Source organism: Lissotriton vulgaris, chromosome 2_2 (genome assembly GCF_964263255.1).
Source record: "Lissotriton vulgaris chromosome 2_2, aLisVul1.2, whole genome shotgun sequence".
In the NCBI taxonomy this organism is placed as follows: Eukaryota; Metazoa; Chordata; class Amphibia; order Caudata; family Salamandridae; genus Lissotriton; species Lissotriton vulgaris.
This window is the reverse complement of record NC_141688.1, coordinates 86,083,584-86,227,762: the sequence shown is the minus strand read 5'-3', so window position 1 is coordinate 86,227,762 and position 144,179 is coordinate 86,083,584. Positions and strand designations below refer to the sequence as shown.

Below are 144,179 nucleotides of genomic sequence, written 5' to 3'. Positions count from 1 at the left end.
GCACCCGTGTAAACATAAACCTTAAAGGGGCAGATTTACAATCGCCTTGAGCCATTTGTGCGTCATTTTTAACATGGGAAAAGTGACGTAAGGTTGGCGCAAGGGGCTTGTAAATTAGCCCCAAAGTGTTTAATACGCTGTCAGGTGGCGTTAGCCCAGAAAAGACCACTCCTAAGCGAGGCTGATGGTGCAAACTGAGATCCGGGCTGCGCGTGCCGTGCTGGCGTCAGACGGGCCGCGGATGAATCCTTTTCTGCGAAGGGTGGGCAGTAGCCGAAATGGACACAAAGTAGCTACGGCCATTAAAATAAATGTGCTCCCCTCCCCCCATTAGTGCAATAAATAGCTGGAAAAATGTCCACGTTTTTAAAATGTGGGTATTTTTGAACTTGTTAAGACACGCTGTGTATATGCTTTTTCAAGGTATGGAAGAAGAGTGCATGAATTTGAGCTTGCTGCAGGGAATGTTTGTTTTCATATCAGGTAAATTAACAGTAAAAACCGGGCCAGCAGACCGTAAAACTGGCCAAAAAACAGCCCAAAGAACTGGCCACATACTGATATGTCAGAGTAGCCCTTGGGACACTGCTCCATTGACCAATAGGCCATTCGAACCCTGAGGGTGAGGGAAGCAGGATGGGGCTCTGAATGCGTCAGTGTTTTCTAGAGATCCGCAGAGCCTGGCGAGGTGTGGTGACCATTGACTCCATGTCACAACAACACAACTTTTCTATTCCTGGACTTTGCCTTTACATATCAAAAGTATGTTAGTTCAGTGGTCTCAAGTTAAATGAACCAAGACTACAGCTCCCAGAATGCACTGCTAGATTAAAACTCAGACCTGGGAGGGGCTGTCCCTGTGGCATGGGGTCATCTGGTCACCCAAAGCTTAGGTGTTGCCTGCGTTCATAGTCTGGTGGGTGGGGGAGGGGCCTAGTTGCTGTAGAGGTGATACTTTTTTGAGACTTGAGTTCTCTGTTGCAGGACCTACGCTTTGGAGAGGTTTCGGCACTAGTGTTTAAAGTGGGATGAAAAAGTTGGGAAAGGGGAAGAGTCTCTAAAAGGGGTGTAGCCAAAGAAGCATAAGTAGGAAATCTTTCTATGGAGAAGTGTGGCTCACTGGTTAGAGGAGGCAGACCTGGAAGCAGAGGTCAGCCTGGGACCAGGGTTCAATTCCCTGCTCGGCGGGGTCTTGAGTCCTAAAAATGTCCATGGACTCGACAATTCTCGCTCCGGTGCCTACTTGATTCACGGGTTCACACTCTGCGACTCTGGGCAATAGCTTGCTTAATCTCCACAACGGCCCCTTGCGGCGGGATGCCTGGCTTTCACCTTGCGGATACCCTGCCGGGGTTATCTCACAGGGGAATACCAGGACGGGTTCCCTAAGCAAGTGCTTAGAAACCGCTCGGTGATTTGCGCTATATAAATTCCTGTACATTTATATTTACATTCTATGAGCCCTGATCTATGTAACAAAAGATGTGGCTTGAAACATGCGACCTGGCTAGTATTTGAGTTCACCTTTGTGAGTTTTCTGTTACTGTACCCATACATATTACACAACAAACATACACCCAAAACAAGCCCGACCCATTGGCTTTGACAAGGCTTTCTAGCAGCATCAGTTAAATGAGTACCATCAATACTTTTATTGTGAATAAAAATGGAATATGGAACTGCGATCTCGATGTCGCAATGGCATAGGGGCTATTTAGGCCCAGCCCGACTAGGCATCTCCCTTTACGAGAGACCATCTCGAAGAAGGGGCCGGTACTAGTTCGGTCATTTGGAAGCAAACGTGCAACTTTCCTGCTGTATGCCAGCTTCTCCCTGCACAACAACTAGGCTATACCAAGTATCAGCCGCATATGGAGGCTCCTACCTGCTGTCTGTCAGCTCCTATCTGGTGGCAGAAGATACTGCCCCCAGATTTTATTTTATTTTTAAACCTTTATTTTACAGTTTTAACATACAAAATAGTCAGGGAATCAATATCAGAGCGGTACATTGTTAGGCGTTTCATTATACAACCATAAAAATACTGTGACATGCACAACACAAGATTTGGCAACAGCAGATACAGTACTGTCCGCCGGGGACTGCAAAGTTATAACAAATAGTCAGACCCCGTAATATCCAAGCAGCAAAGCAGTGATCTACAGCGATTCCGTGTATGAAGACAGATATAGAATCTGCCAGTAGTGGCGACCCCCGAGACAAGTCTGGTGTAGTCGAGTGAACATGTAGAACACTAATGAACAGGAATCACACATCTATGTAGGGTCAATTCAGCCCACACCCTCTGGCTCAATGCCACGGTTCACGCGTGTGCCAGAGTTCCTGTGAGGAACTTGGCATTAGGGACGCATGGACTTCACAATTTACATTACAGTAGGCTAGGTTTCGCAGCCAGGCCTGCAATGTTGGCGACGTTCTCTTGCCCCACATAAGTGCTATTTCTCGCTTAGCCAGCAAAGATCCAAGTGCCACGAACCTCCTTACTTTCTTGGGGAAGTTGATCATATAGCCCAATAGGGCGATTTCTGGAGTGGGGGTAAGGGACAGGGAGACCATGTCACCCAGAGTGGCATGCACCTGCTCCCAATAAGGCTGTAACTTTGGACAGCTCCAAGTCAAGTGAGCAAAGTCAGCTTGAGGGGCCGAACATTTCCAGCAATGGTGCGGTCTGGTTGGGTCTATCTTAAGCGACTAGGCAGGGGTGTGGTACATTCTGCGAAGGAATTTAAAGTGAAGGAGTTTGTGCATGCTGTTAAGGGATATTTCCTTTGTAACCCTGCAGGCCTGTTCCCATTGGTCATCTATTATGGGCCGACCTAAATCATGTTCCCATGCCATGCGAATTTTAACATCAGCGAAAGGGCGCACTGTGTTAGATGCCCTATACATTTTGAAATTAAATGATTGCCCGTTTCACTTTCAATGATCGATGTTAATGGGGCAGTTGATTCTGGTACAACCGGATATGTAGGGAAGGTGGCTCTCAGGATGGAATGCAAATGCCGTAACAAAAAAGCATTCATGAAGGAGCAGCCTTGAAATCGAATATCCTCCGATACCGAGAAGACATGGCCATTTGGAAATAGATCGCCTATCTTTTGAACATCAAACTTAGTCAGTGAGCATTGCACAAGTGTCTCTCCCGTGATGGAGAGCTATGTGGGGTTCGGGAGCGGCAACGCCGGAGAATATATTAGGTCCAGCCCCAGTATACTGCCCCCAGATTAAAAAATGGAATGAGGCAAATTGACAACTGGATGACAACTAATTGCCTTAAGTTAAACTCTGGGAAAACTGAGGTTCTTCTCTAGGGCAACAATGTTACCCCACTCCAGTGACAAAGGTTAGGGATCTTGGAATCCTATTTGACAAAAAATTGTCATTTGGAGTATCCTCCTCAGTCTTCTTCATTCTGAAGATTGTTAGGAACGTTTAATTCCAATAGATCACCGGAAAATGACAGTGACTGCTCTCGCCTTATCCAAGTTGGATTACTGAAACACTTTTTTTTTTAACCTACACCATAGATTCCTCCACAAACTACGGATCCTGCAGAACGCTGCAGCACGTCTCTTACTGGGGATCAATCGGCCTCTCGGGTGCTGGTTAAGCTGCACTGGCTGCCCTTAAAAAGGCGGATAGAATTTAAGGCGCTCTGCATCACCTTTAAGACTCTGCATGATTCTGTCCCTGAATATCTCGGGAACAACTGTATCTGGTATGCTCCTTCTAGGACGCTTCGTTCTTCTTCAGCCAGGTACATCATTGTTCCTAAATTCAAAAGATCCTCTTGGGGCGGTAGAAGTTTTATAGTTGTCATGCAAAACTATGGAACTGCCTTCCTCTTGAGCTGAAACTAAGCCCCAATCTTCCATCTTTCAGGAAATTGGTAAAAACCTGGCTTTTTGCTAAATAATTAATGTCTACTTGCCTCAGGGGATTCGAGCGCTTTAAAAGTTCACTTTTCATTTTAATGTATTTCCTCCCCCCTTGCACAGCACAATCAGGGGCCCACATCGAACAGCACCACTCATTCTACTACCCAAAGCATGACTGAGTTATTTTTGGGCAATGATCGGTGGCCTCCCAGTCCCTATTACTTCAACTTACACTATTCATTCAGTAGAGCGCTGCACCAGCGTGGCCCCCACCATGCCAGGGTGCTGCTCTTCCCATTCTTTTGACCACCAACACTAACTAACATGGTCTTACACCCCCACCCCTCACCAGTGGTTTACCCTGCCCCTCCCTTCTAGGGTGGCTGTTTTCCGGACTGCTATAGTGGGTTTCTATTCATCTTCCTTGTACTATCTGCATAGGTCAGCTGCCCGAGGCCAGGAGGAAGGATCAGTGCTTTTGGTGAGGAGAGTGGAGGACCAGGGTGGAGTTAACAGTGTCATTGTTGTCTGGCCTGTTTCATCCCACTCTTCTTGTGAATGCCATTTGTTTTGGTACCAATCTATCTTTTTTGTGTTACTAGTTTTAGGGCTTTGGTGTTTTTGTTGCTCATACTTTGTATAACTATTATTTGAGAGTAGGATGGTGGGAGTCAAGCGTTGTGTAGGTAAGAGAAGGGTTGGAACCCCTAGCTGGTCCAATTGCTCAAATTAGTCTTGGCCAAATTGGGAGATGATAGTGGTTCTACAGGATCCTCCTCTTATTCCGAGCCTGACACGCGCTGCGTTTCCACCTGTAAAGAGGACAAGGAAACAGAGTTCCCAAGGTTGCTTAATGGAGGGGCAAGGTTATGCTGAGCAGGGGTCTTCTTGCCCGGTGGTTCAATCCACTCAGCAAACCACTTCAGTTATGGTCAACCTCTCAGAGATGGTACCTGTGACTGAAAGAGCCATTACCACACACCAAGTATCTCTTGACGACCCACCAGCCCAGGCTGTGGACACTGTGGTAGCTCCTGGCGCCAGTGAGTCTAATGAAGCACCTTGTGTCTTGAGTGGCATCTGTCAGTCTTTAAAGCACCACTCACCGGGCATGAAGGACAAACCTTTGGATCAGACTATTGCAGGCAGAGCCTCAAACCCCAATACAAATGTGCTGGTACCCCCCCAAGTGCGACAAACAGGTGCCAGCAGGAGTCTTGCTGGCTCCGCAGGCTTCCTCCTCCACCGGGTGCAGTAAGGACACTGAATACACTACATCTGGCGTGTTGTCATCTGTTGACCAGCTATCTTCCCAGCTAGCCAGTAGTGCTGGCATACCCACTACTAGGTCTCGCCTGACCTCACTATGGGTCCTAACTCAGTACTGTCTGCTATTGCTTACTTGAAGCAGCAGAAGTAGATGACATTGCCGCCAGTAAGGTAAGTGGGGAGAGAATAGGCAGAAAAGTATAAGAATTGAGGATGGAGCAGCCTCTGTTAACAGGGACCTACCTGCTACGTAAGATGCTGGTAAAAAAGCTGAGGGCTTAAACCATCTTAGTGATTCTACTCTGTAATAGGCATTGGTGGTCAAGAGACCATCCTCTGCATACCAGGGAAGCTGGCATCACATGTGCCGGCTGATGTCAGAGAGTAAATCTGGAGGGGTGACTTCATTTAAATGTTTTCACCGACATGGGCAGAGAGGAGGGAATTGGAAGCAAAGGAGATAGAGGGAAAAGAGGCCACAAAAGACAGAAAGCCAAAGGTGGAGGAGATCAAGACTGAGTGGTTATTTGATTTGAATGTCTGCCAATCAATCAATCAATCAAGGTGCTGGGTGGGGGGCAGCTCAAGATGAGTCGAAGAGCCAGGTCTTGAGGCCCTTCTTGAACGTGTGCAGGGTTGGGGAGCGTCTGATGTTCACCGGGAGCTCGTTTTGGCTGCGATGTGGGAGAAAGCTCTCCCAACGGTTCTGTTCCTGCCGATGCGGGGGACCTCTACCAGGGCGAGGTCGGCGGAGCGGAGGTTCCTCTTGGGTATGTGGAAGGATACTCTCTCATTGAGGTACTTGTTGTGGAGGGATTTGTAGGCGTGGGTGAGGAGTTTGAAGGTGACCTTCTTCTCGACGGGGAGCCAGTGGAGGCCTCATAGGTGTTGGGTCATGTGCTCATGGCGTGGTGTCCCGAGGACGAGTCTGGCTGCAGGATTCTGGATGGTCTGGAGTCTGTGTAGAAAAGTTTTGTTGATTCCGGCGTAGAGGGCGTTGCCGTAGTCCAGTCTGCTGGTAACGAGTGTGTGGGTGACGGTCCTTCTACAGTCAGGGGGATCCACTTGAAGGTTTTATGGAGGATGCAAATGCAGTTGAAACTGGTGGAGGCAACGGCGTTGATCTGGAGGTTCATGGAGAGGGAGAAGTCAAGGATGATGCTGAAGTTCTGAGAGGGTCTGTAGGGGTGGGTGTGCTCCTGAAGGCTGAGTGCCACCAGGTGTTGTCCCAGGCTGAGGTGCAGGGGCCAAGGATGAGGACCTCGGTCTTCTCTGAGTTTAGCTACAGGCAGCTGTCCTTCATCCAGGCTGCCACGTTCTTCATACCTTTCTGGAAACAGAGTCTGGTATCTTTGGGATTCTTCGTGAGCGGGAGGATGAGCTGGGTGTCGTCGGCGTAGGATATGATGCTGAGCCCATGCTGTCTGACGATAGCGGCGAGGGGGCCATGTAAATGTTGAAGAGTGTGGGGCTGAGTGATGATCCCTGGGGTACTTCGCAGTTGATTTCAGTGGGTTTGGAGAGGAAAGGAGGGAGTCGGATCCTCTGGGTTCTGCTGTAGAGGAAGGATTGGATCCGGTCGAGGGCAGCTCCTTGTATTTGTGCGTCGTGCAGTCTAGCTGCAAGAGTACGATGTGAGACGGTGTTGAAGCCTGTGGAGAGGTCTAGAAGAATAAGGGCCGCAGTGTGTCTCTGGTCAAGTAGCATGCGGATGTCGCCGGTGGCGGCGAGGAGGGCTGTCTCGGTGCTGTGGTTGCTGTGGAATCAAGACTGGGCGGCATCTAGGTTGGAGTTATCTTCAATGAAGACGGTCAGTGGTGCGTTTATGAGTCTCTCAGTGACTTTGGCCGCAAACGGGAGGAGAGAGATGGGTCAGTAGTTTTTCAGGTACGTTGGGTCGGCCAATGGTTTCTTGAGGCGGGGTTTCACCTCCGCCCGTTTCCAGTTGTCTGGGCAGATACCTGATCAGAGGGAGGCGTTGATGGTGCGTCCTAGTTCGGGTGCGATGACGGTGTAGGCCCTATGTTGCTGCAATGTTGCAAAAGAAGTCTTAGTTGGCCACTACTATAATATTTTATGCAAACAAGATCCTTAAGGCGCACCATGGCTATGTGGTAGTGCAGGGCTAGATTAAGACTGCGATTTCAGGTGGGCCAAGGTCGAAGACCCGGACTTTGGGGGGGATCAAACAGAGATGAATGTGTGGTTGGAAACAGTCAATAATAAGTTTCCATTAAAACAACCTTTTGGTCAACAACACTTCCCAAGGACAAAAAAGGAGCTTGCTGGGCCTTCAATAGGAAGATGTGCACATGCCCAACTGCTCCATATACATTCAAACATGTGTGCTCTTTTTGTGGCCTCCCATCTCACCCTGAATTCAAATGCATTTGAAAGTCCAAGGAAAAGGACAGAGGACCTGTCAAATCTACATACTAGTCTGGCTTAACCCACACCAGTACAGGTCGATAAGCTACTACCTTGGCTTAACATCTACCCAAACAAACAGATACTGCATACACTGTACTTTGGTTTCACTCATGGTTTCAGGATCCCAGCCCAGAGGTAGTGCCTATAACACAGTGGATTAACCGAATTGTAGTCCCTACTCATGCAAGAGTGGTAGCAAACATTCTTCAGAAGGATTCACCTTTGGTTAGAATAGAAGGGCAGGTTCTAGCTCCAATTTTTGAAGCATTTGTTTTTCACCAGGAATCGTACCTAAGAAAGAGCCTGGAGAGTTCAGACTGGTCTACAACCTCTCAGCTGCAAAGGGAAGATCAGTCAATGATGTGGAGGAGCCACTGGCTTGCTTAGTAAGATACTCATCTGTTGGTCAGGCTTTTGTAAAGCTAAGGTAGTCAAGGCAGGGATCCCTCCTTGTAAAAATGGACTAGAATCTGCCTTCAGACTCCATCCTGTACACCCAGATGACTACCACGTGATCGGTTTGCAATTCAAACCTCTCATGAAGAAGGCTAATTAACCCCCGATGGACCTGTCCAATCTCTGCCCGATCACTCTTCTCCCGGCCTTGGGAAAAATAACAGAACTGTTGGTCCATAAAGAACTTAAAACCTATCTGGACGCTCATAACATACTCCACCCGCAACAATCGGGTTTTCGTCCCAAACACTCGACCGAAACAGCTCTGATCGAACTATCAGATATAATTAAGCTGCTGCAGGATGAGAGGAAGAAGGCTATTCTCATCCTTCTTGACCTCACAGCAGCTTTCGACACCATATCCCATTTCATTCTGATCAACAGATTGAAGGACATAGGGATCTCTGACACTGCTCTAGCATGGATTAAATCATTCCTCACTGACAGATGCCAAACCGTTGCTCTTGGCCCCTTTCAATCCAAAGAGAAAAAGGTCTCCTCTGGAGTACCCCAGGGATCCATCCTTAGTCCCCTTCTTTTTAATGTCTATCTCATCCCTCTTTTATCCCTGATAGAATCATTCGGCATACCGGTCACCTCGTATGCCGATGATACACAGCTAATTGTACCCCTACAGGACAACTCAACCTCAGCTGAGCTCAATCTTAAAAACTGTTTAACAGCGGTCTTCCACTGGATGGACTCTAATCATCTTAGATGTAACTCTGACAAAACAGAGATCATTCCCATCGGAAAGAACACCTCCTTCTGTCCAGCTCTGTGGTGGCCGGATAATTCCGTTGCCCCCCCCCAGACCGTAACAACAGCCAGAAACCTTGGTGTACTTTTCGACTCGGATCTCTCTTTTGATCAGCACGCCAGGAACGTCGCAGGCAAATGTTTTGGGATTATTAAATCCCTAAAAAAGTTTTTTGACTTTTTACCACTGGCCGCCAGGAAAACTGTCACAGTGGCCCTCATACTCTCACGCCTGGATTACTGTAACGGCCTCCTGGCAGGAACAAAAAAGTCCACTCTGGCCAAACTTCAGAGAGTTCTTCATACCGCTGCCCGACTGGTTTTAAAACTACCCCGTAAATCTTCTGCCTCTGCAGCTCTCAGATCCCTGCATTGGCTCCCTCTGCATAAAAGAGTACTTTTTAAAATACTTTTTATCGCCTTCTGGTCGTTTAACACCTCTGGCCCCAAATATCTAATCAGACGTTTCCGCCACTACGTCCCGACTCGTCTCCTTCGTTCTGCACATGACAACCTAATGTCCCCTGTAAGGTACAACCTGAAGATGAAAGGAGGAAAGACGTTAAGCTTCCTGGCCATCAGAGCCTGGAATAACCTGCCCAATCACCTGAGACATCAAACCCTGGAAAAAACCTTCAGACATCTTTTAAAAACATGGATCTTTTCCCTACCCGATGACTGGGCTAAAGCTGCCATCTAGCCTCCGACAACCTCTTACACTGGGCTTTAGGAATCTCAGCGCCATGATGCTCCCTCCGGAGCGAACGTTGCGCTCTAGAAATACCACTTCAAAAATATCAAAATATCAAAGAGACATGTCATGTTATTACAGGTGCATGCATGTTGGCTGTGTTGTCTCTCGCTGCTACTTTTATAGCAGTTTAGCTCTGCTCTTCAGTGGATATTTGTGGAGAAAACCAGTTACAGTGACATCACACACACTACCTTGATGACTTCGGCTTTATGGGGGCCATCCATTTCCAATGAGAGTAGAGTGACTTTTCATCTCACTACTCCAGGAGTTGACCTTTCCTCTGGCCTCTGACAAAACAGTTGGCCCATAAACTGCATTGACTTTCATGGGCGTAGAGATTGATTCAGCGGCGGGAGGGTGTTGCCTTCCCCTGAGAAAGTGCTAGCATTCAGACAGGCAATTGGTACACTGTTATCACTTAAGAAAGTAACACTGCATCAGCAGCAGGTTTTGGTGGGCCAATTGAATTTTGGCTTGAGAATTTTTCACATGGTCCATCTATGCTCAAGGCCTATTGCCGGGTCAATGGTAGGTCTTACACAGAAGCCTCTTCTTACCGGATTGCTTGGAGAGAATGAAGAGGGTCTAAAAATTTGGCACAAAAGTTTTGGGAACACTTCAATGGTTCAGAAGTTTGGCCTCCTCCACCCATATCCAATCAAACATTAGGTCTATCTTATCTGGCAGTGTTGGCTTCGGGGTGATCTTGGACACTCAATGATGCAGGGGAGAATTAGCCACCATTGTTGCATGATAGAAGCATAACCAAAAACATTGCACTCCCTGAGTTATTCTCTATTATTTTGGCGGTGACTATCTGGTCAGAACTTCATTTAGGGCGCTTCCTACAAGTTACTGTTGTTACTGAAACATTTGCTCCTGCTGTGTTTGAAACATAATGTGGTGTAGATAGCCAGACATGTGCCTGGTAATTGCAATATTCTAGCTGACGCTTTACCTCTCTCTAAGTTGCAGGACTTCTGGACTTTTTACCTGCTTTCAGCCTAGAAGATGACTAAATTTCCGGAAGATCTGTGGAAGATTGGTACCCCAGCATATCTGATCTAGTGGTGGTTTCCCTGGCTAAACAGCCCACACAATTTGCATATGTGCTATGTTATTTGAATTTATAAAGCACAAACAATTACCCAAATTTGTCAAGGCGCTAGCACTCTAGAAGGAGAACCAAGAGCCCTGAGAGGTGTTTACTTAGGGTATAGCCAGGTTTCTAAGGCTTTCTGAAATTGAGAAGGATATGGATGGATCTGATGTGGGGTGGTAGATTATTCCGTTCCTTCTCTGTGGGGTTAACAAAGCTTCTGCCACCCCAGTTCGTACACTTGAACCTCTGGCCCACCAACTGCCCGCCGCCGCTAAACCCGAGGCTCCTCCCAAGGTACCACTTGATGGATTTTTGCAAAAACTCTGGACCAGTACCGTAGAGAGCCATTTGGGCCATGCAGAGGGCTTTGAACATAATCCTCTTTCTGATACAAAGACAATGACACTGTTTAATGGCGGGGACGGGCTGATCTATGTTTATGTCTCCTAGTTAATGCTCTAGCTGCCGCATTTTGTAGTACCTGGAGTTTAATAAGATGTTGTTCCTTCATGTTAAGGTATAAAGCATTACAGTAGTCTATTTGTGCCAGAACTAGAGCCATGATAGCAGTTCTCTGGGCATCGGCCAGATTGAAAGAAAAGATCTTTTTAAGCATACACAGAATAAAGAATGCAGAGGAAGTGACTGCCTTGACCTGCGGTCCGAGAGTCAGTTTGATGTCTAAAACCACATCCAGATATCTGACTTAATTTACTGGTGTGGGAAGGGTACCCATGTCTTGAGGCCACCAGGATGGAGCCCATTGGTTAGGGTTGTTCCCCAATAAGATGACTTCAGTTTTCCCTGAATTAAGTTTTAGACAATTTTGGCTCTTCCTGTGTTAATTGCTACCATGCATTATTGAAATTTAGGCCTGTAAGATTGTTGGTTGAGGACATGGCAACCACAATGTGGGTATCATCTAGATAAGAAGTCGGGTTATGACCAACAGATCTAATGAAGGTCACCAGAAGTTTAACATATATGTTAAACAGCGTGGGACTGAGGAAGGATCCCTATGGGACTTCACATGGCAGAAAAAAGGGTTCTGATACAAAGGGGTCAAGTTCCCCCATCTGATTCCTTTCAGTAAGAAAAGATCCTAAGAGTTTGAGAGCAGATCACTTGATACCAACAGCCTGGAGACGGTTGATCAAATCTTATAATCGACCGTATCGAAGACTGCAGATAAATAAAGGAGTACCAAGGGAGCACTACACCTGCCATTCTCTATAGCTCTGATTTCATCGGTGGTTTTTATCAGGCTGTTTCAGTACTATGCCGCTTCTGAAACCAAATTGTGTAGTATCTAGCTGCTGGTGGTGGTTTAAGATTTGAGCCAGTTGTTGGTTCTAAGCTTTTGCATTTATTTTGTGAGGTAGGGATAGGCGGGAGATAGATCTATAGTTGTTAGGAGCTCCAGGGTTAAATTGACTATTTTTTAGCAGGGGAAGGATGGAGGCCTCATTCCAGACTTAAGGAAAAAGTCCAGAGGACAACATAGAGTTAAAGGTTATAGTCAGGGGGGGCATGCCTTAGCTCTCGAAGAGGATGGCGGTGCCGGCGTGAGCGCTCTGTTTCTGCCAGTGGATTCAGGCGGTTCGCGTTCGTCTTCGAACCTCTGCACGGCGGATTCCAAAGTCGGAACTTCGAGGGGATGCTGTGAGTTGCTCTTCAACCCTCTGCAGCTTGTTTAGCCACCTTTTCGCCCTTTGACTCTCCGGTCGCAGATCCACGAGGGTCGCGGGTGCCATTTTTTGCTTTTCTGCCATTTTTTAATGAGCGGAATCTTCCTGTATTGGGCACCTTTTTTCAACATTCAGTGCTCCTGCCTATGCACATAATGGGACAGTATTCACCATGAGCTAATTTTCGTAACCAGATACTTATTTTTCCCCCTTTTTCTTCTGTGAATGTCATCTCTGTTTTCCTCAGCTTTACAGTTATGGCGGCCATTTTGAGGATTCACCCTTTTATCTCCTGAACTCATCGCTTGTGGCAATTATCGCTAACAGCTGTCCTCGCTTTATGAGAGACTCTTTTTGTTCTTTCTAGCCTCCTACTGCAGCCTATGTATTTTGAAGAATGTAGAGCTGCTTCAAGCGTGGTGTTTGGTGCTTTTCTTAGTGGTGCTGCACTTCCATGGGCAAGCTTACGCTGGACTCTGTTCCTAAAGCTTCGAAGCACGTTTTTATTAAAAATTCTAAGGTGTTCTCAGCATTAGCTCAGTTAGAAGCTTCTCAAACACCTTCTATCTCTACATCACATCATACAATGGAGAACCCCGCGCAGACTTCGGGGAAAGGCACCACTAAAAGACTGAAAAAGGACCCTCCTTCACCGACTACCACTGCCGCCACCATATCCATGGAACTGTTGTTGGAGGAGATAAGAGCACTTCGCCCTTTTATGGAGGAAACCAATGCTAAGCTACAGGTTCTGACTGATAATTGGTCACAAATGGACACGAGAGTCACATCAGTAGAACGCAGTGTTTCTTCTCTTCAGGAGTCGGCTACTAAGGTCTCCCACATGCACTCGCAGATTTCCTCTCTTCAGAAACAGGTAGAGGTCCTTGAAAATCGTAATAGGCGCAATAATCTGCGCATCTACGGCCTGGTGAAGGGCTGCGAGGGGACTGACCCCATTGCTTTTTTTTTTTAAGTCTTTTCTACCTAAACTTTTGCGCATGCCTGAGGACTCTGTACTCAACGTCCAGCGGGCCCACAGACTTGGCCGGGTTTCGTCTCCTACTTCTACTTCATCAAGACCGAGAGGCGTCATCATGTATTTTCTAGAATACACCGACCTTCTAAAAGTCCTTTCAGCGGCCAGAGCATCCCCTCGCCTTACCTGGTCAGCTTCCTCTGTATGTTTTGCGCAAGACTACGCCAGAACCACGGCTAATCGTCGCAAGGCTTTCCTGGATATGAGGCCTGATCTTCGCTCCATCGGTGCTAGATGTGGACTCTTCCGCCCGTGCCTCTTCAGAGTTACCTACAATAATAAAACAACAACCTACGAGGATCCTGTTCGACTCCAGAGCTTCCTGAACTCCTGCCAAGCTGCTGAAATGGACCTTTCTGGTCCCTCCTCTTCTTTTTCTTCATGATTTTTCTAGCTTGTGGATGTTTTTCCTTGTTTAGCTTCTTCTATCCGTTCCTCACGTTTACAAGTTGTACTTTATGTTTCTATATGCTCTTGCGTCTGTTTTTACTTCTTTTTATTTATCGTTTTCCTGTTTAGTAGCTTTGATTATTCGCTCTACTTGATGGCGTTCATCTATATTGATTCCCTGTCCTAATGTCATCCTCGTGTTCCGTATTGTTCCCCCGGCTGGGCAGCTCGCTGACCCTGGACGCCTTGCCTCCTCCAATTGGCTCTACCCCACCCTCCTTTCACGTTTGATCCATTTCCTGGTTATGCTCCCTCAACTACCCTCCCTGTAGGTACATTTTCCCTTCTTGTTTAGTATGTCAGATATACCCCTCGTTTCCTCTCCACCTACCTTTTTCCTTTTTTTTCCCATTTGAAGGTGTCTCTTCCTCTATATTGGCTTCTGTTTTTCTATTTTGTCTTTTTTCATTATTTGTTGCTGGATCTTTTGGACTCTCTACCCCTTTTTTCTAAATGTATGCGTTTTCTTCTGATACTTCTTATCTTCCCTATTTATTATCCTGCTTATTCCTTTCTTCTCTATTCTTCTCTTCTTTTTTCTGCTTTCCCTCTCACTGCTCTGTTTTTTCATCTTCTCTTCACTCACCGATTCATGGACATTACTATACTTTGCTTTAATCTTGCTCGTATCTTTCTTTCTAAGTCTATATTCTCCAAATCAGTTCCTAGCATTTACTTACCTCACCTCACCTCTTTTTTCCTTTTCATCTACTATTTCTTCTTACTCTTTTCTCTTGAATTTATCTCTTCTTACTTATTTTCTCTTTCCTTCGTTTCTGTCATTTTTGCTCACTTTCGTCTCCTATATTTATTTCTCTTTATGGGTTTACTCTCTAATTTCGTTCCCTATGTTTACCTTATCTTGTTTTTTATCTTATGTCATTGAAAATAGTTACATGGAATGTTAAGGGCATTAATTCTCCAATCAAGCATCAAAGAATTTTATCTCACCTAGCCAGGCTAAATGTTGATGTTGCATTTCTACAAGAAACCCATTTATCTGATTCAGAATCTGCAAAACTTAAGAGGGGTTGGGTGGGTGAGGTTTATTATTCCCAAGGAGATGGTAAATGCAACAGAGATGCTATTTTGTGTCGTAAATCCCTCTCTCACTCCTTGATCACTCAGGAATCGGATGCTGATGGGCGCTGGATACATGTTAAACTGTCTCTTAGAGGTTTTCCAATTTCCCTTCTCAATGTTTACCCCCCACGGGTGGTAACCCTACTTTTTGGCATGTGTTATCTCAACATATCACTCGATTTGTTGATGATAACTTCATCTGGGCAGGTGATTGTAATCAACCCCTTGATCCCTTCCTTGACAGGAACTCTAAAACTTCATTTGTCCCGCATAAATCTCACAAACTTTTTTCTCAAGCCGTATCCCAGCATAAACTCATTGATGCGTGGCGTCTTTGTAATCCAGTGACGAGGGAATTCACTTTTTACTCCCCTTGTCATCACTCCCAATCTCGGATTGATTATATTTTTGCTACCCACAATATTGCCCAAACTCTTACTCATGCCGAAATTGAACCAATTTTACTTTCAGACCATCCCCCTGTTCATCTTGACATACTCCCCAAACCCGTTGGACCCAAGAGGTGGCGCTTTAATAATGCCCTTCTCTTAGATCCAAAATGTACTGCCTCCTTCACCAAATTTTTCGATGATTTTTTTCTGTTTAATGATACCCCCTCCATTTCTAAGCATACCGTTTGGGATACTTTCACATGCTGCGGCGCGAGATTTTATAATTGGCTATGTGGCAAAAAAAATTTTAATTGCTCGCAAACTCACTGCGGTCCTACTCCAAGACATCAAGAAATTGGAACACACCTATTTTACTTCACACTCACAAGACAGTTTAACAGCCCTTGTTGCTGCCAAACTGAAGTTCAACAAAAAATCTACAGAGGATGCCTCCCTGTATCTCTTAAAATCAAGTGCAAAGTTTTATGGGGGCAAAAACGAAGCAGGGAAGATCTTAGCCAATTATTTGAAAGTCAAGCATTATAAATTGAATATTGAGTCCGTCTATGACGCACATTACGTCCTCAAACACAAAGATGTTGATATCCTCACTGAATTCTCCCTTTTCCACAAAACCCTTTACTCTTCTGAAACTCAGCCTTCCTCTCAATCTTTAGACCGTTTCTTCTGTACTATACACAAACCTGACCATTTCCTTCTTCATCTCTCTCATTTAGAATTAGATATCTCTCAGCGAGAGTTACTCACAGCTCTCCAACTCCTCAAAAAAGACAAAGCCCCCGGACCAGATGGTCTTACTGTTGAATTCTTCCTTCATTTTTCAAAGTTACTCATCCCAAAATTATACTCTCTCCTAGACACATTTGTTGCCTTGGGTGCCTCCTCAGGTTCCTACTCTGATGCCCACATCTGTCTTATACCCAAGGAGGGAAAAGATACCAAGCATTGCAAAAATTACAGACCAATCTCTCTGGTCAATTTCGACTATAAAATATTCGCTAAATCACTTGCAGCACGTCTAGACCTTTTACTCCCGGAGCTATTGGGTGAGGAACAATCTGGCTTTGTCAAGGGTCGATTTATCACTGATAACACTAGACTTTTGTTTAATGTCCTTTCAAAATCCCAGCGCTTGCCCCACTCTCTGGCAGCGATCGCCCTAGATGCTGAGAAAGCATTTGATAGGGTTGAATGGTCCTATTTTTTCCAAACCCTTAAATGGTTTGGTTTTGGCCCTAAATTCATATCTTTGATTTCTTTATTGTATTCCAACCCGCATTCGGCAGTATGCGTTAATGGCCTGGTCTCCTCCTTTTTTGACTTAGGCAGAGGTGTTCATCAGGGATGCCCCCTGTCCCCTTTCCTTTTTAACTTGGCTTTAGAGCCTTTTTTATCCAGACTCCGTCAAAACCCTAATGTTCACGGCTTCCAGACTCTGAATTCCCACGTCAAGCTTGCCGCATACCCCGACGATATTCTACTTTTTATATCTAACCCGACTGAATCCATTCCTGCTTTCCTTGATGAAGTCAGTAATTATTCCTGAATATCTGGTTATAAGCTTAACAATGATAAATGTGAGATCTTACCCTTGATGAAGTCTACTTTCAAGCCTGATTTCAGCTCTTTGAACTTTACATGGAGCTCTTCCCACATCAAATACCCCGGCTTACATGTTACCCCTTCCATTTCAGACACAGTTTCCTTTGTTGAAGCAAGTGTATCCAAAAAGTTTCGGAGCTGGCGACTAGATGGCATGCCCTTTACTTATCTTGGTGGTGCCGCCTTGACACCATCAAGATGATGCTATCTCCAATAATCCTCTACACCATTTCTAACATCCCGGTGCCCACTCCCTTGAAATTTTTCAAGAAGATCAACTCAGTCCTGATTTCCTTTCTCTGGAACAACAAAAAACCCAGAATGTTCCTGGCTAGGCTTATACGCCCCAAGTCAGAGGGCGGAGTCAATTTCCCGAATTTCCAAATCTGTCATAAGGCATTTTGTTACGACAGGCTTCTTTTTGGTTACAGGACCCGGCCTCTCCTTGTCCTTTGTGGGCCAAAGTTGAACGCCTCTTTCTCTCTCCCTTCTCTTTTGCTGAGTATCTTTCCTTTTCACGAAAACCTCCCTCTATTTCGACTCCTATTCACAAATTTACCACTAAACTACTCTTATCTTTTTTACCTTCTCCTCCTATGACAATTGCTGATTTCCTTTCTTCCAATATTTGGCACAACATATCCCTATTGATTCGTAACAAACCCTTTTATTGGAAGTCATGGAGACAAAAGGGGTTAATCTGGGTATCCCAATTATTTTCACATTCTACTTTCATACCTTTCCTAACTCTTTGTTACTCCTATGGTCTTCCTGCTTCTTTTGCACATAAATATCTCCTACTTAAAGAGACAGTAATGGCAACTTATATTCAACTTTTACAAACACATACTTCTCCTACATCCCTTACCCCCACTTCACAACTCCACTCCTTTTTGCATATCGTTCCCAAAGCCTCCTCCATCTACAAACACCTCCATACTAAGGATTCCATTAGACCCAAGTCTAAAGTGGAGGAACACTGGGAACATGACTTTGCCATGTCTTGGTCCATTCCTTTATGGGACAAAATATGGACTAAGATCCGTAAATCCTCTAGAGAGGCGACCTTGACACAATCTTTGTTCTTCATTTACAATCGACTCCTTTTTACACCATTTGACCTCAATAAGCGTTTTCCAGAAACTCCACACATCTGTTGGTCCTGTTCCTCACCACAAGCAACTTTATTTCACATGTTGTTTCTTTGTACACCTGTTCATAATTTTTGGTTGCAGGTCTGAGCTCAAATCAATGTTATTTTCCATACTCGCATTCCTTTTTCCTATGTTAACATTTTCTTAGGAAGTCTTTCTCCTTGTAGGGAAACTGTTGACATCAATATCCAGGTCATTGATTTATTGTTAGCTGTTGCATTTCAGCAGATCACAATTAATTGGAAAAAAGTTTCTAACATCTCCTTTAAAGCATGGTGGTATAATGTTTGTCACAACCACAGACTGGATACTGCTTTTGTTTTTCCTGCTCACATGGCGACAAAACGTATGGACTTTTGGCTTCCTGTCACACTTTACTTCAATACATGTGCTAACCGTTCATTTCATCCACCACCTTCCCAGCAAGAGGTTTCCAAAACCCCTTAATTGCCCTTCGCATTTCTTCTTTCCTTCATTATCACTTTTATGTATTTATTCTTGTATAGTTATATTTTTGCAATTATTACATCTCCTCCATTTTTGTTCTGAGGCCCATGATTATTTCTCTTCATTGTTTGTAATCATGTTGCTCCCACTGAGTATTACTGTTTTTTATATTATTATCTCCTATTTTTATGCTTTGTATTGACACCTTGTTTTTTTCTCTTCTCTACTTAATAAAATTCTTTTTTTAACTTAAAAAAGGTTATAGTCAGATATTCTGCCACTGTTTCGGCGGTCATGTGAAGGATGGAAGGAGGTCAGAGCTCCAAGGGGGAGCCTGGTTTATTTTGTGTGATATAAGACTGTTTTTGTTTATTGTTTGATTTAAATAAACATGACCCGTTCCTTACCCCAAGCAAAATCCTAGAGTATTGATTTGTCATTGATTCAGTTGAGTTTGTTGTCACTACTGGGGGTCTCTGCGTCATATACGTGCTTGTGTCACCGCCCCTTCACCATGTCCCTTGCCTCTGACAAACACGCATACCTCCAAACGCTCTCCTCACCTGTGCACAAAGTATTTTTCTTTTGTTTGGTGCTGCCAAAATGTCAACAGCTGGGTATATCTCCTTCACAAAGTGGTAAGTACAATTGGCACATATGTGACCATCGCTGCGTGTTCTGTGAGGAGCCAAGGGCTGGATGAGCATGTAGTTTATGACCCACTGACAGGCGCTGTCGGAATCTCCTATTGCCCTCAGCCTCAGCTGTAAAGCTCCTGTATGTGTGCTGTCAAGTATACCCACCCACAACCAGAATTCACCCTGACAGTTAGAGGCTTTCAGCTGACAACATGCACTATACAAGAGTTCTGCGTCTCAGGAAAAACACACTACAGGGACCAGTGGCGGCTGCCTCAGAACTCGGGGGTAGTAAAAAAAAAAAAAACGTACATGAGCGGCCGCCCTACTCCTCTCCTCCGTCCTCATCTCTCTGCAATGGCAGTACCAGAAGCACCCAGGCTCTCAGACTCTACCAGCCAATCACGATGTTGCTCATGCAGTGTTGTGATTGGTCTGAGCAGGCTAATTGGCTGCTCAGGCAGTGCCTGGTAGCCTGGGCATATTCTCCACCGGGCTGTGCAACACAGCCAGGAGGAGAACATGCTAAGTGCACATGACTGTTTGGCCGGCCCTCTTGGGCAGCCAGTCCTGTGCACTTAAGGAGTGTAAACCACTCCTCACTCTGACGTTGGAGAGCCAATCCGGGCCCGACATGGCGCCAGTCCCACAGAGAAAAATAATATAATAACGTCTTATTATCATTTTTTTTTTTTTTGCACTGCTCAAACAGCATTGGGATGATGCTCCTCCGCCTCAGCGGAGGAGCCGCCACTGATAGACGCATTTATCTTAAAAAAGCAAATACTCTTAGGGAATAGAAGATGTATTAAAACATGAAATGTTAATAGGTGCTGCATCCCTGAGATAGAGTACCTCCAGTGTGTGTTACATTCATTGATTCCTGTTTTTGCCGGTACAGTTAAGTATATGAATGTGGGGCAAGGCGGGCACCCATTTCAAAGTCTTTATACAGGTTACTGCTGGGTATGACTGACACCTGGCAGGACCCGCGCCACTCAAATCCCTGACCTGGACTCTGCAGCGGGACCACAGCACTGAAGGCGGTGCAGCACTGGGTGCCACCGCACTGGGTGCTGACTTCCGGGTTATTATGCCTGTTGCAAAGAACGTGTACCATGCAGATTACAAAGTGCATATAATGTAAATAGATCTGTGAGTTAATGCTTTTAAACGAGACATCCTTCTGTTACTTGAAATGTATATGGTAAAATCCTAATATAGAACAGCGAGCTATTAACTCTCATCAAAGAACTGCATGCAGACTGCAAAGTATAGATTAGAGCATAGACTAAAGTTGCAAAAAAGATTAATTTGGGTAGAAATCGATTCTTATTATTAAATAGAACCCCCCCCCTCCAACTATGGTGTTCCTGATTAAATTCTGAGTTTTTGCTTCTCCAGACCAAGCACTCTTCAACTATACTGCTTGCCAGTATGGCTGACATGTCACTGCTACCCCTTGTAGTCCTCTGGCTTATGAAATGTTTTCTACACACTGATTTATAATGGTATGATTCATTAGCTCGGTGTAATGTGTGTGTGATTTAAAGTTCTGTGACACCCTGCACTGGTATGAGTGGAGCTATATACCTCATTCAATGCTCTGAGAGGGTATACACCTGTTACAACGCAACTTTTAAAACTACCTACGATTACAACGCAACTTTTACAACGCATACCATTACAACGCATTGCGCTGGGGGGCGCTCTAGGATAGGGAATAAGTATAATTTACTATCCAACACCTTCCCTAGTGTCCACGGGGACTGGAGTTAGAATAGTAAATTATACTTACCACTATCTAGCACCTCAAAGCGCTATGCGTTGTAATGGTATGCGTTGTAATGGTCGCGTTGTAATAGTAGGTAGTTGTAATGGTATGCGTTGTAACATGGTACATCCCTCTGAGAGTGAGTGGTTATTGAGACTTTTGGGGCCCTGTTAAAGGGTGCTGGCACTGACAGCACTATTGAGAGACTGCGGCTCTGCCGAGAGGACTCTCTGCACGGGGGCTCCGTTTAGTGATGCAGGCTCTGCTGAGGAGATGGGGCTCTGCTGAAGGGCTCTGCTGAGAGACTGCGGCTCTGCTGAGGAGATGGGGGTCTGCTGGTGGGCTCTTTTGAGAGAGCCTGGCTCTTCCCTGAGCTTTGCCCAGAGGCTTTATTGGGGGTCTCTGCCCTTGCCGAAGGCCCTGGGCTCTGCTGAGAAGGTCTGTGTTCTGCTGAGAAGGCCTGTGTTCTGCTGATGGGGCTTGTCATCTGCTGAGACAGAATAAGCCTCGGGCGCTGCTGAAAGGGCGCAGTCTGACGTTTGCTGCCTTCTCTGCTGGGTTAACTTATCAAGGTTCTCATGTCTCACGTTAATTTACGCAACCCATTCTCTCAATCATTCGACTGATGTGTCGCAATGTCAAAAGAGATTTCCCTGCCCGGAAGTGTCTCCGAGAGAGTTCAGGCTGTCGCTGAGCGTCATTGGAAATAGTATTTCCGTCCCATCAGGTCTGTCCATTCGGTCCCTCTAGTGATTGCATTTCCGTCGTCTCGGCCTTGGCCATGGGGGCCTTCCCGCTGTTCCTCCCCTGAAGCTGGTGTGTGATGCTCCTGCATGTGTGTGGGTGTGAAAAACGTGATCACACCACTCCTACTTTGAGCTGCCTGCCCTCTATTCCTATGCACTTTAAGGCCTTCATTACTAGTGGCACACAGTGCTTGGAATGGAAAAATAGAAGTGCAGGTGCCCTTTACCACAGTACCCGCTTGTTTCTGAGAAGTGCTGGTACTCTCCAATGAAAAGTATTACTTCACTCTTGAGAAGTGCTGGTACTCTCCAATGAAAAGTATTACTTCACTCTTGAGAAGTGCTGGTACTCTCCAATGAAAAGTATTACTTCACTCTTGAGAAGTGCTGGTACTCTCCAATGAAAAGTATTACTTCACTCTTGAGAAGTGCAGGTACTCTCCTTCTCAAAATAAAAAAAGTGCCAGTACTCAGTACCGGACAGTACCGGCCCATTTAAAGCACTGGAGAGGTATGATAATTGGTGTGATATGTGTCACCCACAATGAAATTCACTTCCGAGTCAGAATTTATCGGCTGCGATAAATACACAACTGCCACAAGTGTTTAGGAAAACGCATGCAGAATTTGCTTACCGAACCGAATGTTCTGGCAAATACTCTGCATTTTTCCCAATAAAGGTTTGGCAATATTTATCACAAACTCATAATTGCAATATATGCAGTAAGAGAAGTTAACACACATATTGCACATAACGGAACAACTCATAATGAAGGCCCTAGTCTTCATTCAAATCGGGCTCAATTATTTACCTGGGGGCCAGCCACCGGCCAGAAAGGAGAGGAAAGGGTTAAGGTTCTTGGGTAATGAGGAGTAAATCACCGCTGTTACTGGAAATTCCCATCATCTCAGATATTTTGATTAGGGCTTTTTCTACGGCCGTTTGGATTTTATAGTACAGCCTTGGTTATTTATAAAAATTATAATTTAAACTTAGTGTAAAAAATTAATGACCATGGCAGTGGCCTTTGGTGACATAAAAAAGTGGTGGGAAATTGCATACATTAAAACATACATACATACATTAAAAAATGACATTAAAACATACACTAAAGTAAATATCTAAGAAAGAAAAAAAAGTTTCACTTACTTCATCCTTCAACACGTCCTAATGCTCTACAAAGCATGAGTGAAGCGTCTGGATTGGCTGGAGCAGGCTGCCTCTGCACTCCGAAAGGCACTGGAGGCCATGCCTTCTCTCCAACCTAGGCATTTAAGACAGCCGGGTTGCAGAGATTTGGATTGCGCATGTCGGGCTGGCCGTAGCAAGATAGCCGGCGAAGCCTACATGCGCACTTCAAACTGAAGTGGCCGCTCCTCATTGCTGCCAATCAGCAGCAATGACGCACTGGCCCACCCCCACACTCTGTTCGGCAGAGTGTGAAAAATAAAATGGTGATAAAATCATTTATTACCATTCTATTTTTCACTCTTTCTGCAGTAGTGTGGGGGCCGGGGAGGGGGGCGTGACGCCGCTCCGCTCCCATGGAGGAACCGCCGCTGTCATGGTATAACCATAAGTCTGACCATAAACCCCAAGAACATAAAGCTGAAATAATTTCATTTTGAAATGTTACTGTAAACATCCCCCTGGCCTTAGGTTCAACGCTGAGAGGGAGCATTAGTCTTTGAGCCGGCGGCTTGCGTTATTTCCAGGGTTAGCAGCCTTCTGAGGCTCAGTGCTTGGGTTAGTTTAAAGCCTCTTTTCAGCATTAGCTCTTAATTCAGGGTTTCGGTTGAGTTCAAGGCTTCCGTTTAACATTTAGTTCAATGTATTATTTTCTATTTTTTTCGTTTTGGATTACCTCGTCAGCATGACAGTCATAGCCTTTGTAATGTTTTTCGAATTTTCGATGTCTGTATATCATTCCCAGTATAACTTTGATTTGTAGTTTTGGTAGTTATGTATGGTTTGGGTTGTTGTCAGCTCTATCACCAGGACACCTGTTAGGAATTTGCGTGCCCTAAAAATCACTAAATCAATCAGGCAAGTTAATTTGGGCTCATTTCAAAGTCGTTATGAATCTTTGGTGTCTTGTAATGCTGGAAACCATAGAAGCCGCAAATGATTGTTTATTACTTGCTGTTGAAGGGCAGACTATTGCCAGATTTAACTCCTAATGAAGCAAAGTATGATGAGGATATCTTCTTCTAATACTGGGAAGAATGCAGCGATGGGCGGATGCAGACAACGCCACCTCCACTTCCAGCTATCGGCAGAGGTCTACAAGGACAACCAGGAAACACTTTCCCTGAATTACATTTCCTAGGAACTTATTGACATTTCTTCCCACGCGATTCCCAGAAGTGGACACTACCAGTAGCAGCCCGTCCCCTGCCAAAATTGGGAGGTCGGGCCAGAGGAGGGAGGTGGTGATGAGGGAGGTGCAAAGGGTTTGGGTATAAAAATAAATGCTGCCGCCGTCTCCAGCGCATCAGCTCTTCCTGCTTCTGGCTCTGGGCACAGGTTTCCAGCCTTTCTCTGTGGCCAATCCTGAAGCTTCTCTAGCATTATAGCCAGTGGTCGAAGTGGGCAGGATTGGAAGGCCACGGCGTGCCCCTACTTTTTTATTGAAAAGATTCCGTTCCCCTACTTTTTCTTTTCAAAACTGTGCTCCAGGAGGCAGGAATAGCAAAGGCGTTCAGATAAGGATCGGCCTGCTTTCGTGGACATTCGGTGACGGGCAGAGAAGGAAAAGGACTCTGTCTCTTCCTTACTGCCCAGAGCAGACACGGACAATGTCCTCTTCTTTTCTGTGCAGGCAGCTGCCCCCCCTCTCTTCCCGTTATTCCCTCTCTTTCTGTCTTGCTCCTCACTTACTGAAAATCGTTACTTGAAGAAACGGTTCACAACCTCTCTTTCCTTCTTTCATTTAGTTGCGTCCCTGTGAAATGGATCCAAAAAAGAAAAACATTCTTGCGGGAAATGACAGTTTCTGAGATTTTTCTGTTTCAAAGTGCAGCCTCAGGATGGAGAGAAATTAAAGGTTTTAAATATGAAAAATAAATACATAACTAAATAAAGCAAGACAGAGTGGTTGCAAAGTGGCCAGATTGGTTTTATTCACATCCAAACGCATCAGCCTCACTTTACAGACTTTGCAGTGAACGCTACTTTTGTTTTCTTGTCTTTCTTTGAACAGCATTGTTGTCCCCACTGGGGAAGTGCACCATTCCAGGAGGTATTGCAATACCTGGTTGATGGGTGGATTTGATAACAAAATGTGTACCATGGCTCTATGTTTATGGATGTGGTCTTTTTAAACCATACTGCTTACGTTTTGTAAGGATATAAGCAATGGACATTGAAACGGTTCCCTTCAGGACCCGACCCTGTAGTCATGTCCTTAACTTTACTGGTAAAACCACTCGATGATTTCTGAATAGTGAGTGAGAGATCATAAAGGTAATCATGTTGTTTCTGCTTACATTTCACATGCTTTACTTAATCTTGCATTCCCTATGAAAGTTCTCATTCACTTTTTTTTGTTTTTTTTAGGAAGCAAATTACTCGTATCAAGTGCATAATTTGAACTGCACCACATCCAAGTGTTTATAGTGGGCAGAATTAGGTTGTAGCTGAAGGTAGTGTGAGTTTCTCTTAGTGGGGCAGTATGGTGTTCAGTGGGGGAGAGGATTTGGCACTATGGCCAGATCTGCGAATTTAGAACTGGGGAACCGAGTTCTGCCTTCATGACCAGTCCACCAGACCACTCTCCTGAGGTGGCATATTCCCATGCTAGACCTTAGAAGGCCCCAGTAGACCTTAGAAGGCCTGTTGTCTTAGCCCAAGCAGGTGTACCCTAGTGGTGTCAATTGTGGGTTAACCTTGAAGCCCTGTCCATCACAATCCATACTGAAGTTAATTTACAGTCTTCCGAGCAGACCTACGAAGCAGCACACCCTAGAGCAACAGTGATCCAGTCACTGTGACTCTGTCACTGAGGTCACATGAACCTTGAGCTGGTTAGGGCGGTGCGAACGGTGTGACCGCACTGGGTACCTATTTTGTGAGGGTGCGTAGTGTTTGCAAGTATATTATGGTTTAAAAAAAACTTGCTGCCTCCTTCCTGGCTTCCAGCAATTTTCAGCAACAGTAAAAATGTCATGATAACTTCAGTGATTAATATTCTTCCTAGAGAGAGATTGGAGTTTTGTCTAGTGGAAGGGCTGACTCCTGGAAAGGTAGCACAGAGGATGAATGCATCGGCTGGAAAGAACATGTACCATGCAGATCTCAAAGTGCACATAATGCTAACTAGGTTAGTAGGTTACTGCTTTTGTCAGAGAGATCCTTTTGTTCCTTGCGGTTTATAAATTAAATCCCACTTTGCAGCAACTCAAATCACGTTTTTTAGTAACTTTTTATCCGTTTGAGCTACAAAAATGATTAGTTAAAACTGTAAGATTATGCAGTGGATGATATATTATGTGGCAAATATGGCAGAGCCATAATTACATAGAAAACATTTGCAAACTAGGATATTTTGCCATTCATGTTTGAACTGCTCTTGTGGAAGAAGGGAGTAGAAGTGCTAATGAGAGAAACTGCATGGCTTGGAGACAAATGGCTTGTGGTTCCACTTTTTAGCGTATTTGGGACATTGTGTGATTGGAAATATATCCCACTTTGTGAATGTATTTAAATGCCAATAACTCCTATTAAACCTTAAATAATCAAGAGTATGCATTGGTTGAATAAAATAACACAATAAGCTGTAACTGGTCGGTGAAATGCCAAACAAATTCTAAAAATTGGGATGTTTGGCACATTCTGGCCACACCTTTGACTCAACCACTAATCCAATCCTTGGGTTATCCCCGCCCTCTGATTCTCCACCCACAGTTCCCCTACTTCCCCCCTCCCCACCACTTCGACCACTGATTATAGCAGCTTCAGGATTGGCCTGAGCATCGGTAACCTGTGCTCCCAGGCAGACTGGGAGCCTGTGCCCGCTCTCTCCAGCCCCAGCAACGCAGCTGAGGCTGGAGAGAGCTTCCCTACTCATGAGGGGTTTGGCCGGCCTGGGTGCATACCACTCCCCCACCAGCAGTGCCATCCACTGGCCCCACCCACAAAACTCGTCAGAGTCCTGGGGGCGGGTCCAGGGGATTAAAATAAAACGATATTAAAACAGGTTTAAAACCCATTTTACTATCGTTTTATTTACTGGTGGTGGCAGGGGTGGATGGTGCTACGCTGCTCTAATGAAACGGCCGCTGCTGGAGGTGGCTCTGGTGTCCTGGCTCTGATGACGCTCTCCGAGATGTGTCAATCCAACAGGTTTCTTCATCAGTTTCTTGAGAGCGGCAAACCATACCTTCTTGTCAATTACTTTCTTCATCACCATGATCTTATGACCCTTTTTTAATCAGGTCCACTAACACCAGTCTAATTGTATTATGGATGACAATTCTGAATACGTGTCATAACACTTTCCCTTTGTAAAAAAATATAACTGTCGATTCACTGAGCTCAGCCAGGATAATTCATCAATCCCTGAGCGAGTGCTTGTCAAAGTGTCCCCAATGTTGACTTTTTTAATTTTGACTGCTTGTTATCTTCCCATGGAGTCCTGGAAATGGTACTGAGTCAAACTAAAATTGAACAAGCATGATGGTTTTCAGTGACTGTAAATTCATTCAGACACAGAAAGATTTACAAACGTTTAATGACCATACCACAACTAGGCTTTCCTTTCCAGCTTGGGTCATCCAATCTCTCACTGAGTGTCTGTTTAGGGAGTCTGCAGCTCTGGGATGCAAGACAGACCTACCAGGCGTGTATCAGCCCTTAAGACCGGTACAGAGCTTGGTATGGAAATAAAGCAAGTAACCAGAGTTTGTATTCTGTCTCAGTGAAGCGTAATTAGTCCCTCACAGCCTGCTGACCAAGAAAGTTCCAGGCCCTGAGAGGTCAGATGCCTGAGAGTGGGAGTCTGTGAGACACACGTCAGTCCATAGACAACACAGCACAGCCCAAGCTTGGAATAAACCTTACTAAAGTGAGGATTGCAGGGGCGGCTGTGACCTTGAATGGTCCTGGTTGTATTCTTTGCCTGGAGGATCTGTGCCCACAGGATTTCACTGTGGCTTTGTTAACTGTAATGTGAACTTTTTTTGCTTGAGTGTGAAATGTGCTTCCCCTACACAGGGGGGTGCTTTTAAGAGCCCAGGCTGCCATCGCTACAGATGGAATAACTTGGGATGTGTCAGTAGACTTTGTCTGCTCATAACACTCCAACCCTGAGACTATTTTAATCAGACAGACTGCCAGGAGTGACAAAAGTAGTAATGTTGAATGATGAATCATACAATTACAGCTGTTAATACCCCTTGTTGAGGGTTCAATTTGGAGAATATTTCATGCCAAACATCCTGTTGGTTTTTGTTGGTGGGTCCCGCCCTATGTGTTTGGAGCATTTGATTGATGCTTATCATACAGTCACTGGTAAATTGTCTTACTCAGTGGCTCGAGGGGATCCTACTGTCCTGTGATGTTGCTGGGCCCGTACCTCCAGCATTACTGAAAAAAGCAAAGGGGGTCAGGTGGGATGCTCCTTTGATGCTGGACTCTTGTCTGGTGCCTCATGTGTCTCTTCTTTCCTTTGTAATGAGTATGCATACCTTGTGGAATACCTGCCTGTCAACAGGGATCTGCACTGGCTAGATTGCCTGCTCGTGTCTCTATTCACCTGCACCTAATGCATTCTTAGCCTTGCCTTAGAGCGCCCCTTTTACCAGAAGTCTGTTTTTCACACTGATTGCGATTCTGCTCTGATATGAGGCAGCAGCGGCTCCTTTGCTATGGCGGAGAAGCGTTGCCCTACTGCTTAATGACAGTGCCCAGCGTCACTTTGTAAACCCCTGTGATACATTATACCTGGGTCAGGTATAATGTGCACGGGGGGCGTCCCCACGCAAAAAGCCTCGTAGAAGTGACGCCGTGAAATCTATGAGAATTCACTGTGTCACTTCTAGGACTCTGTTGCTTCAAAACCTTGAGCCTGCCTCAGAGCAGGCGTAAGACTGACGCAGGCCCTTTCACATGGGGCTTTCCCCATGTGAAAGGACACATTGCTGGAGTTGCGTCACTTTTGTGACACACTCCAACAATGCGTCACTTTTGCGCTTACAGATACATCAGAAATACTGACGTATCTGTAACTCCTTGCGACATGATGCATTATACAGTAAATATGACTCATCAGGTATGTCGCAAGGAGTGCGCACTGAGAAGTGACGCATCGCTGCTTTCACGCAGCGATGCGTAATTTCTCATAAATGAGGCCCATGGTTGGAAAGCCATTCAAAGATGGCCATCCTGTAGAGCTCTCTTTACACTTGGGTTGCCATGTCATCTAGTACTAACGTTTGAAGTGAAGAGGAAAAATAAACTAAGTCAATGCTAGTATGTATTATTTAAGGACAGACACACACACACTTTTTTTTCTCCTGGAAAACAAAAACATACTCATTACTCAGACACGCTTCATCTCTCTTGGATACACTCTTCCCCAGACACATGGCCACATTTCCCACCTCTCTAACACACACTGCCTCCCTCAAGCACGTACATGCAATGCAGATTGCTGTCTCAAAAACACGTTTCCCTCTCTTGGTCATGTAAGGAAGATCGCAAGCCTTGGAACCACAAAACAACAAATACACAAACTCCCGTTCTCATATTTACACACACATGCACCTTTGGACACACACAATTTCCTCTTGCAGGCAGCATATTGAGGCACACGTGTGTGCGCGCAGCGCGCACCCACGCACACATAAGCACACACACTCAAATTAATATCTCCTGCAAACACACACAAGCAACCATCTCAAAAACACAGGCTTCTCCTTGGACATACTTGACACTCATTTACATTCAGCTTGTCTTTCTGAACTCAAGTAATCACAAAACAGGAATTTGTAAAATAAAACAGGAAAAGGCCCGTTGGCTCGTCAATTTTTTTGACACTGTTATGGTTACTTGGTTGACAGCAGTTGGCCCATCTATGAAGTAGATTCATTGCCCATAACTGACAGAGACATTGTTAACAAACACCACACGAAGTGTAGTAGAAAGGGGCTTGGTGTAACTCTGCCCCAAAAATACCTTTACATTGTGAAGTCTCTGACAAATGCAATTGTAAGCAGCTCTACACCGAGAACTGTCTGACGAAACTGGCTGGGTTTTACAATGAATAGGAAGGAGATTTACTTTGTCAATTCAATGATACACACAGTAGGAAGGAGTGGTTTTACTTTGTGAGCCCTGCAACAAACACCACTGGAAGGGGCTTTGCATTGCTTAACTTTCCTGCACATAATACTAGTTTGAAGAAAAGGCTAGAGTAGTCTGGATTGTATTGTGTTTATTAGTGAGTTTGTGTTAATCATTTAATCATGTGGGAACTACAGTACTTTTTCTTGTTAAAAGCAAAAACACACTGTGCATTGATTCATCACGTTTTATTGTGTGATTTGGAAAGTTCTGAGTTTGCAACCCTCGCCGCTTTCCTGAGAGAGCCATGGACTGCGGTGCCTCGCTAAAGGGTTGTACTTACTGCTCCTGTAGGGTGCTGTAGTAAATTAAGATAATTAAGACTCCAGCTCTCGCAATTGGAGCTTAGGTAATCGTGATTATCATCAGACCCCCCCCCCCCTTCTCCCATCATCAGTTCCCATGGTCTCACTTCACGTACAACCGAGATGCATTGTCAATGCCAACGGCCTCAGAATAAACCAGCCCTGATACCATATCCCCCTAGTGTGGCACCCCTAACTCCATCAGCTGCACATAGGCCACCAGTAAGACAAGCATTGGAAATGCAATAGGTCTCGCATTAGGAAAGTTTGAGCAATTGGTATTGTAAATGACACTTTTTTTATTTATGTGTTGGTTTTGAAAATAGCAAAAGTAATAGCTTTGTCAGTTACAATGTCAATAGTTTTAACTTTCGCAAATGTGACACCTATAGCATTTGTAATGCAATGTGTGTTGTCTTTACGTGACTTAGATGTATTGATATTGCAAATAACAATGGCTTTTAATTTTGTAAATAATTAATACTTAAAGAAAATTTATTGTAATTTATAAATGGCAATAGCTTAAACGTTTGTAATTTAATTTTGTGAAGATTATGTTCAGTGTATTTTATTGTGACGAAAATCCAAGAACATTGCATTTGCACCTGGTGGTGTATGTGGTGGTGGATGTGGTGGTGGATGTGGTGGTGGTGGTGGATGTGGTGGTGGTGGATGTGGCGGTGGTGGATGTGGCGGTGGTGGATGTGGCGGTGGATTTCATGATGGATGTGGTGGTGGATGTGATGGTGGTGGTGGATGTGGTGGTGGATGTGATGGTGGATGTGATGGTGGTGGTGGATGTGGTGGTGGATGCGGTGGTGGATGCGGTGGTGGATGCGGTGGTGGATGCGGTGGTGGATGCGGTGGTGGATGGGGTGGTGGTTGTAGTGGATGTGGTGGTGGATGAAGTGGTGGTGGGTGTGGTGGTCGTGGTGCATGCAGTGGTGGTGGATGCGGTGGTGGTGGATGTGTTGGATGTGGTGGTGGTGGATGTAGCGGTGGATGTCACGGTGGATGTGGAGGATGTGGAGGTGATGGTGGAGATGATGGTGGATGTGGTGGACAGTGCACACAGTCAGAGCAGCGTGCACCAAAAACAAACACAGCCCATACAAAACCGAAACAGCATGTATCAAATGCAGAGACGGTTCACACAGATTGAACAGAGTAGTGGAGGGATAGAAGAGGGAAGAAAACCAGAAGTGTTAATTGGGAGATCATAGGAGTAAGTTGAGATCTGAGATGAGTATAGGAGGGATGGAGGAGGGGAGAGAAGAGCCAGTAGAAAGGGATTAGGGAGAAAGAGAACATAAGACAGAAGGTGACACAGATGGAGGTTGGAGATTGGGGAGGGCAGAGGTAGGGAAGGAGAAGGGAAAAGGAGATGAAAAATTAGAGAGAAGTGTGCCATGAAGGCAAAGAAAGAGATGAAGATAACAGGAGGTTCAGGGAGGATAGAATGTGAGAGAAGAGAAAGTGAGGGAGGAGTGAAGTGAGGACAGCAGGAGGAAGGTGTTGGACTTAGGAGGGGACTAGATAGGGGGAAGGGGAATGAGGGTGTACTAGAGGAGATGACATGGGATCTAAAGACGAGAGAAGGGCGCGTGAGACGAGTGAACATCGATGGAAAAAGTGGAAGATTGAGGGAGGAGAACTAAAAGGTGATGCGATGAGGCATGGTCGCGAGGGGAGAGTACAGAAAGAGCAGAAGTTGGGGAAGGAGAGAGAAAAGAAAGTAGAAGAAATGGAGAAGCATGGGGAGGGGGCAGGAAAGAGATGGGGTGAGAGGATAAAGAGTGGGATAGAAGGACCAGGAGAAAGGGATGGAAGGTGGAGAGAAGAGGGGGAGTGGCTGAGATGAGGGTGAGGATGTAGGTGGAAAAAAGAAACTAAAAAGAGATGGGAGTGGAATGAGACTAGAGGAGAGGGAGGCTGGAGAGGAGAGAGGCAAGAAAGAGACGAGAAGGAGGGGGGAGGACAGAGGAGAGGGGGTAAGAAAGACACGAGGGGCGGGGTGGGGGGAGAGGGAGGCTGGAGAGGGGGCAAGAAAGAGATGAGGAGGGTTGTGGGGGGGGGGTAGAGAGGCCAGAGGAGCTGTGAAGCATCGAGACTGTCCTGAAGGAAATAAGGTGCGAGGTCGGGGTGAGGCCAGAAAGAGTTGGGAAGGGAGGATGGAGAGGAGATAAGTATATGGCAGTGGGGACGGACAATAAAAGAGATGCGGAGAAGAGAACCGTTTTACGCGGGAAAAGTGAAGGAGGGCGCTGCAAGGCGAGAAAAAATCAGAAGATAAGAAAGAGGGGTGGGGAGAATAGAAGGAGATGAGGACGGGTACGCAGAGGGAGAGAAAATGAAGAAAATGAGGCGAGAGCGGAGAAGAGAACGAGATACAGATGAGACGACGGCGGAGGGGACGAAAACAATGAGATAAGGATGAGAGGATGAGACGGAGGCTGGAGAAGTGAAGTGCGGGAGAAGGGTGGGGGAGCGAGCATAGGAAAAAGGAGAGAAAGGGCTTCCGAGAGAATTAATAGTGGAGGGGAGAAGAGGAAGGCCGTAAGGCGCAGAGGGACGAGAGAAAAGAATGAAATGTGGATGCGTAAGAAGGAAATAAAAGAAAGTGAGGGAGGGGGCTCAAGGGTGGGATATTGTAAGAAATGGGGGGGGCAAAGAGAAGTGATGAGAAGAAAGAAAGAGCATTAAAAGAGAGTGCCGCTCTAGAGGGTACACGAGGAGAGGGAGGACAGGGCATGAAAAGGGTGTGTGCACACTTTAGAGTGTGCATCTGATCTGAAGATGCTTTAAGGTGGTGAGAAGGGGCAAAGGGAGGGCTGGGGAAGTGATGACGTGGAAGAAGTGAGACGTAGGCAGAGATGGGGGTAGAGGAGTAGGTGCAATGGCATGGTATAGTGAGGGGGTGTGGCGTAGCGGAAGGAAAGAAGGAGCACGAGAGACTGCGCAGAGGTGTCAAGAGAGTGACATCCATGTGTGGTGGTGTGCATCAGGATGCACTGGGACAAAGGCAGTCAGAGAACGAGGGAAATGAGACAGACCACGTGGAGAAAGAGACAGCAAAGTGGAGACAATGGTTTTAAGATTAGCAGGTCGAAAAGTGGGGAAAGAGGTGAGACGCGGAAGGACTGCATGGTGCACGCGAGAAGGAGGGTAGGAACAAGGGAGGGGAAGGAAGAACACGAGCTGGAAAGGGGGCAGGAGATGTAACGAAAAAGGAAGAACAAAAACGGAGGTTGGATGGGCAAAGGAAGAAAGAGGCGACACACGAACTGGAATAAATAAAAATAAAAGGAGAAAATTGGAGATATAAAATAGAAAGGGGTGAAAGAGGGGGAGGCAGGAAAGTAAACGGAGAGCGGTGAGACAAAACGAAGACGACTTTCAGGAGGAGAGCGTGGGAAAGGAGAGGAGGGGAGAGCAGCAGAAGAAGCCGAATGAGAGAGATCGAATGAGGAGAGGAGAGAGGCGGGGCAGGAGCCCGCTTGTTAATAAATAATCCCCGGAGGTGGTGATATTTCCCGGGATTGTGACAGAACATTTCTCGCTGCACCAACACAAACAGAGGCAGCGAGAGACATGTCACCGGGGGAGGGGGCGGGTGTCTGCGCGCTGCTCCGGGGACAGCGGGGGAGGGGCGTGTGTGCGGTGCTGCTGGGGAAGGCATGCGGGGCTGCTGAGCAGGGACATTTGAAGGATGTAAGGGACCCTGGGCCACACGTATTATGCTTGGGTTAAGGAAGAAAGAGAACGATTGCGCCAACGAAAAAATAAACCGGTATACGGATGTAATTTACCTTGACAGCAGAGAGGTGACCAATGGACGGAGGGAAGAGAGAGAAGGGGAGGGTTGACGAGAAATGCGACACAGCGGGCAGGGGAGGGGGCGGAGCGGAGCGGGTAAAAAAATAAATAAACAAGACGGAGGGAAGAGAGAGAAGGGGAGGGGGAGGAGAAATGCGACACGGCGGGCAGGGGAGGGGGCGGAGCGGGTAAAAAAAAAATAAACAAGACGGAAGGAAGAGAGAAGGGGAGGGGGGAGGAGAAATGCGACGTGCGGATGAGGGAACTGATGTGCACGCGCTTTTAAGCTCAATGCGCATGCGCATTGAGCTTAAAAGTCACGGGCACTGCAAGGAATCGCCACGATTCCTTGCAAGTAGTTAAAGACTGGATAAGCCTCCATAGTCTCGCAAGCTCGATGCGCATGCGCATCGACAGGCGAGACCTAAAAAACCATCATTGGCAATGCCAATAGGTCTAGCATTGACTGCTAGCCTTTTGGATTTTTCAATGCTTGTTTTGTTTCGCCATGGTTTTTATAAACTTTTATTTTCTGTGGGAGCTGCTGGGCCCTTGACAGTAAAACAATATGTATTTGCTAAAAGCTATTTTTTTCGGTTTCAAAAAGCACAAATTGCCATAGTAGTCCCTGGCAATGAAGGGGACTACTTTTCGTGTGGATGTATTCCTTGTGAAAGAACTGAATGCCATCACTCACAGTGACGTTAGCAATGACTCCAGTGGACTGACCTATTGCCCCATGCTCAATGGCACAAGAACAGACCATTGGATGAAGAGAGCTGTCTGAAAACCCCTGTCGCTTTATTACATCTAAGAACTCAGTAGAATCAAAAGGCCTTGGATAACCACTGACCAAAAAAGCAATACAGTGATATTTCTTTGTGTCAGACCCAAAATAGTAGTAGCTGACAAACTCCGGGCAAAGTAAGAGCAGTGCTTTATGGGCCAGTACTGTCCGGTACTCAGGCCCCCTCGTGGCACTCCACTGACCGCTTACACAAACACTCCCGTCACACAGTCCCCTCACACAATGTCCCTTTCCTCGTGCGCTCCCTTCCATCAGACCTCCCCCTCAACCCCCTGACACTCCACTTACCTCTCACACAAACACTCCGCCACACATAGCCCCTTCCCTCGTGCGCCACGTCCTCGGACCGCCCCCTCGTGGCACTCCACTGACCGCTTACACAAACACTCCCGTCACACAGTACCCTCACACAATGCCCCTTCCCTTGTGCGCTCCCTTCCCTCAGACCTCACCCTCAACCTCCTGACATTCCTCTTACCCCTCACACAAAAACTCCCCTCGCACAGTCTATTTCCTCGCGCGCTCCCTTTGCGCTTCCCTGTGACACACCACTTACCTCTCACACCAATACTCCCGTCTTACACAGTCCCTTCCCTCGGACCTCCCCCTCTCTACCCCGTGACACTCCACTTACCTCTCACACAAACACTCCCCTCACACAGTCGTAGTCCCTTCCCTCTTGTGCTCGTTTCCGTCTGACCCCCTCTACTTCGTGACACTACTTACCTCTCACACAAACATTCCCATCACACACACTCCCCTCACGCACAGTCCCTTCCCTCGTGCGCTCTCTTCCCTTAGACCTCATCCTCTACCCCGACACTCTACTTACCTCTTACATAAACACTTCCCTCACACACAGTCAGTCCCTTGCCTCGTGACACTCGACTTACCTCTTACACAGCCACTCCCGTCACACACATCCCCTCACACACAGTCCCTTCCCTGTTCTCTCATGCTCTCTCTTCCCTCAGACCTCCCCCTCTACTCCGTGACACTACTTACCTCTCACACAAACACTCCCATCACACACATCCCCTCACACACAGTTCGCTCCCTTGTGCGCTCCCTTCCATCAGACCTCCCCCTCTACCCCCTGACACTCCACTTACCTCTCACACAAACACTCCGCCACACATAGCCCCTTCCCTCGTGCGCCACGTCCTCGGACCGCCCCCTCGTGGCACTACACTTACCACTTACACAAACACTCCCGTCAGACACAGTCCCCTCACACAATGTCCCTTCCTTCGTGCGCTCCCTTTCATCAGACCTCCCCCTCTACCCCCTGACACTCCACTTACCTCTCACACAAACACTCCCCTCACACAGTCGTAGTCCCTTCCCTCTTGTGCTCGTTTCCGTCTGACCCCCTCTACTTCGTGACACTACTTACCTCTCACACAAACACTCCCGACACACACAGTTCCCTCACACAGTCCCTTCCCTGGTGCGCTCTCCTCCCTCAGACCTCCCCCTCTCCCCCGTGACACTCCTCCCCAGACAGACAGGCAGCCGTCGTGAGAGGCGGGGCCGTGGCGCTGTGGCGCTGTCCACCAGCCGCGGTGCTGAAGAGCTCCTCACTCCAGGAGAGCCGCGCAGACACCGGGAGTGCACGTGGAGTCTGCGGGGACTGGACGCCGCCTTCGGAGCCCGAGTGAGAGGAGCGCCGGACCCCGGCCACGCTGAACTCGGGGGTACCCCGGGTGCGCCAGGACAGGAGCTGCAGTGTCTCGGGGGGCTCTAGTCTGAGAGCAGAGGGGCTCCTCCGTGACTGTGCACGATTTTGGTATTAAAGCTGAGGGGCTGTCTCGGAAGACTCGGGGTGCGGCTGGGACTCTGCGCCTGTTTCTGAAAAGTTTGTGGCGAGGGGCTATTCCTGGGTCCCTGTGCGTGCCACGGCTCCAGACGCCCAATCTCAGCTACCGAGGCTCCTACGTAGATTGCCCAGCCCCGATTCTGAACCCCCCAGGCTCCTCCGAGGACAGACAGACTGCCCAACTCTGATTCTGAACCCCTCAGGCTCCTCAGAGGACAGACAGACTACCCAGCTCTGACTCTGAACTCTCCGTTACCGAGGCTTCTTCGACGACAGGCTCCTCTAAGGACAGACAGCTCTGATTCTAAGCTCCCGAGCCTCCTCTGAGGACAGACAGACTGACCGGCTCTAATTCTGATCTCCCGAAGCTCCACTGAGGACAGACAGACTGTACTGTTTTGACCCTAGCCTCTGCGTCCCCAGCTTTGAACTTTGACCTCCCAGGTCTCTCGTGAGCTCCGAGCGCACGAGGCTTTCCAAGGCTCACAGGGCCCGGATCTGCACCCCCAGAATGGCGTTCATGGTGAAGACGGTGGTGGGGGGCCAGCTCAAGAACCTCACCGGGGGTCTGGGCAAAGGAGAGGAGAAGGGCGAAGGGGAGAAGTCTGCGGCGGAGGCCCAGGGCATGACCCGGGAGGAGTATGAGGAGTACCAGAAGCAGCTGCTGGAAGAGAAGTAAGGCTGCTCTGCCTGGTGGTGTTATTGATCGACTTAATAAGCGCTGCGAGGCTGAACAGTACCATTTGTAGGCGCCCCTTGAAGTGCACGTGGTTGAACCCTATCTTCTGCTCTGCTGTACTATTCTTGGGTCCCTGGTTATGGATACTTGCCTGCTTCTTGTTACTGGACTGGGTACTATTGCTGGGTGCTAGTTGTGGGTGGCGGGTTGATTCTTGGTCTAAATCTAGGCGCTAACTCTTGGCACTGTTACAGTTTAGTGGCTCTAGGCAGGAATATTGCCTTCAATCCTGTCTCTGGGTCTTCGTTGCAAGTACTCGCTCTGGGCAATGGCTCTTCGGACTAGTTGATGGTACTGGGCCTGGCTAATTGATATAGGCAATGGTCATGGTTGCTAGTTCTAGATCCTGGTACAAGGTTTAGAGCACAGGTCCAGAATACTGGCCATGGTAACTGGTTCTGAACACGCTTGTTACTGGTAATAGCTATACCTAGGCACTGGCCCTAGTTTCTGGGTCTAACCACCGACACTGGTTCTTAAAATATATTTGGAGGGAGTGCCAGGGCTAAATTCTTGCAACTAGTCCTGGTTCTTGGTATTAGTTAGGGGTACTGCTAACTGGCACTGGTCCTGAGTACCCGTTCTGAGCACTAGTGGGTGCCATCCTCTGTTCGCATCTTGGGCACTAGTCTGGGCACCCCTGCCAGGCTCCAGTAATAGCTTCCAGTTCCAAGTAATAGTAAAGAATAGTAGGGGCTGCTTTGGTGTTTGGCTGTCAGGCCCTCTGCCACAGGCGTGAGAACCTTGGCCACCTTACTACAAATGACGTGGGATATGATCGGGGCACGAGTCGGGGGTACACGCGGGTGGACAGCATCCACCCACTTCTTTCACAGGGTGTACGCAGTCCACCCTGCCAAGTATTTGGTCCGCACTGAATAATGTGCTGGACTCTTCCCAGTATCATTTCCAAACACCTGGACACTTTCAGCAGCGCCTGCTTGTTGTCTGCTTTACTTCTGCAAGAAGCAACAACGTGCAGGTGCCGGCGGGAGGGGACTTTCTTCGTTAAGACTCCTGCTGGGCCCATAACAAAGCTGAATTGAGGTGTCATCAGGCCTCCGAGTCTCTTGGCTGGCAGCAGTCAGGAGCCTCACACCTGATGCAAATGAAGCAGAGGGGAAACAAAGGCTCACACCTTGTTAGCACTTCACACCTACTCAAGAAAGGCAGCTTTTCGTTTTGTTCAGTCCCTGTTTAGGAGATATGCTGCAATGTAAGAATATCAGATGTGTCCGTCTTTCCCAGTATTTAGTAAAGCAAATTGCATTTAAGTAGAGCTTACTACACCAAGGAGGCGTTGTAATGATTTAAGTCCCACTATTTTTTCTTGTTTAGGCCTACTCATTCCAATGCAGGGTGTCAGAGAACTTTACATTAACACGTGCATATTATTACATGTGCAATTAAATATGTTTGTAAATGAATGTACAGGAAGTGTTACATAAAACTGGGGAATTGCAAGATGTATAAGTCACATATCACCTTCCAGAGCTCACAGAGCTATTATCCTCGCAATGCACCAACACGTACTCATGATAGACCTGCTACGCATATATGTGAGGGCTTTAGATCTGATGTCGCCTCTTGTGATGCCACTTCCGTTAAAGTTGTAGTTTTTGATGGAACTTTCTATGATGTCAATTCTTGTGATGTCATGAGTCGGGATGTCATGCGCCGTGATGTCACGCGCCATGAAGTCACTTGCATACTGCTTAACTAGGTTAGACCCCCCCCCCCCCCCCCCACACACACACACTTTTTTTTTAGAACTTGTTCCCTGGATATGATGGATCTGAAATAGTACAGGCCGGATGTCCGTAACGTTCGTGATGCAGTGACCGGCCCTCCAAACTCCACATAAGACCCTTAGACTGGAGAATGGTCTGGGATCCTAGTCTGAAGACTAGGCCTGACCACTGTTCCTGTGTGCACGAGCTCTAGGTCCGCCGCATCTGTTTCCCGGTGCTGGTCGTCGATACCCGGATGTCGACCTCCTTAACCCGAAACAAAGTAACAGTTGTAGTATTGTCCTTAAAATCCGTCGTGTTAATCCCCGTGCAGTCTGTGCTCCGGGGGCGGGGCCACCCTGCCCTGTTTATCTGGGTCCGCGCCCTCTGAACGCGCGGCTCCGGTCAGCGATTAACAACGTGTTTCTAGGAGCGAAGGGCGGGCGGGGGGTGACGTGTGCAGGGCAGTGAGACAAGGAAGGGGCAGTCAGAGGTAAAGAGAGAGCGGGAGAAGGGGCAAGATAGACACGTCGGTACCTGCAGCCCCTCTTTGTTTGTGTGTCTGTTTGGGGGGCTTTAAGAAAGGCCCTCTCGTCCAAAACCTCCAAACATAGCAGCAGCGGGGATTTGAATTGCCATTAACACATTTGCCCCACCCCACGGCAATTTACTTTAGCCAGTGCCAGAGTGACTGAAAAAGAGCGAGAAGCAGAGAAATTAAAGGGTGTAAGACAAAGTGGGAGAGGCAACGGCTGGGCCGAGAAAGGCAGGCAAGACGGCGAGAGGTGTTTGTAGCACTTTATGATTTCGTTTTTGCAGCTACACCAGCTTCTTGGTGCTATAGATAACTAAACACGCATTTAAACATGCATTTGAACGGCGCTAACATACAGTGGGCTTGGTTTAGAGGTTGGCTGGCAGACTTTGCCCCCCTCAACATGGGTGTATTGCCATCTCTGCACAGGCTGCAGGGGCAAATGCGACCCACCCCCAGTGCTGCAATAGGCAGCTTCCTGCCCCACGGGGCTGCATCCACGGAACGAGAGCCACTTCTGGGACAAGACTTTGGCAGAAAACCCACCCGTGCCCGTCACTGCTCGCAGAATTCAGACCTCCAAACGTGAGCACAAGAAATCTACCCTCTGAAGAGCGCTGCCCTGTGCTTGCCCACGGACAGGTGCCCCCTCCCACGTGGACTTTTCATGGAGTGAACTCAAACAGAGGGGTCTCGCCAGGTGGCACATGTACCCCTGTCTCATTAATGCCCCAATTACAAATGCCCCAGGTGGGAATGAGGTATTTAACACATATGGCAGGGACCGACACTGCGGGCGAGGTATACCTTCTATTCTGTGTTTTCTCTTAAAACGCAGCACAACATGCAGTGATCAGTGGCACCCGTACCAAGTTACACACCTCTCAGGAATTACCCTGGAGGTTCCCCTGGGACATGTTGGCAGCTTTGACCTGACGTCACTGACCGTAGCTGACCCTGATGAAAGTGGCAGGCGTGCGATACTGACTGCAGCTGGCAATTACCCCCGGGATGCCAACCTACCACGGAACAGGAGTTTGCGCCTCACACCTAATGAGGCACTGGATAGGGGGCTTGCACCCCCGGGGGGGCGGGTGCACAGAGGTCACGTGCCAGTTTTTGGGAGAACCGCCCACCTTTAACTCGGCCATTATGTCTCTAGGTCAATTCAACTCACAACATAGTACACCCCCCCCCCCCCCCACCTAATCTAGACTAACCTAACACATTCACTCACTGACTGACGCACACGGGTCTCACCAACGTGAAAATGGGAACCGATTTATAAAGACAAAAATCGAGTATTTGGAGGTAAAGGAGAGACATAATAAAGGCCGAGGCAGATGCGAGAGGTCAGCAATCAGAGACAAGCGTCGTCGAGAACAGTGAAAGTTCAGAGAGGAGAGAAAAGAAGAGAAGGGATAATGGAAGATAAGAGACGGCTCATGGGACGGCTGCTGCCCCCATCCATCACCGAGACAGTGGTGTCTCAATAACACACCTCCGGCTCCGGATCAATTGAATCCACTTCATGGTGCTAAAGTGGTGTTTACCAGAAATAACTGCCCCGGCAGCGCCTGTGTGTGTTTGTGGTCAGGGGGGCATGCGTTAATGCGTCTCTGGACCCAGACCTGGACATCCCATATACGGAGCAATCTCCCAGCACTGAGTATACACGACGTGACACGCTAAGTGCCCACCACACCGTAACATGCACACACTACAGTAGCATGCACACCCAGCGTTCGAGCATGCACACATCACCCCAAAACACGCGGATTACCCTATTACGCACAGCCACACACCATAATATAAACACATTGTGAAATGAGGGCCTGGCATATAATACGAGCAACGTCATAACATACGCACATTACCATCACGTGTGTACACCACCGCAACTTGCACATGGTAGCAAAACATGCACACACCTTTAAAGGTTCATACGAGTGTAACCGCACAAATCAACAACCCGTGAACAAAGCACCGCGGCATGCACACGCCACAACACACACAAAGACCACCATCGCATGAAGACAGCAGCAGAGCATGCGTGAGCACCACAAACTGTACACACCCAGCAGAGCAATGTGCACACGCACACACACTGCAACAGGCATACACTAAAACAGTTGGCACACGTGCATGCGCACAGCATCTTGACATGAACTCAGCCTCCTGTAACAGGCACATTTGATCACACGAAACAACCATTTTTATAAGCCAGAACTGTACCATCTGCACATTTGCACAGCACCCACCAACTGCTAGTCCTATCTCGAAGGCCTCGTTACCAAGTTGATCTGTGGCCTGCCTTTGATCGGTCATCTGGCGGCTGCTTTGCTGGACGTCAATGTCCCCTCCTGGGCCACCTGCTCTTTCAGTTTCATAGGTAGTGACATGCTCACCACTGCTTCTGAGGTGGCGAGGGACACCCATGCACACACGCACACACAGGCACACGCACACACACACGCCCGCCCACACACACACAGATGTACACCCGCTCCCCAGGCACACAGAAGTGCACCCCACATAGCACACCTCTACTGTAAGGACTGACAGCAGGTGACATCTACTCAAGGTCACCTTCATAGACCCGCGCACTCTTCTGCTTCTAGGCGCTAGTCTGGTACTATGAAAGGCCGAGTGCAGAGCGGGAGGCTGTCATCCCCGTGTGCCTGTCCTAGGATGGGGAATGCACAAAAGAGGTCCTCCCCTCTTTTACCTTTAACCATAACCAAAACCCAAACACCCCAAGTACTACAAGTAAACATTTCCCCGTCCTTCGATCAGGCCTGTGTTAGGGCATGTTGCAGCATCTGCTTAGTCTGGTAGGGTCCGTTGGCAATGCCCCTGGTATAAACCGGGCAATGGCCTCTCCCGGTGACTTATGGGGTCACTCACTCCCTCAGTGCGTTGTGGGTCTCCTTCTGCGGTGCTGACAGCTCTCCGCTGACAGTGGCATCTGAACTTTACTTCCATGCCACCTTTCTCCTTTATCCTTCCATACCATATTACATGAGGTCCCTGCCTCCTTGGTGACGCATGCAAGAGCCCATTTGTGCCTTCCTCAGTGACATCACTTCTACATCTATTAACCATCTATGAGCCAATCCCGAGGTTACAAAACCACTTTTCTAGTGAGAATAGCACATGAACTTCCACACTTATCGCTCGAACATCAGCTGATGGATGACACAATACCCGTTCCACGCGGCAGGCTCATTACGACGACTAGTGGTCCTCCAGGGCTGGCAGGCTCCCTCGCCTAATTTAGGACACCTCCATGGTTAGCATGACACGTCCACTTACCAGTTTCTAAGTAGATGATAGGGTGCCATGTAGTGGTGTTTTACTCCAGTCTTCCAGAGGGAATTCTACTAAACTGTTGAGCATAGATTTTGACCATCAGTGTTGACAACAAAGATGAGTCATCGAGCTGGCTTGGGGGTGGTTGGTTTTTTATGTTTAAAACATGGGGACAGCCCTCCTGCCACTTTGAGGGTTCATCCTCCTGCTCCAGACGAGGCTCACCATACAGGGGGCTCTTCAAAACCCACCTAGAGTTCCCCTGCCAAGCTGAAGTCCATTCCTGTGACGAGGCTCTTCCTGGTGGCATTTAATGCAGCCTTGGACACACTCTTTGCAAAAAGGCACAAGCAGTACCCCATCTGCATCAATGCGAGACACATTTACTACTCCTTGGACTCTCTGTTTCATACCGGAATATTTTTATGAGGCTTCGGGAGCAATAACCATTGAGTCCTAAATAACAAGGCCCCATTGTGTGTGCAGCGGCTTCTGGAGTGTAAATGGGGCAGAATCTGGATGTCTGTGTCAGAAAACACTCACTTTGCAGTCTGCATCTAAATAGAGCGATGAATGTATCCGCGCATTTCCGTATCTCCAACCAACCAAACGCAGAAGCAGTATGTTGGCTAACCTCAGACCCAGGGGAAGGGGATAGGAGAGAAAATAGAGACCCTGGATATCACCACTCTGACTCTTCACTCTGCATTTATTGATGTCTGATATCTAAAGACCAGGTGAATATCTTTCATATATGCTCACTATACTAAGTCATCAATCACTTACTGATTAGTTTCCTGCCGATAAAAGCAGCGATAATGTAACGCTCTTTCTTGATAATATGCCCCTAAGTGTAAGTGAGTTTGGAGCACTGCACTTGCACCCCCACAGAGCGCCGGAAGGTCATCCACAGGTCATGCCTCTGACGGGCAATCCTGCAGCGCATAGTCAGAGATCTAAGGCAGCATGCTGTGATGCGGCCTCGCTGTGACCAATGATTTCATTCTCACTCTTCCCACAAATCAGATTTTCATAGATCAGTCCCTTCAACATCAGGCACTCAGTGGGTGCTGCCAAGCCTGCATACACGCAGTACCTCTTAATGCCTGCAGAGGCATCGTGTGCATATTGCATCACTGATCATGCAAGCGGTGTTTAGACAGAATATCGGAAACAAAAATATTGTGGGACAAAATAACGCGTCAAGAATATCGAGGACAGAAATATCGTGATGCAAGTTTCTATGGGTAAACAAAGTTTTCCTATATATAACTTCACATATATACACCCCGACGATATGTATATCTTTAAGGTACGTAGATGTGGAGGTAAGGATAGTAAATCTATACTTACCTTCTCAGTATTTAAGTCCTTGATATTTTTGACACAATATTCTGTCCACACAATATTTTTGTTTCCGATATTCCGACCGTGATCCCACACAAGCAAGTACTGCATCTGTTAACCCCTTCGATGCTCATGACGAGCTCAGCTCGTCATGAGGTACACCTCTCGTACACTCATGACGAGCTGAGCTCGTCATGAACAATGGGAATAAATCGGGATCAGCACAGGGAATACCATCAGCATTGATGGTGTTAATTGGACATCCAAAGATATAGCCTATTACATAGCAGACTCGTTTTGCTGTGGTGAGGCTCGGTAAAAGATAAACAAACACTAGAGGGAGCTTATGATTTATTATGTAGGTAAAGCTTTTATATAAAAAAGGTACAGGGTAAACACCTGAATCCTTCATAATAATCAATTCATATTTATTGACTGATTTTCCTCTGGTGTGTTGGGGATCCGGATGCAGAAGCCTCTGGCTGCCTTTGTCTCTGTGTCAATGTACAGCACCACAGACCCTAGCCCATAGGGCAAAGCATTGTACCCTACCTTCAGCAGCTTTTCTATACGGTAAGGCACCATCATCTAGGAAGCTACGTACATCTCTGAGGTGGCCTGAAATACTCTGACAAGGAATGTTCTACTTGCCGGGAGGCAAGGCGATCAGAAGACACTTTTGGTGACATAGCACCTGGACCGCTCTTAGAAATCCATGGCAGGATATCAGTAGACCCTAGTATCACTCCAATCGCATGATATCCCTGGTGTGGGTACCCTAGCCAGGGCTTCATCCATGCCATGGGCCTGAAGCAGCCAGTCCTTGTACACTTCTAGTTTGTCTGTTAACATCACTATTTACATTTTGTGTTTATTTCTGAATTACTTTAACTTTATAAGACCATATTACATAAAACATGATGTGAACATTTGAACTTAATGAGTGTTCATCACCATAATTAATTACTAGGAGAAAACTCTTGTTTCAGTAACCCTGGACACCATCGAATATGTGTCCTTCTGCAAGGAGGTGATTACTACATTCAAAGCAGCCTTCATTTATTCAGCATTAGTTTTCGAAATAAACATAAAATGATATCATTTCTAAGATCATTAGCTGCAGCCCAAAGGGAAACACACAAGGCTAAATGTTTCTCTCTCACATCCACACAACGCCCACACTCCCCGCCTTAGAGATGCCTGCCCATACAACTTCTGAAACAGGAAGTTGGCTAAGTTCAAAATATATAAATTTTCAAAATACTACAGACGTGAGTGGTCCGAGCAGATAATTCAGGAGCTGTCCTTGAACCACAGTCTCCATATTTTGCTTACACAAACGATTTGCCCTCTCGGGGCACAAGGGGGCTGATCTACAAGGAAGTGCCACAGCGTGGCTCCGCAAGCTCTTTGGCTGTGCCACGCTGCTGCACTTCCGAAGCACAGGGATGCAACAAATTTACAAGAACATGTTACATCTCTGTGCTTCCCTCTGCGCTGGCGCACAAACTGCAGCCATGAGCTGGTGCAGGCACCTTTGCACCATGGTGCAAGGATGCCTGCAGCCATGACCTAGTCAGGCACCCTTGTACCATGGTGGGAGATTGTTTTTGTGCAGAAAGGAGCACCTGGAAAAAACGAGGAGAAATGAAAACATTTCTCCTCGTTGCGCCACACTAGGCCACCTCTAGGGTGGCATAGCATTCAGATGCATCTCCAGATTTACGATTTCTCATAAATCTGGAGATGTGTCTTGTTCCATGGGTGTTGCGTGGGAACAGCCACAGCAACACCCATGGAACACTCCTTCAACGCAAAGTGCTGCGTGTGAAGGGGCTGTATTTACAAGAAGAGGAAAAGTCACGCAAGGTGGCTTTTCCTCTCCTTGTAAATATGGAGGAGCCCCCGCGCCACCAGTACATCACGAAAAAAGTGACGTACTAGTGGCACGGGTGCTTGTAAATCTGCCCCAAGGTCTTTTGTTGCAGAACGTCTGTCGTTGAGCCACTTTTAGTCATAGCTATAACCAGCCATTTAAATTCACTTATAGATGTTTCAAAGTCTTTGAATGGTCTGATAAGATTACGGCCTTATTACGAGTGCGGCGGTCCAGGGTCCCAGGAACTCGTGGTGGCGGTCCGACCGCCACCACTCTGGCGGTCCGACTGTCGGATTACGATTGTGAGTGTGAGATGGTGACAAGACCGCCGCCTCTGCCGGGGTCCAGGATCCAACAGCGGTGGGACTGTGGAAAGGGGCTATATGTGCTGGTGGTACCTATGCCAGCACTGCAGAGTTTATTACAACTTGGATTTCCACCACACATTTCATGACGGGGATCCCATCATGAAAAGGGTGGTGGAAATGCGGGTAATTCTGACCACGGGGGTGCATGCGGGGGTAGGGGCACATGTTGTGCCGCCTTAGAATAGCACCTATGTTCGTGCAGTGTGTGACATGCACGGCATGTTGCATTCTAAACCATGCGTTAACGTGCTGTGGATGCTGTTACTGCCGCTGTAAGCTTTTTAGGCTCTCCTATAAGCCTATCATACCCACCGCCATGACACCGCCGCAGCACTGCATGAACTTGTAATCCGGCGGGCGGGTTCACCACAGGCTTGGAAGTCTTCCTGACACTGCCGCCGTGGGCAGTACCAGGGGAAGAACGCCAAACTTTTAGCAAGGCCCTTAGTGCCTCCAACTAGTAAATAACCTTATTGCAAACAAGGGATTCTCTTGCTGGCATTCAACTATCCCAAATTAACGGCCCTGCTTGCCTTGGTAGAACACAACGAATACGAATAGTGTTGTCTTTAGAGATATAAAGTTTATAGGTCCATATCAAAATTGATCAGCTGGAGCATAGTTGACATGCCATCATACCGGGCTGGAACATGATAATTATTTACCCTGCCAACCAAGATGCTGAAGTTTTTGCCATCATACTTCTACATCCTGCCAATGATCTTGCACTGTGTTCCCTTCACAAGCATGTCATCCTGCAAACTTTGTTTTAATACATGAACTACACACAGGAGCGGCTCCTCTGATAAGGTGGAGGAACGTCGCCTCACTGCTCTTTGGGCAGGAAAAATAAAATGATATTCACATAGTTATTTTTGGCAGGTTCGGGGCTAGGTTAGGGGAAGCGGGGCTGGAGTAACAGGGGGAGGAGTGGTTTGCACACTCCAAGTGCGCATGACTGCTTGGCTCGCTGTTGTGGCAATGAAATTAATGTACTGTAATATCTGTAATAAAAAAATATTCAATATATTTTTAGCGTTTATTACATTTTTTTACATTTTCCATAAACTTTGACATGTGGAAATCTCCAGCCAGGCTGCAGAGTCCTCTGTACTATAGTCTAGAGGAAATTAGACAGGTTTATTAAACTAAAATAAGTTTTTATAATTTTTATAATAAATAATAAGGTACATTATTTTTTTTTAAATATACAGCCTAATAAAAATAATGCTACAGCACTATTAACTTAATTTTGAATACATATTTAATAATTGTAATTATAATACATTTACTTAACATATTTCTGAAGTTTAAATTAGGAAATACATTTCCACCTAAAGGAAAAACATTACATTTTTTATTATGCTTAAGAAATATTTAAAACGATGTATAGAATTTATGAAAAGTAATGTAGTTATATTTTAATAACATTCATGATTCCATCAATTATTAAATTACGAAATGGTTATTAAAATGTTTTATAATTAAAGTAAATATTTTAAGATTTTTATCAATGATTTTTAACAGTGAAATATATTTTAAATAATGTAAATTAATTTAACATTGTTTCCCATGGGATTTTCTTTCACATTTTTACCTCTTTTATTTTCTATGGAAGAGGGCTGTAATGCCAGTGGTTGGTAATGTTTCGTGCTAGGCTTATTCCAGTACTGAGCAGGAGTACTTTACTACTGTTTTTTGTCCCTTTTTGGTTGTATTAACAATAGACGTGCAGTTTTTGATCAGCTTTGGGATTACTCTTTTGTGGGTTTGTTGTTGTCCCTCCTCAAAACCCGCCCTGCCCTGATGTGCCCTAAACCCGTCCTTACTACTCCCTTAATCCCTCCTCTTTATTTGTAAGTCCCCCTCATTTTCTAACCATTTCCCTCTGCTCCTTCCACATTTACTACTAATGTATGCCTACGTGTTAAAGACTCAACAGTGTGGGTGGAGAGCACTGCACATGTAGGTCTTGGACAGGTGAAAGTGTAAACTCTGCACCCAGGTTTGTGAATAGCATTTAAGAGAACGTTTAGTATTTTTACAAAATGTAGTTTGAGAATTGTCCCAAAAATGGGCTCTGGTTGCGAATCCATGATACAGCATTTTTCAGGTCTGGCTAGGTTAATATTTACAATACATACACTACTGTGTAAATGTAAACTGTATTGTAATCGTATGGTTGATATTAAATTGTTGCATGCATGTATCCAGCAGGACCATGAGCCTCTTGCAAAGCAGACGTCTTGAGTTTGGTTCTGTCCAGTGGGTGGAAGGGTCCTAGGATTACTGGGTGGCTTGATTGTATGTCGGAACAACGATTTCCCCAACCACTACTTCCCTAACAACGAGTTGGTGCAGTGCAGCATACAGTGCTAGAGTGTTTTGTAATTCAAAGTCAGTTCAGGAAGTTCACCAGAGAAAAAAAAATGGGGAAGTTCACCAGAGACGGCTGAAACGAGATCAGTGTGGAAATGCTTTATTCTGAACTATTCTTTAGAACAATACAAGGGAACCCAGGGCGCAATAAGCTAAGGACCTTGGGTAGATACTTATTTTCAAAAAACAGAGGTCCTTAGTAAAGAAGGGGAAAATTCAGATAATAAATATAGACTAAATAGAACTATATTTTTAAGAATGCCCAGCCGGACACTTTAATTTCTTAATAGCAATGATACAAAACAAGGGGAATAAAACACAAAGTGTGATGAACGTGGGACACCAGCCGATGTCTGGCTAACACACTTGGGGAGCAAACACAGGGGAAGGGAATATTCAGGCAAAATCGGGTTATCTAACAATCAAAATTATAAGAAGATAATCCACAGTATACACATATGCATGTTCAATTTGTGTGTTAACTATGCATTTAGTGCATTTGTTGTCGACGACGTTTCGAACCTCACAAATTATTGGTTCATCCTCAGGACAGAAATGATTGCCTAAAGAGTTAACAACAGGTGTTAACTCTTTAGGCAATCATTGCTGTCCTGAGGATGAACCAATAATTTGTGAGGTTCGAAACGTCGTCGACAACAAATGCACTAAATGCATAGTTAACACACAAATTGAACATGCATATGTGTATACTGTGGATTATCATCTTATAATTTTGATTGTTAGATAACCCGATTTTGCCTGAATATTCCCTTCCCCTGTGTTTGCTCCCCAAGTGTGTTAGCCGGACATCGGCTGGTGTCCCACGTTCATCACACTTTGTGTTTTATTCCCCTTGTTTTGTATCATTGCTATTAAGAAATTAAAGTCCCGGCTGGGCATTCTTAAAAATATAGTTCTATTTAGTCTATATTTATTATCTGAATTTTCCCCTTCTTTACTAAGGACCTCTGTTATTCTGAACTATGACGCAAGCGAAACTCCGCCCTGCCCGAACACTAGACCGAACCAGCCTTCGTGGTTAAGGCTGAGTCGTTGTTCGGGCAAGTCGTTGTTACACTTTCGTGACTTCGGAATTCGTTGTTCCGGAGTCGTTGTTCAGGATGTTTCCCCTTCCCAACGCTTCGAACATAACAGCTTCTTCTTCTTGTAGGGCAGTCCGCAGCAGCAAGTCTTACCTTCGAGTGGTAGACTTGTTCTCACCCTTAGGTAAAGAGTCCTTTCCCCGTCACATGTCTATCTGTGCTGGTGTAGCAGAAATTCTCCAAAAACATCGAGGGATGTGACCTGCTGGCTGGAGATGGCCAATATTTATCTAAAACTGGAGCATTGGTGGTTTGTGTGGGCACTGAAAGCTGGGGTGCCAAGTTCAAAGTCATAACACCAGACAACCAAACTAAAAGACATCTTCATGTGTGTTCTCCTTGGCCTACATAAAGAAGGAGAAAGGTACCCGTTTTGTGTTGTATCAAGGATCTGGGCTTGAGATATCATAGCAGCTCACCAGACTGGGGCAAAACTGCCCTGAAGTCTTTAGGGACACCGGAAAGCCTTTATGCAAAGCAGAGACCAACATTATGTGCCACATGCCGGGAGCAGCCTTTGCGATTTGATACATTTACATTTAATTTCATGCAACATGTCCTCTCAGAGGACAACATTCATACTGCAAACTGCTTCAATGCACAGCACATTTAATTCAAGTACCAGAACACACACTTATGGGGAAAAGAAAGACCCAGTTACAGGAGACTGGATGGGTTTTAACTGTGGAAGGATGAAGTCATCCACTCCCAGGGAAAGAGGTAAAATGATTTATGCCCCCTGTAGATTCTCAGCAACTATTCTAGTGAATGGGGTGACCGTGCCCTTTGCATTCAATCCCATTCCAGCATAGGGTTGTCCTCTGATTGTCAGCAACATTAAAACACATAAAGCCCCTCTAGTAGACTCACAGATATAAAGTCCATAAAGGAAGAAAACCAATGGCGGACTAGCAGTAGGGGGCATCAGGTGTTTCCCTGGTAGGCCTAAAAGGTGGGGGCCGGTTATAGACTGGTGGGGGACGTTTTTGTAACTGGGGGCTGGTTTTGCGGCAGTCCTGCAAAATCGTCCCCTTGTAACAGCTCAGCAGCATTGTTCCCGCCAACACCCCTCCCCAACCTTATCCCCCTGCCCCCTTTCCAGCTTTACTCCCAGGCCGGTCAGACGTAATTGCCAGGGCTGGTTTGCGATCCCAGTGCGGCCCTGAAGAAAGTACTGGATCTTCCAGAATGATGCAAGAAAAGGCAAAATGGCCCTGCTTTCCACCTAATCGCGTTACAGCTTTATGCAGACAATATTGCAGAGGGCAACACACACCACAGCAAGTACACGCCACTCTAGTACTACCATAACTTCAATAACATGCCTACAGGAGAATGATGTGCACACACCAAGACATATAGAAAGCACCAAGATATGCACCCAACTTCATTATGAACACGTATCACCGCAATATTCAGGCACCATGTACACACACACAGACAGTATGCACATACTACCAGAGCATGCAAATGCAAGCATAACATGCACACCTCACATCTTGCCCATGGGACCTTAACATGCAAAACCCTCAAAGTTGAAACATAACATTTTAAACTTTGAAATTTACCAGTTATAGTTAATACAATTAACCATAGCTTGCACTCTCGGCATGCACTGCTTATAATATATATGTGAATGTTGTATTGTTACATTTAATTAACATATGTTAGTGTTGAATACAACATATGTTATTAAAACATATTATTAACATACCTAACTATAACATCACTTTAACCTTTGTTTTTCTTCAGTGATTATATATATATATAGTATATATATATATATATATATATATATATATATATATTCCTTTCACAACAAAGCTCCTACTGCAACCCTTCGCCTTCGTGAGTATGGCTCGAACCGGCGGAGCAGCCGGAAATCAATATCCAAAAAGTAACGGCGTTCCTCACGAGCACTCGGGTGAAGGACCACACAACACACCACAGGATTTCCAAGTCGATAGATTTATTCCTTCATAAATCTCGTGACGCGTTTCGCACTCCAGAGAGTGCTTAATCACACAAGTTGCACAAAGTCATACACATTATTTATGTTCGTTACCCTGAACAAGCAACAAAAACGGACTAGTGGTAACAGGTTGTCCTGTAAGTATGAAACACTTGGGTGGCCATGTTGGAATAGTATAATTCTCACATGTTAAGGTATTGCTGCACTGCTAGTCGGATTATATCCACTCCCCTGGTGAATCACTGTTGTTATTATCCCAACAGTGTTTCTGTGCAGTTAGTATTACAATAATACCGTGTTCAAAATTATGTGTCGACCAGTTTATTAAGAGTTTAGTAGCGGAGCGATTCATGGCAAATAATGAGGCCCTAGAGTAACATGTATCCAGGTGAATTTGGATACGTTAAAGGGATCCCCGGTGGGGGTCCTGTGACGGGACTCCTCCCTGTTGCGCGTCATGCCTAGGTAGTAGTCATGGCTGCGCGAAGTTTAAACAAGATCTGCTTACGCCCAGGGTGACGAGACTCCTCCCAATTGCGCGTCATGCCTAGACAGTAGTCATGGCTACGCGAAGGTAAACAAGATCTACTCGCGCCGAGTGTTCAATTTACATACACTCTGGTCACGGGGGCAGGATTGCTGGTTATATCCCTCTGTTTAGTGAGAAGGGTGTCATTTGTGAGACATGCCTAGACAGTAGTCATGGCTGCACGAGGGTAACCAAAATTTTAATCGCGCCGAGTGTTCGAATTACATACACTCTGGTTACGGGGGCAGTCTTGCTAGTTATATCCCTCTGGTTAGTGAGATGGGGATGGGGAGATCAGGAGTTCCCTATTGAGAAATACAGCTGAATCTATAGACAGCTGTTACAATGTCTAGTTGTCCATCCTGGTTAGTGGAACGGACCTAGAATCTTAGGGAGACCTGTTAAAGAGCCCTATTATGTCCCAAGTTGGTGTAGTTTGATGTGGTTGTCCAAGTACCCATTCAGGTATTACAATAAACAGCATGTTCAATAGATGACACTGGTGCATAAATTGGTTAAAAATGTACTTTCGGAGTTGGATGAGGAGAGGAGAGGAAAGTCACAGTACAGGTTAGGTTAATCATATCATTCCTTTTTGACATCTCCCTCGTTAGGTATCTGAAAATAGATAGAGAAGAAAAGAAAAGTATAAAATAGGGTGGAAGAAGGTATGGAATACTGTCAAAATAATGAAAATTTGCGGTTCAAATTACACATTGACTTAACAAATACAGTATAATTGTACCAGGATCAAGACATAACAAAATTCATTCTTGTAAGTGTACATTATATTCCTCATCAATATTATGTCCCTTAGGGTAACGAGTGCATAGGCTAATGATGTATTTGGATTCTTTCTGCCTTAATTTTAGCAGTCGGTTACCTCCTCTAGGGCCAATGTTAACCTGTTCCAGTACAAAATAGGTTAGTTTTTTGGGGTCAGAGAAGTGGTGACTCTCAAAATGGCGTGCTATCGGATATTGCTGGTCTAAATTACTGATAGCTCTGGTGTGTTCCAACACTCTTTTTTTTGCCATATGTGTCGTACTCCCTATGTACATTAAATTGCAAGGGCAGGTTAATGCATAGATTACAAATGGAGTGGTACATGTGAGGAATTGTTGAATCTGTTGCATCTTGTTTCTGCTGGGATTCCAGAATTCCTTTTTCATGTGGCTATTTGCACAGGCTTTGCAATGGCCACATGGGTAGAAGCCCTGCAGATCAATGCCTCTGACATTGTAACAGCTGTCTATAGATTCAGCTGTATTTCTCAATAGGGAACTCCTGATCTCCCCATCCCCATCTCACTAACCAGAGGGATATAACTAGCAAGACTGCCCCCGTAACCAGAGTGTATTTAATTCGAACACTCGGCGCGATGAAAATTTTGGTTACCCTCGCGCAGCCATGACTACTGTCTAGGCATGTCTCACAAATGACACCCTTCTCACTAACCAGAGGGATATAACCAGCAATCCTGCCCCCGTGACCAGAGTGTATGTAAATTGAACACTCGGCGCGAGTAGATCTTGTTTACCTTCGCGTAGCCATGACTACTGTCTAGGCATGACGCGCAATTGGGAGGAGTCTCGTCACCCTGGGCGTAAGCAGATCTTGTTTAAACTTCGCGCAGCCATGACTACTACCTAGGCATGACGCGCAACAGGGAGGAGTCCCGTCACAGGACCCCCACCGGGGATCCCTTTAACGTATCCAAATTCACCTGGATACATGTTACTCTAGGGCCTCATTATTTGCCATGAATCGCTCCGCTACTAACTAAACTCTTAATAAACTGGTCGACACATAATTTTGAACACGGTATTATTGTAATACTAACTGCACAGAAACACTGTTGGGATAATAACAACAGTGATTCACCAGGGGAGTGGATATAATCCGACTAGCACTGCAGCAATACCTTAACATGTGAGAATTATACTATTCCAACATGGCCACCCAAGTGTTTCATACTTACAGGACAACCTGTTACCACTAGTCCGTTTTTGTTGCTTGTTCAGGGTAACGAACATAAATAATGTGTATGACTTTGTGCAACTTGTGTGATCAAGCACTCTCTGGAGTGCGAAACGCGTCACGAGATTTATGAAGGAATAAATCTATCGACTTGGAAATCCTGTGGTGTGTTGTGTGGTCCTTCACCCGAGTGCTCGTGAGGAACGCCGTTACTTTTTGTATATATATATATATATATATATATATATATATATATATACACCGTGTGTGTATATGTTGGGACTCATATCCTTAGCGTTGTATTCCCCCAACTTTTCAGCTTCTGTCCTCCTGTTTTTGCTGATTTCATTTTTCTGGATTTAAAACACTCCACTTTTATTGCTGCTACCCAGTGTTCTTTCTTTTAAACGCTGTGAAACTGGGTTACACCCAATTGACATGTTTAATTTACTTGCAAGTTCCTAGTAAAAGGGTTCTACATGTATCCAGGGCCTGTAAATTAAATGCTACTAGCGGGCCTGCAGCACTGATTGTGCCAGCCACCTAAGTAGCCCTTTAAACATGTCTCGGGCCTGCCATTGCAGCCTGTGTGCGCAGTTTAAATTGTCTCTTTGCCTTGGCAAAATAAACATTTTGAAGAAAAAACTCTAGCCTCGTCAGGCAGCAAGTACCAAGATGCACAGCCAAGGAGATTGAATTTCAATCATATTCAGACACATTCTTCCTTTAATAATCTAATTTAATCCATGTGTAATCTAATCTAGAATCAAAAGTATTTTATTTGTAAAGTTCATCATTAATTTCTACAGGTGCCTGTCAGGCTTTCCCAACACACATCAGTTCACTGTCCTTCATAGCACAGTCAGGGAAATGTGGACACAATGCTTTTCGGGCTAGAACTGTCCTTCCTCAGGGGTAACTACGATAAAAACATCCCATCAGTATTGACAACAATCATCTTAAGTATAGATCTTTATTTAATCACATTAACTGCACTTCCATTCAACAAAACAGATGGCTTCTAATCAACCAGGTGTCCATTCTATTCATAAACGTGCATTATTAAACCACCAAAAAACAGTGTCCATCTTCATGCTTATATATTACTAGCATTCCACTTTCAAGTTTGTGAAAATAAACCTTTTTGTGAGACCTAAACCTTCCTTTTTAATTCATTTAAGTCACCATAGGGTAGGACCTATACAATCAAAGGGAAGAGTGCAGTGTATTAAAATTTTTATACATATAGTCTTAACCTTTACATGTCCTGATAGCGAAAAACCATTAAATTCGGCTTTCCTTATTGCCTCTCCCATAGCATAAAGTTGGGTTGAAATATTACATTTGATAAGTAATGACTTTTAATTGGGAGCAGGTATGAATATCAAGTTTGGTGTGATTGTAAACCCTCTTTAATGGTAAAGTCGGCTTTTAAGTCAAAAGTTTGAAAATGGCACTTTTAGAGAGTCGTCATTTTCTTTTCCTAACCATTTGGTGCCTGCTGCCTGTAACCTGGGCCACATGACTAGTTGTAACTAACAGTTGGCCTTTGTATATTACTGTGACGAAGGGGAATAGTAGCTGGCAGGAGGTGCCATCTCTGAATTGATGGAGGAATGTCACCTATCACACTTGCACATCACACAGCCTCTGCCCAGCACACCCACAAAGGAGTTTGGCACTAGCCTTTTGTGGCCCCAGGCAAGCTGGGGACAGGGCAGAAAAGCAGGAAATTCTAAGCACCTCTGGCGGTGAACACCTCCCGAATCTTCTCCTACTTAAAAGTGGTTACCAGATATAAATATTGGACACTAAGATCCAACTCTTCACCACACCTCTGGACCTTTGGAAGACTCAGAAGGACTGCTGTGCTGCTCTGCAAGAAGGACTGCTACTCTGTTGCCCTGCTGCCTGAGTGAAAGGACTGGACCCACATTTTGAACCCCGGACTACCGGAGTCACTCTGAGGGTTAGTTAGTTTGGCCTACAGATTAGACCATCAGGGACAGAAAAGGCTCCAACCACCATAAATCAAGCACCTGGACTTTATCTGCTTTAAGTCTTACTTCTCCAAGTGGTGCCATCCCAGTACTGGACTCTAGGAAGTGGGCCTAAAGGTGCTCTACAAGCCCTGCAGTGGTCCTATGGCCACTTCTTGGCTGCTGCAGCACACTACATCTCCTCTTAGCTCCGCTACTGAACTGCCGCAGTGAGACGCATCCCTGACACCGTACCTCACATTGTAGCCCGTAGCTTCAACAGAGCTGCCACTCCTTGATACATCCTCAGCATAGGCCTTTACATCACAAACCCATCATCCATGGCACCTCTAACGAAAATACAGTAATCCACATCAAGACTTCTTCTGAACCACCGTGTGATGTATGTTCAATACAGGACTTCACATCGCAGCCCTGTATCTCCTCAGACGCAGAAAATCGCAATGCTCCGCAAACCAGGATTTAAGGCCTAACGTAGTCCATGTATATGACCCTGTTCCATATGAGTCTGCCTGAACTTGTGGCTTTTTTCTGATCCGGTGTGACCAGATAACCACAGTTGGTTCTTTATGCTTCCAGGCACTATTTACACTTACATCTTTAAGATTTCTAATTTCCGGTTCTATTGTTTGAATTTTGGTTCTTTTGTTTTTAAATAATTTATCTATTTTTGCTCAATTTTTCTTAATTGGTGTGGGGTTTCTTCTTGTGTTATGTTTTCACTTTATTACTATTTGAAGTGCTGCATAAACACTTTACACATTGCTTCTAAGTTAAGCCTGACTGCTTTGTGCCAAGCTACAAGATGGTTGAGCACAGGTTAATTTGGGCTTTGCTTGCATTTCACCCTTCCAGGTATTGTGGTTTCTGCTTGAGTAACCCAATTTCCTACAGTTTAAATATATAGATATGTACAGGAATATCAACCAGTACCACTGCAATTATGTGGTTAAGCCCTGCCTGTTACTGCACTGTGTTTTAAAGGTCAATGCACTGTAATGCCTGCGGAGTAAAAGCTTGTGTGGTATTGACTGATTTTCAATGCACAGACGCACCAATAATATACGCATTCCAGCATATAATTCGAACATAATATGAACACATAACATACATGTAGCATCATAACATGCACAGAACATCATAACGTGAAGGCAACAATAACATGCAGAGACAAATACTGTCAAATTCTACACGCAACAACACATAATACACCCAAATATACCGCTCTATTATGTCACCATAATATGCAACTCCTACAACAATATGCTCACAACATATTAAGATGCTACCACAGCATGCCTGCACTACCTTACCAGCCAAACACCAACATAAACAATAGTCATGAGTATTACATACTCTCATCATAACGTGCATGCAACACTATAAAATGTACACATGACTGTTACATACATACACCATAAAGGCATGCACGCACAACCATAGAAATCACGTTTCCATAATGTGTACGCATCACCACACCACACATATGCCACCAAAATATATATGTAATATTTCCATAAGGTTCAGACTAGGGGTGGGTGGAATGCTTCATTCTGCCCGTAGAATTTGGCGACTCTTTGTTACTCTTGTAACATGGATCTCTGTCCAAATTCTGCCAATCGCCGGATTTTTTTCCAGCGAGGCTCCAGAAATGCGAGCGCGAGTGAGATGCACCATTTTCTAAAGCGAGCGGTCATGAGCGGTCGCAGTCAGAGGGCTGCTTCTTGAGTAGAATTGCCACAGCTCGAGTAGATTTCATACTCGAGCAGCAGCAACATCACCTCAAATGGCTGCTCCCTCTTGTGCACGACAATCTGCCATTCGTGCTGACTGTTCAGCGCTACTGGCGCTAAATTGCAGCGCATGCAGCTTGGCGGGTTCCCCCCAATCCTAGTCCAGACACAGCAATTGTATGCTTAAACAACATAAACATGCATGTCATTTTATGGAAGCATCTTAACATGCCGACACTATCATACTTCCTAAACGCAACTGCAACATACACGCAACAATGCAACTGCCAGTCAACACTGTTGCACAACATGTGCCAAACGGATGTATGACGTTAGCACGCATACTATTACCACGCATACCTTTACAACGCGGTATTTACAACGAATACCGTTACAACGCATAGCGCTTTGAGGTGCTGGATAGTGGTAAGTATAATTTTATATTCCAACTCCAGTCCCCGTGGACACTAGGGAAGGTGTTGGATATAAAATTAAACTTGTTCCCTATCCTAGAGCGCCCCCCAGCGCAATGCTTTGTAATGGTTTGCGTGGTAATGCCTGCGTTGTAACAAATGCGTGCTGAACGTTGTATACCGTGCCAAACACCAGAACAAGCACACCACTGGCATTAAGTGTGGCATTTTGAGGGCACTCTGTTGCTCCGCGGTGGGGAGAGGGGAGGAACAGTTTGGGTTAGAGAAAGAAAGTTTGGGAGTGCGGGGTCCCACAGCTAAATCATAACAAGCATTTACAATGCAATGGTCTCGGCATTGTTAAAGTTAGAGCTATTGGCATTGCTCATGACATTATTTTTATTTATGTTTTGGTTTTTAAAACATAATAAATGGCATTGTCATTTACAATGACAATAGCTTAATCGCTCGCAAATTCGAGACCTATAGCATTTGCACCTACACAGAGCCACACACACAAAGCCACCAACACACACATACAGAGCCACCCACAGAGTCATTCACATAGAGCCACCCACACACACAGAGCCACCTACACACACACAGAGCCACCTACACACACACAGAGCCACCCACACATAGAGCAACCTACAAAAAAAGCTACCCACACAGAGCCACACAGACAGAGCCACACACACACAGACAGAGCCACACACAGACAGAGCCACACACACACAGACAGAGCCACACACACACACACACACACAGAGCCAGTTCATGACACAGAGCTCATGAGATATATCACAGCAAAAACCTTTGTGAAGACTTTCTGTTCACAAAATTTCTTTGAGAGGCCCAAACTGTATACAGTATATCAAGGCATACTTGATACCAGACTATATGGGTCTGTCCTTATCCAAGGACAGGGTCCCATACTTTAAGATTATTCGATAAATGTTAGTTGAAGAGCCTCAGATTTTGAGGCCTGTTTCTTTCAAACAACACTCTTGCATCCTTAAGTAACACGCAAGGGTGTATTCCAGATGTCAGAGAATGTTATCACAATGGTGCAAATTGTCTGGACTGTGAATGTGGCTAAATGTAAACATAACTCATCCTTTGGGTACGACTGAAACAATATTGTTGGACGGCAAGCGAATCCCAACCAGGGACTCAGCCCTCCCTCAAACACCATTACTCGTGCCATGGAAATTTCAAATTTAACAGTGCTTTCAAAATAGAAACCTGGATCTCTGTTGCAGATTACGCTCTTTATGTGAATCACAGAAAATCAGTTTATCCTCTATTCAAGTGTTGCCCCATACAGAGAAACCATGACCTTTCTTCGTCATCTAGCAATACACTGTAGAGAAATCCTGTAGAGAACATCTGAAATGTGCCACTAAACTCTGAAGGAATTCTACTTCTAAACCTTCCCAAATGTTCTAAAAGTGCACAAAATCTGGCACAAATCGACCATCACAACCCCCGAACCACTCTTAAATTTTAATCCCACACCATATTTATCATCTTGTGTGCAAGAGGTAGAGTGGGTTTCCAAAAATCTTTGCAAATGAGACCAACGCAACAAAATAAATGACCCTTGAGATCTAAAACGACCAGCCTCCATCTCCCAGAAATCGATTTGACTTCCTTTACTAAGCATGGATATTTTTTTAGTCCAAATACATTTCACAATTGAGGTCTTGAGGTTTTTTGGTAAGGAAAGCAAGGGATGCCTCACATAGGCAAGGAATGCCTCACATAGACATAGATAGACAGGGCCAGGGAGAACAAACCTTTTCACCAAATGTATCCTGCCAAAAATAAGCAAGGGCAATTTACAACATGTTGTATTCATGGTTCTTTAAAACAAGGGTTTATAATTCAGTGCATACTCCAATGAACATCCAGTCAAGACCCCCCCAAACATTCAACCAGAGAAATCATGTCGCTAAACACAAAGGCAGGTGGAACAAGGTCTCTATCTGCAATACTGAGAGCACTTTATTTTGGTGCTGCTGAGAAAGTACAAGCAACGAGGGGGCAAGACAGCAAGCACAAGCAACGGGGGGGCAGGGGAACAAGCACGAGCAACGAGGAGGCAGGGGCGGGAGAGCAAGCACAAGCAACAAGGGGTCAGGACAGCAAGCACAAGCAACGAGGGGGCAGGACAGCAGCAAGCACACGCAACGGGGGGGCAGGGGAGCAAGCAAAAGCAACGAGTGGGCAGGACAGCAAGCACAAGCAACGGGGGCAGGGGAGCAAGCACAAGCAATGGAGGACAGCAAGCACAAGCAATGAGGGGGGAAAGGGGAGCAAGCACGAGCAACGAGGGGGCAGGATAGCAAGCACAAGCAACGAGGGGCAGGGGAGCAAGCACAAGCAACGAGGGGGCAGGACAGCAAGCACAAGCAAAGGGGGGCAGGGGAGCAAGCACGAGCAACAGGGGGCAGGACAGCAAGCACAAGCAACAAGGGGGCAAGACAGCAAGCACAAGCAATGGGGGGCAGGGGAGAAAGCACAAGCAACGAGGGGTCAGGACAGCAAGCACAAGCAACGGGGGGCAGGGGAGCAAGCACGAGCAACGAGGGGGCAGGACAGGAAGCACAAGCAATGGAGGACAGCAAGCACGAGCAACTAGGGGGGGCAGGACATCAAGCACAAGCAACGCGGGGGCAGGGGAGCCAGCACAGCGAGGGGGCAGGGGAGCAAGCACGAGCAACGACTGGGCAGGACAGCAAGCACAAGCAACGTGGCAGGGGAGCAAGCACAAGCAACAGAGGACAGCAAGCACAAGCAACGGGGGGCAGGACAGCAAGCACAAGCAACAGGGGGGCAGGACAGCAAGCACAACCAACGAGGGGGGGCAGGACAGCAACGAGGGGGGTGCAGGACAGCAAGCACAACCAATGAGGGGGGCAGGACAGCAAGCACAACCAATGAAGGGGGGGGGGGTCAGGAGACCAAGCACAACCAACGAGGGGGCAGGGGGGACAGAGGCACAAAAACCGGGCATAGAGGCACAAAAACTGGATCACAAGTAGGGCACAGAGGCACAACAAGCAACAAGGGGGCAGGGGGCACAGAGGCACAACAAGCAACGAGGGGGCAGGGGGGCACAGAGTCACAATAAGCAACGAGGGGAAACAACACAATCAGGGGGGGTGCACAGAGCTCGGATCACGGGCGGGGAGGGGCCGGAGAACTGCTGTCCTGAACCCGGCAAAGCTGCAGTATGGACTCTGGGGTTAATCATGCGGGGTTAGGTTATTTAAATGCTTGTAATTTACCCCAAGTTCAGGAGTAAAAGGTCCGGTATCACAAGGCCATGCTGTGCACGTACGGGCCGAGATTGTTACCAGGGGAGGGGGGAGAGACCCCGCGATCAGGTGAGTGTCCCCACAGGTTCCACTATCAAATTAATACAGTCCCCGGCTGCCCGGTCTTAGAATTGCTGCGTGGGCAACCTCCGACCCACAGCCCGTTGCCCGCCCAATGCAGCACTGCGCTAAGTATTACCTGGGGGGATTGAGGCGGGTGCCGGTGCGAGGCTCCTCCGGTCTCTGGGTTAGGTGACTTTGAGGGCGCTGCACAGGGGAACAGGAGGGCTCCTCCTGAGTCAAGCGCAACTCTTCTCTTCGGTATGACGCTGACATCCTACTGGGCAACTCGTTCATCACGGCTCGCGGGCAATTTGAATCTGGTTGTTTACTCGGGACCGGCGGTGGTGATTTCAGGGGCAATCCTAAAAATGCTTTACCCGTGCCAGCAGGGCCTCTCAGCTGCCAGCACGCCGGTCTCCCCGAGGAGCTCTCCACACCACCGCGTTTCTCCGAGGCAAAGCAGAAATGCCTCAGAGAAACACGCCGCCATTTTGCGACTGGCGGGCGTGTTTTTTGTTGAGTGACGGATGACGTCACGGTGAGAAAGAACACAAAAAATACGCCCCCGAATCGGAAAAAGACAGGGCTTGAACAGAGTGATGTCCCTCACCTCCAATGGCTGGCCTCCGTTTAGGAAGCCAGCCAATGGAGAACAGGGGCGGGTTCAAGCCCCACTCTAGAAAACATTAATTCTCTGACCGAGACTGCGCAAGTGCAGCCTATGGTCCTCGACCTAAAAAAGGGAGCTAAAAATAGCACCAAAAGGCTAAGAATGCAGGCCTAGAAGAAATCACTTACGCCGTGCACCAGCAAAGGGCAAATGACTGGGTTTTAAGTTGTTCGATACATTTCTGCAGATTTAGTTTTTATTGTAAAATGTGACAAAATGTACTTACATTTCTCACCTGACGTTTCATCGGAACTCGCAAGAGATATGCCATGCGCTCACTGGGCTGTAGGGTTGAATGTCTGCAAGCCTTGTTGGAAAAAGACAGGCCCCTGAGGGTGGGGAGGTCTCTGACAGATGCGGGCCATTTCAAGGGATCCGCGAGGGGACAGGAAGACAGCGCAGATTTTCCAACTCAAGGACGATCGTCTCTCATCTTCTCAGACCCAGAATTACTCTGGCAGCAGCATCCAGCAAGAGCTGCAATCTGCTGATCAAACGGAGCGAGAGACCTACATAGAGTGATACAACGTGCACTTACAACCTGAACCTGCACACAACACTGTAACATGCACACCCCAATGAAGCAGGTACACAGAGTGACACAACGTGCACTTGCAACCTGTACACAACGCCGCAACATGCACGCCCCAAAGTGACACAATAAAGCAGGTACATAAAGTGACACAACGTGCACTTGCAGCCTGTACACAACGGGGCCACATGCACGCCCCAATACAGCAGGTACATGGAGTGACACACCGTGCACTTGCACCCTGTACACAACACCGCCACATGCACGCCCCAATACAGCAGGTACATGGTGTGACACCGTGCACTTACAACCTGTACACAACACCGTAACATGCACACCCCAATAAAACAGGTACACCCAATATTAAAAAATACACACACCACAACAGACTACACATGGCAATGTAGCATGCACCCAACATAGCACCACTACAACAGCACCAAAACATGCTCACACAAGGACCAATCATCACCATAGCATTATAACATATACTCATCACCATAACATGCACAGTTCTCCATAACATACAGAAAGCTTCCCGGCATGCATACACCACGATAACAGGCACACATATCTGTAGCAAGCCCTCAATGTGTGTGGCTCAATGAGGAGAAGTGTGGCTCAATGATTAGAGCGGCAGACCCTGATGCAGAGGTCTAGCCCGGGACCAGGGATCAATTCCCCGCCTCAGCAGGACTTGGGCTCAAAATTCCACGGACCTGATAATTCTTGCCTCGGTGCCTATTCCAATCATGGAGTCCCACTCTGCAACTCTGGGCAATAGCTTGCTTAATCTTCACAACGGCCCCCACAACGCTAAGGATGCCTGGCCTCCACCCTGGGGGTGCCCAGGAGTGGACGCCTCACAGGGAAAGCCAGGATGGGTTCCACAGCGGTATTCGTACAAGCGCCTTGAGACCCTTGTGGGTGAGTAGTGCGCTATACAAGTATCAATATACTTACCACTGCAGCATGCCCACACTGCATCCGCTTGCACACATCACCGTAAGAGGATGGCGTATTGCCAGAGCCGCTGGAATTATGCAATTCTGCATTCTATCGACAATTATGGATTGTTTGCGCTTGACATACAATATATCAACTACTGCATAAGCTGCAGATGTTAACAAAAAAATGTGTTTCTTTCTCAAACACATTAAAAGTTACACGTGTTGCCACGCAGTGTTAACCCTTTGCAACTGTTAACCTGTCATCTTTCAATTGCTGATTACTGTATTTAGATGTTAAACTAATACTAATGTGGTCAAGCCTTGGCTGTTAACGTGTCGAAAATGACAAAAAATATAGCGATATTGCACAAAATGTGTCTTATTATACGGAATAATCTTTTTCTTCCTTCATAATTTAGTCAACCCTGCTGCATAATTCCAGTTACTCTGTATATAGTACTATAATCTACAAAATATATATTTTCACTCTTATACAGCGGTATCCACAGCAAGGGGAAACGGCATAAACAACGTGTGCCGTTCCAACACAAGCGCAACCATGCTTGACTTAACCACGCATATGTGTGTCTAAGGCAATGCATGGTCTAGATGCTGAGATGGGCGGGCCCAGGAACAGGAAGGATTGGGAGAGGTAAGTTGGGTTAGGGCCAGGTTTTGGGGGATGGGAATAGTTTTTAATGGTTGCGGGTAGTTTTTAGGGCTCTGGGTTAGGGTTGGGGAGCATTGGCGTTGTTTTTAGGGCTGGGGAGTCGGGGTTGCTTTTAGGGCTCATTGGGAGGGGAGGGTAGTTTTTAGGGCTTGAAGGGTCAGGGTTAAGCATGGGCGAATTTTGCGAATCTGGCGTTCGCGAATTTGCGTATTTGCGAACTCGCAATCCGCAAAATCCGCTAATTCTCGCGAATTTCTGGATTTTTTTTTGTGTTCGCAAGGGTTTCTGCCAGTTCGCGAGCGTTTTGTACCAGTTCGCAATTGCGAACTTACTTGTCGGTTCGCAACGGTCGCGACTCTGTTGTTTCTACGTCTGGTTCATCATCACAGGTTCACAGCACCCTCTGTTTCACCACTGCCACCCTCTGATTCACCCATGCCACCCTCTGGTACATCACTGCCACCCTCTGATTCATCACTGTAGATTATGGGGGGGAAAAGCAAGCACGCCTGCCCTGCGTGAAAACTGACATGCATTAATTTGGGGTTGATTAATGTGTCACTGAATTTAAACTTCCTGTCTGGCACCTGCTTCCTTATCTGTAATTTGCTTTCTGTTGCATTGCAATTTATTTTCCCAGGACCTTTGTGGCCTACTTGTAGCTATTCTATGAGCCTGCTGTGAGGGTCAGAGCAGGGCCATAGAATAGTTGCAAGTAGGCAACTGAACTCTGGAGGGGGCCCTCAGGAAGCACTACAGGGAATGGTTACTAATGATGAGTGAACTTTTGCACCTGCTGAGTGCTTTCAGTTTTGCAAAACTCGTTTTTCTGCAGAACAGCAACTATAATGCCCCAAACAAACTTACTTGTGAAAGTTGATTTCTAATCCAAAAGTGATCCAAAGAAATTCAAAAAGGCCTCAAATCCAAAAAAGTGCAGGCAAATGTCAATCATCATTTTCAGAAGGTTTATGCTGCTTGCTAGTGGATTTCTTGTGCAGAATTGCAAATTTTGTAATTTCGCGAGTGCGAGATTGTTGCTGCCCGCCGCATCTACATGTTTGCAACTGCGAACTCTCGCGATGCGTCGCCAAACTCCCGCGGGATCCCGCAGCAAGATCCAAAATGGCGCAGCACTCGCAAAATATCGAGAAAAACAACTCGGCAAACGCTGAATGACGGTAAGTGAACGCCGCACGCCGCAATATTGTATCACCAAGCAAAAAAATCCGCTGCGTGCGAATGTGCGGATTTTCGGTAAATTCGCGAGAGTTCGCGGATTGCGAATTTACCGAAAATCCGCAAAATCCGCGAGCGGAACGGATTTTCCGCCCATGCTTAATCAGGGTAGTTTTTAGGGCTCGGGGGTGGGAGTCGGGTTGCTTTTAGGGCTTATGGGGGTGTCGGGTAGGGTTTAGGGGTTGAGGGTTCATGGTAGTTTTAAGGTTCATTGGGGTGGTTGGAGACGTTTTTAAGACTCAGAGGGTGGTCGGTTAGTTTTAAGGGCTCAGGGTGGGGTCGAGTTACTTTTTAGGGCTCAAGGGGGTTGAGGTAGTTGTTAGGGCTAAGGGCAGGTGGCGCAGGGTATGATCTTTATCACACATCCCCATATCAGGCATTTCTTTACTACGAAATTGCGTGGTAAAGGCATGCGTGGTAAATGAATACCTTATTCATGCACATTTGTGGTTTAGGCAGCGTAGCAGAGGAATGCGTGGCTTAGCCATGCGTGCCTCTGTCATGCAACCCACAGCGTGCACAAAGCACAACGCCGTAACTCACAAACAGAGTTTACAGCATAAGGCAACTATAGCATAGACAGGCAAGGAAGTAAATTCACACGAACGCCCCCTCTCCAGCCCAAACCTTCACTTTCAGCAAAAGGTGCTAGAAATCACACTCACTTTCTTAAAGGCTCAGCGCGCCTGTTAACACTCACAGGAGCTATTTTAACACAAAAAGGCAGGAAAGTGTCACTTGAAACATTTTTGGGCTGGTTTCAATTATCACTTGTATTTTATGTGAACATTTTCTTGAGTATGAAGCTTGTGCATTTGTGTATTCATTGGAAATCAAAACAATTTTTTAATGTGAAATACAACATACACAGAAGGCACCCCCACACCCACACACACAGCACGATCTGCACGTTGGCTGTTGCCACGTCGCCTTTTTTTTCATAAAGATTTCCTGCTGGAGGAAGACATTTTAATACATTGCTGCTGAAATGGGGGTAATGCATTTTTTAATGAAAGGAGCTGTAATCCCCTAATCCGCTTTGGAGACTTGGATGTGGGAGTGCGTGCGTGTTTTATTATAATCCAGCAACAACTCCGCTTTGTCTCGGAAGCTGCTGCATCTTCTCGGAAATAAAATTAAGACGCATATTTACAGGATCTAAGTAAAGAGGCAGCCGGCGTCTATTTTCATTGTCCTATCTGTCGTTTAGCATTACAGTAATAGTTTACTAAATAGACGGGTTAACCCTTGAATGCCTGCTGCGGCAAAATAATTCATAATATGAAATATATATGGATGAAGCACAGTTGAGAGGATGTTTAAATGAGGGATAGATTAAGGTAACATTATGTCTGGCCTTGCCCCTCAGTTAATTTCCAAAGAGTAACTATTGACAAACCAAGTTAACTTTGTAACTTCAGGTCATCAATTAATTGGATCCAACAGTGAGTTTTAGTGGAGAAGTGTGGCTCACTGGTTAGAAGCGGCAGACCCTGATGCAGAGGTCTGACCCGGACCAGGGTTCAATTCCCGACGCGGCAGGGTCTTGGGCTCAATCTCCACGGACTCGATAATTCTCGCCTCGGTGCCTATTCTAATTACGGGTCCCACTCTGCAACTCTGGGCAATAGCTTGCTTAATCTCCACAACGGCCTTAAAGCGCTGGGATGCCTGGTTTCACCTTGGGGGTGCCCAGTAGGGAGCATCTCACAGGGAAATCCAGGAAGGGTTCCACAGCGGTATACAGCGCCAGGATGCCTGTAAGGTGACAGTGCGCTTTACAAGTATACATACATTTACATTTATATCTATCAGGCCACTGGCAGCGGGGGGGGGTAAATCTGTAGCAATCTGAAGGATCCAGTCAGTGCCTGGCATGTGACCGACTCTCACTCTGTCCTGTACCCTCTGAGAATCAGTAGGATGTCAGGATATTTCTACAGGGGGTGGGTGGGAGGCATTACATAGCAGCTTCTCATTGGATAGTATTCTAAATCGCCGTCCATTGTTATTTTGCGCTATCTGTGCCACAACAGGACCATGCATATACAAATCAGCATCTGATCTCCCCAATAGGAATAGTCGAGAATGAACTGCTAGGCCACAGCTCCAGGATCTGGAACACAAGTAAACCCAAAACATTTTCAACTTCTTGGGGTTATTGGTGAAATGCCCCTTGAGTCACATTCTTAACCATTGGTAATTACACCGGGCCGCATTGTGGAAGAGGTGTAGCGCAGCGGCCAGGTTGCCTGACTCTGGACCTCACGGTTCAATCCCTGGCTCTGGCAGCAGGTTAGCCCAGCACCATGTGACACTGGCCAATAGCTTGCTTAATCTTCCCGACTGCACCCAGCGCCGGGACACCTCTCCGGAGGTAGTTGTGCGCTTTACATATGCTGGCATTTCATTTCATTCCAGCCCGTCGTTTCTCTCTCCCTGTGCCACTACAAACAGGTACTAAACAAATGTAAATTAGCCTTGGTTGCCGTCCAAGAACAGTTCACTCTTTGCTGCTAGATTCACCAGTGGCTGAGATTATATTTTCTTTTTATGAACTGTAAAACATATTTTAATCCACTTTTAAATTTACAATTATGTCCTGTACAATCACATTTTCATCAGTTTCAACTTATTTAAAGCCGAGCTCTAGAAATTAGATATATTGCAAATAATATTTACCAGTATGGCAAATGTAAAAATGTAAAATTACTACATATTGATCTAGATTCATGTGTATCTAGAGCAAAACCCAGCCCCATCTCCCACATGTCCTTATTTACAAGCCCATTGCGCCTCCAGTGCGCCACTTTTTCTGACACACTGGCAGCGAAATGGGCTTGCCCATATTCACAAGGCCACCTTAATTCATGCTGCGTGACTTTTCATGGCCTTGTAAATAGGGGCCCCTTTCACGGATTACTCTGCGTGAAAGGGGTGTTCCGTGAGTGTTGCTGTGGGTGTTCTTGTGCAAAATCCATGGAACCTGACACATTCCCAGATTTACAACGTTTTGTAGAGCAGGGAATGCGTCAGAATCCTCCGCCTCCCCAGAGGAGGCGTAGGACCGGCGCAACGAGGAGACATACTTTTATTTCTCCTTGTTTTTTCCTCTTCCTATGCATGCTGCAGCACACAAGGGAGGAGGAAAATGCCATTAATTATTGGTTTTGTGCAGGAAGGTGTTCCTTCCTGCATAAAAACAATCATCTCCGCAACACTGGAACCCTTGCAACATGACGCCAGAGTGTCTGTGTTGGTGCACGGCTGCTGTTTGTGTGCCAGCACAGGGGAGGAGGACAGGAATGCACCGTATCTTGTAGATACGCTGCTTTCCTGCCCTTTTCTTTTGATGCACGGCAGCACAGCAGGAAGGCTTGCTGCACTGCCGTGCCGTATACTGTAAATGGCACAACATTCTTTTGCTCACAGGTGTATTGCATTGCTCATAGATGTATAAGTATTGCAAAGCAATCATTTCGCACTGCAGAAGGCTGTTTTTTCGATTCTTTTCATTTTTTCTCTCTGATCACCACCTCTACATTGCCCTTGTGCTTCTCTTGCCCTTGTTTGCATCTCAGTTGGTCTTCTCATTATTTCTTTCTTGCTCTGAGGAATCATTTCTTTATTTCCATTTCTACTTTTTATTCTTTCAGCCCCCTCACCATCCTCTCCGTTTCTAGGGTTTCTCTGTGTGTATGTTGCCCCTTTTGCCATCCATCTTCCTTAATATCTGTTTCTCTGCCTCTTGCTATCATTTTCCGACAAGCTGTTAGGCTGGCTCCCTCTCTCTACCGCTCTCTCTCTACTGCTCTCTCTCTACCTCTACCTCTCTCTCTACCTCTACCTCTCTATACCGCTCTATCTCTCTCTCTCTACCGCTCTACCTCTACCTCTCTTTACCGCTCTCTCTCTACCTGTCTACACCCTCTCTATCTACACACCTCATTTCTCTACACACCTCTCTCTCTCTACCCCTAAGTGGCAGCGGGAGCCTGATAACACTGCTTGCCCTTTAAAAAAGAAAAAGCATTGGCATAGCCAATAGGTCTCGCCTTTGGGGCCTTTATAAGTGTTTAACCATGCAACAGTTAATGTGGTTGCACCAAGGATATTGTGATGCATAACTAAATACTTATAAGGTCCCAAAAGCGAGACCTATTGGCTATGCCAATGCTTGTTAGGTGAGTCTCTCTAGCTAACAAAAATGTTATTTTACAAGTTATTTTCTATATATCCTTCTCAAAACATTCATCACACAGGTTAATATTTTGCTTTGCACTTGACCGTCTTTGCTGTCAGTCCTACGCGCTCTTCCACCCCTTTAGCACTTTGAAATTAACTTAAGAGTCAAGAGCAAATAATGACAACATGTGAGACACGCTAGTAATTCTGAAGCTGGGATTCACAGTGACACCAAGAAACTGACACTGGGCCATCAACTTTGTCTCTGGCGCACTGCCACAGGAGCACCAACACTGCCATGGGGTCATTGACATGGACACACTGACACTAGGACACTGAACCAAATGCACTAACAATGACATGGAAGCTTTTTCACAGCAAAAGCGCATTAGACTGATTTACAAGAGAATCAGACAAGGAACACCATTTTAGGCACAAAGAGATTGAGTGCCTTTTGCCCAGGACCGCAGGATTTTGAGCCAAGGACAGGATTCTAACCTGGCTCCCCACTTTCAAGGTTGACAGCTCTAGCTGCTTGGACACATCTCCTCCCAGTGATATTGAACCACGAACAAGGGGCTGAAACACACATGCTGGGCACTGGCAAGGGATGCTTGGACATAACATGTTGATACTAGGATACTGTGGCAGTACAGTAGGATAGTATGGTGCCACTGACACCTTGAAACTGACTGGGGGATGCAATACCAGTATACAGTCTTGTGGATACTGATTGAGGAAGTTGAAACAAGTACAGTGAATGGGTCTTGGGCACTAGGAACCTGAAATGGAGCACCAGCACAGACATGGAGATATTGACACTGTAACATGGACATTGTCAATACTAACATGTGAACTAGGACAGTGACACAGCCGCAATAGCACCCACAAAGCGGCAACAACACAAAGGCCTGCCACTGGAATAGTGCCAAAGGGACAGAGAAAATGGCACTCTGACACAACAGCACCACCAGTGGCTTGGGAATATTATTTTGAGGGACAGTAACACTGGACCTCTGTCACAGACACTGATGCTGGATCTATGCCATGGGGCAGTCACACTAGGAGAACTTACATAGGGACTCTCGGATACTGACACTGTGATAGTGACACAGGACACCGCACTAGTACAGTGATACAACACAGGGTCACCCACACAAGGCTGGCTGGAGTGCACAACCCTAGTGTTCTGACTTATGGTTACTGGCATGAGGACTCTGACAAAGGAATACTAACACAGGGACAGTGACATGGAGAAACCAACAAAGAGGCAACCAGCATTGATAGTGACACTGAGACACTCACCTGGTCATTGTACACAAAGCATCTAGAGGTGTGGGTTGCACAGCCTGGCTAGAAGCAGGATCTGTACATTGGAAACTCCTACAAACAGAAACTCTATATTCTGTTCTAAAAAACCTGAGAAGCAGACTCTGTACACAAACTGCTGAAGATAAGAGACAATACACAGAGCAAATAGATCCACAGCGTGTGCACTGAGAATGCATAGACGCAGAGTTTTCATCCTGGTAGCTTCTAAAAACCCGGGCCCTTATTTATGACGCCTTGCGTCAGTTTTGCGCCGCCGGTGCGTCACTTTTTGTGACGCACCAGCGGCGTACAAAATGCGCCTTGCTGCGCCATATTTAAAAAGTGACGCATCTAGGTAGATGCGTCACTTTTTAAACCCCTGCGCCACATTATACCTGCGTCAGGTATAATGTATGCAGAGGGGGCGTTCCCCCACAAAAGACTCGTAATAGTGACGCAGTGAAATCTATGAGATTTCACTGCGTCACTTTTAGGATGATGTTGCGTCAAAATCTTGCGCCTGCCTCACAGCAGACGTAAGACTGACGTAAGCCCTTTCACATGGGGCTTTCCCCATGTGAAAGGACGCATTGCTGGAGTTGCGTCACTTTTGTGACACACTCCAGCAATGCGTCACTTTTGCGCTTACAGATGCGCAGAAATACTGACGTATCTGTAAGTCCTTGCAACATGATGCGTCATACATTAAATATGACGTATCATTGGTGTGCAAGGAGTGCGCAGTGAAAACTGACGCATCGCTGTTTTCACGTATCGATGCGTCACTTTTCATAAATGAGGCCCAGGGTCTGTACAGGGTCTGTACAGTGGTAGCTCCTATAAGCAGTGCCACTGTAAGTCTGTGCTTTCCACATAATTATGGATATGTCGCACTTGCCACATGAGCCAACATATTCTGCATAATTTGCAGATTTTAACAATGTGCTTCAAGCACACCTCTTGCTGTACAGAGGCACGTCACATTTCAGTTGATAAATGCTGCATTTAGGGAGTAATCTGAAATTAATGAAGTGAAAAGTGACAACATCGTGAAGAAATACTGCTTCAAACTGTTCTGCCTTTAGCCATATAAGTTGCCTTTGCTAGCTGCATCATTTAGTTAACCTTGCTGCATAATGTGGTCCTCCATGGCTGCATAATTCCAGTGACCCTGCTTGTGAGAAGAAACCTTACACAGAGAGAGAGAAGAAGAAGAAGAAGGCTCGACATAGAAATTCTATACTAGGAGTGTGTAGAAGAAGGGTTTGTAAAATAAGACTATCCAGAAACAGTGCATGTACCCGATACCCAACATAGAAGCAGTAACTGTTCACAAAGAGGGGCGTATTCACAAAGGAAAAAATACATGCAAGTGTTTACTCGTGTATATTTACTTCTAAACCTAGATGCAACACTAAACTTTTTGCGAGTGTAGATTTCTACTTTGATGAGTGGGAGTGGATCCTCCTACAACAGGATTTACAAGTGTAAATGTACTTCTAGTATCTTTGCACTTGCCAGTGTAGATCTCCATCACTGTGGTGGAGAGCTCCCTAAAGGAAAATATAAAGACAATTATTAGTGTATTACTCTTTAAAAACAATACGAAAACATTCCAATATTAAAATATAAAACCAAATCATATTTTTAAGTCTAGAACTAATAATACAAACAGTACATTAACTCAATAAATTAAACATTATTATATAATTCATCAATTTAAATATATTTATTTATAAATGTATTTAAGCAATAATTTTAGAAACAACCACCCATACTTACATTTTTAATTCTTTTTAATACACAGTAAATTTTATTTAATATTGTGTTTAATTAATGTAAATAATTGTAAAATAAATGCTTAAAAGTTTCATTTATATTTTGAATTAAATACATTAGCTTGTAAAAATGATACATAAATATATGTGGTAAATCCTCCTCAGTTTTTCAGGAAAGGAAATTGGGACACCAAGATTGATGCTACAAGTTGCGTTGTTACATTTATACTGGCTAAGGATTTGCACCTTCTTCAAAGAAAGAACATTTTTCCTCTGGGTGCCATATTTAGCAGGCCATTTTCAATTGTGTCTTCATAAAAATGAAAAAGAGTTCACAAGTCAGTGCAAATGTGCATATCAAATCGAATACGATTGGTCAGGTGTGAGGAATTTAATTAAATATCTACTCGCGCAAGGTACTCGATGTTTTAGAATAGTACCTGTTCTTTAAAAAAAATCCACCTGTCCCTTTTGATGCCAAGCAGTGAGGTGAAATTATAGCAGGCTCTCTGATTAAGCTAATTTTATAACAGGGTCTGGATTCTAGCGAGTCTCTGATTTCCCCACATTTCCACTATTATACATATAAGGGCAGGAAGTAGGTGAGAAGCAGCTGAATGTCCTATGAGTTTGTGAACACTCACTAACTTGCCTGTTGAAGGGTATTCATCAAGTCTTCTTGACCCTAAAAAAGTTTGGTAATGTATTAATTGTAAAGGCAGTAGTAGAATTTTTCCATAATAGGAAAAAGGGGTTATAGAAATAGTGAATTTACAATCGCTCAGCTAAATTTTGCATTAAGAAATATAACATGACAAGTGTATTGGTAAAGCGCACATTCACCCTAGGGTCCTCTGGTACTGAAAGAATAGATTTATATTGTCACCCACCTCAATGTTATTCCCTTTATTAGCCTTGGAAGGTTGGAAGACTGAGCAGACCTACCGGAATTCAAACCTGGGTCTGTGTATATTTACTCATGGACACAAATGTTTGTTAGGAGTAGGGTATTCAGGCATACTTTGGTAAACCATTAAAAAATCCTCAAAATTGTAAATCTTCAAAGCAAAGACGTGTCTGCGGTTTCTACTTTCTGTTCTGTTTTAAGAATTATACCCTCGCTTATTTTCATGATTCTCCAAATTGAATTATACTGTTTATCCCTCAATGTATTTTTAAATATCGGCATACATCAAACATATCATACTAGAAAATGCTTCCAGGAAATGGTATTTAATGTTGTGCAACAGTTTAGCAAACTTCTTTTTTCAAGTTGCAGTTTTTTGTGTGTATATTTTATTTTGGAAGCAAAAAAACATAATTCTTCTGTTCAGGCTTCTTCATATAGTCATGGAGCTTTATAATAATTATTAAAGTTTGCAAATACATATACACACTTTGTAAAATAATGCACGCTGGGCTCACATTTCTCTGCATTTAACTACAGCACTGGCCCAAATAGAAAAGGTTTATGCATTAATGAATCATATTTACAAGTTCGAAATATTTAAACAAATAAAAATCTTGCTTTAGTGTTAGGAGTCCTTTTACACATCTGTGCTTCAAACTAGAAGGCGAAGCCAATATGCTTCTGGGGGCTAGGCATACTTATCCATCAGACAAATAAAACCTGAAAACTTGTTGTCCTTGATCCCAAAGAATATGTTTGGGCTTCAGGAGATAGGAATTCCACACCACTGATTGGTGCTGCAAAATATCGATCTATTTAGCAGAATATTCAAGAGGTTTATCAAAATACTACAATGTTGCATTACACAGAGCTCATTTTCATGCTCTACAATACACTTAAAATAAAGACATGCATGTTGGCTAGTATGATCATTAGGTTCTACTTTTCTCTTTAACCAAATTACAACACCAGCATTTCTTTCTTCTCCCTGTGACTAAATTAACAAAGACAGAAACCACAACAGATCATGCCAGGATTATTTTTCACTGTATACAATCATATCACTGTGTTTGTGATTCCGATTCATTAGAAAGAACTACAAGTGATACAGAAGAAAGAATTTTCACAGAACTGATTCTATATACAGTTAAGGCATCCTCAGCTAATTGGCCCCATGATCGTAGTTTACGTCTGCTCAGTGTCATGAATTCTAATTAATGCTTTTTTGTCCTCATAACAAATGCATATTCGCAAACATAGTGTTATTACTGTAACAGAACGCTTGTATTGCTAACACATAATGTTACAGTGCAAGAAGTGAGATACCATCATTTATAAAAAATAAAGACAAAAGATAAAAGGAAGGAGAAAATGTTCCTAAAAAGAAACCAGATTTAACATGATTGTTCTAATTCACTCTTCCAAAATCCAAATAAACAGGCTATGAGAATTCATGAAAAGAATTAGTAATATACCTGCAATATAGTTATAATCTTAATATTAATGCATTAGTCATACAAATGAGAGAATCACAGTGCTCATATAACCTCGTCTCGTAACAAACCAAGTGATTTCCTTATACTATCGACTAAACATATTCCAGGATGATCAGTTTAAATTACACTATGGTGGATTTCCGACAGCCACTATGTGTTTCCTCAAGCGTGTTTCTAAAGAAGGAAAAAACAGAATCAAGAAAAAAACAAGACAACTGTTTTAAACAGATATATATATGCATTCCAAAAGAGGAGTGAAACAGCAGTTGTTACTTGACTGATAATCACCATGTAAATATAACTTCTCATTGGAGTTCAAACCATCTGGAAATGTACTGTTCAAATCAATGATGTGCTGGATTCCACAAGCACCAACTCTCAGGCTGTATCCTGTTAAGACCAAATTAACATAAAACGCCAGGTTTCTGGTTGGGCTTTGTCTGACAATAAACCCTTTCCAAAGGGCCCTCAGATGTTGAGGACCTATGTTTTACTGAAAATATTGTACTTCAAATTGTCACTTGCAAGGACATTCCATACACAATAACCTGAGGTACATGTGATAAGCCTTTTGATCGGTTTTCTCCTGATCGGTAAGGTGTATATTTTTTATTCAAACTGTCTTGACATGTTTTACAACTTCCATATTGGTAGACATATCTCTATGACCCCCAGCAAGCTGTAGAGTGGTGTAGAGTTTAGTGGCAGAGTGTAGTCTTGCAGAGTAGAGTGCAGTAGAGCTGTGGGGTGTAGTGTGGAGTACATTAGCATTGAGTGCAGTGTGTAAAGTTGAGCGGTGCAGTGTAGAGTCGTGTAGAGAGCAATGGCGTAGAGTAGAGTGGTGCAGAGTATAATAGAGTGGCTTACAGTGCAGTGATGCAGAGTCCAATGGCGTAGAGTGGCATTGCGTGCATGGCAAAGTGTGCAGTGATGTAGAGTATAGTGCAGAGGTGCAGAGTAGCTGGCGAGGAGTGCAGTGGCGTAGAGTGCATTGGTGTTGAGTGCATTTGCTGAGAGTGCAGTGGTATCAAGTAGAGTGGCGTAGAGTACAGTGGTGTAGAGTATAATCGTCCAAAGTAAATTAGAGTGGAGCAGCGTAGAGTGCAGTTGCATAGAGTGCAGTGGTTTTGATTGAAGTGGTGTAGAGTGCATTGGTAGAGAGCGCAGTGATTTACAGTAGAGTGACGCAAAGCGGAGTGGTGTAAGTAGAATGGTGGAAAGTAAAGTAGGGTGGAGCGTCATAGAGTACAGTGGATTAGAGTGGTGTTGGGTGGAGTGCAGTTGCAATAAAGGAGATTGTTTCAGGGCGGAGTACATTGGCATAGAGCACAGTGGCATCCAGTGCAGTGTTTGCAGAGTAGAATGGACTAAAGGGGAGCATCGTAGAGTTTAGTAGATTATAGTGTAGTGGCCTAGACTGTAGTGGTGTGAGTGCTTTGGCAAAGAGTGCAGTGGTGCATAGTAAAGTAGAGAGGTGTAGAGTGCATTGGAATAGAGTGGACCGGTACAGAGTTGAATACAGAGGCTTGGAGTGTAGTGGCATAGAGTGAGTGGTTCAAAGTGCAGTGGCACAGAGAGCAGTGGCACAGAGTATAGTGGAGTAGAGTTCAGTGGAAGAGAGGGATGTTGTAGAGTAGCAGAGAGTGGTGTAGAGTGGTGCAGAGTAGAGTGACAGTGGTTTAGAGCGCATATGTTTTGAGTAAAATGATGTACCGGGCATTTGAGGAGAGTGTAGTGGTTTAGAGTAGAGTGGCGTGGAGCACAGTGGTGTAGAGTAGAATGGTGCACAGTAAAGTAGAATGGAGCAGCATAGAGTGCAGTGGTGTAGAGTGCATTAGTTTTGAGTAAAGTGGTGTAGAACGAACACAATAGTGCAGAGTGCGGTGGTTTTGAGTAGAGTGGCAAAGAGGGCAGTGGTGTAGAATAGAATGGTGCAAAGTAAAGTAGTGTGGAGCAGCTTAGACTGCAGTGGCGTAGAGTGGAGTGATGCAGAGTAGAGTGCCATAGAGGGTTTCGGTGAGAAGTGGCGTAGAATGCAGAAGAGTGGCGTAGAGTTGAGTGGTGCAGAGTAGAATGCAGTCACCTAGAATGCAGTGTGGCAGAGTAGAGTGGTGTAGAGTTCAGTGGCAGAGTTCAGTCTTGCGGAGTAGAGTGTTGTAGAGTGCTGAGGTGTAGTGTGGAGAGTATTGGCATTGAGGCAAGTGGTGTAAAGTTGAGCGGTGCAGTGTAGAGTGGTGTAGAGAGCAATGGCGTAGAGTACAGTGGGGCAGAGTAAATAGAGTGGCGTACAGTGCAGTGATGCAGAGTCCAATGGTGTTGAGTGGCATTGCAAGCTGTGGTATAATCTGCAGTGATGTAGAGTAGAGTACAGTGGCATAGTGTGCAGTGGCGCAGAGTAGTTGGCCAGGAGTGCAGTGGCGTAGAGTGTATTGGTTTTGAGTAAAGTGGTGTTGAGTGCATTTGCAGAGAGTGCAGTGGCATAGAGTAAAGTGCTGCAGAGTAGAGTGGTGTAGAGTACAGTGGTGCAGAGTAGATTGTCGTACAGCGCATTGGTTTGAGTAAAGTGGTGTAGAGTGCATTGGTATGGAGTGCAGTTGCATAGAGTGCAGTGGTATCGAGTAGAGTAGTGCAGCATAGAATCGAGTGTCACAGAGTGGAGTAGTGCATCATATATTGCAGTGGCATAGAGTGGAGCGGCGCAGAGTAAACTGCTTCAGAGTAGAGTGAATTGGTGCAGAGTGGTGAGCGGTAGAGTGGAGTGGTGCAGGGTAGAGTGCAGTGCCGTTGAGTGCAATGGTGCACAGTAGATTTGAGTGGCGTATAGCAGATTGGAATGAAGTAAACTGCCATAGAGTGGAGTGGTACAGAGTAGAGTGAAGTGTCATAGAGTACAGTGTTGCAGAGGACAGTTGCATATAGTGGAATGGTAAAGAGTGGAGTAGTGCAGAGTGGAATGGAGTGGCCTACACTGAAGCAGTGCAGAGTGCAGGGGTGAAGAGTGCAGTAGTACATAGAATAGTAGAGTGGGGTAGAGTGCATTAGCATAGATTAGAGGTGTTATAGAATAGAGAGGAATAGAGTGAAGTGGCATAGAGTGGAGTGTAGTGCACCACTAAACGCTACTGAGTTTAGTGGCGCAGTGTGGAGTGGCATAGACTGGAGTGGCATAGTTTGAAGTGGTGCAGAGTAGTGTGTAGTGCTGTTGAGTAGAGTGGGGTAAAGTAGATTATGCATGGGGTGGTAGCACTGGCATTACAGACAACACATCTTCAATTGAAATTATCATTACATTTGCACAGACATACAGTTTTACTGTTAAAAGTATACAGCACACAAACAGTAATGGGTGGAAATATTATCACCTTTTGTATTGATTTTATTTTATCGTATTAAAATATTTATTTCCACCACACTTCAGAATTACCCAAAAACATACTTCATCTATGCTTCCCTAATTCTGAAATGGCTGTACAGTTCATTTACAGACATTTACATTTTGTTGCGTGCTAGGATAAAATAACATTGTACAGCATTCCATCTAGCACCCCCAGTAGCCATCATGATTGTCACATAAATCCTCTCACTTTGAAGTTAGAGTAGGAAGAGTAAACACCAAGCTCCCTTGGAAGACAGAACCTAACAAATGGCACCTGTCTTTGAAGGAACAGCGACAAAATAACAACAAGATTTAAAGGCTTGTTTGCAGAAATGGAGCACTGGTGGAAGGATACCGTAAATAGAGTATGGGCATCGGATGGGACAAATTCAAGCTGACCAGCCTAAAACAAATAAAGCCAGCCAATCGAAAGCAGGCAAATATGAGTTACAAACCACAAAGTCAATGTTAAGCAATGGGCGGAGTACATTACCAGGGACACTTCCCAAATGCCTCCAAGATGGTGTTAGCAAACCACATATTTCGACCTAAAAATGAACTGCTCGTCACCGCAGGCCTTTATTTATCTGGACATCTGTGTTCTTTCTCTAGCATTTACTCATGATGTCTCCCACTGCGGTTTCAGATAGTAAAGGCCCGAACTTCCTGCAATTTCATGCATGCTTGGTAGGTGTAATCTCCGGATAATACATTCGTCACTGACAGGGCCAGTCAACATTTGCAGATTAATAAACACAGGGGACAACATTTTGAAAATACTGTGATGTGCAATCCTTAATCTCAATGACAATTTCAATGTAAAAATACTGCAAGCACATCATCACATATTTCTCTTCAGTGCATTCACTTTACAAAGTGCACAATTACTGTAGTTCAACTTATTTTAATGATTACATAGAGTAATCGCATCATTGCATAGTTCTGTGATGTTCACACATTTTTCTAAGAACACATTACAATTTATGTGATGTGCAAACATAATTTGTGGCACAAGATCCTTTGGTAATCTCAAATTATATGAGTGCTTTATATCTTGATTCTGTGAGTGTGCACTTCAGTAGGTCTGCGATGCACACTCACATATATATAGTGTGACAGTACTCTAAGACACTATCTGGGTGTGCACAAAACATCACCATTTTCTACCTTAGTATACGTATTTAAAAATATATAAAAAAATATCTGATTTATCCGGGAAGTATTGATATTGATTTATATTGCAATATTTATTAGATTGAATTGTGTGTAAGTTATATATCAGAGTACCATTCATAATAAATTTTGAGCCACCTGCAAATTTTTTACAATCAAAATGTGAACAGCCACGCTCTTGGAACAAATGGAAAGAAGAGTTTGTGACATAGTTGTATGCCATTTAAGAGGCAAAGTACCAGTGGATGGACACAAAAATATCCTTCTGCATTCTTTGTGTTCTGAGGGGACGTACATTTTTAGGATACTTCCATGCATGAAATACTGGTCAAGGTCAGGGTGAAAAAAATTGCATTATTACATTTATTTATTATTTATTTATAACGTTTTATATAGCGCAAACATGATGGAGACAATAATGAAGCCTACTACGAGTATTGCATTGGAGCGATAAACATTTTATACAAGGACCCAAAGGGAGAATGAGTGGTTTGATTCGCACCTTAGTCTCAGAGCTCTTTCAAAGTTATGCAATTCTGGATTAATGCAGTCAAAATGATAAGGGACTACATTTTCATCAATGTAGGAGCAAGAAAATACAAGATCAACTGTGAGTATTCGTAGATCCATCACTGAATGATGCTATAAAAAGCAGCTAAAGCAATAGAGAAATCGGAAACCTGGATTAAGTCTGTTAATGAAGATCGACTGGAAAGAAGAAACAAGGCACTGTGCAGTCTCCCAAGTAGAATGTTCAAAAGATCACTCAAAGTTTAAAAAAATTGGGAGCTATAATATGTGCTATAAATGTGGCAGTTCTGCACATACTGCTACTTTTAAGTTCTGTCCTGCAATAGGAAAAGATTGGAAAAACTGCCAAAGGTATGGACGCTTTGCAAGAATGTGTAAGGAAGCTGTGAAGTTAGAAAGAGTGAATAGGTCTACAGGTGGAGGTGCTATGGTGGAGGAGCATCATCCCCCCACCAGCCACATAAAGAAAACAATAGTAAACCTGGGTTTTTTATCGTTTTATTTTGTTTCCCAGCCAAGTCTTGGGGGTGGGTTTAGAGGACATGACAGGCACTGTTATCAGTACCCATCGCAATTTTTTGCGATTACCTAAAATTGCAGTGCAAATTGAAATTGCGATTTGCGATTCCTTAAGCACATGTACCAAGCATTTCCAAAATACAGACTGGGTATTTAGGAACTTCGACTCCAAGTCGATGGTAACCTTGTGCAAGTTTGTGAAAATGCACTAAAAATGTATTTTTCAAAGTGTCATTTAGCGCACACACGTGCTTTACGTGTGCATATTTTTTTTGTGTGGTGCCTTAGGGGGGCCTTAGGTTCCCAGGCAAACATGGTTTTGCATTTCCAAATGTGCAATTACCAATTAGATAATCGCAAATTAGGTAATGCAAAACCATTCCCACATACGGACCTTTAGGCCCATAGTAACTAATAGAGTAGCATTTCCTAAAAGCTTATTTCCTAATTGTGATTGCGACTCTGTAGGAATCGCTATTAGGGATTCGCTGTTTTCTTACATACCATTTTGCATGCTCTAAATAGCAATTACCTAAAATTCGCTATTCAGGGAATGCAAAATGGAAATTTGATACATGTAGCCTTTTGTCTTTTAAATGGGAGACAAATAATCCCAAAGTTACCAATAAAGCCACCCATGTGGGTATTAGATATTCTAGGGGGGCATTGGAAACTAATGGCAGATTCAGGTTCCCTATGGGCAATTGTTGTTGAAGAGAATGTGATGGATAGGTTTAGGGACATACTTAGTCTAGGAAACTTATAGGGATTTGCTATTAATCCTGAAGCCTTCAAAGATCGTACCATAGACATTATAGGGTTCAAGAGAGTTGCTAAATATCTAGCATAAAGCAGCTAGTCACAGTGAAAGGTGTAGATGTTTTAGGTTGGAGAGATCAACTGGTGTTAGGAATTAGCTTAAATCCTAGGGCTAAGGGGCAAATATTGTTCGTCAAAGAAGTGGAGAATGTTGATTGGTTAGAGTGTTCATTTTCCAAAGTATTTACTGAGAAACTAGGGAGACTCACAATGTTTTCACACACAATCAAGCTCAAGGAAGGAGCTATTCCAGTTAGACAATGTTTAAGAAGTACCTATGGATTACTTATAGGAGTACCTATGAATGTCAGGACAGGACATGTTGGAAAATGTAATACAAGAGGACTTAATAGAAGAGGTAGAATCTCCTGAATGGGTTTCACCCATAGTTTTAGCACAAAAACTGGCAAATGCCTGAGATAATGCATATATTTAAGGGCACCGAATGCCAACATAGTAGTTGACAGTCACCCTCTATCGAGAAGAAATGAACTACTTACCACACTTGTGGGGACATAAGTATTTTCAGCGTTAGACAGAAGATCTTTCTGGAGTTAACTGCATCATTACACCATATGGTCTATTCCAGTACAAGTGAATGCCATTTGTTTATGCTTTGGCTGCTTTTGTTTTTCTGAGAGACATATTTTACATATTTACATATTTAAGCACACGGAGTGTTAAGCACATTAAGTGCTTTCTGGGTGACATATTGGTTTATTCCAAGAATGAAGTTGAATATTAGCTACATTTACACAACCTTTGTCAGAGGTTACAATATTATGGATTAACCTTGAAATGAGAAACATGTGAGATATTTTGTAAAGGCATTGTCTATCTAGGGCACAGCATTTCAGGCAGTGGTATAGAACAGAAACAGTCATTGGTGGAAGCCATTCAAAAAGCTCCTGCTCCAGATACAAGAAAAAAACTTTGTCTTTCTCAGGACTGGGCGAATATTTAAGTAAATTCATAGAAAAATGTTCTGAAAAACTGGACCCTTTGAAAAAATAGTTAGAAAGGGAGAAACATTCACTTTGAGAGAACAACAATAATAGTCATTTGAGAATGTTACAAATTATATAGTAAAGGCTCCAAACATAAAATCATTTTGTGTATGAAAAAATGCACGATAACAGTTGAAGCAAGCCGATATGGCTTGCGGCAATTTTCTCACCAAAAGCAGGGATTGATGAATGGAACTAGGTGATTCCATCACATAAATTAAATACCACTGAAAAAAATATGCAGTCTTTAAAAAGGAGTTGTGACACCCTATACACCATGGATGGAAATATGACTGACCTTACTTCTGCAGTCAAATCATTGCAGCAGTAGGTGACCAGTTTTGAATCCCGCCTTCACACACTTAAGCATGGAGCAGGCTGGAAGCCTAGTACACAGCTCTGCCAGACTGAGGCAGAGATATTGACTTTCACATGCACAAGTTCACTAACTTATAGGATAGGTCACAACAGGATAATATATGCATTTTGGGGTCACTGAGGGAGGGGAGCCAAGTTTGTTAACCAAGTCACTTGATTTTTATCCAGGAATTATTTATCTGAAAATGGTTCCCCAAGACCATAATCATTGATAATGGTGTACAGTTGGTGGCTTCTATAATGCAAGATTTCCTAAAGGAGTGTAGTATTAAACACATCACCACCAAATTGTACAATCCCCGGTGCAACAAACAAGTAGAGTGATTAAACCGGGTGATCAAGATAACATTGTATGAGCTCTGTCCAATGGACTAGATTGGAAGGAATATTTGAGAGAGAAAATTTGGCTGAACAGAATAACCACTCACAGTAATATGGAGTCCATTTAAGCTTTGGCAGGGTAGAACGCTTCCTTCAAGATTTTGTCTATGGTGTTTTGAAGGAAGAGTTTCTGGTTGTAAAAATATATCTAAATCTTTCCACGAGGGAATTGCTGAACGGCTCAAAAGAAAACAAGTCTTGACCAAATCTTTGTATGTTAAGTGGAGAGGTGTGAGTATAGAGAGTGGTCATGTGGGAGATTTTGTGCTTACATTGAGACTTAGATTCATATGGAAGGCTGAATAAAAGTTTAGGAATCCAGTCGGTGTGGTAAAAATTAAGAAATACAGTGTGACTACACAAGACACGAAAGTTCGGACCTTGAGGAGAGGCCTCATGTAGTGTGATGGTGGGAAAGGATTCTGTTGTGCATGTGACTAATGCTCCTTTAACAAAAAAGAATAAGCATAGGGGTAATAAAGGATTTGGGGAGGGCCTTGATAACCCTAGGAACTGGAAATGCTGATACAACTGAGTTTATTCAGCTTCAGAGACTGTTAAGAGAAAGTTTAGCCTCCCGTGTGAAATCCGGCAGGACAGACCGGTTTAAACCTGCTAGACTGAGAGATTATGAGTAAAGTATTTGTCCCAATTTTTTTATTTAAAAGGGAAAGGAGGGACACTCAGTGTTCATTTTATGTGAGTAACCTTTAAGCGGGAGTAAAAGGAGAAATAGTTTAGGTGGGGAATTTCTTTTCATTTAAAAGTATTTGCCTCTTTGACAGAGCAGGGTCTCTACTTCTGATAATTGTTAGAATCCGATTAATCCTTTCTGAATGTTCTGTTTTGAGATAATACAATAAAGTATATTTCAATGAATAGGGAACGAATGTGTTGCAATGCAATATTCTCATGATTCATTGTCATTTATATATCGAGTCAGTGTTAAAGTGCATATGTTTCCTCTTGAATTCCTACAAGTGTTTCTTTCATTATTATTTCTGCTCATGCAGGTTTTTGCTGCCGATGCAGTGGTTTACTGACATTACTTTCAGTTGATATAGAGATGTGGTTGGCTCAATAGATCTGCTTCACCTTAGTCGAGTTTGTTAAAACTAGGGTCAAAGTAAGGTACGATTTAACAGATTATTTTAGGTGTATGGGTTAGATTAGGGGTAGCAGTCAGAGTTAGGATGGGGCGAGAGTTACGGATTGGGTAATGTAGTGGGTTAAGTTCACTTTAGGAGTTGTGGAAACAACACCATGTTGATTCTGGTTATCTTTTTTTATATAAAAATCCCTTGTTTTATTAATGGATGTCCATAAACGTTGTTCTTACCTTATTAACTTCATAAAAATAATTTGTGACAAACAAACAGCCAATACTAGTTTCGCAATAACAGTATCTTCTTCAGCGTTGATGAACATGAAATCATACACAAATAACAAGTGATGTCCTCGTTAATTTTCGTTTCCATTGCAAGGATCGAACCAGTTTGCCAGTCTTTGCAAATTTGATATCTGGGATCTAAAAAGGTGTGTTTTGTTTGACATTCAAAATGTGGGCAAGAGTAACTATTCTGTATAATTCAGTCATATCCATCAGGGAGAGTGTGAGTTTCCTTCAATGTTCCACATCCTTCCTGAATCCCACATAAAGTTTAGACAGATTTCAATCCAGGAATCTCTCCCTATCTTTTGTTAAGAATACGGTAAGGATAAAGATACCTCTCTATTTTAATGGGGCTTCACCAGCTTTATGGCAGAGACCACTCTCACTGGGAAAAGTATTGATTTGGACCTAGTTAATCCAAGTACCAGAATATCGTCCATACTTAGTTACTACATTTAATCTTCTTTTATTGGATATTTCAATGTCCCCACATAAGGTAGTATATCACTTGCATTTGAGTTTACATCCTCCACATCAGAGCTCCATCCCAGCCCTCTCACTAAGGCAACTTTCCTAATCGAGCATGCCAGGGGTTCTATAGCTATGGCGAAGAGGAGTGGAGAAAGATGCATCCTTGTATCATGTCCCTACCCTGTGTAAATAGTTCCAAAACCTCTTCATGGACCCTTACTAGTGGTCTTGGGTGTTTGTATAGCAGCAAACCCTAGGATAGAAAGAATGGTTCATACCCCATCTTTTCCAGGATGACCAATAGGAATGGCCATTCCACTGAATCAAAGGATTTTTTGTCTTCAAATGACAGGGCAGCCACTGGTTCTAGTAATTTTCTTGCAAGATTAAGTCAACTCTTGGGACATCATAGATTAAGGGCCTGATTTAGGGTTTGGCAGAAGGGTTACTCTGTCACAACCGTGGCAGCCATCCCATTCATCTAGTGCATTATATCCACTGGTACTTGAATCTATTAACAGACATAGTCAGCTCGTAAGGGCTTTCAGGAGTGTTTTATTCTTCACATTCAGCAGAGATATGGGTCTATAGGATGTACACTCTTCAGGCTGTGTGCCAGGTTTATTCAGCAGTATAATATGCGCCATATACAAGTCTGGTGGCAGACTACCTGGTTTTATACCCTCCAACAACATTTTTTGGATGTACAATATGATTTTGCTTGATAAACATTTCCCTATTTCTGCTGGGAATCCTGTGTTTTACAATCTCAATAAAAATAAATATATACCCAAATCATTAGTCATCAAAAAATTACTTTTCTTATGAAATAATGTTTGTACCTTAAATACAGTAGTTGTCAAGACACAACCTTGCAAATGCATGAAAGGAATGAAGTGAAATGAAGTTCTCTATTTGAATAAAAGGATTAGCCATCTCAAACCTTCGTACCTTACTTAAATTAATGTAAATCCAGAAAATGTATCCAAAATTGATAGATCCTGCTGAAACTAACATAATTTGCTCTAATATTCTTTCCACCCACCCACCCGAATTGTAATGGCGCCAAACAGCCTACCATAAGCAAGTAAAGTGCCCCCTCTTCACCCCCTTGCTTGGTAGTAAAAAAGCAGAACCATGGCTCTGGTGTCACTGCATCCGCTCACACCTGCCACCACCCCGTTACCCCCTTCTTTGTATGCCCAAAGCGGTAAGCGGCACACAGGCCTTTACATAAATACATGAATTGTTTATACTCAGAGTTGCTTATTCTGCTATGAGCTCACACATTGACATCAGAGATGACATCCCGGTGCCATGATTGATGACATCACAGATGATATAATCTGTGACAGCAATGTGCTTAATGCAGGGACATTGAATTATATGTTCTCCCCACTTACTTGTAGCTCACAGAAGATTTAGCCCTCAGCAATGCCCTTTACCACCTGGCAGAAAGCTGGAAAATATATAAAAGGTATGGCCTGCAACTAACTTCAGCATGTAACAGACAAAGCCTAAACATACATGTGCAGAGAATACAGTCCATAGCCTTTTGCCATGTTTTGTCTGTTGCCTGCCTTTCACAGTGCCCTGAGCAGGCTGCATACACGAACATATGGAATACTTGGATCAATGGTACACAGGGGACATCCATAATCTGCGTCCTCTAGGTGCACTCATATTGGGCATGTAGAGAATAACTTGTAGCTGTCCCCTATATGTTTCACTATGTATGGCCTATGGACTTGCACTGAGCACACTACTTATGGGGCAATACATATGCAAACATGTTCTCAATTGTTGATGTGTGCAAAGTCACTGGTGATGTCATTGATTATGTCATTTGTGAGGACATTAACAAGGCAGGTATGCTTGTATAAGTTATCATAGCAGGCACATTCCATTAGTTTTTATGGTCTGGCTTGACCGCGCAGCTGTCACCAGACAATTATGTGAGCATCACTAGAGACGGGCTGTGGCTCCGGCCACATGTTGGCAGACAGGAGTACATGTTTTGGGTGGGCAGCAGTTGTGTGCTTCCACCCAAAATGTGCTTGCCTTCCATCCAGCTGTGATCTTGTTTGTTTATCCAGCTGCCTGAGCATGAACTTCCAGGGGCACAAACATGACACTGTAGTGCTACTGAAGTGTGCTAGATAACTCGATAATTTATTGTGTTTTTCTCTGGCAGCACCGCAGACAGGAGGGTAGTCTTTAACTTACATGGCTGTTTACCTCTGGCTTGACAGTGCACCTGTCACCTGACTTTTTAACATACACAAATAATATTCTACAGTTCTTTGCTACCAACACATAAATATCTATTTCCATCCTATTTACTTGTAATACTTGACATTACCATACAACATTCCTTTAAAGCCAAACCGATTGGCATTGCCACTGCTTGTTAGGTTTTGCAGTGTAACAACAATGCCATTTAATTGAAGATTTTAGTTTTAAAAAACTTAGAATTTCTTTAACACACCATTTGGTCAAAGTGGCTATTGGGTAACAGGCGTGCTCTTCGACCATGACCTGAGCTCACAATAGGTCAAGAGCAGGAGCTACGGTCACTGACTGCCTGCAGGTACTGACGCAGGACATGGTCGTTACCACCCACTGTCCAGCATGTACCGAGCATTTGGCTTTAGGTCTTCCTCACACCAGCACTTATTAGAAACCTGATAAATGCTTGTAATTAGAAAAATTCATTGAATCATAAGGACGGAAGTGCGATTTCTGCTCAGAAGTGTTACATTTTCCCTCTAAATTCTGGTAAAAGAAAATCTCAGTACGATAAGATAACATTTCAGTACAGTAAGAAAACATTTAGCTACACATAGAGCAAGAACCTTTAGATGAATTAACATCAAAGCTGGCATAAAACAGAGCCTAAGCCCAGGGGAGTGTTTTCATGGTTTGGTATAAATCCATCCATTATTTTTGTAAATTACTTCAGGAACCTAATATGAATGTGTGGTGCCATGTCCCCTTTCACTGTTAAAGAATGAGAACACTGAACATTACAAGTACCAGATTGTTTACAAAGGCTAGCTGCTATGGCAAATAAAAGCCAAATGGGATTACATTTAGGAGAGACCTGCCAGAACCTGCAACAATTAAATATAATGAGATTGTCCAACTCATCTCTATGTGCACCTTATTTACTGTCTGGTATTAGTCTGAAATTGACTAAAGGAACATTAACTGGCACCTTCAACACAAAAGAGTATTAATACTCTTCTTCTCTGATGTTTGTCGAAAGCATGAAATGTAATAAAAGATTTCCAGTACTACCTGAGCAGTACTGCTAAAATTACTGAACATTATCATACACTCAGGAGCAAACAATCAGGAGCCCCCACGGACCCCTGCCCGCTGCACATTTTCCACAGAGTCGCCACTGCCATAGCACCCGAGCTACGTTGCACCATCAATGCCACCTCCGAATCCGGCACATTCCCCGATGACTGGAAACTCACAGAAGTCAAGCCCCTCCTCAAGAAGCCCTTTGCAGACTCGACGGATCTCAAAAACTACAGACCCATCTCTCTCCTCCCATTAGTGGCCAGAGTCACAGAGCAGATCGTCCACGGCCAGCTCATGAACTTCATGGAAGACAACTCCATCCTCGACTCTTCCCAATCCAGATTCTGCAGCAACCACAGCACCAAGACCGACCTCCTCGCTGCCACAGACAACATCCGCACTCTCCTTGACAAAGGCCACATGGCGGGCCTCATCTTGCTGGACCTGTCTGCATCCTACGATACCATCTCCCACCGCACTCTCACCGCCAGACTCTACGACGACGATATACACGGAACTGCCCTCGACTGGATCCGATCCTTCCTCACTGGCTCACCCCATAGATTCAGACTCCCACCCTTCCTCTCCGAACCCACAGAGATCAACCACGGAGTACCCCAAGGATTGTCGCTCTGCCTCATGCTCTTCAACATCTACATGGCTCCCCTCACCGCCATTGTCAGACAGCATGGACTCAGCATAGTATCCTACGTCAACACCCAGTTCATCCTCTCCCTCACGAGGCAACCCGACACCACGAAACTCAGCTTCCAGGAAGGAATGAGAGACTTTGCATCTTGGATGAGCAGCAGCTGTCTGAAGCTCAACTTGGAGAAGACATAAGTCCTCGTCCTCCGACCCACCCCCTCAGCATGGGACAACACCTGGTGGCCCTCTGCCCTCGGCAGCCGCTCTACTCCCACGGACCACGCCCCAAACATCGGCATCATACTTGACTCCTCCCTCACTATGACCCTACAGATCAACGCCATCTCCTCCTCGTTCTACACCTCCCTATGCATCCTCCACGAGACTTTCAAGTGGATCCCCCCCGAATCCAGAAACACCGTCACCCACGGACTCATAACCAGCAGACTGGACTACAGTAACGCCGGAATCAACAAATCCCTGCTCCAGAAACACCAGACCCTCCAGAACACCGCTGCCAGGCTCATCCTCAGCAAATACATCCCCAGCACCTATGAGACCTCTACTGGCTCTACTGGCTCCCCATTGAGAAGAGAGTCAACCTTCTCCTACATCGGGGCAAAGACCTGGAACTAATTCCCACTCAACATCAGATGCTCCCCTACTCTGCACACCTTCAGGAAAAGCCTCATGACTTGGCTCTTTGGCAGACTCGGAGCTGCATGACCTCCCCCCACCCCACCTCCACACCCGCAGCGCCTTGAAACCCTCACGGGTGAGTAGCGCACTTCACAAATCCCTGATTGATTGATTGATTAATTGGTTTAATGGTGACTGCTTGGCACTGTGCCCTGGGTTTGAAACTGGATTAATATTGAGAATATGGAATACTGCAATTACCAGACGAGCTTGCGGACCTGGCATCTGGTCACATACAAGATAAGTTACAACAGGTTAAAGAGTGAGCTTCTAGAACCTGCTAAAACTACAACTAAAAACTAAGACTAAGAAGTAGACAAGAGAGTAGCCATAAGATGTTGGTACATCATCCCCTCGGGTCACACGGGCAGCATCCTTCTTTTCCATGGAATCAGCATTATCCTACTTTCCATTTGAGTTTTGGCTGCAATCTAAGCTCCCCCTGCCCAGAGGTTTGTGATTATTGGAGTTCGCTGGTCATCAATAGGTGATATTATAGATAAAACCAAGAGGTTTTCCTTTTTCATGCTTGAATGCATTTTTATCAGAAATAATACTGTTGCTCTACAATTTTGAGTATTAGAAAACTGAACCATGAAGGTTTCATATCCTTGAGTGTGAACATAACTAAGAAAGTTGATATCAAAAACAGAGCTCACAGGATTATTTGCATGATAGTGTTTAATATACAGAATTGTTAGTATGCCACTTGTAGATTCACCCTGAGGAAGGTCCAAGACTGAAACACGTTGGTGGCATCTTTGTCTTTCAACCAGTGTTCCTAATTAATCTTGGATATTAACATCTATTTCCAATTTTACATCCCAGGATCTACTGATACATTATTGTTTTTGTCAACAAACAGTTTCTCCTTCTTCTTCTTTTTGTTGTTCTTATTGTCTTTTGTGTGGTCATACCTCATCATAATCATTGATATATCAAATGGAAAACACCTTTTTGTCTTTGACCAATTTTATTGTTGCTTGATTACATGTATTGTCATTTAAAAATTTTTATGATATCAACTATAAACCAAAGAAACAAAAAGAGAAAAAAATATATAAGAATAATAAACAGAATATATTTTGTGTATACTATGTGTGTCTAGATTAATTATTTGTTTTGGATATCTATGATATAGTTGTTAGCACAGATATATTAGTAGCACTTCTGCCCAGTGCAAACCTTTTTTCAAATAAGCCATAAGATGATGGTCCACGCCAACTAATTAACAGTCTGTGAATAACATTTTGAAAAGGATCCACTGTATGTGTATATTTTCTTTTTCAAGAACCGTGTGCTGGTTTAGCATTTGTAGTCCCTTCACAACTAGATGTGAGAAAGTGAAAATAGCTGGATAATAATAACCAAGATAGGCCGCATGTTTCGCGCAATATTCAGCCTTTGCCTTTCAATGCTTCATTTTCTTGCCACACAATTGAGTCAACCCCGCCTCCCAGTCTGGGCCTTCATGGAGCATCATTCCAAGGGCCCTGGTCCAAGTGCAGAAGAAGGCACATTTCAGGGCATTGAATGAGTGACAGGAAGAGATCTGCTGAGAGCAGGGAGAGCCTTTGCTTATGTGCTGCTTCAAAAGACCAACCATGAGATGCATGAAAGCACCACATACAACATTGTAACCATAAGGGCAGAAAAGCAGGCAACCAGACACGTTTTCTGTGCATTCACAGGTTTACAGTGTGCTCACAGTGAGGATGATGTGTGAGCATGAGGCTGCAGGGGGAAAGCAGTGCTATGGAGGAATCCTTTCAACCTCCAATGGGTGCCTATAGATGAAATGCGCATGCTGACAGCTTCAAATAACACACCAGTGTGCTATGTAACACTTCAGGAGAGTATGGCAAGAATGTACCTGTTATATCCTCGCGGACAGGTTTATTTACCGCTCTCCTCTGCACTTCTATTTTTTGCTGTCACCTTATAACACATGGGGAGCTATAATCAGTGTATAAAAGCCAGTTTCATTACGTGACAAGAAGTGCTCATAAGGGGGGGCTTAATGGTCAGAGGAAAAGGAGAGGGACAGAGATTGGTAGGGGTACGAGTGAGATAAAACACAATATTTGGTGAACTAGCAAACATCTTTAATTAAAGACTTTCAAGGCAAAGAAAGGGTGTGTGTGTGCGTTTTTGTCTCTGTGTAGATATAAAAATTCCTGGTGAATTTCCACAGACAACTCACCATACTCTACTGAAAGCAGCTGTACTAACTATTTACCAGAAAATATATTTATTGAGGGCGGGGGGTGTAACACCCATAACACGTCATCATGTTTTCAAGAAAACAAATGGAACTCTTGGCCGCCATCTTGGATTCCGGCCCTGTGTCAAGCTCCTCCCCCGAGATGGAGCTGGAATGTTGCCTGATGACTCCCGATACACTCTTTGCACTATGTGCTGGTAGACTACTCACAGTGCCCTCTGGGGATCTCAACACATTCACAATGTAGGAAGACACTATCCTGTTGGGGGTCGGCGCAGGATTGGTCACACTACCACACCTGTAGCATCAGATTCTGTAGCGTGTGGCACGAGCGCTGCCTTATTTATTTATTTAATGCATTTTTATATAGCGCAGACATTGCCCGAAGGTGTCAGAGCACTGTACAATAGAACCAGTTACGTTACATGAGAAAAGTGTTACACAATAGAACGTTACAAAAATAAACAGGAGACTAGAAAAGGTTGGATGCAAAAACACAATATACAACACAGCAAGCAAGGGTGAGGAATGTACAAGAAAAAGTTACAAATTTACAATGATGAGCGAACTTCCTAGAGGGGCCTGAGAATGAAAGTATTAGTTCTAAAAGTGTCTTTGGAAGAGGAGAGATTCGAGGTCACCTTTGAAGATCCGGGTAGAGGAGGTGGCATGGAGCAATGGAGGAGGCGAGTTCCATATTCTCACTGCATTACCTGAGAAGGAATGCGCCATTGATCTTTCCCTTTTGAATGAGGGGGACTCAAGCAGAAACTTTTCCGCATTATGAGAAGGTCTAAAGCCTCCAGACAATTTCAGTTTATTCGCCAGGTAATAAGGGGAGGAAGTGTGCAAGGCTTTGTGGGTGATGCAGGCAGTTTTGTAAATAGATCTTGTCTCGATGGGTAGCCATCAAAGAGAAGACAGGATAGGAGTGATGGGGTTGCTTGTTTTAGACCCTGAAATAAAGGAAGCTGCTGAATGGAGGATGGATTTGAGAGGGGAGAGGTGGGATTTGGGTAGGCCCATCAGAAGAGAATTGCAATAATCCAGTCTAGAGAGAACCAGCGATTGTACCAAGGTTTATAGGTCTTTCTCCGGGAAAAAACAACAAATCCCCCACAGAAGGCGCAGCTGGTAACGTGCGTTTTTAGCAATAGAGTTGATGTGGAAGATTAGGTTGAGTCTTTTGTCAAGGACCTAGGGATTTAGCGCTGTCGACAATGATGGGTTTATTATGAGTAAATTCCGTTGATCCATCCAAGATTGAACAGGAGGAGGGGAGAGAGAGCTAGATAGGTGGAGGAATTTAGTTTTGGAGAGATTTAGAATGAGTTGGTGAGCTAACATCCAATTGTGAATAGAGTTGTGAGTAGAGTTGAGTAGTGAGAGATCGAGTGCGGAAGACACCTTGAGGTAGATTTAAGTGTCATCTGCATAGAGATGGAAAAACAGCTGCCTACAACTAAACACAAACAAAACGGAAGTACTCATCATGGGCCCAAACCCAGATGCCTGGAATGACACCTGGTGGCCTCCCACCCTCGGAAGCTCGCCCATCCCCACGGACCACGCACGCAACCTGGGAATCATCCTGGACTCAGACCTCAAAATGGACCACCAGATCAACTCCGTCCAGTCCTCCTGCTTCCACACCCTCCGACTCCTACGTAAGAACTTCAAATGGACCCCCCTCGAACACAGAAAGACCATCACTCATGCCCTGGGTACCAGCAGGCTCGACTACGGCAACGCACTATTCCGGAATAAACAAAAACCTCACCCGCAAGCTACAGAACATCCAAAAAGCCGCCACAAGACTGGTCCTCAACCTGCAAAGCTGCTGTCTCATCTCTCAGCACCTGCGCACACTCCACTGGCTCCCCATCGAAGCTAGAGTCACCTTCAAGATGCTAACCCTCGCTCACAATGCCCTCCACGACACCGGTCCAGTATACCTGAACAGCCAACTCAAATTCCACGCACCCCAAGGGACCCTACGATCAGCCCAGCTCTCCTACGCCGTGGTCCCCCGCACCAGAAAGACCAGATCGGGAGGCTGCACCTTCTCCTTCCGCTCCACCTCAGACAGATAACATCGCTCCCCATCTTCAGAAGAAATCTCAAACCCTGGCTCTTTGACAGACCCCCTTCTTGATGGACTGGAACCTGCGAACCCCCCCTCCCAAACCCATATAGCTCCTTGAAACCCCTACGGGTGAGTAGTCGTGCTTAACAAACACCTGATTTGATTTGATTTGATCCCAGATTTACTTAGGAGGTTCCCTAATGGTTCCAAGTAGAGATTAAACAAAGTGGATGCAAGGATAGAGCCTTGAGGGATGCCTTCACCTACCACCAATGGAGATGAAAGACTGTTCACTATCTTGATCATTTGGGATCTGTTCGAGAGGAATGAGGCAAACCATTTAAGCGCGGTGCCTCCCAACGCCATTCTCTGTTGAAGAGGGTGTTATGATTAACAGTGTCAAAGGCTGCAGAGTTGTCTAGAAGAATCAGAAGACAGAATTCCCCAGAGTGGAGTATGTGCAGCGCATCATCATTTACTTGCAGTAGGGCTGTTTCAGTGCTGCAATTTTGAATGAAGCCAGACTGGAAAACGTCAAGGAGATTATTGTCCATTATATGTAGGGAAAGTTGTTTAGCAACACATTTTCTGTGATTTTCGAAAGAAAAGGGAGTTTGGTGATGGGGCGGAAGTTGTTGAGGTTGTTCGCATCAGCAGAGGTTTTTTTTAGGAGAGGGGTAACCTGTCCTGTTTTGAGGGCAACAGGGAAGGAGCCTTGACTGAGGATGAAATTAACTAGCCTGGTCCAGTAAGAGAGAGTATGGGTGTAGAAATCAATGGGGATGTCACTAAGGATGGGGTCAGAAGAATGGTTGGAGGGTTTGGTTTCACGGATGCATTTGATGAGGTCATCTTTTGAGATGACGGCAAAATTCTGCCAAGTGACTAAGGATTTTCGCTCCTCAGTGAGGGTGGGGTGGGTGACCTGATTCACCAGTGATTTGACCTTTTCATCAAAGAATATAGCAAATTCTGTTGCTTTCTTTGTAGAATCCTCAGGCTTGATGGTTAGGGGAGAGTAGTTTGGGTTTTTGTCAAAACGTTTTTTGGGTCTGTTTTTGGCTGAGTCAAGGAGGGATCTGAAATGTGATGCTTTTTCATGGAAGATGTGATTGTGGTATTTTGATCTTGCTGAACGTAAAAGAGAGAGATTGGAGGTGGATGGAGATTGTCTCCAATGTTTCTCCAAAATTCTAAGGTTCTTCCTTTCATCATTGAGAGCTTTATTGAATCAAGGTGCTGAGGGGGTGGGTCTTTTCCTTTTGCTTTGGAGTGGAGCAAAATTATCGATTTCGAATGCAAGGACAGAGGCAATGGGAGGTGAGATCGTTGACATCCACGTTCGAGTCTAGTCTAGGAAGTGAATGCATTGCAGAATCACACTGAGTGTCAAGATCAATGTTTTCAGTGTTGCAGAACCAGGTAGAAGCCGTTTTAGGTTGGCCGAGAGTTATTCTGGTCGATAGGTGAAAACGGAAGGGAATGAGGAAGTGGTCTGACCAGTCTACATGGATGGGGGAGCAATAGTAAGGTCAGCTTTGGATATGACAAGGTCTAGAATTGAGCCCTTGAAGTGTGTAATTATCAAGCAATGTTGGAAGAGATCATTGGCTCAGAGAAAGGTGGCAGGCTTGTTGGCAGCCGAGTCTTCCAAAGAGCCCCAGTGGAGATTGAAGTCACCCAGGAAGATCTGTCTGTCACTTTAAGTGAGTCGGTGAGTTCCTCCAAAAAGGAAGAGCAGTTTCCGAGTGGGTGGTAAATGGCATGGAATCTGAAGGGTGTTAATTCCCTGGATCACTTCACAGAAGGGCGTATACAATGCTTCTATGAGGGGTGGCGGGGGTCGAGGGGTGCTCTTTTCTAAGGAGCCCCTCCCGAATTGATTCCCCATTTGGTGGTCCTTGCTTTGCTCTCCTCCCCCTTACAGAACCCCAAAGAGACTTTAGTTTGTAGGGACCGTAGGCCTTTGGCCAAACCCCTCATGCAATGCTAGCGAAAGTTAATTCAGATAATAAGTTGGGCTTTGGCGCCCGAGGACAGTCACCAGCCTCCAGGGCCCCACAGCCCTCTCAGTCGGAGGAGGCTCGCTGATCTGTAAACTGAAGATGCTGCAGCGGTGTCTGTCTCTCACTGGTCCCCGGGTAGGAGGGGGCTGTGTCTCCCCAGCCCCTCGCAGCAGCGGACTTATTCATCCACATGAATCAAGTCAGAAAGAATACGAGGGAACTGCTTTAAGCGTCCTTGGAGGAACTAAAGACACCAACAGGTGGCGCTCTAGCATGGAACTGGAGAGTTATCTATGTAGAACAGGCGGCAGGTTGGCGCTGTCAGAGCTGAGTGTGTGCACGGACGCTGAGAATTATAATTGCATTTATATAGCACTTACTACCACTGGCGAGGCGCAGCAGCGGTTTTCGGCAGGTTGCAAGCTACTCTGGAACCCAAAAAGCCCAGGATTAGTGGTGAATTAGTTTAGGGTAATATGAAAGTACTTTGAAGCTGTAAAAGCATTTGGCATGCGGAAAGAGAGGGGATACCAACCTGGAGGAGCTTGATCAGTATTTAGAGCGGGGATGATCACTCTAGTGCCTTGACTGTTCTTTCCATGCTGATGAGCTATCCATATCTGTACTCTGCTCTGCGAAGCACCATCGACTATAGATGTGTGTTAGAAAACCTCAGGAATGCTGTGACATTCTCTTTTCACCTGTACCCCAACCGGAGCGCCACTAGCTAAAATCACAAAATACCCTAAACATGCAGTAATAGGAAGGAATAGTAAACACGTCTCTTTTAAAAGAATCAGCAGTATTTGGTCTAACAGAGTGGCTGCCTCTCAGTCTGTGCTTGAACACAGGCAACTACCTTGTTAATTCTCCATCTGGCCTCCAGCAAGGATTTTAGGGGGTGCTGCAGCACCCTTCACACCCCCACAGTGCCACTGGGAATGCCAAAGATGTGTGAGCACAGGAGCCATTAGACCCGAACTTAGGCAGTGGAGGGAGTTGGAAAGGGGCTGACAGGTCAACCATAGGAGGCGGGGCTAACACTTCACACAATGGGGCGGAGCTCTCCCTAGAGTCAATACAAGAAAACAGAGGGACAAATTGCACATTCCAAAAATATTGATCAGACCTGTAAATATGTTTAAGTTAACCAAGAAATTGCAAGGCAGAGTTGCAGGTCTGGATTTAAGGTGCTCTGTCAGAGCTATGTATAGTACAGTTAGTAGCAGAGTATACGGCCTATCAGTGCCAAGAAGCCTTGGTCGGCCCGTGTGCGTAGTATAAGAACGAGATGTCAGGAAAAGCTTAGCTGCAGGTCAGGTGGCGTGCTTTGATGTAAATATGTGAAGGTTATAGAAACGACAGACCTAAGGATGGTCTATTGGCATCAGACCTAAGGATGGCTTATTGGCATCAGACCTAAGGATGGTCTATTGGCATCAGACCTAAGGATAGCCTATTGGCATCAGACCTAGGGATGGTCTATTGGCATCACACCTAAGGATGGTCTATTGGCATCACACCTAAGGATGGCCTATTGGCATCAGACCTAAGGATGGTCTATTGGCATCAGACCTAAGGATGGTCTATTGGCATCAGATCTAAGGATGGCCTATTGGCACCAGACCTAAGGATGGCCTATTGGCATCAGACCTAAGGATGGTCTATTGGCATCAGACCTAAGGATGGCCTATTGGCATCAGACCTAAGGATGGCCTATTGGCATCAGACCTAAGGATGGCCTATTGGCATCAGACCTAAGGATGGTCTATTGGCATCAGACCTAAGGATGGCCTATTGGCATCAGACCTAAGGATGGCCTATTGGCATCAGACCTAAGGATGGTCTATTGGCATCAGACCTAAGGATGGCCTATTGGCATCATGAGCTGTAGGCTTACTACAGGTTCAACTGTGTTGAAGGGGTAGGACAGAGAAGAAGAGTCCCTTGCCAGGAGGGTGGCCAAGGCTGCCCTCCGTAGTAGCGCAGGCCTTCGCTGAGTCACTCACGAGTCCATTTTTCAGTGGGCATTGTTATTAATATTAATGTATATATGGCTGCCCCTCAAGGGAGACTGAGTGAAGTAACATGTACACATGCTATACCCACAATACACTGCTGCACCCAGGCATTTCTCTGGCAAGCATATTGGACACAGGGGAAGCTCACGAGCTGCATAACGCCAGGGGTGATTTTATAAGTAAGATGCACTCTCCCACTCGCGTTGTGACACACGTAAATGGCTGTACCAGGAGTAGACTGGGATGGAGCCCCCTATCACACTCAATACACTGTTCACAGTGCAGGAGTGAACACTCACCTGCACTGTGAAAAGCGCAATAGGGTAAAGTGAAGCAGCCATCTTGCCTTTGACTTCAGGTAGACATCCAGTTTCACTTTTAAAGGGGGAAAGGCTGGGCTTTAAGTGGGATGAAAAAACTAGGGGGTCTTTCAAAGGGGCGTGGCTAATTAAATTAGGGGGCGTGACTTACAATTGTAAGCTAAAAAACAGTGCTTGGCACAGTGTGCCGCCCGACTTGTATTTTTCTGTTTCTATTATTGCATCCAGATATATGTTACAACAAGTAACATCACCCCTACAACAAGTCAGGACCATTGGCTTTGTCAATGGCTGTTAGTTGCATAAGATAAATAAGCAGCAACTATGGCTTGTATATACTATTGAAAAAACTTCGACTTCAAGCCCTGGTGACCCCAAGATGATGTTGCTGCTCCGGAGTTTCAAAAAGAGAAGGGAAAGCCAGAGAGAAAATGACTCGCTTTAAGGGATTTCCCTTCCCCTACAACGCTCACCTGCCATGACGTCATGCCGTAACTTCTCCACTAGTGAGAAGTGAGCAGTATGAGCAGCGCACATCGATGTGCCTGCTCTCAGTGCTGTCTGGAAAGAAATGGGCAACCTGTGCCAGGGCGCAAAACAGTACCCAATAGAGACCCGTTTCGAGGCTCCCTTAATCAAAACTTCCGGTGCTCAGACCCGGTGAGACCCGGCCCACTTAAAGCCCTGTGGAAAGGGATCTGCCTCAGCGGGGGGAGGGGGTTACAGTCAGTGACTACAGGTGCCTCACAAGAATTTCTCTCTGCCCATGGGGCACAACCCTGTGTATCCCCTGACAGCATCCTTATCTCTGCGCCGGTAATGTGGTGTCTATGTTGGTTTCTTAGTGTGTATGTGTGTGGGTGTCTGTGAATAAAATATGTTTATTTTTGCAATCTAGGCTTTAATTATTCATGTAATAAGAATGAAATGTGTCATATTAATTGCATTTAAAGTAAACTACTCAGAAAGCAATTTGCTCAAGCTAGAATGTAATTGTCGCAGCATCCTTGGGTTTTTGGGGTGCCCTAATAAAGTATATACAGTAATACGGCATGGACGCAAAGGCAAAGGATTCCCTTGGGATCACAATGACACACATTTAGCACAGGCACACATTTAGCACTTGGGAAATCCATAATTCAGAGGGTGCTGCAGAGGGCTCTGCGGCCTGTACTGTAGTACCAAAGGGAGAGGTAACATCAGGTGCACACATCTGTTGAGCCCCAGGGCAGGTTGTATAATATGGTCCCAGAACAGCCCCGTTGGAGAAGGTCTCTAGCAGCACCTCTGTCTAACAGGAAAAGGTCGACATGGTACAAAAGATCAAGTACCATCTCCAGGCCAAAGGTCAGCAGGGTCTTGAAAATGGGAGGCTGCCAATCAGCTCCAGAGGTACCAAGATCGGGTCTAGGTACTGTGGCAGCAGATAGCCCTAGATGGATCCATTCACTACAATGGGCCACCAGTGTGAGATAATCGCACACTGCGCCAAGGCTCTGAGAAGGTGTTCATTGTATCACTTGACAGGCGAGGGTTGAGAAGAGCCAAAGGTCATCCTAAGTGGAAAACCCAACTGCAAGAAGTGGACATAACTACAGTGATTCATTCTGTCGTTGTTTTGGTTAGTTTTGATGGCTAGAGCTTTTGGCTTCAGGCATTAAGCTCATATGAAGACAGGGATGAAGAGGTTAGAGTCTTTCAGATATGGGAAGAGATCCGGGACTCACATCTTTCAGTTGTGACTCCTGCTCCACTTGGAGACCAATTCAGACACATTTAAATAGCTTTTTTCATGTGTTTCCTGGTTGAGCTGTTACTGCAACACAGAGATCAGTGTGTTCCACAACCATAGGTCTTGAACTCCCAGGACCTACATCCATGTTTCAGATGCCTGTTGATTAGTTAGTTGATGACGTGCAGTTGGTAATTGCAAGATCCTAGATCTACCCTGGTGAACTGTCATTTTCTGTCGTTATCCTGAGTCTTTGCCAAAGTGGGCTTTTTTGCATCAGAAATGACTACACTTGATTGTTTCATTTACCAGGACACTGTAGCGATTTCCCTTTTGGGCCCGCTTTGGTCCTCCCGTAGTTTTGGGTTTGAGACGTTTTAGGCTGCCTCTGCTTGCTCTGCATAACCACATATAACACTTTTGTTCTTGAGACATTATTCTGATAATATGCTGTAATTTTTTGTTTTTCAGGGACTCCATCTACGCATTTTGTATTAGGTTGCTTGGAATACATATCAACATACTGTACTATTTTCTTTGTTCGTTCAGCAACAGCTCCTAGTGTTTAGACATAACCTGGTTGCACAGCTGTATCTCCAGCACACTAGTTTTATCATACAAATGGTGATCTGTCCCCTTAGGGGCAGAGAGGAGAATTTCGACAGAAAGGACTATTCTGGAATGAAAGCAGTGCCTGACATGCAGCCCTGCGTAAACTAAGTTTACACTTACGATGCAGACTACATACACCTGGTATGGGGCCATAGCCCAACCCCAGAGAACGCAAATATATCCCTGTGCTCACACAGTAAGGGTAAACCAACACAATTATATAATTTGACATGGTTGAGATGTTTATACTCTACAGTCTGTTAGTAATGCTAATAACTTCGTTTGGTAGCATCTGCCCAATGATCGCTGCACATTTGCTTCATAATAGACAACAATAGTTTCAATTAATGTATTGTAAATTTTCTGAATGTCTTTCTTATATTTACTACGGGCATACATGAAGGAGTAAGTGAGTAACTGAAGGGAAGGATCTGTTTCCACGATGCCCTTAGGGACTAGAAGGCCATGTCCAAGGTTGCCGAAATCACCTGTTACTCTGGGATGGTTAGGAGCTGAGGTGAGACACTGTGAGCTAGCCAGGATTAGGCCAACAAGTACTGATGCTGTAGAGAGTCTCAGTCCCTACATTCTAATGTCCTGAAATAAAGTAATTAATAATAATAATGTCCTGTCTTCCTAACACACAGTTTTGCTTTACTAGCAAAATCAGCGAAACAATACCCTGAGGTGGGTTTTATGCAGTCACGCTTTTGGAGATTGAGGGACATTACAGCTGACCACTTTTGTATGCAGCCTGCCAATGAGTTTCTGTGATACTTAATTCGTTTTCCAACTGGAAGTTGAATTGGGGTCATCTCATTGCAGTTAAAAGTCTACTTGATACATATTCAGGAGCTTCACTGAGGGGCACACATAGATGATGAGCAGGTTTCTTAGTAAGGAAAGATTGGATATACTCTAGGGCAGAACTTGACAAACTCATCAATTTTCTAAACATTCTCACAAATATGATCAGATGCAAGTCTAGTGTCTAGTGTCTTCCTTCAAGGCAATCAGGATCTCCTTTCTGAAGCTGGCCAGAGTAATTTCAATGTGTGTGTCCCTTGTGGGTCCAGGGCCTCAAAAATGATTGTGGAAAAGATACATCAGTTTTGCATCTACTGAGATTGTCTATGGCAATGGATATCGATTCACCAAAATGACATGGGGCTCGCAACCTCTAACCCTGATCACATTCACAGGACTAACCAACTGCACCATCAGTAGCTCCTTATCAGCCTCCTATTCCTAGGGAAAAGCAAGGAATAGGCATTTCCATACCTGACTGTGCTTTCAAAACACCTGAGACTAGCAGTAGTAAGGCCAGTGCCAGGAGTACCACAGGGCGTGTCTAATTGATGTTTGTACTTGTAACCGCTGTGTCCATAATTGTGGTGCTAGGAGAGGGTGGGTGGGAGATTAGTTGGTAGTAAGCCAGGAGTTTTGGGTCTCTTGATGGTTTCTCAAAGGTAGAATGATGATGGGATATTCAGGGGTTTGAGAATAACTCCACTTATAAGGGTGGTGTTGGTCAAGGTTGTGATGTTTGCTACAAGTGCAAGAAGGACATGTTTCATTATGATGCAATCCATGGCTCAGATGCAAGTTGAAGATTTGGTTTTGGCAGTCAGTGTTCGCACATCCTCCTCTATGATTTAGAAGTGGGTAAAAGGCTTGGTTCTTGATGATGGAGCTATAGATATTGGTAATTTTGAACTTCAGATTTTAAAAATGTCTTTGGAATTCGAAAGGTTTATTTCTAAAGTACATCAATCAGCAAATATCTGATAAATTTTGAACATTTTTGGTGAAGTGGACCTTTGGGCTCTGCTCACGGTTGTACGGTAGCCTCTTCCACATGTTTCATAGAGAGTCTTATATTCCTCAGTCATTGGCTTGCACCATTATCTTTCAAGATTCTGGTTTTCCCACAATATCTACGCAAGGTCCGGATGTACAAAGCTGTGGATCTTCAACCAGGGTTTTTTAAAACTTTTTTAATGGATGGAGCCAGAAGGTCAAGCGTGGTGGACATATTGCCGTAAAGGTTTTAAATCAATCAAGGCTTCAGACGCAGTGGCATTTAGTACGTCTATTTTCACAGCTTTGAAGTCCACCCCAAATTTCACTTTGCTAATTGATCTCCAATAACTAACAGGCAGAGTAGGAAACGCTTTCCTGCTTTGTGAGGTCCTTCTGTATTGCTAGTAAGAGAGATGAATGTGCATCAGAGAGTTATCCAACAATATTTGAGGTATGAACATCATGCTGCTGGTTTCTATAATGTCTGTAAGATCTAGGTTGAAAATCAGGCCAACTGTGCACATTGTTCATCTCTCTACATGGTTGAACCCCAGATTATTTTCTTTATTCATGCTGCAACTCTCGAGGGACTGACATTCACTGTGGTGCCATTTTAAGGATTTATTGGGGCCCCGGGAAAAACATATTTTTGGGCAGGGCTGTACGGAACAACTTAAAATGTATTACAAATTTGAGATCGTTCAGAAACAGGGGGGCAAAACATCTGAAAGTCAGGCGGTCTCCTATACTTCAGCCAAAATGCACCAAAATCAAGTAAAAAAAAGGGATTATGCAAATAGCCCTTGAAATTGTAGCTTTTATTAGCGGATATTCATAATCACAAAAAACCCGATTCATCTGGCATTCTTATTCCAACTCTGAAAACTCAAAGTACTGATTTTAGGATTTTCACCATTTGATTGGGTGAAATCTAATCACCTTCTCATGAATTCTCACCCCTGCCTTGCTCCCTTCTTCTTCTTCTTCACTGGGTAGACAGTGACATAAGGTTGTGCTGAGTAAGAGAAATGGGAGGGAATAGAAGACTAGAGGAGGACAGAGTGATAGAAAGAATGGTGAAGGGACAGAGGGGCAATAGGAGGGAAAGGGAGCTAGAGAGTGACATAAGCTAAAGAGAAAAACGCGAGGTAGCCTGAAAGAAAGATACAGAACCATGGAAAGAGATAGGGACGAAAAGAGAGCTAGAGAGATAGGTAAGATTTTATAATGAGGTAGAGAGAGCTACGCACATAGAGAATTAATCGTAGAGCAGGGGAGAGGGATGCAGTAGTGAGAGAGTTAGGGTAGGAGAGTTGAATTAAAGAGAGATAGAGACAGAGGCAGACGTGTAGAGAAGTGAGTGAGTAAGAGAATCATAGAGTTGGTTACAGTCACTCGTTGACTTTATGTTTGCCTTTCACCCATACAATAGTTCACATAGTCTTAGTTAGGTTAGCACTGAATAAATACCACATACATATATATAAAAAGATAAAAGGTATAAGGAGTGGTGGGGTAGAGAAAGGAGAAAACTGGGAAGAAGTATAGAAAGACAAGTCGGGTAAAAAGAAGAAAGATACAAAGGTAGAGGAGAGCTGAAAGAGGTGAAATAGAGAGGCAGAGGTGAGGTAGAGAAAGAGGGAGAGTGTTGTGGTGGAGAGCTCTTAGAAAGGGGAATGTAAAGAGAGAGTAAGGAAAAGCAAGGGGTGAGGAGGAGAGAACTGAGGTAGAGATTAGAAAGGGAGACAGGATAGGTAAAGAGGTGAGGTAGTGAATGAATGGTGATGTGAACTGAGAGGTCAGTTAGTGACAAAGAGATGGGTAGGAGTTGGGAGAGATAAGATAGCGAGAGGGATGTGACGTAGTGAAAGACATGAAGTTGTGAGAGGTGAGGTAGAGAGGTGAGTTTGAGGGTGAAGTGCAGTACCTGGATGAGGTTGCGTGGAGGTGGAATTGAAAGAGGAAAGTGAGATAGATGGATAGGCTGAGGGAGAGGGGGGTAGTGCTGTAGGAGTTGAAACAAGGAGTGGTAAAGAGAGAGGCGAGGTGGTGAGAGAGAGGTAGGGTAGAGAAAGGTGTATTGAAAGAGGTGAGATAGAAATTTGAGATCGAGAGGGTGAGGGCAGTGATTAATTTGAACCAGTGGTTTCCAATGCTCAGCACCAGCACTTATTTGTCAGTGCTTATGACAGAGTGCCACACGGTGGCGATGTCTGCCTAATTTAGGCATGAGCACAACAACAGCTGTTTATTAATGCAATATACATTAATAATGACTAATGCGTGCCACACAAGTCATTCTTACCGCTGTGGGGGCTTGGAATAGTCTGAAATGTCACTCTTGTAGGAGTGTGATGGTTAGTAGTTGTGTCCTTCGCAGCGCTAGTAGGGGCAATGGATGGTGCAGGCTGCAGTGGCCTCCAGACAAGGGCCCTGGTATTTTTTATTTTTTATTTTTTACAAATTAAGCACTGGTGCATGGAGAGGTAGAGAGACGCAGAGAAAGAACTAAAGGGAGAGGTGAGGTAGAACAACTGAGGTGAAGTAAGGAGACACAGAAACATCATTTGTAATGTAATTACCACCAGCTGTCTTAGAGCACTAGAGTGAAAGATGGCCAGGGTCAGCTGTCAAATTAAAAAGTACTCACATTTTTAATACCCATGGTTATCACTTTACTGGGGAGCCCTCAGGAGGGTTGGGGCCCTGGGCTGCTGCTGACTTTGCCCAATCCGTAAAACCTCTTTGCTTCCCGGGCTCCATCGGTCTCAACCCCCGGGAATTGTGGAGAAGTGTGGCTCAATGGTTAGAGCGGCAGACCCTGATGCAGAGGTCTAGCCCGGGACCAGGGTTCAATTCCCCGCCTCGGCGGGTCTTGGGCTCAAAAAATTCCACGGACCTGATAATTCTCACCTCTGTGCCTATTCCAATCATGGAGTCCCACTCTGCAACTCTGGGCAATAGCTTGCTTAATCTTCACAACGGCCCCCACAACACTAAGGATGCCTGGCCTCCACCTTGGAGGTGCCCAGGAGTGGACGCCTCACAGGGAAAGCCAGGATGGGTTCCACAGCGGTATTCGTACAAGCGCCTTGAGACCCTTGCGGGTGAGTAGTGCGCTATACAAGTATCAATTTACAATTGCCCTTGCTCGGTCCTGTGTCCTTTGACTGGTACCACCAGCTCCTGCATTAAAGGTCTCCCTAGCGGCGAATGACTGCTTTAAGAATAGGAAGTTCAAAAGAAAGGAGGACAGTCAAGGCTTTGCTCCAAATCTTGAAATGGCAGATGGTCTTCAGCTCAGGCAGCTGTCTGTCACACTGCCGGCTTCCCTGCAGCAAGTATTGGGCTGCCATGGCACTCATTACATGAAGGTAATCACTGCCCATAAATGACAGCGCCGTTGCAATCATGGGGAACACAAATGCATCTGTGGAATCAGTACCAGCGCCTTGAGAATCTTACGAGTGAGTAGTCGTGCTTTACAAGCCGCTGGATTGATTGAATTACCAGAGAGTGTTATATAACGCAGCCAGCTGAGGCATATTTCCATGCACTTAACAGGGAAGCAAATACTGCTGAGGATGCAAGTTGCCACCTGGAAAAACACAATACCTACAGTCACAAACAAATGTCAATTTCAGGGTCCCTGCAGAACAAAGGACTCCAACATTATTGGCTCAGTGTTCAGTGGCCGCATAGTAGGAAGGCCTCAACCTCGGGGAATTGGTTATTTAAGGATAGCGCTCAACTGATCCTATTTGCAGCCGTATTTCTGTAATGGATTGCTGCAAGTAATCCAATTACCACTGCAGTAATGGATTTTAACATTGGCAGTAATTGTACTCACACCAGTAGCCTACCAGGCTGGATTTTAAGGTCAAACAGTATTTACGCCTTCTGCAATAACAACTAGACGGTAATAAGAACATTACATACAGTTTTGTTTACATGTATGGAAGACCTGGTGGGCCACTGAACTAATGCATCCAGTGCAGGAGTGAAAGTACTGTATATAGACATGTGTTTGGCCTTATGGTTACAGGACTCCCAGTGGGTCTACCCAGAATTTCATTCTTCCTAGGTTGATAAAATGGTTACCATTGAGTTGGAACACAATGACCATCTGTTACTGAGCGCCACAATACCCGTCTGGGTGAATGTGAGCTTTACAAACACCCATTGATGCAGTGGCGGCTGCTCCCTGGCAACAGTAATGGGGCGGGGTAGGTTAAAAAAAGGTCACTTATCTGCTTGCCGGCCGCCACCTCTCCTCCATCTTCTCCGTCCTCTTCTTTGTGTGAAAAGAAAGCAGGAAGCACCCAGTCTCCCCTAAGCCAATCACAACACTGAAATGCAGCATTGTTATTGGTCCGAGCACCGTAATGGGGCGATTAGACGGGGACTGGGAGGTTGGGCATGTTCTCCACTAAGGCTGTACAATACAGCCAGTGGAGAACATGTACAGTGCGCTTGACTGTTTAGCCGGCCCATGACCGCTGGCCAAACAGTCATGCGCACTTAAGGTGTAGTCACCACTCCTCCTCCCTGCTCTGCCCAGCCCCGCCCCGCCACGCCAAACTGCCTCAGCACGGAAAAATAAAAATAAAATGACATCGTGTTATTATCATTTTATATTTCCTTTTTTGCAGTGCTGAAAAGCAGTGGGGCACCGCTCCTCCGGCTTAGCTTCTCCGCCTTAGCGGAGGAGCAACCCCTGCACTTATGTTCATATTATAACAGTGGCAGATACCAGTGAGAAGATCTTGCAGGCTTATTAGCACTTGAGTTCAGCAAATCAGAGAAGACGGTGGTGCAAAAACAAGCCTAGAAAAGCAAAAGGGTAAACCAACCCACGTGCATGTAAGATGATAAAGAATTTGTTGATTCTTTAGGAGTAACATATGTGCATTTGTTTATTATCATGGTGGATTTCTCTCGAGCACAGACCTATTTATGATGGTGGTCGAACGGACGACTGGTTGCCTTTAAAGTGGGAATGAGACCACCCAACAACGAATTGGCGGTCCAACCCGGCACATTAAGATAAGACCACCTTTTTCTACTGCGGCTTGTGCTGTGGTTCTTTTCCCGTGCTGCAGCACAGGAGGCAGTAGAAAAAGGCTATTTGTGCACATCATTGCACTGTGCGCTAGGCACTAGGTGGTTCTTGGCACTTGGTGCATAGATGTGTAAAGGGGCCCTACAAGTGGCCCCCAGGCCACTTAGCAATGGCCCATGCGGAACGGGGCCCTAGTTGGGGCCCCTGAAGTTCCTTAGCGGTAGCCTTTTCATGGCGGTGGGACTGCAATGAAAAGGCTGTTGGAAATGGATACGTAATCCTGATGGCGGTGCCTGTGCAGGCACCGCCTCCATTCATGATCACGATTCTGACTGCTGCCCTGTCGGGATCAGTAGATCCTGTATGAGATGGCGGCCCGTCCCCAGACAGTCATGGGTCCGACCACCTGCATCGTAATGCGGAGGTCGGCCCGAAGGGCTGTCTGTTGGTGGGACCTACCTGCAGCATAATGTTGCCCATAATTTGGACTCGTCCATGGTTTCCATATCAGAGTCATTCACCAGAAGCCTCTCTAGCCGAGAGCTCACTCTTCTAAGTGTCAATCTCTCTTGGAATCCACCCCCTCCCAATCATGCTACCCCCGCGAGTGGGCCCATTTACTGTCAATTACGGCAGACCCGCTGCCACACCCACACTGACCGGAAGCACTTGCAGGGATGCCATGCTCTTGCAAAGGCCATGCATGGGCGCAGGGCAAGGCTTCATTTTAACAAACCAGTACTGATAAAGCCAACAGGTGTGGCTTTTCTGTAGGGTCTGCACCAAAGCCCCACAATAATAAAGCACACTTAGAGCATGAACAAATAGACACAGAGCAACACATCAATGGACATGCATGTTTGTAACACCCAACATACGGGCATTAATGCACAGATTCAAAAACAGGGCGAATTCCATCAGTGCAGGACAGGATGATGTGCAGAGGTAAATGAAACATGCATTAAATGAAGCACACGGTGATGTGCTGCTAGAAATCACAAGTCGCTGGCCGCAAGGGAATCTCTGGGAATGGACCCCATGGCAGCGCTGGGTGAAGTACCTCAAGGAAGCACCAGCTGCATTAAAGTGTTCTTTGCTTTTTTCTTAACCAAAAATATGTCTCTCAGCAACAATCTCACGTATTTTTGTGTACTGTGGCCCTTTTAAACATTTTCATAGCTTGCATTTACATTTAAATTCAAACAGGAAGTTTCATATTACCAAGGAAATGGCGTTCCGAGGACCTACTGCAAATTTAGCAGCTCTGCGCTCAGCCATTTATAAAATGCAGGGATGCGTCGTATTTACAACAATACACCACACCACTGTGTTTTCTCTAGTGCTGGCACCAAAAATAGTTGCCTAGCGCCAAAAACAGACACCTTTGCTCCATAGTGCAAGGGTGTCTGCGTTGCAGGGAATGATTGTTTATTGCAGTAATGTCTCCATTCCTGCACATAAACAATCAATAATGGCGATTTGTTAATGCTCTGTGAGCTGCGTTATGCAGCACACATAGAAGTAGCAAATCAACATTACTTAATGATTGTTTATGTGCAGGAAGGGAAATCGTCCTGCACGTAAACAGTCATTAATGCGTTTTTAAACTTTCTTTTTGTGCACAGAAAAAAATAAATGAGGAGAAATACAAGTATTTCTCCTTGTTGAGACATTCTAATGCCTGTTATTGCATGGCGTTAGTCTTTCGAGCTGCCTCAGACGCACAGATCCTTGGAAATCTGGGGCAGCGCCAATAAGCAAAGGGTGTTGTGGTGGAACGCCCACAGCAACTCACGTTGCACGCCCCTTTCAGGCAAAGTGATGCGTGTAATGGCGTCATATTTACAAAGCAACGTTAAGCCACTCAAAGAGGCTTAGCGCCGCTTTGTAAATATGGAGAAGGGCATAGCGCCACCAGAACGTCTGTAAAAGTGACGTCCTGGTGGCGCTATGCCCTTGTAAATATACCACAGCGTGTCTAATGCATTAGGTACAGTGAGAAAGCATTTGCATGTGAACGCCACAAGTAGAAGTATAAAGCCAACCCTTCACAGCAGTGTAACTGTGGCTATGAGGGTAGTAGGGAGGAGGGGGGCAAGTAAGGATTCCGTGCAGGCAACAGCTGTGGGTGTGGCAAACCCACAGGCCTTCCAGGATTGATTAACATCGGAAGTATTTCATTCTAGCTTCTCAATCTGGGGCAGGGGACTGCTCTGATAATGGATTTTCAATATCATGTGGGGCTGCTTAAGTTGTGGTCCCCACCTCGTCCCACTCATCATCTTTAGGGCCCGCCCATAAAGAGGAGCTTCTGCTCGATGAAACCGGGACCCACCAACAGGGCCGGTCCTAGGCCTTCTGAGGCCCCGGGCGAAAGGGAAGATGCGAGGCCCCCCTAATTGCATATTGCGTCACAAGAAGTGACATCACAGAAAGCGACATCGCAGTACTATTGATCTTATTTGGCATCACGGAAGCTAACTAATGTGGATATCAGTAACATTGACAAAAAGTAGAGGGGGTTGAAAACAGGTGAGCAAATATCAATTTATTATAAAAAGTAGATACAATGAAATATTGCAATCAAACAACGTTGAGAGAATGAACACATAAAAACACAATTCCAGTGAAACATAAATTGAGTAACTCCGACTTTCTAGATTATTCCTGTTGAGTGGCTCCCTGATATTGATTCATTCAGGAAAGGTCATGTATCTGGGTGTGTTTAAAGTGGAAGTATGCTGCAGATTCAAGGGGTTTTCAAATCACTATTTTTAATTTGGTGTTAGAACTGTAGGAAGTGGTAGAGGCAGAATGGCAGGATTCTGATGACAATCCTCAAACTCCCCAAATAGACAGCACCATTGTTGTTTATATTTGGAACTTTATGGTGTTGTCCAACTTGGGGAAAATTGGGGTAGGGGTAGGAATGGGAAAAAAGAAAGAAATTGCCATCTTCATTTCGTGTCCTGTACGCATCTGGAGGTCACTGGTCGAATCTGGCCTTTTCGCCTCCATCCGAATACAAACATATACATATAACAGGTTATTATTATTGTTATTCATTCATAACAAACAAAGAAATATTACAAGGCAACAACACAAGTGTAACACTTACCATCTCCTTCAATGAGTAGTTGAGGTACAGGGTCAAGACTGATTTGCATATGGCCATGTTTGAACTGGGGTGGCTTGGTGAGCAAAATAACGATGGATTAAACCCAGATCTGTGACTGGGGGTGAATGTTTTGCCATTGTGCATCATTCCGTCCATGATCTTGTGTGTTTTGCTGTTCACCTTATGTGGGAAGGGTATGCCCAGACGTGGGTCTCATGCTCATTAAGCCACTGGAGTCAAGCTATCCTGGCTGAAGACGGCTGATTGCCAGAAACCGGTCCTTGGATGCTTGATTCCGGTCCAGGGAAGACATGGCTTGGCAGTTCGGGCTGGACTGTTCCCATGAGGCACAGGGTCAAGACTGATTTGCATATTGCCATGTTTAAACTGGGGTGGCTTGGTGAGCAAAACAACGATGGATTATACCCAGATCTGTGACTGGGGTGAATGTTTTGCCATTGTGCATCATTCCGTCCATCATATTGTGTGTTTTGCTCTACCACGCATAATACAGGTTACAGGTAAAACCCCTGTAGGGTAACTAGCCTGGTTCGTGTACCTGCTGCAGAGATCTGTGTGTAAACTTTCGGTCAAAAGTTCCGATACAAGTTAGAAAGCCCACCGCCATAAAACACTTGTTACAGTGATCTGTTTGTAACTACACACTACTCATCTGAATGCCAGCAGGACCACATCAGCCATTTTAACCTCTGAAAATAAACAAGAATAGTTCATTTGGACTGAGTAACAGCATTAGCTGATATAAATTGCTTGGTTGAGCTTTTATTATCTTATAAACAAAAGCAAATTTGTAACACCATTTCGTACACAAAATTGCCTATTTTTTTTTTGAATTGGGATGTAACATACCAAGCATATTTAACCTATTCCTCAGCCCGTCTCTATGTGCCCCCCAAACTCAAACTCTCAAATACGTCTTTAAGTGTTAAATATAAAAAATGAGGGTTATTGAAGGGTAACAGATTCTAATGCGCAACGGAATCGCGTTGTGTAGAATTGACTTTTATAAGAAAAAAATGAGCAAATGGGAGTGAAAATCAGTACTTGCCGTTCTGAAGAGGGATTGGTGGAATGCACGACCACATAAACTCGAACAAAAATTCTCCGAACCCAGAGGTTTATTTGTAACAAGTCACTCGCATCAGAGTAATATACGAATGAGCGCCGTCAAGCCCTCCAAAAAGCTGACCACAAAATAAATGAAATCATTTTATCCATTCAGGATACAGCGCTGGAGGGTGCCATGTAAATACCCCTGTTTCTTTCCCGGTCGGAATCCATTCTATTGTGGGTGAAACGTTTGAACTGTACAGGTGTGCCCCCACGCCTCTGATAAGGGGACCTAACGCGGGCCCCAACCCTTCAGGACCCCCCTCCCTGCCCAAGCCTAATGAATAAATATGAGATATGCGAGACTCGGGCCCCTTAACACACTCTGTAGGGGCCCTATAGGTTTGTATTACCGTCTGCCCCTGACCCCAGTCTGTGTGCATGAGCAGCTACTTTGACGGGGGACAGGGGGGCTTGTCGCTATCTCTACTTCACCGAGGCACCTAGGCTCTGTGCTTCCCTGAAGAATCCCGAATATCGCCGGCACATGCGACAGCTGCTGCCAGAGTCGGACTGGCCACCAGGGCAATCTAACAGTGCCAGAAGGGCTAGTGTAACAGGTCAGTAAGCGGACCAGTTATTTTGGTGTTTGGGGTCAGTTTTAAGGTCTGGAGGAATTTTACTGTTAATTTCCCCAGTAACCTCAAACATTGCCTGCAACAAGCACAAATGCGTGCAGTCTCCCATACAGTGCAAAACTCCATCACAACTTGGATTTACAAGTTCAAAACTGCTCCGATGTGCAACGAGTCACACTTTCAGCTATCTGATAAGCTAATGGGGTCTCTTTTATTTTGGTTCCAGAGCCTATATTCTGTCCCAGTCCTGTGCTGTCTGCTGCTTCCCTGCCAAGGTAGCCCAGCCCCTGTCCACCTTTGCTTAACACGACAAGATGCCCCACCCTCTGGTCTCAAACATTCTGCTCAATTAAGATAAGAGACACTGCCCTACCAAGATTCGAAGTATAACAAAAGCCAGTTGATCTGGCTGCTCCCTCCTCCCCTCACCCACCTCCTCTTACCTGTGTCCGGCTGGTGCTCGAAAGAAACAAAGGGGCCTCTGTTGCCTGGAAACAAAATATAGAAACAGAGCCTAGAATGGCCGGTACTTAACCGAGGCGCAGCTCCGCCCCTGACATTGTGAGCCAACATAATTGCTGGCCCAGCTGTTGTGCCGCCCCCATTCTGTTTGCACCTTCCCCCACCTGTAATGTGATCAGGTGAGGCAGGGGGCCCTGTAGTGAGCTGTGAACGTGTGACCTTTCACGGGGGGCGAGGCCCCCTGTGTAGGCCCCCTGTGTTTTGCCGAGCGCGAGGCCCTGGGCGGCTGCCCACACTGCCCATGCCTAGCGCCGGACCTGCCCACCAACATGATGAGTCTTAGAGGTGGGAGATGAGGAGACAGGGCAAGGTCCCTGGTGCAGTGGAATTAGTAAAGTTGGTGAGAACAATCGCACCTTATTTGTAATGATGCAAAGTGCGCGTGATGTGGAAAGCATTCCTGTGTGACTGAATGACTGTCTCCTGTGTGTATTCATTCTAACTTCACAATTATATTGACAGGGGCATGAACATCAAGCACAGGTCAAAATCAATGGCTATTTTCCCGGTACAATAAAAACGAAACGGACTCACAATTCAACAGAAAGTATTAATCTACAAATATTTTTCCTGTCGCTTGGTAAATGCTGATACGTGAACACTATCTTACTTGCAGTGGCGTAACGAAACCTGAAGGGGCCCCCCTGCAGAATTCATGGAGGGGGGCCCCTAACTCACCACTCTGCCCCACCACCCAAAAATCTGATATATTGTGATTTGAAACCTCCAACATTAAATGAAATGTCTCTATATTTGCGTACTCCATGTTCGAATAAGAACGTAAGAAACACTCTTAACATAAAAGCTACACCATTTGTAACATTATTGTCAAGAGCAGATTATTTAAGTGAGACAGGAATTAGAGCAATGCCAAGGAGTGGTCCTATTCTTTGAGGAACTGCCTATCGCTGCAGAACAAAGAACAACTACATAGGGTCTGAATTAGAATTGACATTCATGGAAAATAACTTGAAACTTTGAAAGACGAACTCAAATCTGAAATTTAACAGACTCGACTGACAATATACATGAGCAGTACACAAAATATAACTCAGTATCCTGCCACCTCCAAGAGAAATAAACTGTTGTGAATTATCTGTATGCCACACGCTTGCGTCTGTCAGGGTTTTTGTATCATATTAACCACTCTATGGTATTTAAAATGAACTAAGGATGCAATTTCAATATCTACCATCAGGGCGTTATTAGTAAGAACGTGAGAACTATCACCAAGACATTTGTGAACCAGGCCCCTCCCCCACGTGCTGAACCTGCTGCACCACAACAGCTGACAAACGCTACTCTATTATTAAAAGAACATTTTTTCCTTCCTACCTTACAACTCGAACCAACTTAAAACTTTGGGAAAAGGAGGCCCCTGCACATCGAGGAAAGCCAAGCCTATAGTGTGTCTCAACTCAGTGCTACACCATGATCCTGCTGCCGTAGGCCGCCCTGAAGTGTCCGCCTGTCGAGGTCAGGGAGCACAATCAAACTCCTGCCGGTGGCACGGGCAGCAGCTCCTGGGGGCCCAGGTCCATTGGCAGGAAATTGAGAAACAAAAACACATAATGGTGCCTGTCTGACGCGGAGTCTGGACCGTACAACATAGTCGGAGTCTGTTGACGTGAAGTCTCACGGAATCTCGCGGACGCTGTAGTTCATTTTCGGCCGTAGATGGATAGAATACTTCCACTGTCCTGACAGTTCAAGAGCTGCTGCACGTCGTCTCACGCTTCCATTGACCTCACTTGACCTAACAGTTCTGCCCACCATTTTGCAATGCAGTATCAGCCAGATTTACAGTATGCATACTCATAGCTGCCACGGTTTCAGATTGGTATGTGTGACATACTCATAATTTCAGTGAAATTCTGAGTGACATTTCAATGACTTTGAGTGACATTTTCTTGCAAGCAAATGTAAGTAATGAAGCTGACGAGGGAAATATAAATATCACAAATTACAACCGCTTGACCAACGAGAAACTCTTAAAAACTCACTAAACTAAAGTGTGCTAATGGTAGGCAGCTGAAAAATTTGCAGAGTACAGCAGAGTCAGACTTCTTGACCGCACAGTGGTAGTTGTTTCTGTGTTTGTAGCAGTTTTCATGACTGTTCGCTCATGGCTTTCTTTTTGTACCAACAACCCTCCATGGTAATGAATTTATCGACCTTGGAAAGAAGAATGGTTGTGGAGGTCCTAATATGATCCAAATACGTCTTGCAGGCTAGACACAGATTAGTAGTGTGTTCCTAACACTGAGGCTTGCCTGACCTCCCGGATCTGTTCGAGAATCCTCTCCTCCCTGGCCCTGTCCTCCCATGTTAGCGCGCCCCAGATCTGAGGGGGCGGGGGCGGGCAGTAGCCCATAAACTCGGCCCCGGGGGGAAAAAAACCACCCTGTCCAATCCCAGGGGTCCACCCGGGCACCCCACCCATGGGAACCAGGACAGCCGCCCCACCCCGATCCGCAGATTCCCCGGCCGCCTCCTGCCTCGCCAGGGCAGGGGTGCCTGCCCTGGAGCTGGTGAACAGGTCAATGGGGGCTTCCTCCCTCAGCCCATCCTCCACAGGCCCAGTCTCCCCAGTCAGGCCCTCCCCAATGGCGTGGGTATCGGCCTATCCCTCTACCTCAGTGGCCTTGGACACATCCCCAGGACCCACAGTCGGCAAAGGGGGCCGCGAAAGGCTGTCCCCCTGCCCCACCCCCTCCACCGCACCGATCGGTGCGTGAACAGGCCCCAGCAGCTGGGGCAGGGGGGCTGCGCCCCTCACAGCAGCCCCGGAGGCCCCAGGCAGGAACTCGATCGGAGGGTAGGCCAGCAGGGGCAGGCTCTTACACTTCCCGCCCCTCGACGGGTCCCTGGGCGCTCCGCCCCCCCTCCGATCGTCCACCTGGCCGTGCGTGTCAGGCTCATCCTAGAGACAAGCCACAACCGCGGCTTTGATCCCGGCCGAGGCAGCGCGCGTGCCCCTAGTGGCCCCCACCCACGCTTGGCCCAACACAACTGGCTGTAACAGGTCCTCGTGACCGGCCCGCGCCAGCAGCAGCAAGGCCGCCCGAACCTCCTCGGACGTCACGCCCGACATCTTGCCAAAACTCACGCTTCCGGTGTGTGTAGAAACGGCTGCCGTACAAACAGCTCCCGACGACAAGACACTAACCAGAAAGTACACTGACTCGCTAAACTGGGTAACACAGGCCCTGAACTAACACTCCTTTTCTTTTCTCCCTCCCGATGGTGCCAGGTGCAGGAATAGGAAGTTCCCTTCCTCCCCCGCGCCTATATACCCACCCCCTAACTCCTTCCCTTCCCCTGCCTGCCCTATCCTGCACGAAAGACCCCGGGGGAAGACTAGTCTGCGACTGTGCTTCCCCCGGGGCCGGGCATGGCACGTATAAGTCTGCAGCAGCAGATACTGCCCCTCAGCAAAGGAACAACAGGGCATGACTCAACTAATGATCCTGAGGGCTGGTGTTTTCCTCCTCAGATCCAGGTGCAACGTGATAACTGAACAGCCATGATTGCCGCCAGAAACTAACTTAATATCGGAGCTGCGCAGAGCGCGCTCGCTCGTGCTGGCTGTCTCAGTAGCAGCCATTGGGGCCCACGAGACATCAGCTAAAAGCTATGACGTGGCGTGCACAACTAGAGCTGCTTCATTCGGCAACCTAAATTGAAAGACAATTACGTCGCAAGTGCCCTAGAAATAGAAAAGTATGCTGCAGCGGCAACTGAACAGAGCATAACAACCAATTACTTAAATACATTTATTTTTTTGGGGCAGTTTTGATATAGCGAACTCAACCCGAAGGGTATTGACATTACGTGAGAAGGAGGAATATCAGTGACTCTTCCCAGGCGAACCGTGCTCTGACACTGACTGCTGCGAGTTAATATTTATGGTATTTGGTCCCATAGTCAATCCAGCCTGCATTGTGCTGAGGGGGCCCCGCCCCCCTAGACTTCAGGGCCCCCCCCGCACTGCGGGGGCTGCGGGGGCCTGTGTTACGCCCCTGCTTACTTGAAAGTCAGTCAATATCTTTATTTCGGCCTAAAAGAGCAATATAAATACAGATATATGAAAACAATTGAAAATAGGAAACATATAAAAGAGAGAAAGAAGATCTGACTAATATTACGGTAAACCCTGAATGAAATATGTTCAATTGAAGTCAAAGGGCTATCCCTGGAAAGGTTTGTAGACAAAGGAGCTATTTCCTAGATGTCATACTCTATTCTCACTTACTCACCATACACACTGAATAACTCGTCTAAATCACTGGTCACAGACTAGAATGTAACGTATTACAGTCTTTTTTATTTAAAATATATACTTGTTAAAAAATCAGTGAGAATTCTGTTGAAAACTACTGACTACATCAAATTAGAGACATCTCATAATATATAAAAAACAATATTTAAAAACAAGGCATAGTACAATTGCGTTTCTATAACATATTCAAAAAGACAACACATATATGTAACACATTTAAAAATTGGAAGCAAAATACATACATTTCAAACCACAAGGATAATCATATAATATATCATCAGTTAATGAGACAAAACATACAACATAACCCCCTAGTTTCAATAGAGCACTCAATATTGCTACTGATTAATTGATTCAATAACCTTCACTCAAATGGATGGGGATTTCCAGTATTTTTCAATACTATAACTCTAGGATCCCCTCGGATTTTATGAATTCTGTGCAAAAAAGTGCGTTGACGCATTTCGGTGTTGTAGCCCGTTGATATGGTCACACCTTCATCAGGACAGTATTTTTGTTTGGGGTCATCAGGTTCAACCGACCATTTCTGGATCGCCACTCGCGCTAACAGCAAACTTCGAGAGATTATCGTTGCTTTTCCAGCGATAATCTCTCATTTGGCAGTTAGCGCAAGGACTTTTATCACTTCTGAGATAAGCGCTGCTAATAGTACGCTATCTCAGTGATAAAAATCCACGCTACCCGGCGATAAATATCCTAGCGCTAAGTGCGCTTAGCGATAATTATCGCTGGGGCTTGATAATATGGCCCCAAGTTTTTTAGATCTGTTGTATGACCTTCAGTTAATCAGGCATGCTTGGTGGCTGTCCACTTCCAGTAGCCGTGCCTCACGTCTATCTGGGAGACCAGTTGACCCTTCCCATCTTGTTGAGGTGCTTTCTGGGGTCACAATCTGACAGCAGCCATGTTTCATTCACCTTTTTTTTCAATCCAGCATGCCATGATGGCTAGCCATTTCCAGTGGTCATGGGTCAGTCAGTCAGCCCTTTGGCGGACCTCCGCGTCCAGTGTCCATGCTTCACTCACATAAGTTCAGCAAAGCTCGTCATATTGCCATGCCACTACCTATCCATACATGCCCTCACAGCTGAACGTTTGCTGCCAGAAGTGACCCCTATTCCTATCATTTCTGGGTGCTCCCCATAACTGTGGTGTTGTCACTTATTGTATGGCCGATGTTCCTAGGTGCCACATCTTCCCCCTGGGTTTGCGGCTGTCTGTGTGGCAACATTGAAATGACTTGTAAGTTTCATGTAGCAGCTGCTGCAACAACTACAAGTTTAGTTAATGCTGTATTGTTTGTTAAGTGTTCTGCCTGTTGAGCCTTGCCTGTCCCTGCTGTTGGGGCATGGACTACTAATATACTGGCCTTTTGATCTCCCACATAGTCCAAACCAGTGACAGAAAGCCAAAATGATGGGGCCACCTGCACAACATGAAGTGGGCTCTCTTGTCTCCAGTATCTCAAAATGATTAAAAGGCTTTGCTCTTAATGGGGTCCCCGGAGGATTGAGGAACCCTTAAAGGTTGGGGGTAAGAGGGTTGTCAATGATCAGACCATAGTTGCTGAGGGTGTGAATGAGCTGAAAATGGATTATATATTCAGAGTTGTTCCGAGCAGGAGGCCCCAAATTATGTTTGGCCCGGGGCCCCCAAAATCTTTAAGATGTCACTGGCTTCCAGTGTGATGTGAAAGCCACAAAGTGGCTAGTAGAGAGTACTGCTGGCATATTGTGTCCTAGACAGCTCTCCATCTGGAAAGTTAAACCTGTCCTCCATCCTTTCACACAACACATCACACTAAAATTAGAACAGACAGACATTTTGCTAAAGGGAGAAGGTCCAACATGTACTCCAATTGCACGGGGTGCGCTGCATCCTTTAATGTGAACAGCCATCAGGTTAACGATTTGAAAGAAGGACACTTTGGAATAAGCCAAGTTCCCATGATCCCTATTAAGAGTGTTTCTTTTCTTCACAGGATGGAGAGAGATGCCCAGTTCACCCAGCGGAAAGCGGAGAGAGCCACACTAAGGGGGCACTTCAGGGACAAGTACCGGCTGCCCAAGGTAAGGGTCCGACCTCACACCGGCCTCTGCGGAGGTCCTTCACCAGTAGCCACATCTGTCTAAAGTGGGTTGTCCGCATGGCTTATGTCTGCTGAAAGGGGATTGGTTGACTTGTTTGGTGGGTGTGCAGGGCCTTGAACTTGTTGCACCACTGAGATTTATCCAGATTCGTGTACTATTATGGCGCCCACTAGTTGTGTTCAAAGGATGTCATTGGCGGTGTTACTGTGACCCTTTTTTATATTATTCCCACATCATTTGCTCTTGGATGTTTACTGGGGCCCCAGACGTCACTGACAGAAGACTGGTTTAGTAATGCAGATAATAAAGACACATAATGCCAGCATGAGTTGTAGTAGTGGACCTTTCTTTGGAGCTTCCATTGGTGCAGCAGATGCAGTGGCACCGGGGCTCAAAGAAATAAGGGGCACACTGAACCCTGATTATTGCTGTATTTCACTTCATATACCGGCCAGTGTTGCCTACTTCCTTTCTTGCATTGTGGCCCATGACACCTTACCTAGGTCACTACAGTCGCAGCTGGTACCATTAGAGAGTAGTGAGGAGGGAAAATGTGTGGTGGGTGGGAAAAACATTAAATTAAGAAAATTAAAAATAAAGAAATAAAGAAAAAAACACTTACCTGCACGAACGTCCTTTTGGGCTCCCGGCCGGTCTACATCGTCTTGTGTTTTCCTCCAGCACGGGACACTCGACAACTGCCCTAAACTATCCTGGTGCTGCCCTCATGCTGCATGACAGCAGCTCCAGGATTGGAGGGAGCTGTCTCTCTTGCCGCTCCCGAGGACACAAGCCCTGCCCTTGCTCACACCCAGCTGTCTTAAGAAAGTGGATTAGAGCTTTCAAAGTGCGCATGTCTGGCTGGCCATCGCAAGAACACGCGCACTTTGAAAAGTACTCAGGCAGCCCACCCTTCTCCCTTCTACTCCCACAGAGCAAGCCCTGCCCTCCCCGTCCTGACACTCGATTTGGGACAGGGAGGATGAAAAAAAAATTGCATTAAATGTACTTTATTGCCTTTTTAGGCCTCGCTGAACCAACGTGCATGCGTTGTTCAGCAAGAGTATAGTAAGGGACTTTGAAAAATGCTCCCAGTCTGCAAGGATCGGGCACAGTGCACGTGCGCCGGGCGCGCGCACCATTTGTCAGCCTCATTAAGCGCCCTAGATCACTTTCACCTGCAATCACTTTAGCAGCGCCCCTTTGATGTTCTCCTCTCCTTCAATGAACATCAAACATCAAAGAACGTTGTTGTGTTAATGCTTTGCTGCGATGTTTGACTTACAATGTGCTTTCTCTTTCCACAAACTCGATGTTTGTGTTCCTTTATTTTGAGATGCTTTTAGTATTAATGTCACACAAACATCCTCCCACACATACACACACAACCCCACACACACACCCACAACCCCCCCCACACACACAACCACACCCCCACACACACAACCCCACACCACACAACCCCCATACGCACACAACCACAATCCCAAACACACACACACAACCACAACCTCACACATAACCCCCCCACACACACAACCCCACACACACACACAACACACGACCCCACACACAACCCCCCACACACACAACCCGCCACACACACAACCCCCCCACACACACAAACCGCCACACACAAACCCACAATTACACAACCCCCCACACACAACTCCACCCCTCACAGACACACAACCCCCACACACACAACCCCACACACACACAACCCCACACACAACCCCACAAACACACACAACCCCCCACACACACAACCCCCCCACACACAACCCCCCCCACACACACACAACCCCACACAAGCACACAACCCCACACACACACACACAACCCCCCCACACACAAACCCATACAAACAACCCCCCCCCACACACACACAACCCCACACACACAACCCCACATGCACAGCCCCACACCAAACAACCGCCCCACACACAACCACAATCCCCCCACACACGCACAACCCCCCACACACACAACCCCACACACACAACGCCCCCACACACACAACCACACACAACCCCACACACACAACCCCCCACACACAAACACAACCCCCCCCCCACACACACAACCCCCCACACACAACCCCAGACACACAACCCCCCCACACACACACATCCCCACACACACGTACACAACCCCACACATACACACATACAACCCCCACACACACACAACCCCACACATACAACCCCACACACACACAACCCCCCCCCACACACAACCCCCAACACACAACCACACAACCCCACACACAACCCCACACACACAACCCCACACACACATCCCCACACACACAGCCCCACACACAACCCCCCACATACACAACCACAACCCCCACACACACAACCCCACACCAAACAACCCCCCCCACACACAACCCCCCCACACACACACCCCACACACACACAAACCCCCACATACAACCACACACAACCCCACCCACAACCCCCCCCACACACCCAACCCCCCACACACACACATAACCCCCCACACACAACCCCACATACACACAACCCCACACACACAACCCCCCACACACACACATCCCCACAACCACACACACACACACAACCCCACACATACACACACAACCCCCCACACATACAACCCCACACACACAACCCCCCACACACAAAAACCCCCACACACACAACCCCACACACACAACCACACAACCCCACACACAACCCCACACACACAACCCCACACACAACCCCACACACACAACCACAACCCCCATGCACACAACCCCACACCAAACAACCCCCCACACATAACCACAACCCCCATACACACAACCCCCCACACACACAACCACAACCCCACACACACACACAACCCCCCACACAAACAACCCCCCCCACACACACAACCCCCATTCACACAAACACAAAACAGCACACATGCAAAAACCCCAACACACACACAACCCCCCACACACAACCCCCCGCACACACAACTCCACATACACACAACCACACACACACCCACCCACACACACATACCCACACACACACACCCACACACACACACCACCACACACACACAACCCCCCACACACACACAACCCCACACACACAACCCCACACACACAACCCCAAACACATAACCACAGACACACACAACCACACACCAGGATAGCAAAACATAGCATAGCATAGCATAGCATAAAAAACATAGCATAACAAAACACAACAAAACATAGCATAAAAACACAACAAAGCATAGCATAGCATAACAAAACATAGCATAGCATCACATAACATAGCATAACAAAACAAAGCAAAGCATAACAAAACATAGGATAGCATAACAAAACATAGCATAGCATCACAAAACATAGCATAGCATAACAAAACATAGCATAACATGGCATAGCATGACAAAACATAGCATAACATAGCAAAACATAGCATAACAAAACATAGCATAGCATAACAAAACATAGCATAGCATAACAAAACATAGCATAACATGGCATAGCATAACAAAACATAGCATACCATAGCATAACAAAACAAAACATAGCAAAACGAAGCATAGCATAGCATAATAAAACATAGCATGAACACAACACAACATAGCATAACACAACATAGCACAGCATAACAAAACAAAGCACAGTATGGCATATCATAACAAAACACAACAAAACATAGCATAACAAAACATAGCAAAGCATAACAAAGCATAGCCTAGCATATCGCCACAAAACAAAGCGTAACATAGCATAACAAAATACAACAAAACATAGCACAACAAAGCATGGCATAACATAGCATAGTAAAACAAAGCATAGCATAACAAAACATAGCATAGCATAACAAAACACAACGAAACATACCATAACAAAACAAAACCTAGCATAACAAAACAAAACATAGCATGGTATATCATAATAAAACACAACAAAACATAGCATAGCATAACAAAACACAACACAACATAGCATAACAAACATAGCATAGCAAAGCATAGTATAACAAAACAAAACATAGCATGGTATATCATAATAAAACACAACAAAACATAGCATAGCATAACAAAACATAGCATAGCAAAGCATAGTATAACAAAACAAAACATATAATAGCAAAGCAAAACATAGCATAGCATAGTATAACAAAACACAACAAAACAGCATAACATAACTAAACATAGCATTACAAAGCATAGCATAGCATAACAAAGCATAGTATAGCAAAACATAGCATAGCATAATAAAACACAACAAAACAGCATAGCATAACAAAACATAGCATAGCATAGCAAAACACACAAAAAATAGCAAAGCATAACAAAGCATAGCATACCATAACAAAACATAGCATAACAAAAAAATAGCATAGCAAAACAAAGCATAGCATAATAAAGCACAAAGAACAGCATAGCATAACAAAACATAGCATAGCATAACAAAATATAGCATAGCATAACAAAACAAAGCATAGGATAGCAAAACAAAACATAGCATAGCATAACAAAACAAAATATAGGATAGCAAAACAAAACATAGCATAACAAAACAAAGCACAGCATAGCATAGCAAAACACAACAAAACATAGCACAACAAAACAAAACATAGCATAGCAAAGCATAGCATAACAAAACAAAACATATCATAGCATAGCAAAACATAGCATAGCATACCAAACACAACAAAACATAGCATAGCATAACAAAACAACAACACATAGCATAACAAAACAAAACATAGCATAGCAAAGCATAGCATAACAAAACAAAACATATAGCATAGCAAAATACAACAAAACCTAGCATAGCATAACAAAACACAACAAAACATAGCATAACAAAACAAAACATGGCATAGCAAAGCATAGCATAACAAAACAAAACATATCATAGCATAGCAAAATATAGCAGAGCATACCAAACACAACAAATCATAGCATAGCATAACAAAACACAACAAAACATAGCATAACAAAACAAAACATAACATAGCATACCAAAACAAAACATATAGCATAGCAAAACATAGCATAGCATACCAAACACAACAAAACATACCATAGCATAGCATAAAAAACATAGCAGAAGAAAGCATAGCACACTAAAACACAACAAAACATAGCATAGCATAACAAAGCATAGCATAGCAAAACGCAGCAAAACATAGCATAGCATAACAAAACATAGCATAACAAAACACAGCATAGCATAACAAAACACAGCATAGCATAGCATAACAAAACAAAGCATAGGATAGCAAAACATAGCAGAGCATAACAAAACAAAGCATAGGATAGCAAAACAAAACATAGCATAGCATAACAAAACAAAACATAGCATAGCAAAACACAACAAAGCATAGCATAGCATAACAAAACACAACAAAACTTAGCATAAGATAACAAAACATAGCATAACAAAAGAAAGCATAGCATAACATAACAAAGCTTAGCAAAATAAAACATAGCATAGTATAACAAAACATAGCATAGCATAACAAAACATAGGAGAACAAAACATAGCACAACATAACAAAACATAGTATAACATAACTAAACAAAGCATAGCATAACAAAACATAGCAAAACACAACAAAACATAGCATAGCATAACAAAACTCAACAAAACATAGCATAGAAAATCATAGTATAACAAAACAAAACATATCATAGCATAGCAAAACATAGCATAGCATAACAAAACACAACAAAACATAGCATAGCATAACAAAACAAAGCATAGCATAGCATAGCATAGCATAGCATAACAAAAGATGGCATAGCATAACAAAGCATAGCATAGCATAACAAAACATAGCATAACAAAAGATAGCATAGCAAAACAAAGCATAGCATAAAAAACACAACTACATAGCATAACAAAACATAGCATAGCATAACAAAGCATAGCATAGCAAAACACAACAAAACATAGCATAGCCTAACAAATCATAGCATAACAAAACACAACACACACACAACCACACACACACACACAACCACACATACAACCACACACACAACCACACACACAACCACAGACACAACCACACACCACCACAACCACACACACAACCACACACAACCACACACACAAACATGTATCTATCTATCTTATCTTTCTATCTATCTATCTATCTATCTATCTATCTATCTATCTATCTATCTATCTATCTATCTATCTATCTATCTATCTATCTATCTATCTATCTATCTATCTATCTATCTATCTATCTATCTATTTGTCTGTCTGTCTGTCTGTCTGTCTGTCTGTCTATCTATCTATCTATCTATCTATCTATCTGTCTATCTATCTATCTGTCTGTCTGTCTGTCTGTCTGTCTGTCTGTCTGCCTGTCTGTCTGTCTGTCTGTCTGTCTATCTATCTATCTATCTATCTATCTATCTATCTATCTATCTATCTATCTATCTATCTATCTATCTATCCATCTATCTATCTATCCATCTATCGCCCTCTATCTATCTATCCCCTCACTCTATCTGTCTACCTATTGCCCTCACTCTATCTATCTATCTATTGCCCTCACTCTATCTATCTATTGCCCTCAATCTATCTATCGCCCTCACTTTATCTATCCATCTATCGCCCTCACTCTATCTATCTATCTATCTATCTATCTATCTATCTATCTATCTATCTATCTATCTATCTATCTATCTATGGCCCTCACTCTATCTATCTGTCTATCTTTCTATCGCCCTCACTCTATCTATCTATCTATCTATCGCCCTCACTCTATCTATCTATCTATCTATCTATCTATCTATCTATCTATCTATCTATCTATCTATCTATCTATCTATCTATCTATCTATCTATCTCTATCTATCACCCTCGCTCTATCTATCTTTCGCCCTCACTCTATCTATCTATCTATCGCCCTCACTCTATCTATCTATCGGCCTCTCTCTATCTAACTATCTATCTATCTATCTATCTATCTATCTATCTATCTATCTATCTATCTATCTATCTCTATCTATCTATCTATCTATCTATCTATCTATCTATCTATCTATCTATCTATCTATCTATCTATCTATCTATCGCCCTCACTCTATCTATCATTCGTCTTCACTCTATCTATCTATCGCACTCACTCTATCTATCATTCGCCCTCACTCTATCTATCATTCGCCCTCATTCTATATATCGCACTCACTCTATCTATCATTCGCCCTCACTCTATCAATCTATCGCACTCACTCTATCGCATCACCACAGCATCACTCAGCACCACCACCGCATCACTCAGGGGCATCACAACATCACTATGCACTACCACAGCATCAATCTGTGCAACCATTCAACAACAACTGGTTCAAATATGTTCTCTCAATGTTTCAAGCTTTATTATAAATGTCACAAAAAGATGTTAATATTTCACTTTTGTTCTTGGATTTTCATCACAATAAAATACACTGAACATAATCTTCACAAAAGTTATTGACAAAAGTTTAAGCTATTGCCATTATAAATTACAATAATTTTTATTTAAGTATTAATTATTGAAAAAATTAAAAGCCATTGTTATTTGTAATATCAATACATCTAAGTCACGAAAGTACAACACATATTGCATTACAAATGCTATAGGTGTCACATTTGCAAAAGTTATAACTGTTGGCATTGTAAATGACAAAGCTATTAATTTCGCTATTTTCAAAATCAACACATAAATACAAAATGTGTCATTTACAATACCAATAGCTCAAACTTTCCGAATGCGAGACCTATTGCATTGCAAATGCTTGTTATTTTTCTTATCTCTGTGAATGTTTGGGCATTTTGGTTAGTGGGGGTTCGCTCCTCCGGTCAAACGGAGGAGCCGCCACTGCCTCTGGCTAGTGAGAAATCCTTTTTGGTTTTCATGTATGCCTCAATTCTCCTACAAGGGATGGTGTAATGTCTCCAGGCAGCTTCTTACTAGACACTACTGTCAATATTCGGGGCCAAGTGGTCACCATTTTTATAAAGAGCTGTGAAGTAGCTGATTGCAGCTCTGATGAGGTGCTGCCCTACACCATTTTACTACTTATGGAGTGAGAGTTGGATTTTTTGCCTTCTGTTTTTCGTTTTTCAGTTGCTCCTCTCAATCTTTCTTGTCACCGAGCTGGGTGATTTCTGAAGTGTTTGGTTGCACTTTCTGCTTTGTGAATAAAGTCTGTTTCTGATCTTATGTCATTTACTCTTTTCTCCTGAATGTATAGACATTTTGGCATACTCCTGTTTGTGATGCCTAGCTCCCTCCCTCTACGTATATGTACATATTCCTGTATTTACTTCACAATATGTTCAATGTTCGATCTAGACTTTTTTAATATTTAAAACTCATTTTCCTAACCCATCAATGCCCTGGATGTGTCAGGGTTCTTGCGCTTAAACTCTAGTCACTCGGTTCAGTCTGGTTTTGATAACAGTTTCCACTCTTTAGCGTGGATGGCTTTCTAGCCATGTAGAACTAAGGGAATCCAGTGTTTTCTGTTCTTTCCTATTTCACTCTATGTGACTGTGTGCTATTTAATTCTGAGCTGGAAACCTTCTTTAGAATGTATGCAGCACCCCTGCTAGGTTATTGTCTCTCACCTGATTTCTGGGTGTTTTGTCTCAGTGCAAGAAGTTCTACTGAGAGGAGACAGCAGCATGGTGAACTATTGTGAGGAGCATTAAAGGGGTCATCCAGTGTAGAGGGAAAACATTCTCTGTTCTTACCCAGCATATGCATCTCGAAGAATAAGCAACAATATAGCCTTATAACCCGCTGCCAAGTTCTAAACCATTTGTTAAAGGCCAATGAATCCGAGTGATAGGCCTGAGCTGCAGACGAGGGACTATAACGATGGTGAGGGCCTTTAACAACTGGTATAGCCCGAGGCAGAGGGGCTATAAGGCTAATAGAACATTCCACCCCCTACGGGTAGAATGCTCTAAATTAAAAAGCGAGAAACAAAGGCAAACATTGGAATGTTGGTGCTCTGGACTTACACCAGCTATTATAAGCCCGGAGCTACTCCATTTTCTTCAGAATACGTTTGGGACAAAAGTGTTGAGAATGATCTTACTTTGGCTCTTCTGACCCACCCTAAAAGTCACAACATCTTTAGAACTTCTGTCATGCTCAGCTCTCATGTAGTGGACGCCCCTGCCTCTCCATTGGACCCCGGCCCTGTCCATGCACTAACCAAGGCGCTTGGCATCATCAGTACTGCAATCACTTCACTTTGAAATCCTTCTCTCCACTGCCAAGGAATCCTCAGAATGGAAAGCGGCCATGATAGTGCCATGTCATTGACATCAATCAGTCATTTCCACCCTATATCGCTGCTTGCTTTTCCTTCCAAATTCCTTGCGAAAGAAGTCAATCGACAAACCTCGCCTGTTGCTAAGGATACTAATGTCTAGGATCCAACTCACTCTTGCTTTTCACTCCTACATGGACCAGGGAGTCATCACTGATTGCAGTCTCTGTAGCATAAGGCTCAGCATATCCTGTACTGAGACAGAGGAGCTGCCCTGATCCTCTCACAGCTCTCAGTGCTGCCTTTGACACAGTATTCATGCTGTGATTATGCATCTCTTATACAAGGTGGCATGTACAGCAGTGCTCACACCGGCCTCACATCTTTGACTGACAGACTTCAAGGTGTTCAATTTTTCCATTTACTCCCTTGATTTGATGGTTTAGCTTCTCTCTTATGACCTATGTTGATGACACCCACATTATCATTCGCTTTGTCGATGCTATGAACATTGCGCAACTGAGGTTTTGAGTCTGTATATCCACTCTATAGATGAAAACGAACTTTTACTCAAGCTCAACAGCCACAAAACAGATGTCCTGATCTTTGAGGGTGCGGCTCAGGATCGGTCTTCTCCTTCGCTGCCAACTGGGCTAGGCTCCTCTATCCCAGGAAAACATTCTCTAATCAAATCAAGATTTTTTCCTCTTATTGCTTTTTATCTAAGAACCCTATACACCAGTTTTCATCTTCTCTGAGTTTTCCTCTCCTGTGAGTTTTCCTCTCCTCCCGTCCAGCTGTCACAAGTCCTTAATCTTATCTTGCATGAAATATTGTAATTATTTGAAGTTAGGTTCAAGGACTCAGCTTATCCATTGCCTGCAATTAATACAACATTGTGCCGGGTGTTGTACTTACTGGCATGCTCTTCCACCTTCTTTTATCTCTCACTCTTCACTGATTTCTATTAGCTAGCGTTGTTTGATAAGCCCCTATGTGTGTACCATATGGCTTTTCATAAAGACCAACCTACTCTAGGAGTGACTGCTTCATTGCCTACCATCCAGATTCCTACACTCAGCCTCAGCAAACCCTCTGCATGTAAAGAAAAATAAGAAAACATGCTTACTTGCATGTTGGCGGTCGTTCCTTCACATTTCTTGCTGCTAAACATTGCAACTCTCTTCCATTATCTCTTTTCTCCCAAAGAACCATCTTTACATCAGAATGAAGCTAAAAACTTGGATACCCTGTTAGAGTAAGAGTGTGCTACGTAAGAATGTATCATTCCATAATTCTGTCCTCTTCTTGCTGGTGAGGGTTTCCTTTCACTGACCTCTGCTGAGGTTTACCTGTTGGATGGGGGATGTGCCATTTCTTTTGGTTCCTTTCTGGTTTGCTACAGAATTATCCTTGTTTATCTCAGGTTGGTTCTGATCTCAGAGGTGGGACTCTGGGCTAACGTTAAGTGCTTTAATGTTTGATGGTCTGTTAGTGATCGCATTCTGTGACTGGGATGCTTAGTTTAGGACCCTTGGTGATTGATCTCAGTGGACGCTGCTGGTGAAACGCAATACTTCGCAGATGTGCGAATTTTCTATATTGTTTGGTATTTTTTGTTGGTCTTTTGAAAATTGGAGAATTGCCATCTACATTATGCTTATTTCCCCCAGTGGTGGTGCGGTTTACTTCTGTGCATGTTGCTCTCTAGTGCATGTTGCTCTCTAGTTATTATTATGTTCCCTCGGGCTTTGGAAGAAGAGGCTGTCTGACTTTGCAATGTGCAGGGTCTCCTTGGCATAGTAGGCGGATTCCGTCTGTGGATGTTGACTGTGCATAGGTGAATTCATGCCGTTTGATAGAAGACCGACTTAGATGACCGATCTCAGATTCAGGTCTCATCATACACAGGACCTCCACATCTTTAAGAAATTGCTCAAAACTCATCTTTTCAACCAGCCTTTTTAATCACTCTCATTCTTTTTTCACAGCCTCAGCCTACATATGCGCCAGGACACTTCAAAGTATCAGTGCGCGCTACAAATCATCTATAACATAACATTGTTGGCATTAAATATTTGGACAATTCCCGTTCGTAACCTTGTCTCTGACCCCTAATTATCTGCCTAATTTGTGCTTGTGGATTTTCATTGGTTGTAGATCCATTTCTTGATATTCGGTTCTGCACCGTGTCATTGAGGAGGTATGCTGCCAAAAATGAAGTTATCCTGCAATGGTTTGTTTGGGAAACTCTTTGTTGACAGTTTTTGCCAACAATGTGTGATTTCTGGCCTTCATCGCGCCGATTTCTGAAAGGGTTACATTTAGATATGATTCTTAAATTGTAGCACAAGCCAGTGTGCTGCACTAGGATTCAAGCGAGGAAGGGAAGATTCCCTTGGGGAAAACCTAAGCACAGGTTGTGATACCAACCTTACAATGTCACAAGTACATACAACAGAAACAAGAAGATACTTAAAAGTGCATTTATTACGAAAAAAATTAAAAACACAGTGAGGGGTTTAGCTGATCTAGATCCCTACTTCTAAAACACAATTAAAAAAATCTTTCACAGAGAATACATACAATTGCGACCTGCACAATTTAAAAGACAGAACAAATACAACATTAATTTGTTGAATACAATTCGTATATTCTAGCTCCGCTGTAGAGACACCAGTATCGTATTGCTATTGCATCAGCAGATCAATTTTGGTGTTGGAGGCTTGAATTATACCCTGGAGTTCGTCGACACGTTTCGGTGGGTTCACTTATTCATTACCACCTTTATCAAGACCATATGTTTGCTGTCACAGGCAAGGGATATTTGTCATTGCCCTGAGGGTTAGGAGTCGCTTTTCTTGATAGGGGGTCAGTTGTGGTCCCAACGTTTAATTATAGTTGGAATTTTCGTCTTATTAGTACTGTCTGATGTCTGGCCTGTTTATCTTCATGTAGAGTGATGTATTTCCCCTAGGTTATAAATAGTCCAATAAAGTTAAAGAGGCAGCTCATTTACTGGTCGGTATCTGGGCCTTACAGGTCATCAGTGTTATCCTTTCGGTAACTGTATCTGTAAATACTGAAGTCAGGCTGTACGTCAATATCACGTGACTCCTCCTTCCGTTATTCTTTATGGAAGCGCAAGGAGCTGTTACTGAAATATGGTGTTTACATCCACTGTCAATATTTCTTGGATGGCCCGTTTTAAAGAGTACCGAGTGGGTGCCGCGTCGATCCGCTGTCTGTGGGGTTCTGTGTCGTTTAGGATTCAAGACCAACATTCGTAAATTTTAGCACAGATGTGGAACACTAGGACTCTTGACCAACATTCTTCGAGAGGTTAGATTATAGCCTTATAGCACGCTATACCGGCTATTAAAGGCCCGCTGCAGCATTAAAGGCCCGAGCCGAAGGCGAGGAACTTTAACAAGGCAGCGGGACTTTATTAGCTGGTATAGCCCTGCTACGAAGAGCCACAAGGCTATTAGAACATTCTGCCGCTAGAGGGCAGAAATTTCTAATAAATAAAACAAAGCCTTCAGGAAGCGTGAAAGTACTGAAATCCCCTCAGGCTACCTGAAGTCTTTGTTCACAGGCAGAGCTGTGTGCAAAGAAACATTGGAATGTTGGAGCTTCGGGCTTATACCAGCAAATATAAGCCCGGAGCTACTCCATTGTTTTCAATGGAACTTCCAACATTCCAATGTTCTAATAAGGAGTAATGTCACATCACGTGAAGCCTTTCTGGTGTGCAGATATACCACATACCAGGCCATACCACTCCCCCCCTTTTTTTTGAAGATTTCATATTTGAAACTTGCAAAATGCCCAGTTGGTACTGGTAGGTTTGATATCTTGGAGTGTGGGAGATGGACCCAATGTATACCTCTTTCCCAGTTGCATGTTGTGAGAATCACTTACCACTCCAACGTGGGAGTAATTGATTAATAGTTTGCAACCAAAATTCTGGTCTCAAATTGTTGTTGTACGGTACCTATTTGAGATGAGGCATGCCAACAAAGTGCCATTAGCTTCACATTTCTAAGCAAATTTTTAGGAGTGGTTAGACATCACCTACTCTAAAAGGGGTTTAGTACATAGCTAATAACTTTTTCCGCAGTTGCAATCCCTCTGATTTTGCAAATCAAGGGTCTGTGATGACTAAAAAGTTAAGTACATCTGGTCCTGATTATTCCGGCTATTCGCAGATCGTACCCCACAAAACCTTGATTGTCAAGCACAGAATTAATTAAACTACATACAAGTCCCAAAGCCCAGCATGATAACATACATCTAGCGCATCACTGCCACACATTCATCCACATACCACTGCATTCTTCCTTATACAAATGGCCTAACCTCTCCCCATCTAACCTCCTCTGCATGGGATCCAACTTGGTGTTTTACAGATCAGCTGCTGATACTAACATTTCCTTGACCTCAGTACCTCCCTCCTTCCACCTTGCATCTTTTCTTGCTCCTCTCCTCTCCTCTTCCTTTTGGAATCCCTCTCTTGCCCACTTCTTGTTTCTTCCCCTACGATTCCTCTTCCCTCTCTTTTGCCTCTTCGCTTTCTTGTCTCCCCCTTACTTCCCTCCTATCTCCCCTGTTTCGATCCTCATACCTTCCCCTTCCCTCATGCCGGCTCCTTGTTTCCCCCTACTTTCCACCTCTCTCTACTGCTGTTCTCTCATTTCTCCTCTTCCCCCTCCCATCATCTTGTACCCTTTATTTTCTCCTTTTCTTTCCTTCCTTTAGTGCCATTCTCCTCTCCGTGACCTTACCGTACAATACTCTCATCTATTCTCCTCTTTCTTTCTCACTAAATGTGCATATCTTATGTTTCACTGAAGGCTGCCACCACTCTTCTCTTTTCTAGAGTGAGCAAGATGAAGCCCAGATCCAGTTAGCCGGGGGTGACGTGGAGCTCCCGAAAGAGCTGGCCAAGATGATCGAAGAGGATGAGGAGGAAGAGGACCACTCCGTCATCGGCCAACTGACCAGCATGCAGAATTTGGACCTCGACTCGCTGAAGGACAAAGCACAGTCAACAATAGAGGACATCAAGCAGTCGGCTGAGAAGTGTGCAGTCATGTGACTCTGCTCTCAGCGAAAGACGTCATGTGAACCCTGTTGTCACCTATGTGACCCTCCGCAGCCAGCTCAGAAACGTGCTCTCCCTAGGAGCCCACTTCCTGTGTCCAGTGTGAGAGGAAGTGACTTCTTATAACTTGACCAAGCTCAATCATTTTGGAGGTGTAGATGGAATCTAAGCCATGTGACTGTCCTACCACTAAAGTAATCACCCCAATAGATCTCCCCTGTCATAAAGTGAGAACCATCCTACAAGTTTGTTCTGTCTTCCCCATATGTATTACAAAAGTCTACTGTACCTGCTGTTACACCCTTCCACAATTCTTACCCCATTCTGGAGTCAAACTCTCTACCAAGCCAGAAGGGCCAGTTGGCCCCACTAGTTTGCATTCAGATTAAGCGGGTGATCTTATGTCGTCTTCGACAGGTGATTCCCAGAACTATCTATGATCCTCATTTTCCAGCATTGTTGCTGTCAAGCACAAGGCAGTCTCTCTGGCAGTTCTCTGAAGCAGCCTGCTGCTGCACGTGACACTGTGAAGGTCAATCCTTAGCATAACATGAAGTTCAGAGAGGCTAGTGACAGTACACCCCACCTCAATGCCTAGCCCAATCTTGTGACATGTTAATTGATAACCATGTCATCTTAAACCCCATCAGCTGAGGAACATGGTGCCACTAACTTACTGTTAGTCCTTTCTCTCTGTAACTGATGTATGGCCCAGCAGCAGTGCATTGATGCAGTCTCCCTCCTTAAATACGGGCAGTTTCCATGTGAAGGGGAACACAGGGATATCAAGACTTGGATCCTCTGTAAGGTGAGTTTGAAAGCCTTGAGGGAGGGGATTACCTTTAGTCTCATAATAATGGGCCACTAGAAAGCTACGCTGATTACTGGTTACATACGAGGTCCTGATTCATGAAGCGGGCCAGATTTACTTATTGGACATTACATCTTCAGGTTGTCTGGTCTCTGAACGATCGGTTCTAGCTAGATTTGAGCAGGGGCGGGGCCAATTCACTGAGCGGGCAATGCAGCAGTGATGGGACCAAGTCACTAAGGGATAATTCAGCGGTCATGAGCCCAAGTCACTAAGGGGTAATTAAGCAGTGATGAGACCAAGTCACTAAGGGGTAATTAAGCAGTGATGAGACCAAGTCACTAAGGGGTAATTAAGCAGTGATGAGACCAAGTCACTAAGGGTTAATTTAGCAGTGATGAGACCAAGTCACTAAGGGGTAATTCAGCAGTGATGAGACCAAGACACTAAGGGGTAATTCAGCAGTGATGAGACCAAGTCACTAAGGGTTAATTTAGCAGTAATGAGACCAAGTCACTAAGGGTTAATTTAGCAGTGATGAGACCAAGTCACTAAGGGGTAATTCAGCAGTGATGAGACCAAGTCACTAAGGGTTATTTTGGCAGTGATGAGACCAAGTCACTAAGGGGTAATTCAGCAGTGATGAAACCAAGTCACTACGGGGTAATTAAACAATGGTGTGGCCAAGTAGCTGAATACAATTGGGGCCCAGTGGTTTGTCGATCATTAAATAAGATTTTGGCCATGTCACCTAGCAGGAATCTTGTCCAGGTCACCTAGCAGGAGTGTGGCTTATTCACTGAGGAGGGGCGTGTCCAATTCACTGGCAGTGCTGTGTCTAATCCACAGGGCATTAGTCTGACCAAGCTGATGGTCACAAGACGCCATTAAGCATGAGTAGGGTCATGCCATTGAGCAGCCGCGTTGCCAAGTCATAGATCAGAAAGATAGCAAAACTACTGAGAAGGCACGTGGCCAAATCAGTAAGACTGGATGTGATGACATACCTAAGCAGAGGTATTGACAAGTCACTAAGCAGGGGCATGGCCGCATCATGTGTGGCGTAGTAACTGAAGTAACTGAGGACTGGTTTAACCAAGTCACGAAACAAGTACAGCCATATTAGTGAACAGAGGTGAGCCCAGTTCATTTAGAATGGGTGTGGAATGATCAGAGGGGAGGGGAGGGGACTTGTCCACGTCACATAGAAACTAGGTAGCCAGGTAACTAAACTGACGTGTGGTCCAGTCACTAAGTACACGTGTAGCGGTGTCACCAAGTAAAGGTGGGACCAAGTCAGTAAGAAGAGGTGTCTCCGAGTCAAATAGCAGGATTGTGGCCAAAACACTAAACACTAGTCTGAGTCACTAAAAAGGGATATGGTCAAGCCACTTTGCCTGGGGCACAACCAAGCCGTCCACAACAGGAGCCATTTAGTCATTGACCCCTATGGCCAAGCTACTAAACAGGAGTATTGTTAAGGCACTTAATAGAAATGTGGCCAAGTCACTGGGCTGATAGTTAGCCAGGCCACTGAGCAATGGTGTAGCCAATTCACAGAGCAGGGATGTTACCATGTTGCTAAGCCTGAGTGTGACCCCTTCGCCGGGATGTAAGGCGATGAAGCTACTTGTGGCTAAGTCTATGACTCATATGTGTGACCGAGATCTCTTTGAAGGAACTCACAGTACCCAAGATAAATGTGCCCCTGATGGAAGAAAGTTTCTTATACCTTCTGATCATCAGAACATCCTCCACCAATGCTGTGCTACAGCGGCCCACAGGGGGTTCAGAGGCCCACCTGGTGTAAACACTCCTCTCTGGCACCTAACTATAGTGGACTCCATTACCTTACTGTCTTCAATCCAGATTTGTGTGAAATGGGCTGGGAATGGTTAGTGACCCAGTTTTACATCTCAAACACTGGGCCTTTAGTGGGGGCAGAGTGCAGCCTGCTGGCTGCTGTTGTGGTAGTAGAGTCCCGCCACAGTGGGATTTAGTCCTTTTGCTTCACCCTCCCACCTGTTCCAAGTGCCACCAATACCCCACATCAGCCCACACCGCCCCCCTTGCCAAGGAACCGACACTGAGCTCACCCTGGAGCCTGAGGACTGAATATCCCCTGTTGTCTTACCTGCCAGAAAGTGAACCCGCTGAGACTGCAGTCCAAGTCACAGCTTTGTTTCTATGTGTTGAATAAAAAGAAACCGTACTTTAATCTATGATTTCAGCCTTTTGTATGTGAAAGGAAAGACCCACTGATACTGGCATAGCTTAGCCAGTCAAATAGGAGGATGGGGGGGGTCGGGGAAGGTGATTGGAAGGACTGAAGTGTGAGTATGAGATTTCCAAACCTACACTGTGGTATATTCAACCGAAATAACCATTGTCAATAATTCAAAGTGTCTCTTCAGGCACTCAGTGATGACTCACCCTTCATGCACCCTGCCCCTCATACTTGTACTTGTGCATTCATTCACCCAGGAACTGACTCATTCTTGCACTGCTTCACTCACCATTCAAAATAATTCACACAAACACACCAATCATGTGCTATATAAATTAAAATAATAAAAGCAGAATGGAGAAAAAATGCTAACATCTATACAAAATAATCATACGCATTATAAAAACAGGTAAAAACGTGAACATAAGCAGTGGGTAGCCACCTTAGAATAACATACCACAACACAACGTGTATTTATAAAGCACACATTCACCCAAAGTGCATCTTGGCGCTGAAAAAATGTTTATTGTTACCCAACTCAATGGTACTCATTTTATCGACCTCAGAAGGATGAGTGGAGCCATCAGGATTTCAACCTGTGGCCATGAGGTCAAACACAGGCCACTTCAGTAAATGCATTAGTCGGCTAAGCCACCAGATCTGGGGTTGAATAGCATTGTACTTAGTGTATCATTGTTTTAAAGTTTGAACATGGCTGTTACCTTTAGAAGCAACATGCGTGCCATTGCGGAACAGTAAAACATTGATACTCTCGAAGAAATACTATTCAAAGATCGTCATTCAGGAATCATTGCAGTGGGCAGCCATCTTGCAATGGTATTGTGCATAGTATATCATTGTTGTGCCGATCCAAGATGGATGACCTATTACTTCTAAATGTGGCAACAATCTTAGCATGGTAAAACAGAGGTGACTGTGCAGAATATATACCAAGATTGCGACACCCTGGACACTGATCGAATGAACATCAAACCCACTAGCAATCTGGAAAGTTGCTAGGTGCTTTAAAATATATATATATATATATATATATATATATATATATATATATATATATATATATATATATATATATATATATATATATATATATATATAATAAAAAAATGAAATGGGAATTATAAAAGGTAGTAATTGAAAACTAAAGGATTGGCCCTCCAGCCTCTGAAGTGCATTCATTTCAGGAGGAAAAGAACATGTGATCTGGGAAAAATGCCATCCCCCATAAGGTAATAGTCCCCACAGTTGAAGTGGGCTGACCATTGCCGAATGCTGTGGGCTGTCATGGGCAGAAGCAGATTGCGAATGATTCTCGAATAAAGCAGAGGATGAAGAGGGCTATTCCAAATCTCCTCTTTGTAGGTCAATGTATGCATGTTTTTTTAATGCATTGTTTTGATTATGAAAGCCTGACAAACAGCTAAAGCTGTGAATCTGGATCGAATAGGAACTTTAATGCACACACAGCTTAATACTATGGTTATAATTACAAATGAGTCGGAAGGTCTGTTAAACGACATAGCTGAGTATATGAGGTCCTACATGACGAGGCTCCGCCAGATGGGTGGGCTGATAGGATATCTAATACATATTCGTGTCGTGTGACCACTTGGCCTGGTTCGGTGCAGTCCAAAAGGGTCACTTCATTAGGACCTCATATACTCAGCTATGTCGTTTAACAGACCTTCCGACTCTCTATGTTTGTTGAAGTTTGAGTTAGGGGTTTAGAGTTTGGTAGGTCTATAAACTTAGTCCCCTTGACCCTCCTTAACCTTTGTTTTCCAGTATAATTACAAATGTACAAAATTACAGTTGGCAAAACAATATACAAACCTCTAAAAGTGTCTGTGTACATTATCATAGTGCAAATATTCGGCCTATAGGATGTGTTAAGAGGGGATAATTAACACCAGATTCCTTGCCAACTACTGTGAGATTCTATTTATCAAAATACTTGCATACAGACTTTAAATCAGCGTAATAAACAACCTATTAATGGCATATTGACTTTAACTTATTCATTTCACAATTGGTCCGGTCTATGCCCTTGAGCATTTCCGCGCCAGCATAAGGAACTCAGGCCTACTGTGCTGAGTGAAATTCATTGAAAGCACACATATCACCCCAATCAAAGGTTTGTAGTGGGGGAGGGCAACAAGTGGAAGATGAAGATGTGGGCACAGTCCTCCCCCCTCAGGATTCCGCCTTGACTCATTTTTCTGGCGTTTATCTAATGTTTGTCCACAGCTGTGCTGCCCGTCAAAGAAATGTGGCGCAATGATGGGAGAGGCTTGCGTCTATGTAGAGATGGCAATTCTCTTTGAGGTTATTGAAGGTACTGAGGTATTAGGGGTGCGAGTGGGGGAGAGGAATATATTCCCAAAAGTCAATAACATTTTTGAAGCCCTTCAAATCCATCCAAATGTTTATGTCTTTGTGTGTTGTTTAACAGAGCTATAGAAAAGGTGGCAATACATCAATGAGTCCAGCACATGACTTGAAGACTGTGTTAGTTGCAGGTTAAAGGCTCAGTTTCGATGGGATAACTCAGGAGCGAGAGTGTCAACTACTGTGAGTACTGAACATAAACTGCATCCCAGGAACTATGGGATCTTATTCATACAGCCAAACCTGATATATGTTTCCTTATGGAGACCTGGCTAAAACCACACACAGTGCCGGCTATTATGCTGGGGATCCCGGCTGGATATAAGATTCTTAGTCTAGATCGCCCGATAAAAATAGGTGGAGGAATTGCAGTGATATATAAAGAAGGCCTGAAAGTTTCTCTGCTTGAGCAAAGATGCTGTGCTCAAATGGAGATCATGATTTTTAAGATCCGCTCCTCCCCCAAAACGCATTGGAAGGGAGCACTGATCTACCGACCACCTGGACCCTGTTCAGGTTTTTCGCTCACACTCATGGAGCTTTTAGCACCCTATTTTAAAGCCAAAGAGGAATTTATCCTCCTTGGATATTTTAACATGCACACTGACCTACCCAATCACCCTGGCACAATCTCTTTGCTCTCTGATCTGGGGTTATTGGGACTGAAAATCCAAAACAGTGGCCCATCAATTTGGGTGGACATACTTTAGACCTAATTTTTACAAACTGTCCTAAAATAAAATGTCTCCTGCCAACCCCTGTCACCTGGTCCGACCACCATGTGGTAGAATTCACTGTATTAGGTCTTCATTTGCCACAACGAAAGCCACTCCCTGCCACATGGCGTAGGAAATGGCGTAACATAACGTTCAAAGGATTTCAGAAGGCCTGGAAAGATCCATCTATTTCTGAGAACGACAATGTTGAAAGTGGCATCATAAAGTTTAATAAGACCCTCCTAGAGGCAGTAGACTCGCTCGCTCCCCTGAAATTGTGCAAACAGTATCCCAAAGATAAGCAAGAAACTTGGTATTCAGAAGAACTGAGGGCAGAGAAACAGAGATGTAGAAAATTGGAGAAAGTCTGGAGAAAGACGCATACAACCAGCAGTAAGAAGATGTATGTGGAGGCCTTAGCTAAATACCACAAAAAGATATAAAACTGGCTAGGAAAAATAGTTTTGCCTCACAACTTATAGACGCAGGAAACTCACCCAGAGAGCTTTACAAAATTCTTCAATCATTTGTAAAACCTGTGGCCTGCAAAAGCCCTGATGAGTTTACACAAACTTTATGTGATGATATCTCCGCATTCTTCGAAAATAAAATTGAATCTATATATCAGAAAATAATACAAACCTCAAATTGTACAAACGACGCTGATCTCCCCTCTCCCAGGAAACTAAAGCGTGAAAGCAGTGGTTTCACAATCATTCCGGAAGTCAGCCTGCCTGAGTTCACAGCTCTATATAGTAATATTAAATCAGGATCTCCAGATGATCTCCTGCCCGTGAAGATGATAGTTTCTTTAGGGAGCCTGCTCACGCAAAGCTTTTGTACACTAATCAATCTCTCCCTCAAGGAAGGACAAGTGCCTAGTGTCTGGAAAAAGGTGATTGTGAACCCTATTCGTAAAAACGCTGCAATGCCATGGTCAGACCTGAAAAATCTTCGCCTGATTTCCCTCCTACCCCATCTGAGTAAGATGACTGAGAAACATGTTAACACCCACCTGTCCAAATACATCGAGGCAGCAGACGGTCTGGACCCTTCCCAATCTGGGTTCAGACCAAACCACAGCACCGAATCAGCTCTCCTCTCCGTGACTGATACCATCCGGATGTCACAGGACAGAGGAGGATCCATGATTCTGGTGCTGTTGGATTTGTCTGCTGCCTTCGACACGGTGTCTCATGATATCCTTATCAGTCGTCTAAAGAGGGTAGGGATAGGAGGAACTGCGTTAGCTTGGCTAGAAAGTTTCATCACTGGTGGCTCACAAAGTGTTCGTTTGTGCTCCCATCTTTCCATCTCCAGGGAGCTCACCAAAGGGGTTCCACAGGGCTCATGCCTAAGCCCCACTTTGTTCAATGTGTATGTGGCCCCTTTGGCTGAAATTGTGAGAGAATTTGGGTTCACACCAATATCATACGCAGATGATACTCAGCTGCTGTTTCCCTTTCAGACACTAACGCCAGCAGTTAAAAATACCTTTGCTGCTGGGATGAGAGCTATATCCCATTGGATGATCTCTAACTGCCTACAATGTAACGTAGGTAAGACAGAGGTCATGCTCTTCGGAGAGGCCCCGCTCCTATGGTCACCTGAGTGGTGGCCCCCCGAACTAGGCCCTGTCCCCATCCCCAAAGAGGTAGTAAAAAACCTGGGGGTTTGACTTGACCAGTCCCTGACACTTAAACACCAGGTTAATCAGGTGACTGGAACCTGCTTTGGGGTCATTGGACTTCTGAGAAGGGTCTTTCCCTATCTAGCGGACTGTCATAGGAAAACTTTAGTCCAGGCACTGGTAATCAGTAGCCTGGACTACTATGATGGGCTGCTCATCTCTACCAATGAAGAACAACTAAGTAGACTAAAGGTAGCCCAAAATACAGCGGCCAGACTAATCTTGAATGTTCCACCCAGAACCCCCTCATGCCCTTTATTGAACAAACTTAATTGGCTGCCTATTCGCCAGAGGGTGAAGTTCAAGATATGCTGTATAATCGATAAATGCCTGTTGGGCACTGACCCCAAGTATTTATTTGAAATTTTCAGACCCTATGAGCCTGGTCGCTCTTTGCGTTCTCAGACCCAATCCTTGCTTCAAGTACCACGGATCAAGAAGGAAAGACAGGGAGGCCGAGCCCTCTCGTACCGAGGCCCCACTCTCTGGAACTCCCTGCCCCTTACCCTTAGGCAAAATCCTAATTTAGCTGCCTTTAGGAAATGTTTAAAGACACACCTGTTCTTGACCATGTAGACATCCTTCACTGCCTGATGATCTTTTCTCTGGATATAGCTTTGGGTAAGTACAAAAGCGCGGAGATACCCCTTTGGGGGTCGAATTCCTGCGCTATACAAGCATATAAATAAATAAATAAATACGTTAAAGTTCCAAGAAGACAGTTTAGCGTGTTGAAGGACTTGGATGTGCGTATGCACGTGTGCTCAGGTTTTATTTGTATTTATTAGCTATTTGATATACTGTGAACCTAAGTGCAAGATGCAGCAGAATGCTTTACAGAGACTATTATCATCATCAACTTTATTCGATTTTGTCAATAAAATCATACAAGTACAATAAAAAACATTGATGCAGAAATACATAAAATAACCAATGTGAATAAAGGAAAACATATCGTAAATATTTAATCTATCGACTTCACTCAGGGTTTATAGATAACGAGCAGTTTTATAAAAAAAAACACAAGAAACGTTGACACATTATGACAAACTACGTGAGAATCTAAAAGTTGCAGAAATAAAAAGGCTGTCCTATTCAAATAAAAATAATAGGGTAAAAGAAGCGTTTTAAAAAATTTACAACGAAGATGTGCATACAAAGGATATATCGTAACAATGCGCAAAGTATTGCATTTACTGGCAAATTTCATGTGCAATGCATAGTGGGGCTCGGTATACTTATGCCATTTCCCATCGGTGTACAGCAGCTGGGGGAACAAACCCAACCTAAAAACACTCAAAAGATCACGCTCAAAAATAGTCACATCATAAAGGAAATATGGCTCAATCTCGGGTGCAGATTTGACCTTAATAACAGGTCAAATCTGCAATGGCCAGTCAGCGACGCTACAATATTCGCGCTCAGATCTTCTGAGACTTGCTCCTCACGCTAAGGGTCCGCCTTGTACACGTGCTGATCCAACCTATGTTCTGGGTAAGTGCGCTATGTGTGGATTCTATCCCCAACCCTCCCCCCTCCCACGTTCAGTCAATAACGCCACCACTACTAATATTAGGGCGGGACTGATCAATGCTAGATCGGCGGTTAAGCATGCGGCTGATATTTTTGAACTTTTATCGGATGGCCAACTGGAGCTGCTGTTCCTCACGGAGACTTGGATGACCTGCACATCCGCTCCCAGTGTTGA

General features: G+C 44.9%; 1 protein-coding gene across 1 annotated transcript; it reads left to right on the top strand.

The window, feature by feature from the left end:
• Positions 1 to 36,573: 36,573 nt before the first annotated feature.
• Positions 36,574 to 137,647, top strand: CPLX3 (complexin 3). Its single transcript, XM_086959335.1, has 3 exons — positions 36,574 to 37,470; positions 120,148 to 120,235; positions 134,394 to 137,647. The coding sequence occupies exons 1-3, from the start codon at positions 37,307 to 37,309 to the stop codon at positions 134,610 to 134,612; spliced, it is 471 nt and encodes a 156-aa protein (XP_086815461.1). The 5' UTR covers positions 36,574 to 37,306; the 3' UTR covers positions 134,613 to 137,647.
• Positions 137,648 to 144,179: the final 6,532 nt, after the last annotated feature.

Bases quoted from the DNA above. Each gene is read 5' to 3' on its own strand.
- CPLX3 (XM_086959335.1), top strand. From the start codon at position 37,307: ATGGCGTTCATGGTGAAGACGGTGGTGGGGGGCCAGCTCAAGAACCTC. The intron at 37,471-120,147 runs GTAAGGCTGCTC...TTTTCTTCACAG, and splicing joins AAGCAGCTGCTGGAAGAGAA to GATGGAGAGAGATGCCCAGT. The intron at 120,236-134,393 runs GTAAGGGTCCGA...TCTCTTTTCTAG, and splicing joins ACAAGTACCGGCTGCCCAAG to AGTGAGCAAGATGAAGCCCA.